The sequence below is a fragment of the Tasmannia lanceolata genome, unplaced genomic scaffold, assembly GCF_043159265.1.
Source record: "Tasmannia lanceolata isolate RefF3 unplaced genomic scaffold, GAP_Taslan_0.1 ptg000012l, whole genome shotgun sequence".
NCBI lineage: Eukaryota > Viridiplantae > Streptophyta > Magnoliopsida > Canellales > Winteraceae > Tasmannia > Tasmannia lanceolata.
The window spans coordinates 22,522,268-22,666,446 of NW_027518689.1; the positions used below are offsets into that span (position 1 = coordinate 22,522,268).

At 38.9% G+C, this 144,179-nt stretch overlaps 4 protein-coding genes across 9 annotated transcripts; 1 reads left to right on the top strand and 3 right to left on the bottom strand.

Annotated features, from left to right (window-relative positions):
- Positions 1 to 12,316: 12,316 nt before the first annotated feature.
- Positions 12,317 to 13,875, bottom strand: LOC143888635 (uncharacterized). Its single transcript, XM_077393072.1, has 2 exons — positions 13,465 to 13,875; positions 12,317 to 12,766 (listed from the first exon to the last, which is right to left on the bottom strand). The coding sequence occupies exons 1-2, from the start codon at positions 13,873 to 13,875 to the stop codon at positions 12,317 to 12,319; spliced, it is 861 nt and encodes a 286-aa protein (XP_077249187.1).
- Positions 13,876 to 15,382: 1,507 nt separating this feature from the next.
- LOC143888636 (uncharacterized) lies at positions 15,383 to 16,974 on the bottom strand. The gene is made up of 2 exons (XM_077393074.1): positions 16,461 to 16,974; positions 15,383 to 16,161 (listed from the first exon to the last, which is right to left on the bottom strand). Exons 1-2 carry the CDS (start codon positions 16,972 to 16,974, stop codon positions 15,383 to 15,385), a joined length of 1,293 nt encoding a protein of 430 aa, XP_077249189.1.
- Positions 16,975 to 20,584: 3,610 nt separating this feature from the next.
- On the bottom strand, positions 20,585 to 111,734 carry FOLT1 (folate transporter 1). Of its 6 annotated transcripts, XM_077391888.1 has the most exons (13): positions 111,393 to 111,455; positions 96,471 to 96,547; positions 92,074 to 92,154; positions 90,979 to 91,061; positions 89,176 to 90,194; positions 72,716 to 72,812; positions 63,220 to 63,313; positions 52,424 to 52,497; positions 50,206 to 50,313; positions 21,959 to 22,030; positions 21,832 to 21,852; positions 21,535 to 21,602; positions 20,585 to 20,993 (listed from the first exon to the last, which is right to left on the bottom strand). In XM_077391888.1, exons 5-13 carry the CDS (start codon positions 89,289 to 89,291, stop codon positions 20,858 to 20,860), a joined length of 786 nt encoding a protein of 261 aa, XP_077248003.1. In that variant the 5' UTR covers positions 89,292 to 90,194; positions 90,979 to 91,061; positions 92,074 to 92,154; positions 96,471 to 96,547; positions 111,393 to 111,455; the 3' UTR covers positions 20,585 to 20,857. The 6 variants fall into 6 exon arrangements, with proteins under 6 accessions (XP_077248003.1, XP_077248001.1, XP_077247999.1 ...); XM_077391886.1 differs by lacking the exon at positions 92,074 to 92,154 and having other exon boundaries at positions 111,393 to 111,453; XM_077391884.1 differs by lacking the exons at positions 89,176 to 90,194; positions 90,979 to 91,061; positions 92,074 to 92,154 and adding an exon at positions 111,562 to 111,732 and having other exon boundaries at positions 111,393 to 111,469.
- Positions 111,735 to 125,405: 13,671 nt separating this feature from the next.
- Positions 125,406 to 134,164, top strand: LOC143887118 (epoxide hydrolase 1-like). The gene is made up of 4 exons (XM_077391228.1): positions 125,406 to 125,863; positions 129,381 to 129,554; positions 132,612 to 132,850; positions 133,725 to 134,164. Exons 1-4 carry the CDS (start codon positions 125,579 to 125,581, stop codon positions 134,002 to 134,004), a joined length of 978 nt encoding a protein of 325 aa, XP_077247343.1. The 5' UTR covers positions 125,406 to 125,578; the 3' UTR covers positions 134,005 to 134,164.
- The last annotated feature ends 10,015 nt before the right edge of the window (positions 134,165 to 144,179 follow it).

The following is a 144,179-nucleotide window of genomic DNA, read 5'->3' on the forward strand; positions in this document are numbered from 1 at the left end:
CTGCAAATCGTCATTGCTCCTCTATCATTTTCGAAGCAAATGATTTGAACTCCTCATGCATGGAATCCAAAATCTCTCGATACGTAGCCATGGTGCAAGATCAACGGATCTGATACCACTTGTTACGAACCCGGATCAATTCGCAACATGATTTGATCTTCTTGGAGGGAAGATTAGCCTCTTGATCCACTTCGAGGGAAGGATCAATCCTCCTTTGTGCCCAACGACACTTTTTGCAACAATTTTCTTCATTCCTTCAAATTGGCTGCGTACATGTTATTTATCAAAAAACCTATAATCTATATAATCCATAACTAAAAGACTCCTACCCATAACAAACTCCACAAAAATCTAAACTAATTTATTCAACCCAAGTGGGGCCATCTAGTTAGGTAACGGAGAACATTAGCTGGAGGCTGAAGTCGCTGGCTGTACGGCTCAAAGTGAAAATTCCAAGGGTAGGCCCGAGTACTATTCTAAGGGCAACTAATGAGGAGGTAAAATTAGGTTCCTAACAAGTTTTAAGCTTTTGAAAACTTCTAACCCAATTTTGAAGATTAAGAGATCAAGAATGAAAATTAAGCACACAAGTTAAATACTAAGTGCAATGTAAATGTAAAGCAAGAGATAAGAGAGAGTGCACCCAAGATTTAAAGTGGTTCGGTCCTCCAACGCGAGGCCTACTTCACTCCACCAACCAAACCCGTTGATAGCTTCACTATTTGATCTTCTTAACTTCGGCGAAGATCGGTGCCGATTACAATTTCAATTGCCTTTAACCTTTGTGGCAATCCTCACCACGGAGAGTGGGCTCCGCTTCTCCGAACACTCGCTCGAATACAATCTTTTGAATAAGAAAGAAAGAAATAAAAAATCCCTCACAAGGGTTTACAAGGTTTGTAGAAGATGTACAAATTGAAGCCTATGATCCAAATCCTAATTCTAGAGGATGAGAGGCATAAACAAGCTTGATTCACTCTTAGGATATTCCAATAGGTTTTAGGAATAATAGGATTGATAATTGGGAAGTTTTTTGAATACACATATATATAGAAAAACCAAATATGACCGTTTGAGGGGCATAGTGGTAAATCTGGCAAAATCCCCAACGGCTATAATTTGTTCCCGAACTAGTGGTCTCGGAGTTCCGAGAGATTTTCTCGAAGTTCCGAGAAATTCTCGGAGTGCCGAGAATTTATCTCGGAGTTCCGGGAATACAAACAGAAGATGAAAAAATGCTATTGGACCATTTATCGGAGCTCCGAGGAATCTCTCGGAGTTCCGAGCTCGGAGCTCCGAGAATTATCTCGGAGTTCCGAGCTCGGAGTTCCGAGCTCGGAGTTCCGAGAAGCCTAAATGCAGCTGGTTTTTCAATTCTGTTTCTTATTCATTTGGGCTTCCAACTCTACACCGAGTTGGGATTGTTATGAGGGTTCCAAAGTGTTGGAACACCACAAGGACAATCTCTTAAACATTTTAGGGTGTGTGTTTATTTACTTTATTTATGCCTCTAAACACCTAAACTAGGATTGGATCTTTACATTCTAAAACGACTTCGATCTTCAATTGTGATGCTTCAAGACTTCATGCTTCTTGGATCTCCGATGTCTTTGGCCTTCCTAATGCGGTCCAATGAGAGCTTCTTGGCCTTAATCCAAGCAATCTTGTCTTAACACAATCATGATCTACAACTTAGACATTCAAACACATTAGTGATATAAAATCACTTGTGTATTGCAATCATCAAAAGAAGATGGGAATGCCAAGGTGGGAACCATTGGGCTTACAATCTCCCCATTTTTTATGATGACAAGCACAAGAGATTTTCCAATAGAAGCATATATATATTTCCTTACACTAGATTTTTCTCCCCCTTTGGCATCAATAAAAAAGATGGGGTAAAAGAAAATCAAAGGGATAAAAGTTTCAATTTTAAGCTACCCATTTTTCAAGGAAAAAAAAACAAAGATAGAACTCCCCCTATTTAAAGTTTTTATTCAACACAAGAGAGGATATTTAAATAACCATAAAAAAATATTCAATTTTAAGTGCAAGCCCCTAATCTAAAAACACATATGAAGAGAATCATATGGGGGCTTTGGGAACCCAAGCTTTCTTGGTTCCACCCCAATCCCTAATCTTAGATGCACATTGGAATTGGTAGTGACCATTGATTCCACAATAATGGCATCTAACATGAGGGTTAGATAGACTAGTCCTATCATTAAATACATGATTAGGTTTATGACTAGCCTTTTTCAAGATTATATCAATAATTTTATCACCATTTAGGAATCCATGGAGACATAATCTTAACCTTTTATTTTCATTATGAAGATGGGTTATTTGATTTAGAAAATCATTAGTGTCATCTTCATAAGATTTGGAAAAGCTTGCCACATTATGAAATTGTACTAATTGGCAAGATTTCTCATCCAAAATACCCTTAAGGATTTTAATCTCAAGTTTAAAATTTTCAATTTGTGCTTGAGATTTAGTTATGGAAGAAGATGACTCATTTTTCAAAACATCAAGTTCATTCTCTAATTTTGAAATAGATTTTTTAAGAACTTTATTTTTTGAAGTTTGAGAATGCAAGGTGATGCACAATTCATCATAAGATATGTTTCCACTATCACTACTTGATGAATTACAAGAGGGGTTAGAATTTACCTCATCTTCATGGGTAAGTGCCATGGAGCAAAGATCATCTTTTTTAGCTTCCCCTTCACTTGAGCTTTTTCCCGAAGTGCTAGAAGCATCCCAAGCGGCTACAAGACTCTTGTTCTTCTTCCAATCCTTCTTCTTTCCCTTGTACTTTGAGGAAGATGAGTTGAGAAGATGGCACTCCGGTCTTTTGTGTTCCGTTTTCTTACAATTATAGCATCTTATTCCTCCTTCTATTTCACTTTCTTCTTTCTTCTTCTTTTTGTCCTTTTTGTGCTTCTTTCTCCATAAGCTTTTGAATTTTCTCAAAGCTTCTTCTTCATCACTATCCGCCTCATTTGAGGAAGATGAGTTCGCTTTCACCTTGAGTGGTAAGGATCTACTCTCTTTTTCTTTCTCTTTTGGCTTCTTCTCCTCTTGTCGGCTCGTAAGGAGCATCTCATGAGTGATAAGAGATCCTACAAGCTCCTCCATAGTTAGCGTCTTGAGATCCTTTGATTCTTGTATGGCGGTGACCTTTAGATCCCAATGTGGAGAAAGTGACCTAAGCAACTTACTCACAAGCTCATCAGTAGGATAAGATTTACCAAGATTAGCTAATTCATTTGATATTTTAGAAAATCGGGTATACATTTAGGAAATACTTTCATTTTGACCCATTCTAAACATTTCATATTTGCTCTTTAACAAGTTTATTTTGGAATCCTTGACTTGTGATGTTCCCTCATGGATAACGGCAAGTGTATCCCAAATAACCTTGGCCGAATAAAAAAGAGCTACTCTATTAAACTCCTTCGTAGATAAGGCGCAAAACAAAGAGTTTATAGCTTTGTAATTTAAATTTGCATGCCTTTTCTCTACAACATTCCATTCTTCAAATGGCTTGGAAGGCAAAGTGTATCAATTTTCTACAATATGCCAAAGCTCCACATCTATCGAAAGAAGATAGATGCGCATCCTTGTCTTCCAATGTCCATAGTTGGACCCATCAAAGAAAGGAGGTCTAGTTGTGGAATGGCCTTCCGGAAGTCCGGTTCCATTTATGTTTGCCATTTCACAATTAGAAAGTTGCCAATGATCTTATGATCTTTCCCTTGTTAAAATTTTTTTTAAAAATTTACCAAAGATTTTAAGAAAAGAAAATCATTTAAGAGCCAAGGCTCTGATACCAAGTGAAATTCCAAGCGTAGGCCCGAGTACTATTCTAAGGGCAACTAATGAAGAGGTAAAATTAGGTTCCTAACAAGTTTTAAGCTTTTGAAAACTTCTAACCCAATTTTGAAGATTAAGAGATCAAGAATGAAAATTAAGCACACAAGTTAAATCCTAAGTGCAATGCAAATGTAAAGCAAGAGATAAGAGAGAGTGCACCCGAGATTTAAAGTGGTTCGGTCCTCCAACGCGAGGCCTACTCCACTCCACCAACCAAACCCGTTGATGGCTTCACTATTTGATTTTCTTAACTTCGGCGAAGATCGGTGCCGATTACAATTCCAATTGCCTTTAACCTTGGTGGCAATCCTCACCACGGAGAGTGGGCTCCGCTTCTCCGAACACTCGCTCGAATACAATCTTTTGAATAAGAAAGAAAGAAACAAAAAATCCCTCACAAGGGTTTACAAGGTTTGTAGAAGATGTACAAATTGAAGTCTATGATCCAAATCCTAATTCTAGAAGATGAGAGGCATAAACAAGCTTGATTCACTCTTAGGATATTCCAATAGGTTTTATAAGTAATAGGATTGATAATTGGGAAGTTTTTTTAATACTCATATATATAGAAAAACCAAATATGACCGTTTGAGGGGCATAGTGGTAAATCTGGCAAAATCCCCAACGGCTATAATTTGTTCTCGAACTAGTGGTCTCGGAGTTCCGAGAGGTTTTCTCGGAGTTCCGATCCGAGAATTTATCTCGGAGTTCCGGGAATACAAACAGAAGATGAAAAAATGCTACTGGACCATTTCTCGGAGCTCCGAGGAATCTCTCGGAGTTCCGAGAATTATCTCGGAGTTCCGAGAAGCCTAAATGCAGCTGGTTTTTCAATTCTGTTTCTTATTCATTTGGGCTTCCAACTCTACACTAAGTTGGGATTGTTATGAGGGTTCTAAAGTGTTGGAACACCACAAGGACAATCTCTTAAACATTTTAGGGTGTGTGTTTATTTACTTTATTTATGCCTCTAAACACCTAAACTATGATTGGATTTTTACATTCTAAAACGACTTCGATCTTCAATTGTGATACTTCAAGATTTTATGTTTCTTGGATCTCCGATGTCTTTGGCCTTTCTAATGCGGTCCAATGAGAGCTTCTTGGCCTTAATCCAAGCAATCTTGTCTTAATACAATCATGATCTATAACTTAGACATTCAAACACATTAGTGATATAAAATCACTTGTGTATTGGAATCATCAAAAGAAGATGAGAATGCCAAGGTGGGAACCATTGGGCTTACAGAAGGCTACAACAATACGCAATTCTTTCACAAAATGACTAATGGCCGAGGAAGGATAAACAATATCAATTATCTTTTGGTGAAGGACGAGCTGATCGAAGACCCTACACATATCAGGGATAATATCGTGGAGTACTATCAGAATATATATTCGCAATATCATGCGTGGCGGCCTAAAATTGATGGATTGGGATTCAAAATGATCTACATAGACAGAAAAGATTGGCTTGAAAGGAACTTTTCTATCGATGAAATTGAAGAAGCTCTCAACACCTAGAAGAAAGATAAGGCCCTGGGTCTCGACGGATTCTTTATGGCTTTCTATCACCGATATTAGTATGTAATTAAAGATGTTTTGGGGTTTATGAATGAATTCTATGCGAGGGGAATTATCAACAAAGGTGGAAACTCGACATTCGTTACCCTAATACTGAAAAATGATGGCGCAGCGGAGCATAAAGATTTTCTGCCAATCAGAATTGTACACAGCATGTACAAGCTATTCACTAAAGTTCTTGAGCGAAGACTATCCACTGTTATGGGCAGTTTCATTTCCAAATATCAAAGCGCATGAAATAACCAATGGGCAGTTTCATTTCCAAATATCAAAGCGCATGAAATAACCAAATCCTGAGTTTCCCCTAACCTAAAGTGACTAAGTGAACTAAATATGATTAGTGTGATCTAAGTGCAACTTAAGAACTGATGAAGTAGGGGAGGATATTTTGGTAAATTCACCTAGGGATTTGAGTGTCATTACTATGAAAGAATAAGGGTAAATTGGTGAATTCGACACAAGGGACAAACTTGTAATACCAATAAAGTCCAAATGGCATAAGAGGAGTTGTGACGGAAAAAGACTTCTCTGGAGAGTTCTCACAAGGCCGAGTAGTGTAGAGGGAGGGAGCAGGCTTGACATCTGGATTCTTAGATGTCAAGCTACCTCCACCCCTTCCTTTATATCTCTAATATAAAAGTAAAGAAACATGAAAGTAGCATGAAAGAAAATCAAGAAAAGAAAGAAAGGAAGAAGAGAAAGCTTTAAGGTTGGATTTAACTTTGAGATAATCAAGGTTTTTTCAAAGATTTGGGTGATAAGATTGAGGTGGAGAAGAAAGAGTGGAAGAAAGATCAAGGTAAAGGATAAAATCTGGAATTTCTCCTGAGTTTCCCCTAACCTAAAGTGATTAAGATAACTAAATATGATTAGTGTGATCTACGTGCAACTTAAGAACTAATGAAGTAGGGGAGGATATTTTAGTAAATTCACCAAGGGATTTGAGTGTCGTTACTATGAAAAAATAAGGGTAAATTGGTGAATTCGACGCAAGGGACAAACTTATAATACCAATAAAGCCCAAAGGGCATAAGAGGAGTGGTGAGGGAAAAAGACTTCTCTGGAGAGTTCTCACAAGGGAGCAGACTTGGGATTTGGATTCTCAGATGCCAAGCTGCCTCCACCCCTTCCTTTATAACTCTAATATAAAAGTAAAGAAAAATTAAACCAACATGAAAGAAAATTAAAAAAAATAAAGAGAAAGAGAGAAACGAAGAAGAGAAAGCTTTAAGATTAGATTTAACTATGAGATAATCAAGGTTTTTTCAAATATTTTGGTGATAAGATTGAGGTGGAGAAGAAAGAGTGGAAGAAAGATCAAGGTAAAGGATAAAATCTGGAATTTTCATATTGTTTATGATTGACTTTGTTGTTCTATAACTTTCTGACCAATTCTTGCCTGAATTGGTCAGAAAGTTTAGCACCAAAGTTGTAGAAATTTTTCAGTAGATCCAAATTCATATAAATTTTATGGAATTTGGTGGAGTATAATTTTAAGATTTTAGTTTAAAAATGAAATTAAAACGTTGATTTTCATGTTTTCCAGTCACCTCCGGCGAGATTTGGCTGGAGGGATAAACATAAAAATTTTCGAAATAATATTTAGAATAAATTCTATGTTTATGACTTTTCCTATTTTTTAGTGTACAAAGAGATACACTAAGTTTTAGTTTTGATGAGAATGTGAAACCCTCTTTTATAAATCAGATCGGAAAAGTGAGTTTTCGAGCCACCTCCGGCAAGATTTGTCCGTAGGTGTGTATAAAAATTTGTTGGAAATAATTTATCAAATAACTTTTATGTTTTGTTCAAAGTCCATTTCTAAGTGGATAAAAAGTTATCCAAGCTTGAAGATTTCAGTTTTCATAAAAACCTGAATTTCTGTGTCTCATTGAAAATTTGAGTGTTTTCGGCCATCTCCGGTGAGATTTGGCCAGAGCATATAACTAGGAAGTTGTTCATATATTTATAATAAACAACGTTTATATTTAACAACTTTCTTGATTCTAAGATTTTGTGGGATAAAAATGAGGTATAATAACTCAGTTTTTTACTTGAAACCCTCTTTTCAAATCAGATCGGAAAAGTCACTTTTCCGGCCATCTCCGATAAGATTTGGCCAGAGTAACTAACTAGACAATTGCTTTTTTATTTGTAATGAACATCTTTGATGTTTACCACTTTTCTCCTTTCTAAGTTTTTGTGGGAGAAAAATGAAGTGTAAATTTTAGTTTTTCCTGACTTTTACATATTGTTTTTTTAGGGTATGGGTGAGTCCCCTCTTCAAGTGTGATTATGTGATTGTTACTGTCTACGATTAGTTCTTAATTGAGTGCACCCCGTTATATAGGGTTGAAAAGTGAAGAACAAAAGAAAAGGAAAATGAGAAAGTTTACTCTGGTAAGTAACCTATTATCTTCCCGTGTTACATTACTTGTTATGTAAACATAATGAATGAAAGACATGTTTGATAATGGATTGATTGAGATACTATACATATATATATATATATATATATATATATGGGTGTACATGTTTATGTATATATATATATATATATATATATATATATATATATATATATATGATATGTAGACTATTTTAGTATTTTTCTGTTTATTATTATCTATTTACCCGGTATATAGATATGTGTATTACTCTGTATTAATATGTCAGCTAGCTATACTGGTATGGGACAACATAGTTAGCTTATTTATTAATATCAGTTAGTATCTATTGGTGTGTGTGTGTGTGTGTGTGTATCGCATATGCATCATACCATTCAACATGCAAGGGTGGGTTTCCTCCCTCTATACTTCTCAGCCTTGTGAGAATTCTCCAGAGAAGTCTTTTTCCCTCACCATTCTTCTTATGCCATTTGGGCTTTAGTAGTATTACAAGTTTGTCCCTTGTGTCTAATTCACCAATTTACCCTTATTCTTTCATAATAACGACACTCAAATCCCTTGATGAATTTACCAAAATATCCTCCCCTAGGTCATTAGTTCTTAAGTTGCACTTAGATCACACTAATCATATTTAGTTCACTTAATCACTTTAGGTTAGGGGAAACTCAAGATTTGGTTATTTCAGTGCATTCGTCAATAATCGTCAAATTCTAGATGGTAATCGTATTGCCAACGAAGTGCTTGACACAACCAAAAGAGAGGGAGACTGTGGCATCGTTGTTAGGGTGGATCTGGAGAAAGCTTACGACCATGTTGACTGCAAATTCCTTGACTACGTTCTTGTGAGGATTGGATTTGGAGAACGGTGGAGAGGATGGATAAGTGCATGCTTATCTTCCGCGACCTTCTCTATTCTTATCAACGGCTCCACGACGGGTTACTTTTGGAGCTCCCGTGGACTAAGAAAGGGGGATCCTCTATCGTCCTATCTTTTCATTACGGTAGTTGAAGCATTAAGTCTCCTTATCACCAAAGCCGAAAAAAGGGATATTTAAAGGGGCTCAAATCTTGCCGGAACTCTAATACTGTGTCGCACCTTCAATTCGTTGATGACACCATCCTCCTACTTGAAGATGTCATTGATCGGATGAAAAATATCAAATGCATATTCTGGTGGTTTGAGATACTATGGGGAATCAAAATCAATTTCTCTAAAAGCATCATGGCGGGGATTAGTCATGACTCCATGTCTATGAAGGAACATGCGGATTCTCTGGGATGCATGGATGCCCCACTACCTATCAAATATCTTGGACTCCCGCTCGGTTACGGAATTCCTAAAGCCTCACGATGGGATCCGATCATTGAACGAATAGTGTAAACTGGCAATATGAAAGAAGCAGTACTTGTCCCTTGGCGGACGGATCACTGTCATCAAAGTGGCACTCGAATATGCCGGTCTACTTTATGTCCTTCAAAATTCCGGCAAAAGTAGCAGCGCGAATTGAGAAAATTCAATGAGATTTCTTATGGGATGGTAAGGAGCAGAGCAAAAGAACCAAACATCTACTTAAATGGAAGAAAGTTTGCAAAGCTCGAAAAAGGGGAGGGCTTGGAATCAGAAAGGTTAGACTCCAAAACAAGGCCCTATTGGGTAAATGGCTATGGAATTTCGGCGTGGAGAAGGAAGCGTTGGGGCACCAATTAATCCTCGATAAATATGGCTGCGAGTGGGGGGAATATGAATGTAGTAGTCCCTCATCCGATAAAGGATCCGAAGTTTGGAAATCAATATGCACTGCAAGGTCATCATTCTTACCATATTTGCGATTCAAAGAAGAAAAGGGAATCAAGTCAGATTTTGGATGGACCTATAGATTGGAAATCCTACTCATAAAGAAGGGTATCCCTACTTATTCTGCATTTCTTCAAATCTGGACGCAAGAATAGTAGATTATGTGGTGAGGGGTGAAGACCAAGGAAATTTATTCCAGGACATCCGACTTCGGTGTGATCTGAAAGATGAGGAGATCATCAACTTTGGATTACTTATTCAGCAACTCTCTGCTTGCTAACTATCCCCACATGTCAATGACGGATGGATTTGGACTCCTAATTCTCAGGGAGGTTTCTCGGTCCGATCTTTTTTTTCGAAAAATGAACGAGGGCAGTGGATCAAACTCTCTGTAGGCATGTGTGTGGCGCCCTATAGCCCCTCCGAGTATAACGGCATTCGCATGGACAGTAGTTGGTGTATCAATACATGTGATAGACTCAAGCGACGTGGCTTCCGCCTTGCTAATTGGTGCTTGATGTGCCGTAACGGAGAGATTCACTGGATCATCTCCTTGTTCTATGCCCTTTCGGCCACAGGATATGGATGGCTATCTTCAACTTCTTTAGGACTGCATTGGTACTTCAGAATCGGATATCGAAGATCCTTCTTTATTAGGGTGGCACTTTTTTGGGATGTCTCGGTCAATCAATGTGGATGGAAGTTCCATATGCAATCATCTGGCACATATGGTTGGAATGTAATAGCATGATTTCCACAATAAGGTAAGGACATGGCAGAACATTGCATTGGACATAAAACTCCCAATCATTACGTGGGCTCTAAAAGGTGGAATTCCTTATCCGGTTGGGACAGTATTTGTGACACCCCCAAACCGAATTCTGGTCTAGGCACATAACAACGCCACATATTCATCAACCACGAATATGTAAGGCATTCATACTGGAACCATGCAATAAACAGAGCCACTAAAACAATAACTAATTAATTCACCATCAGAGTAATCTATGCGGAAACTAAAATCTCTTGTCCAATGGACTACATCAATTTAAACCAAATGAAATAACTAGATATTCATTCCTACTAAAGCTACTACTCAATTAAATTGAATAACTAGAAATAATAAACTCCTAAACTATTGCCCTGGCTCACTTCCAAACCCGCGAAATCAATCACCCTACTGTTCTCCACCTGTAACATAGAATGCGTGGAATCAGCTAATGCCCAGTGAAATAGATATGTCTACACTAATAATATGATAGCAATCAATAAAAACAGCATAACTGGCAATCTATGTAATAATTGTAACTGGCATAGCAATCTGGCTAGCAAAACTGTATAACTGGCATAAACATGCATAACTGTATCTATTACTATGACTATAACTGTGCCTGATGCCCAGTGTAGTTAGACTAGTACTGCTAGACTACGTAGCCAACGGAACCTGCCTACTAACTCGTAGGAAGCCGAATCCCAACGACCTCATATGGGATTACGCCCCCGAAAATACTGCGTAGGGTTATAACTGCGGCTTGATCCATGACCTTCCTTCGACCGCCTAGAAAAAGTCTCATATACTAGTAATCATGTAAAACACTTCGTCCCAAGCACGTTAACTGTTGCATCCTTACTCGGACAACATCATGTCCTGATGCAAAAATGTCACTATAAAGTATAACTGGCACATATGAACATGTGGTAGATCCGAACTAGGAGTCATACCATACTGTGAATATTGACCCTTGTGTACACCAACACAGTCAATATTATTCAAGAACATGCATAACTTTGCATAATAAACCATATTCGATATGTAGAATAACTGTGGTAGAACATGTCTACTCACCTGTGGTACTTTTCTGTGTTTGTTTCCCACAAACAAGATCCTCAAATCATTGTGTAGTATTCACCTACAATCCATATTAACCCTTAATTAACACTTTGGATTAATATCTAGGTCTTACGGGATAAATCTGTGCCCCAAAAACTGATTAGAAAACTTCCCAAAAATCGACCCCCAAATAGTGTGTTCGGGGTTCGAGACTCGCGATTTGGGTTTTCCCAATTCGCACAAGAACACTATTTTTCTTCGATTTTCTATTCAAAAACCCTTCTTTCTTTTTCCTTTAAGCATATTAAAATATCTTAACAAATTCTCTTAATTTCCGTGATTGATTAGGGTATCACCGCGAAATGAAAACAAAGATCTTAGGGAAAATCAATTCCCACAACCCCAATCTTTGGTTCTTGACTTGAGAAACACAAAAGTTGATTCAATAACTATAAGTACACTATAATCTTTATTCCAAAGAGATCTGAATCTCTGTAGAGTAGAATAAACCATAATTGTATTTTAATTATATGAACATACCTCTTTAGGAGATGGATTCCAAAGCTTTACTATGTTCTCCTCTCCCAAAACTCCACACGTTTTCTCTTTAGGGTTAAAGTTCTAAAATTCGTAGCTTAAGTGTGTTTTTATAGATTCTTATTTTTAAGAGTCCTAAAGCAATAGGCTTTTAGAAGCCCTAATTTACTTTAATTAGGAAACTAGCTAATTTCTCTTTTTATTTAATTTTTATTAATTAAATAAAACAAAATATTTCGGGACAAAAATACCCCCTTCCAAAAATGTGAGTTTTGGGGTATTTCATTCTCTCCTCCTTATAAAAATTTCGTCCGCGAAATTTAGTAATTTAAATGCATACTTGCGAATAAATGTGGATGCTTCTCTCGCATTTCTTCCTCCCCATGTTGCTTCTCTATCTGAATGATTGCTCCATTTGACCTTGACGTAGGGAATTGTTCGACGCCTCAGAACTTGATCCTTCCGATCTATTATCTTTTCTGGTCTTTCATCATAGGTCAAATCTTCACTAAGCTGAAGTGGGGATTGAGGAATAACATGACTCGGGTCTGGGACATACTTCCGAAGCATCAAAATGTGGAACACGTTGTGTACCCCTGCCAGTGATGGTGGTAAGGCGAGTCGGGAGGCTACTGTCCCAATCTTCTCAAGAACATCATATGGTATGGTCCCACAAATCTGGGAGTCAACTTTCCCCGGATCACAAACCTCATCACTCCCTTTGTAGGAGACCTTAAAAAACACATGATCACCGGACTGAAATTCTAGATCTCTTCTCCTGGTATCAGCATAGCCCTTTTGCCTACTTTGAGCTATCTTAAGCCGCTCTCTGATCAAACGTATTTTATTTTCTACATGTTGTACCAGTTCTGGACCCAAGATTGCTCTTTCTCCCACGTCATCCTAGCATATTGGAGACCTGCATTTCCTTCCGTACAACCTCGATAGTTGTACCACAATTTGGCATCAGCTGTCCATTTAGGCTCCATAAGGGCCAATTCATCCCAAATTATAGTCATTTGAGAATGAAATTCTGAAATAGATTGGCCCTTCTCATGTCGTAGTGAACGAAGATCTTGTTCCAACTTATACTTCTGAGCAAAATCAGATTGCACATACCGGCGAGACAAAAAATCCCATCACTTTGGCTGAATCCATTCTTTTGGATCACTTGAGTTGGAAAGCAATATCCGCAAAGGAGTTATATTCAACAAGAAATCATTATTTTTCATCAACAAAAGGGGACCTTCATCAAGAGAGGTAGGCCATTCAATATTTTAAATTTTAATGGTTAAAGCATGCAAATTTCTCTTAAACATGTGAAAAATGACTAAACATGTAATAGAAGAGAGGGTTTTGGGAAAGGGATTGGAATGGTGATGGAGGAATGGGAAATATGAAGAAGGGTATGGTGCCATCTGAATACTGGCCTGGTAACTGTTGTTGTACGAAAACTCAGTCAAAGGTAATTGTTTGTCCCAATTACCCTTAAAATCAATTGCACACGCCCTCAATATATCCTCGAGGGTCTGAATGGTTCTTTCTGACTGTCCGTCTGTCTGCGGATGGTATGCTGTACTGAAATCCAACCTGGTACCCAAAGCTCTATGTAAGCTCTGCCAAAACTGTGACACAAACTTACGATCTCTGTCCGACACGATTGACACTGGAACTCCGTGTAACTTCACAATTTCGTCGACATAGCATTCTGCCATCTGCTCTAGAGTAGTAACTCCCACTCCATAGGACAAGAAATGGGCCGACTTTGTCAACCTGTCAACAACCACCCAAATTGCATCATTTTTCTGTAGCGTTCGAGGTAACCCTGTCACGAAGTCCATCGTGAGACGCTCCCACTTCCACTCGGGAACAAGGAGTGGTTCTAATTCGCCTGCCGGCCTCTGGTGTTTAGCTTTCACTTCCTAGCATACTAGGCACTATGCCACATATTGTGCTACCTCACGCTTCATGTTGTTGCACCAGAAATTTTCTTTCAAATCTCTGTACATCTTGGTACCTCCGGGATGAATCGAATATCCTGAATTGTGAGCTTCTTCCAGGATCTCTCTCTTTAAATCTGTATTGTTTGGCACACACACCCTGTTGCCAAACCTTAATAATCCGTCCTCATGGACTCTGAAATCTGTCTGTGCTCTCGACTCTATTACTGCTTGGGTCTTCTGAAGGTGCTCATCACCTACCTGGCTAGATTTTATCCTCTCTAGCAAAGTTGGTCGAACTCGTAGGTTTGCCAACTGAGCCCTTGGCTCAAACTGTATCACCATAATTTCCAGCTTCCTCAGATCATCTAAGATTTGTCTCTTATCTGTGATCAAAGCTGACAATTTTTCTTGTGACTTTCTGCTTAAGGCATCAGCGACCACATTCGCCTTTCCCGGGTCATAACTGATCGTCAAGTCAGTCTTTTAGTAACTCTAGCCATCTCCTCTGGCGCATGTTCAACTCTTTCTGAGTGAAAATGTACTTCAAGCTTTTATGATCAGTAAACACCTCACACTGCTCTCCATAGAGATAATGTCTCCAAATCTTGAGTGCAAACACGACTGCTGCCAATTCTAAGTCATGAGTAGCGTAGTTTGCTCGTATGGTCTCAACTGTCTGGATGCATAGGCCACAACTCTGCTATGCTGCATCAACACGCACCCCAGGCCACTCCTAGATGCATAACTGTATATGACAAAACCTCCACTCCCTGATGGTATAGTAAGTACTGGAGCTTACACAAGTCGATCTTTCAGTTCCTGAAAACTCTTCTCACATTTCTCAATCCATGTAAACTTGGCACCCTTGTGAGTTAACTGTGTCAACGGAACTGCGATACCAGAGAATCCTTCAACAAATTTCCTGTAGTAGCCTACCAATCCCAAGAAACTTCGTATTTCTGATACATTGGTTGGCAGTTCCATTCCACTATAGCCTGGATTTTCTGAGGGTCTAAGGATACACTGTCTTTGGAAATCACATGCCCAAGAAATGATACTTCTTCTAGCCAAAGCTGGCATTTGTTTAACTTGGCATACAATTCCCACCCCCTAAGGGTCTGTAGGACAATCCTTAAATGCTCTTCATGTTCCTCCTTCCCCTTAAAGTATATCAATATGTCGTCAATAAACACAACCACAAACTCATCTAAATGAGGTCTAAAGATTCTATTCATTAAATCCATAAAAGCCGTTGGAGTGTACGTCAACCCGAATGCAACACCAAAAATTCGTAATGGCCATACGGAGTTCTAAACATTGTCTTTGGCACATCCTCTGCCTTAATCTTCAATTGGTGATAACTAGATCGAAGGTCAATCTTTGAAAACACCTGTGCCCCCTGTAGTTAATCAAATAGATCATCTATCCTTGGCAACGGATATTTATTCCTAACCGTCACCTTGTTCAACTCCCTGTAGAATATGCAAAGTCGCATGCTACCAACTTTCTTTTTCACAAACAATATTGGTGCTCCCCAAGGCGACATGCTAGGTCTTATGAAACCCTTATCTAATAATTCTTGCAATTGAGTACTGAATTCTTTCAATTCTGCTGGAGCCATTCGATAGGGAGCCTTCGAAATAGGTCTCGTGCCAGGCACTAGGTCGATGGTGAACTCTATCTCTCTATCTGGTGGCCATCCAGGCAAGTCCTCCAGAAAAACATCCAGATACTCCCTCACAATTGGAATGTCCTGTAACTTAAGATCTCCTTGACTGACATCTTTTACTGAAGCTAAGAACCCTTGACATCCATTCCTCAACAACCTTCTAGCCTGTAGGGCAGAAATAACTCGAGGAGGTGCTACTCTCATACTTCCTCTAAAAATAAACTCTGTTTGGTTTGGAATGCAAAACTTTACTCTCTTCTTGTGACAGTCAAGATTAGTGTGATTTGCTACTAACCAATCCATTCCTAAGATGACATCAAAGTCCTTCATCTCTAGGATCACCAACTCTACTGGTATTTTCTTACCTTCTATTTCAACTGTGTAAGATCTGCAAACCCTGTCTACGACTATATAATCTCCCATAGGGGTGTCTACTACTAGTTCCACTTCCATAGGCTCAACTTTTAACTTGTTCTTCCTAACGAAACTAGTAGATACAAATGAATGGGATGCGCCTGAATCAAACAGAACATGTGCATATGCATAAGAAATCAATAAGGTACCTATCACCACAACATTTGAGGCCAAAACATCCAGCTTGTTGATGTTATACACCCTTGCTTGCCCTCAAGGCCCTTGATTCAATTGTCCGTTCTGGTTTGCAGGTGCTGGTTGTGCAGATGCCGCTTGGCTCGGTCCTTGACGACCCTATCCCTCCTTCTGGGGGCAATCGGCTTTCCTATACCCGAGCAGCCCACAGACAAAACAAGCTCCTATCACAAACGACATCCCTTCTCGTCATAATTTCTCTTACACTTCTGGCACCATGAATTTTTGTTTCCACCTTTTTGACCTCCTTGATTCGGAGATGGCACATCTCTATTTTGATTTAGCTTTTGCTTCTTGTATTGATTTTTCAAACTTTGGCCACTTTGTGATTCGGTGTTCTTAAACTTTTTCTTCTGTTGAAGCTCTCTAGCCTGCCGGGCTCTCACTACGCCTTCTTCAACAGCTAAGGCCTTCCCCACCGATTCAGCATAGGTGCGAATTTGGAAATTCTTAACTCTCTGCTTGATGGGTTCTCTAAGCCCTTCCCGGAATCGACGAGCTAAGGCTCCGTCATCCCCTATAAGTCCTGAAGGTGCAAATTTCCCCAACTTGCTAAACTTTGCCTCATATTCTGTTACCGTCATGCTTCCTTGCTTCAGGTTAAAGAACTCATTTTTCTTTAGTATTTTTATGCCTTCGGGAAAGAACTTATCAATGAAGGCTGTCTGAAACTCCTTCCAAGTACAATGTTTGTCCTTCCACACGGTGAGCTTTCCCATCTTCTACCAAGTATTTGCGTCACCTCGGAGCATAAAGGTAGCTGCATCCAGCCTCTCCTGATCCGTGTATTCCAAATAGTCAAAGATCTTTATTGTGTTATCCAACCACTCCTCAGCCTCAAGTGGATCTGAACTCTCCTTGAAAGGAGTTGTCAATTTTTGGAATTCTGACTGGCGACTGTTTTGCTTTAGTTGAGGTTGTGGCTGGGGTTGATTCTGCATTGCTTGCATAGTCACCACTCCCACTAAGGTCTTCATCATATCCCTAAGGCTCGGAGATCTCGGTTGTTCCTCCTCCTTTCCATTTTGAGTCCGAGACGGAGGATTCATGGAACTTATTTACTGATCATCGATTAGAGCCTGCTCATGCTGATTTTCCTTTGGGTTTACATTTGCTCCAATTATCGCATCTGTGTCCATGGAACGTCCGACTAATTCATGGGACTCATCTTGTATTGTCCCCTGTGGGACAGACAACTGTCTCTTGTTCCTTTTGTACTGTTTAGGAGGCATCTGACCTATGTCAATAAATAAATGTCCATAAGTACATGTGTGGTTTCAATATAAGTAATATTTATAAATGAACAAAATTAGATATTATATATATATATATATATATATATATATATACACACACACATACGAGAAAACGGTTTCTACACACGTGTAGATAAGTTATCTACACACTAGCTTAAAATACAGTGGAGGGCATATTGTTTGGGTGACCCAAACCATTCATTTGATTGGCCCTCACATAGATAGGGTGTCCATAAAAAATCAGCTCCATAGGATCATCCCAACCCTATGATTTGTGGAGGTAAAATGGACGTGTATAAACCTTCACAAATTTGTCCATTTTTTGCTTCCACGGTTCGAGGGTTAGGATGCTCCTATGGAGCTGATTTTTTGTGGACACCCTATCTATGCGAGGGCCAATCAAATCAATGGTTTGGATCACCCAAACAATGTGGGCCTCCACTCTATTTTAAGCTAGTGTGTAGATAACTTATCTACACATGTGTGTAGAAACCGTTCTCTCTCTCTCTCTCTCTCTCTCTCTCTCTCTATATATATATATATATATATATATATATATATATATATATATATATATATACATATCGTTCCCCATGTGATCCCCACTCTCACGTCGAGTATGTGTTCTAAGTGTTTAGGATCTCTAGGTCTTCAAACCTAGCTTTGATACCACAAAACTATGATGCCCCCAAACCGAATTCCGGTCTAGGCACATAACAACGCCATATATTCATCAACCACGAATATGTAAGGCATTCATATTAGAACCATGCAGTAAACAGAGCCACTAACACAATAATTAATTAATTCACCATCAGAGTAATCTTTGTGGAAACTAAAATCACTTGTCCAATGGACTACCTAAATTTAAACCAAACGAAATAACTAGATGTTCATTCCTAGTAAAGCTACTGTCTCAATTAAATTGAATAACTAGAAATAATAAACTCCTAAACTGTCGCCCTTGCACACTCCCAAGCCCGTGAAATCAAGCATCCTACTGTTCTCCACTTGTAACATAGAATGCGTGGAATGGGCTAATGCCCAGTGAAATAGATATGTCTACACTAATAATATGATAGCAATCAATAAAAACAGTATAACTGGCAATCTATGCAATAATTGTAACCGGCATATAGCAATCTGGCTAGCAAAACTGTATAACTGGCATAAACATGCATAACTGTATCTGTAACTGTGACTGTAACTGTGCCGATGCCTAGTGTAGTGAGACTAGTACTGCTAGATTACGTAGCCAATGGAACCTGCCTACTAACTCATAGGAAACCGAATCCCAACGATCTCATACGGGATTACACCCCCAAAAATACTGCGTAGGGTTATAACTGCGGCTTGATCCATGACCTTCCTTCGACCGCTCAGAAAAAGTCTCATAAACTAGTAATCATGCAAAACACTTCATCCCAAGGACATTAACTGTTGCATCCTTACTCGGACGACACAATGTCCTGATGCAAAAAATGTGAACATAAAGTCTAACCGGCACATACGAGCATGTGGTAGATCAGAACTAGGAGTCATACCATACTGTGAATATTGACCCTTGTGTACACCAACACAGTCAATATTACTCAAGAACATGTATAACTATGTATAATAAATCATATTCGATATGTAGAATAACTGTGGTAGAACATGTCTACTCACTTGTGGTACTTGTCTGTGTTTGTTTCCCACGAACAAGATCCTCAAATTACTGTGTAGTATCCCTACAATCCATATTAACCCTTAATTAACACTTTGGATTAATATCTAGGTCTTACGGGACAAATCTTTGCCGCCAAAACTGATTAGAAAACTTCCCAAAAATTGACCCCCAAATAGTGTGTTCGGGCGTCCGAGACTCACAATTTGGGTTTTCCCAATTCGCGCAAGAACACTATTTTTCTTCGGTTTTCTACCCGAAAACCCTTCTTTCGTTTTCCTTTAAGCATATTAAAATATCTTAACAAATTCTTTTAATTTTGCTGATTGATTAGGGTATCAACTCAAAACAAAAACGAAGATCTTCGGGAAAATCAATTCCCACAACCCCAATCTTTGGTTCTTGACTTGAAAAACACAAAAGTTGATTCAATAACTATAAGTACACTATAATCTTTATTCCAAAGAGATCTGAATCTCTGTAGAGAGTAGAATAAACCATAATTGTATTTTAATTATATGAACATACCTCTTTAGGAGATGGATTCCCAAGCTTTACTCTGTTCTCCTCTCCCAAAACTCCACACGTTTTCTCTTTAGGGTTAAAGTTCTAAAATCCATAGCTTAAGTGTGTTTTTATAGATTCTTGTTTTTAAGAGTCCTAAAGCAACAAGCTTTTAGAAGTCCTAATTTACTCTAATTAGGAAACTATCTAATTTCTCTTTTTATTTAATTTTTATTAATTAAATAAAACAAAATATTTCGGGACAAAAATACCCCTTCCAAAAACATGTGAGTTCTGGGGTATTTCAAAGTAAGGGAGGTAGTATTTCACACAATTTTTCTGGTCATTTCAGTAGAGATCTGCGACACAAACGAAGCGGAGGCAAAGGCACTACTTTTTTGGTTTGTAGTAGTATGGCAAGAGCAATTTTGAACTACTGATCGTCTAAGGTGATTCTGCCAATACTATTGCTTGGGCACTGAACGGTTACTTGACGTGATACGGTTTGGTTCGGGCCTTACAACCTCAGCCACAACATAGGAGTTAGCTAACACGATGGCTGATGAATTGGCGAAAGAGGGTGTGGACAGGGCATAGACATAGTTGAATGAAAGAAATGCCATGTGGCTAAAGGATAGTTGGCGGGGAAGATGTACAATACTTATTTGATAATTAATAATCTCTAATACTTTAAATGAGGGATGCTAAACTCACAGGTGCCCTTGCAGAAACCGCTACAAGGGCTCCTCCTTGCAGAAACCGCTACAAGGGCTCCTCCGTTAGATCCATTTGGATTTGTTTCTACAGCTATCAGTGCCATTATAAATGCATGATCCAATGGAGGAGCCCTTGCAGCCGGGTTTTAGCGTCCCTCCACCTTATATAAAATGTGACCACCAACAATAAGAATAATATGAATAATTAGAACCCCAACTGCATTACAACGAAGCCACACCTTACTGAAGCATTCTTCCAAACATAGACATGGCAACATGTTTGCCTTCCCACAACAAACATATATGGCATCATATTGTTTAATTAGAAAAGCCCAAACCGCCATGAACATGCTTCAGACATATCCATCGGGTATCAAACATGCCGTGTTTTTACTCTAATAATAAAATAAATAATTTGATTAATATACAGTGAAAAAGGAAATGTATGATCACAGACATGTCAGTTGTGCCTTCTTCTTGACAGTCTAAATAAGTGGAGGACGTTCTCATACACAACAAATGTTATTGAAGCAGCAGGAACATTTTTCAGTAGATTTGATGTGATTCCCCTGTAAAACCCACGAATTCCTTCGAATCTGCAAGTGAGAATAAGATAATCTAAGTTTCAATAACCCTGAAAAACCTCGGAACAGATCTTTTGAAGAAATTGGGGATCCTTTGCCTCCTCGGAGGTATCAACTTTTTCCACAGTATTCGCCTCCTTGGAGGCATTCCTTTGATTCCCATGGTATCTTTGTAAGAGCCTGGTGAATCGCCCACTTTGACTCAGCTCATAAAAACCTGTAAAAAGATCTAAAAGCAGCGTGAATTGGCGAGTCACCCAGCCAGCCCACTCACTATTGTATGCTTGCATAGCTGGGCATGCAGGCCGAGTCCCAAAAATCCTAACTTGCATCTGGGCTAAGCAATGATTTGGAGTGTGGTGTATCCACTCTTAACTTTTCCACCAAAGGGGGCTAAGTCTCGTGGTGCTGTTCTAATTTCTTTTCTTTAATGAAATTCCATTTTATCTATGGATAAGATAGTGATTAGAAAACCTTTTTATCTATAAAAAAGATAGCAATTAGAAAACCAGAGGAATAGTGAAGCATTGGGATGACAGAAGAAAAATCTCACCTAATGGTTTCCTTTACAACATGCCAGCTATCCATGTACTTTGGGATCCCATCACTATTGGGCCGTTGCTGCAGAAGACATGTAAATTCCTTGAATTTAGACAGGAAATAAGAAAAATGAGCATACAAGATCTGCGAGTCAACATGTCCCCCGGCAAATTGAAGTATTGGCAGCGGATTTGATAGTGCTGGTTTCCATCTTTATGGGTCCCGAATCATAGTGCCATACTTTCTCTAAAGGCTTTCACCAGTCCAAGAATATGCAAAAGACAGAACAGAAAGTGGAAGTAATTATTACCTGTAGGCGGGCTCGGATGACCTGAAATAACATGTAGAAACAATCACCTAAATGTACTGAAAGGAATGCTCATTCAAAATTCAAGATCCAAGTGATGCTAAAGCTTGTAAGAAAAGAAAAAAATTGCCTGATATGGATACGTCAGCAGAATAGCGGCGACTTTTGAAGATGCCCCCAGCATAGCATAATCGACTGAGTTCTACAAAAGCGTTCAAAAACCTTGTAAAATATAACAGTGGGATAGTCATTGCCAAAAAATACCGACTTGAGTAGCCCACAATTGTGGGTCAGCTTCAGCATTCAACATGAGCGAATCAGATTTTATAATGTAAGTTAATTTCAAGGACCAACGCACAAGAGGGTGGGCACTGGGCAGAGGCCTTTATCGCAAGCAACATTGTACAATTCGAATCGAATCGTACTAATCGAATGTATCTACGGATTCAAATCGCATTCCTGGATTGTTTTTGAAAAGAATCGTATGATTCACTTGTACGATTCATTTTCAAACTCTTTTTTTAATATCTGTAGGCCCCACAACTTAAATCAAGAGGGATAATACATATTTTTTATTGGGATTTGCTAGCGCCATCGCAAAAGGCATTTCGCGGATGGTTTGTTGCATCTGACAGCAGCCACATCAGGTTTTGTCTTCATTAACGAGGTTGCTGCTGTCAGATGCAACAGACCATCCGCGAAATGCCTTCTGCGATGGACACTAGCAAATCCCTTTTTATTTCATATCTCTAAACTTTTCTCATTGCCGTCGACTTAGGGCTTGAGGAGAGAAACCAAAACCCTCTTGCCGTCGACTTAGGATTTGCCAAAACCCCTCCTCCATTCGGTTCTCTTCCATACGGTCCAAGACTCCAAGAAGAAGAAGAAGAAGAAGAAAGAAAGAAAGAAGAAGACTCCAGGGTATGTTATTTTCTTTTTTTTTTCTCCTCTTCTACTGCTCCTCATTTCTTCTTCTCTTCTTCCTCTCCCCTTCTTTTTCCTTTTCATTTTTGCTCCTCATCTGGGCAGCACCTTTTGTTTTGGATTTTGAGAAACGATTGGACTCCAATCAGTTCTTAAAATCCAAAACGAATAATGGGCTCTATTTTTTTGGATTTTGAGAACTGATTTCGAGTCCAAAACTGATTATTAGACCCAAATTTATGTTTAATTTCAGTTCAAATAATCTGTTATGGATTCACAATCTGATCTCAAAATCCAAAACAAACAGAGGCTTAATTTGAATTCAAAATCTTCATTTTGTAACTTAAATTTGAGGCTATGTTTGTTTTGGATTTTGAGAACTGATTTCAAGTCCAAAACTGATTATTAGACCCAAATTTACGTTTAATTTTGGGTCAAATAATATGTTATGGACTCACAATATGATCTCAAAATCCAAAACAAACATAGCCTTAATTTTGCCTTAATTTTGAGTTCAAAATCTTCAGTATTTGATTGCTTTGATGTGGGCTATTGGATTGCTTTAATGTGGGGCTAGTTTTCCTTTAACTTTAATGTGTCATGTACCATCATTCCTTTTGTCATATGATTTTTATTTCAGGCATTGAATTTATAAGTTTGTATGTCCTTGAGGAGTTTGAAGTGTATTGCTTTGATAAGTTAGAAGTGTAGTATAAAGATGGTTAGAGTTAGAGAAGTGGATGTAACATGGGAGCATTGTACGGCGGTCGTTCCCAATAACAAAACAAGATTACGTTGTAATTATTGTGGGAAAGAGTATTTTAGAGGTGTTTTTAGAATGAAACATCATTTGGGACGTACAAAACAGAATATAGCTGCTTGTACAAAAAATTCGGATGACGTTGCTGATAAATTTGAGTTACTATTGAAGGAAAATGAAGAAATGAAGGAGAAAAAAGATGATGCAAAGTATGATGTAGGGCGACCAAACTTTTATTATCAAGCTAGGGAAGAAATAGAGGATACACATGTTGCTCGAGGGAAGAGAAAAATGGATGATTCTGTGGTGAAGGGGGATAAGAAAAACGGCAAACAGGCAACTATCAATCAAGTTTAGAAAATGAGGGATAGGGATAGAGTTTGCCAAAATATAGCAAGGTTCTTTTACGCGAATGCATTGTTATTCAACCTTGTTAAATGCCTGTTTGACGCCATGGTTGAATCCATATGCCATTTTGGACATGGATTAAAAGTGACAAGTTACCATGAGATAACGAATACATTCCTCAAAAGAGAAGTGGACAACATAGAGTCTATGATGGAAAAATATAAGAAAGAGTGGAAGAAGACGGGTTGCACGATTATCTAAGATGGTTGGACGGATTGGGTGAATAGATCCATTACTAATTTCTTGGTGAATAGTCCAAAGGGGATAGTGTTTTTTAGAACAGTAGATACTTCTGATATCTCAAAAAATACAGATAACTTATTTGCTCTACTTAACTCGGTTGTGGAAGAAGTAGAAGAGGAAAACGTAGTGCAAGTTATCACAGATAGTGTAGCTGTATATGTGAAAGCAGGGTAGTTGTTGTAAGCCCAATGGTTCCCACCCTTGTCACTTCCTTCTTGTTTTGATGATTCCAAACACAAGTGATTTTGAGTCACTAATGTGTTTGATTGTCTTTAGTTGTAGATCCCATTAGTGTGAATTCAAGGAAGCTTGGATCAAGGCCTAGAAGCTTAATTGGAGAGCATTTGGAGTGCTAAAGATCTTTAGATCCAAGAAGTGAAGGTGACTTGAAGCCGAAGTTCAAGAGAAGATTGAAGTGCTTTTCATGTCAATTTAGATTGTACTCATCTCCTTTGTTTTTAGAGATGTTAAAGGCACTTAACATAGTTTTAAAACAAACTTAGAAAAATGTATTTGAAAACTTAGGACAAAGCCCAAAGACCAAAGACCAAAGACCAAAGCCTAATGCCCCAATGTTTTTTTGTATAAAACCAAGTATTTAAAACCCGCGGGATGGTTGCTGGAACTCCAGCATCTTCTCGCCAAAAGTGGGCCAGTCGACCGAGGCAAGTCCGGTCGACCGCTGATGGGCTCCTGGAAATCAAGGAGCCATCCAGAAAGGTCTTGGCGGTCGACCGCCTTAGGCTCGGCCGACCGCGGATAGGTTTTGGACGGAAATTGGAAATATCTAGGAGGCCCTCGGCGGGCGACCGCGACGGTTTGAAATTCAAAAATAAAAAAAGGAGCGCCGATAAGGACGGGCGACCGCCACAGCCCGGTCGACTGCCCCCGTCTGGCAATATAGTCGTTGGAGCCTGTAAGACTTGCTTTTTCTTAGCAAGTTATTTACCCTTTTGCCCTCAAATTCTTTCTTGGGCTATATATACCTTATTCAAGACCTTCTAAAATATCTCTTTGCATCATTTTGAACATCCAAAAAGAGAAAATCAAAGTTGTGTTAGTGCCTCTATCAGCTCTAAACAAAGAAGTGGATTAGGCTTATATTTGTACATCTTTTATCCATCTCTTGTAACCCTCTTGAAGGGATTTTAGTTTTCTTTCTTCAAAGATCATTGTAATTTGGCGAGTGTGCGTGGAGTCGCGGAGCCATCTCTACAAGAGCGAGTGTTGGGGATGCGGAGCTTTCTCTGAATTGGCAAGTCTTGCGAGGCGGAGCCACCATCTTTGTAATTGGGTTGATTCCCCTCTGTTAAGGGAATCCGTAGTGAAATCACCAAGAAGTCTTGGTGGAGTGGAGTAGGTCCTTGGTAGTGACCGAACCACTATAAATCTCGGGTGCACTCTTTCTATCTCTTTGTGCATTTGTGGTTTGTTTTCATTTATGTTCTTAAGGTTTTAATTTGTCATTTAGTTTTAATTCCGCAATATCTTTGGCAAAGTTTTAAACCCAATTCACCCCCCCTCTTGGGTTGCCAACACCCCTGGGATTTTAGTTGTTGATGGAGAAGAGGGAAAAATTATTTTGGTCTCCTTTTTTTTGAAATGGTTTTTTTTTTTTTTGAAATGGATTATTTTGGTCTCCTTGTGCCCGCTCATTGCATAGATTTGATGCTTGAAGACTGTTAACAGGTCTTTAGTTCTTTATTGTAATGCCCAAGGGCATACTTGTCTTTGTACTTCACTCTTTATTATTTATATTACATGAGTGAGGGGAGAACCCTAACTCAATCTTTTCTCTCACTCTTTACTTTCTCTCCTTTCTCTACCTCTCAACATGGTATCAGAGCTCTAGGGTATGGATGCCTAGGGCCATTTTTTTTCTTTTTCTTTTTCTTTTTCCTTCTTTTTTTTCCCTAACCCTAACCTTAACCTCCACCTCCATCTTCTCCATCCCTAACCCTAACCATAACCCCTCCATTCTTTGCTACAGTACCGCATACAGTGAATCGCTACAGTACTGCTACAGTGAATCGCTACAGTACCCTCTTTTCCCCACTCTTCCTTGCCCTAATCTGATCCATCATAATCTCTTCTTCCTCTTTTGGGTCATAGCAATGCCCTAGAGTTTCTTGTTCGGCTTGATCACTATCTTCATGGTGTTGTTCTGGATTTGTACTTACATCGTTGCGATGTTTGTGGCTCGGAGTTGTCTCGACTTTGTCTTTATGTCGTGAGGCTATCTCATGCCTCCCTTATGCATATGTTGTCCTCACGAAGCCGCGGTCTATTAGCTTGCTTATAGTCTTCATCCTTGTCTCTACTTGCTCATTGTTGGTCCTCTTCAGTCTTCTTCCCGGTCTCTTATGGAAGATACCCCTCGTATTGAGGACCCTACTATTCGTACTCCAGCTATGGCTACTAGTTCCCAGCCGCGTCAGGCTGCGTCGTCATCTTTGTCTTCGGTGGATGCGTCATTCCCACCGATTACCACCCCGTCTTGATGGATCCAACTATTTGACTTGGAAGATTGATGTGGAGACATATCTGAAGGCCCGACGAAAGATTTCTATTATTCGTCGTGATCCCCCTCCTGAGACTGTTACTCGGGCTTCACACCCTTTTGCTCTTGTTCATTCTGATGTATGAGGTCCTGCGAGGACTTCCACTTTATTTGGATTTCGCTATTTTGTGGTCTTTATTGATGACTATTCACGTATGACATGGACTTATTTAATAAAAGATCGTTCTGAAGTTTTTTCTGTGTTTCATGATTTCTATGCTGAAGTTAGTAATCAATTCTCATGTGTTGTCCAATGTCTTCGCACTGACAATGCAAAGGAATATTTCTCTTACTCAAATGGTTTTCAGGAATTCCTCTCTTCGCGAGGCATTCTTCATCAGTCCTCATGTGCTCATACCTCTCAGCAGAATGGAGTGGCTGAGAGGAAGCTTCGCTCCTTATTAGATGGGGCCCGGACACTACTCTTTCAGATGCGGGTCCCTAAGACCTATTGGGCTGATGCTGCACTCACAGCATGCTACCTGGCGAATAGGCTTCCCTCTTCGGTCCTTGGTGGCACCTCTCCGTTCTCGATTCTCCGTCCTACCTCTGACCCTTTCCCTCTTACACCTCGAGTTTTTGGCTGTCTCTGTTTTGTCCACGTTCTTGGGTTAGGATTAGATAAGTTGGATCCTCAGGCCGAACGGTGTATTTTTCTAGGTTACTCTCGGACCCAGAAGGGTAATTGTTGCTACAGCCCTCGCCTGCGATGATCCTTTGTCTCGGGGGACGTTACATTCTTTGAGACTCAATCATTTTTTAGTCCTTCCATCTCGTTGGATCCCTCCCCCTCTACACTTCAGGAGAATTCCTCGCATACTCCTGTTCTTCCTCTTCTGGTTCTTCCTGATCCCATCCCTGTTTCTACACCTCCGGTGTCCAGTTCCTCCCCTACAATTGATTCAACTGTTATGCCGACGTCAGCGCCTTGTGCAGCCCCTCTACCTCAACCATTGAAGCAGTATCAGCGTCGGGCCAAATCTGCTGCTCATTCAGCCCCGCCCGAGCCATCATCATCTCAACCGGAGATCTCCACTTCTGAGGTACATTCTGACTCTCCCATTGCCTCTTGCACTCGGTCTCGCAGTACTGCTCATCCCATTTCCTCTTTTGTGTCTTATGACTTTCTCACCCCTGTATTTCGTAGTTTTGTTTCGTCTTTGTCCTCTATTTCTCTACCTAAGACTCTACAGGAGGCACTTGATCATCAAGGCTGGCGGGCGGCTATGGATCTTGAGATGCAGGCCCTTCAGGGGAATCAGACATGGGATTTGGTCCCTCTACCATATGGTGCTCTCCCCATTGGTTGTCGCTGGGTTTATGCAGTTAAGCACCTTCCTGATGGCACAGTTGAGCGCCTTAAGGCTCGACTTGTTGCCAAAGGGTACACGCAGACATATGGTATTGATTATGGCGAGACTTTTTCACCAGTTGCGAAAATTCCTTCTGTCCGTCCCGCTATCCCTTGCTGTGAATCATGGCTGGCATCTTCATCAGTTGGATGTAAAGAATGCCTTTCTTCATGGTGATTTGGAGGAAGAGGTCTATATGGAACAACCTCCTGGATATGTTGCTCAGGGGGAGAGATCTTCTCTTGTTTGCCGTTTGTGGAAATCCATTTATGGTCTCAAACAATCTCTGAGAGCCTGGTTTGGGAAGTTCAGTGCTACACTTATTCGCTTTAGCATGAAACAGTGCACAGTTGATCACTTCGTCTTCAGTTTTCAGTCTCAGGCTGGTTGTGTTCTGTTGATAGTATATGTCGATGATATCATTATCACTGGTAGCGATACAGGTGGCATTCAGATGCTCAAATCCTTTCTTCAGACAGAGTTCTCTACTAAGGATTTGGGTCATCTTCGGTATTTCCTGGGCATTGAGGTTGCCTATTCGACTAGGGGTATATACCTCTCACAGAGGAAGTATGTTCTGGATCCTCTTGATGAAACAGGTTGTTTGGGAGTCAAGCCTGCCTCAACTCCTATGGACCAGAATATGAAATTACTCCCTGAGGAGGGAGTCATGTTAGAAGATCCAGAGCGATACAGACGCTTAGTTGGTAAGCTCATTTATCTTACTATTACACGTCCAGATATTACCTTTGCAGTTAGCGTTGTTAGCCAGCATATGAGCTCACCTCGCACTTCACACTGGGCTGCTGTACTTCAGATATTGAGATATCTGAAGAGTTCGCCGGGTAAAGGGTTGTTATTTCAGTGGCATGGGCACCAGAGAATTGAAGGATACACTGATGCAGACTGGGCAGGATCTCCGGCTGATAGGCGGTCTACTACAGAATATTGCACCTTTATTGGAGGTAATCTTGTTCCATGGAGAAGTAAGAAACAAGATGTCGTGTCGAAATCCAGTGCCGAGGCAGAATATAGAGCTATGTCTCATATGAGTGGCGAACTCATGTGGCTACATTCCTTACTTTCAAAGATTGGATTTCCTCCTTCTTCTCCAGCTCAGTTATACTGTGACAACAAATCCGCCATTTACATTGCCACGAATCCAGTCTTCCATGAGAGGACCAAACATATTGAAGTGGAATGTCATTTCATTAGAGATTTGATTCAGCGAGGCTACATATCTCCTGTGTTTACCAGATCTACAGATCAATTAGCAAACATGTTCACGAAGCCTCTAAGTAGAGCTAAGTTAGTTGATAATTGTAACAAGCTAGGAATGTTAGATATCTACATTCCAGCTTGAGGGGGAGTGTTAACAGGTCTTTAGGTCTTTATTGTAAGGCCCAAGGGCATACTTGTCTTTGTACTCCACTCTTTATTATTTATATTACATGAGTGAGGGGAGAACCCTAACTCAATCTTCTCTCACTCTTTACTTTATGTCCTTTCTCTACCTCTCTCAACAAAGACATTACAAAATTACCAACCCATACAGAGACCGTAGCAAAGTCCAGGATGATCACAACACACATTTACAATCATAGTTGGGTTTTACATCTTATGCGTAAGCATACGAAGGGGGAATTGACAAGACCAGTTGTGACATGCTTTGCAACGTGCTTCCTAACATTGACGAGTCTAAGAGAGAGAAAGGCGGGCTTGATGCAGATGTTTGCCTCGGATGATTAGCAAAAAAGCCCATATTCCAAAAAGGCCGATGGGATCAAGATACGCGAAATTGTGTTGAGCAATTCAACATTTTGGCCTAGTGTGTATTATTGTTTGAAATGCATATCCCCTTTGGTGAAAGTCCCACGCTTAGTGGATTCAAATGAGAGGCCTGTCATAGGGTACATTTGTGAGGCTATGGACCGAGCCAAAAAAGTCATTGCAAAGAAGTTGGGCTACATAAAGAAAAAATATGATGAACGTTGGGACAGGCAACTTCATAGGCCCTTGCACACAGCAAGTTACTTTTTAAATCATCGGTTTCAGTATGAGGACTCAAATGGTATGGACATTGAAATTAAGGTACGGCTATTGGATTGCTTAGAAAGAATGGTTCGAAGTTCAAAGAAAAAGTGCTACTTCATAACCAAATTAATAAGTTCAAGAAAGCAGAGGGTCTCTTTGGACGGGAAACGACAAAGTTAATGAGGAAAGAAAAACAACCAGGTAAATTCTTTAAGTAAAAATTTTAATTGAATTTTTATCTTATGTATTTAGAAATTATCATAATTATTTTTATGAAAAATAGGTTTATGGTAGGACACCTTTGGAGATGAAAATCCCGAGTTGCAAAAATTTGCATTTCGAATTGAAAGGTTGACGTGTAGTGCTACCAGTTGCGAGCGCAACTTGAGCACATTTGAGCAGATAGATATTAGTAAGTCTAATTTTTTTATTCATATCTTTTTATTTGTATCCCTTTAATTTTTATTATTAACTTTTTTATTTTAGATACATTCAAAAAGAAGAAACCGACTCGAACAAAAGAGGTTGAATGTACTTGTATTTGTAAAATACAATCTTCAACTTCGAGTCCGCAATTCAAAGAGGGACAAAAAAAGATTTGATCCTATTTCGTTATCTGACATGGTGCTGTTAGACGATGAGTGGATAATGGAAAGAGATGGACCTTTACTTCCCGAAGACACAACTTGGATGGATGTGAATGTTTTGTGGAAGAAGTTGCAGGAGATGAGACGGGCATTGGCTCCAGTCATGCGCCTCAACAAAAGAAAAGACTTAAGTTATTTAGCATTTTAATTGACGTGATCTATTTGTAATTTCTTTTCTTAGTAATAAAGACATGATTTATTGATATTCATTCACGTAAATGTAACAGGCGCTAAGGACAAGCGCCAATTGCACGATGAAGAAGATTTGGCTCTTCTCCCGACACAGATGATGGAGATGAGGGTGTTAATGTTCAGAGAGTAACTACCGATGCTGATGACGAAGATGATAATGAGGATGTGTATGGGATAGACGACATCCACGATCTATATTTTATACAATCATGATATGTTTCATGTTTCGTCTTGTGGTTGATGTTTGAGACTTCAAAGTTGTTTGAGATCATTATAGAGAATGAATGGATTTTGGAAATGAATGGTTAATTTTGACAATGCTTTAAGTGGTTATCAAGCATTTCATGTTATTTATTTTAATATTTCTGAATGGAAAATTGATAATTACTCTTTTTATTCTTATTTATAATTTTTCCCATTTTTTATTAATTTTTTCTGATATATATATATATATATATATATATATATATATATATGAGGAAATGGTTTCTGGGCTCGAGCACAGAAACAAGGTGGGGCCACATTTTTTATGGGATCCAAAGCATTCATTTGATGGGCCCTTTCATGCATAGGTTGTCCACCAAAAATCAGCTCCATTGGATCACCTTAGGGTGTCCATTTGTGGGGCCAAAAATGGACAGATTTGTAGACAAATAGTATCTATCCATTTTTGGCCCCACAAATGGACACCCTATGGTGATCCAATGGAGTTAATTTTTGGTAGGCCCCCCATCCATGATGGGGCCTTCCAAATTAATGGTTTGGATCACCCCCCCTCCCCCCTCCCCCCCCCCCAATCCCCCCTCCCCTTTTTCCAGCACTCGAGCGCAAATAAGCTATCTGTGCTCGAGCGCAGGAACCCTTTTCTCTCTCTCTCTCTCTCTCTCTCTCTCTCTCTCTCTCTCTCTCTCTATATATATATATATATATATATATATATAAATCTGAAAAAACTTTATGATTTACGATTCGACCCCTCTTACGATTTACGATACAATTCCGATTTTCATAACATTGATCACAAGTTTGAGAAATGGATTTGAATTTAAATCAACCTTACCATTTGGAGCTATATTGAAGAAAAATATTCTTCATGGGAAAAAGGAATTAACTTTGGGCACATGGCTTCTCTTCCCTTCTATGATCAAATTCTATATTTATGGCAGGGCTTACAACAAGTTTGTCCAAGTACTGACCAACTTCAAGTGCATTACTAGAATATTAACATTGTTGGGTATTGTTACCAGGGTGGGAAACAAATTCGGGAAGCGAAACGTGAAATGAAAAATGGGAAACAATAATACAAAATAGAGGGGAAACAAGAAATGGGAAAACGATAGAAAATTGCATGAGAAACGCATTGAGAAACATCTTAGAAAACACATTAGAAACATTTTAGAAACGATATAGAAACACAAATGAAAACACATGAAACACAAGGAAAACACGAAATATATGGTTTTGAAAATTTAAAATTTGTTAATTTCAAATTGCTATTTGAATATTTTTTATTTTTATTTTTTATTACAATATATGCTATTGTTTTCCTTTTTAATATCTATTTTTTGCTGTTTTTTTTTCCAAAACAATTTTCGTAAGTTTCACACGTTTCCCATAAGTTGTCTATGGGTTTTCCATACATTTCTCAAGGTTTCACACATGTTTCACATAAGTTTCTCATATGTTTCCCATGCGTTTCGAAAACATTTCGGGAACATTTCCACACTTTCTTCAGAAACGTTTCCGAAATGCGTTATAGGGGAAACGAGTTTCCCACCCGCCCAAGAAGTTTCCGGATACTATGATTAGGTCAATGAGTATGTATATTTTAAAGTGACAGCTTACTGTACCGAGGGCTGGAAAACAATTGGATCAATGTTGAATATTCAATCAAGAAATGACATACATACATACATACATACGTACGTACGTACAGATGTATATATATAATCATTACCCATCGAGACGGTGAATTAATTTATGCATAAGCCTCGGTCAACTCACAAAGAAGATTATTCATACCCTGAGATACTTGAAAGGTTCCACCAGACAGAGAACTTTTTTCTCTAATCATGGCCACCTTTTCATTTTGCTGCCAGACTAAGGTCTAGCAACTTCATCAGCGGAGATTTAATGATGTGAAGTAGCAAAAAGATGGTTGACATGGTCCAAAGAAGTGCAGAGGTAAGGAGATATAGCCATGAATCATGCTACAGTGCTAATATGGCTTTGAATCTGTTTCATCCTAGCATGATACACTTGATTCTTCGCCAAATGTGTGGCACTTTGACTGTCACAATGCTAAAAGACGTCTCCTTGCTTTAGCCCCATATTACGAACCAATCCATCCATTCACAATCTCCAAGAATTTTCTCATAGTGCTTCTACAATACTCATATTTGCCCTATTTTCACAGTATTTTCACAAGCTTGTGTTTGTTTCTAGTTGATGATTTGTTGACCAAAGCTCCAGTTCTCTTTCAATCAGCTCTATTTGTTTCCAATAAATTGCTGCTTTTCTCGTGTGAAGCATCAAGTTAAATATAAATTTTTTTGTCTCCAAGGCTTGTTGAGTAGTCTCGGGCTTCCTCCAAGAGTACCACTATGCTACGCAGCAACAACTAGTGTGTGCACATAATGACTGATCATATTTTTCATGATTCCCTCAAAACTATCAAGACTGACTACCCATCTAAGAGAAGGTAGCACGAGGCATTATTAGAAACAGTGCATTCCTTTGCAGCAGACCATATGTTAGATATAAATTATTAAGTACTTGCTTTTTAACAAACAAAATCTCTTGGTATGCTCTGTGTATTACAAAATGTTTTGAGAATTGTATCGTGATCAATTGTTGTACTTAAGTACTTAGAGAGGCCATTTTTATGTTAATGTAGGCCATTGTTATAATTGTATAATAGTGCTACAAACAGAAATTACATTAAAGAGGTCTTTGTCTGGTCATTCTGATTATTTGTGATTTTCATTTTGCATGTCATACATACATTCTATGTGAGTTTATGCCATGTATGAAACATTGTGACTTCTGATTTGTGAGACTGGCACAATACATGTGTTGTAATTAATTTGTAAGTTGGGGTGATGTAGTACAATCTCACATGGCTGTTATTCATGATCCAGATCAGATCCATGAGTGAAAGAAGATAGCAGCTGGGACTGTTAATGAGATAAGTTTTGGCAATGATGGGATGTGACATTTCATTGTAGTTTGTAGTTATAAGTTTTGTTTTTTTTTTGAAAGATATAGTTTTTTTTTAAAATTGACAATTTTCATTAATATTAAGTTTAGCAATCGGGACTGGTAGTCCCATCCTGCAATTACAAAATATTAAGACGGACTGGACCGACATGCTAGATCCAGTCCAAAGAGATAAGTGGATCATAGACATTGGTTTGAATACATCCTTGAACTACACAAAAGGCATCCCTATACTACACAAAAGACAAAAAGACCATATTCTGTACATCTTCTAGCATCCACAAAGTATGTACCATCTAGACAACATGAGTCCACCACTACTACATAGCCACCATCCAAGGAGCTTGGAACATCATCTTGCAAGATCGTGGTGTTACCCCCATTGAACTGAATTCTTTCAAATTCCTGCATCCCCAAAAAAACCTAGCTATAAGAGTAACCGTCATACCTTCATTTTAAGGGGTTGACTCCAGCACTCTTGGTTAGTTCATTCTTGATTCCAGCTTCCACCCTCCCTACAACCATTGCCTCTATAAGGAATCAGTTTCTCTAAGGGTTCTTCTTTGACATCATCTTATGGGTCTTCCTCTTTGGCTATTTCAATTGCATCCGCTGCAGATCCCGCTTGCATCGATCGGAACATTTCTCTAGTCTTTCCTATGTTTTCCTGATATAACATCCCTAATACATCACCCATTGTTAGGAAATCATTAAAGCCTTGCAAGTCGGGGTTCCCAGATTCGTCCTCCGTGTTCAAGAGCAAAATTCCTTTTCCTTTATCTAGCCTATCTGGAGTCTTAGATAGCTGTAGTTGACCATGTTCAACCCTTGGACTTCCTGACCCTAAGCCCTGAAAATCTTCATCCAGATTTGTTCGCTTTGATTCCAAATTTGCAATCACTGATTGTTTTTCCTCCTCCCATAACCGTCTTCGCGTTCGTCTTTCTTTTTCCAGCAACTTTTTGCAGATGGTCAGATTACGAAGGGGTGTATGAAGTTCCTCCTCACTAGTCATGGTGAGATGGGAAGAGGGAGCACCCATGCTTTGAATTGCTTCCCGATCTTTCAACCATTGCTTCTTTAGTGGAGAAATTAGCACCTCAGTTGGCATGGGAGATGGGAGATTCCTTCCTTGCCAATTTTTCATTATATTTAAGAGTCTTTAGGAGCTTCAAGTCTTCGTCCACCAAAGTAGATTCGCCCCCCCTCTACATTACTCGGGCCTTCAAGACATGCTTTTTCAGACATAGCTGGACCAGAAGAGGGTTGTAGGATTCTCAATTCATGGAGGCTTTCTGAGTGAGGCTTTTTCTTCGTAAACCCCTTTTCAGGATGGGCACAATTGATTTTCCAACCCAAAGATGAAAGGCCGCCGCGTGTAGCCAAGAAGCGGACATTCGGGCCATAACGTTTTGTAAGTCTATATTTGTGCCCACGTGTAATTTTAATATCAGGGCTGAAATTCGATCTAAAAAATCTATTTTTGAATTTAAGGGCCTTCCGCTCCTCAACCGATTTAAAGCTGGAGAATTCCACAAATTCTTTTCTACCCGCCTTGCCCTTTGAGCCACGTGGCGCTTCCCTTTTTGACTTCGTAGAACATGGCAAGGTCACGGGTCCATTCAGCTGGGCCTTCCTACCCCCTGACGAGACAATGACAGGATCTGGGGAATCACGAGGGTAGGTGGGGATTTCAAAATTTGAAAGTAGGGCCACCGGATCCAATTCACGTCCGGTGGCCACGATCACAGAATCTGGTAAGCGAACCTTTGCCGGAGAGCCTTTATCAGTGAGAGATTGTTCGATATTCTCAAAAAGAGGAAGGTTGTCTTTACTGCTAATCTCTCCCACAACCGACAAGGCCAAAGAATTAATACTGTCTTCAGACACAACTTTGATTCCCACCGAGTAAATGGTGGAATCTACCCTTAGATTAATTGAACGAGGGATGGAATTCTAGACGGGGGAAATAATCAGCGCAGAGGCAAAAGTCAGACAATGAGAGTGATTACCAAAAAAGCTGGGTCTCAAGGACCTGACCCAGATGCAATCCCATAATTTCCACCGTGGCAGAGGACCAAGCATGAAGAGGGATATTATAAAATCTTAAACAAACAGTTTTAACTCCCGAATTATATGCAGGGAACCAAGGTTTGAGAGAGGAGAGGAATTCCCCAAAAGCTTCCCCCCCACGCCGAAGAACAGTCAAAGCTTGGGCTTCCGACGAGAAGCAGAAGAGGATCACCACAGGATTGATGGCAAAAGATTTTTCCAGGTCAGGGATGGCCCAGAATTTCTTGGCCCAATCCCAGATATCCTCTAGAAGCCAGGATCCAGATTTCAAATTTCCAATAAAACATGTTTTGAGCTGTCTTTTTCTTTTTTCCACCACTGACATCGGGATCTCCAGACAACCATTCTCTTCTCGGGGGGCCACTTGGGCCTGCTTCGGTCTCCAAACTAGATTTGAATTGTCCTTATTACGGGGAAGTAAGCATTTTCTGCAGACGGTACGTGGACCAAAGTTCTTGTAATTGCAATTTGAACATAACCAGTCGCTCCCATTCGAGAGACCTCTGCGAGATGATTCCACTGCTCGCCGACCAGGGAACTCCCTAACTCCGAAATCCAATCTCCTTCCCCTAGTATCCCAGTCCTCCAAGCTTCCCAAAGAACTCGCATGTGATCTCGGTGGATACCATTGGGCCCAATGGGGCCTCTCCAAATTAGTCTCCTGCCCAAAAGAGAATAAGAGTCTTCTACAACAGGAGTTGGAGATCCCAAGCGATTCAAAAACTTCCATAACCGAATAGCCTCCATCCAGGCAGGCCAAATAGGGCTCCGAAACTCGCTCAAGGTTAATTCCACAATCACATACTAATCCAAGAGGTTGATGGAACCCCAAGGGTCCCGCAGGGAACGTCCTCCGATTCTGACCCCTGAATACTTCCCTTATGGTCATCTATTTTCTCATGTATGTCTTTGTAATCCCATTACACTTCACCTTTTTTTTAGAATTGATGGTGGCTTTTTTTTTGAAAGATATAGTAGATGAGTCTTTTTATAAGGTATAGTCATAAGAGCTTAATAGGCATTTTCCTTAAGTTTCACTTAAGTCACATATGTGAATTACAATAAAAGAGTGCCCACCACTCCCACGACAACTGTGCATCATAATATTCACGTCACTATTTGTTGGGTTAGAAGGATTTGTTTGAAGTCAGTTGTTAGAAGGTTTAAGTGTTGGGACTGTTAGTATCTTAAAAGAGTCATTAGTAAGTCTGTTATGTTGCTTTGATGGTTTTCTATTAGAAGTGCAGTCTGATAGAACTTTAATTGGGTGACCATGGAGGAGGAGGATATATATATATACATATATATATATATATATATATATATATATAGAGAGAGAGAGAGAGAGAGAGAGAGAGAGGAAAATGATGATTGTGAGATTGAAGCTCATATAGCTTATATGAGCTTGAAGCTTATAGCCCAAACACATGGGTCCCACATTTTTTGTGGTGATCCAAACCATTCATTTGCAAGGCCCCATCATAGATAGGGTGTGTACCAAAAATCAGCTCCATTGGATCATCCTAACCCCTCCAAAAGCGGAGGGCAAAAATAGGCAAATTTGTGGCAAACAGTGTCAGTCCATTTTGCCCTCCACTTTTGGATGGGTTAGGATGATCCTATGGAGCTGATTTTTTGTACACACCCTATTTATGTAAGGGCCTTTCAAATGAATGCTTTGGATCATCCTCACAATGTGGGCCCACAAGTGTTTGGGCCCTCAAGCTCATATAAGCTATATGAGCTTCAAGCTCACAATCATTTTCCTCATATATATATATATATATATATATATATATATATATATATATATATATATATAGAGAGAGAGAGAGAGAGAGAGAAGTGTAGCTACACACTCGTGTGGCTAACTTAGCTACACCGATGGCTTAAAATACAGTGGGCCCCACATTGTTTGGGTCATGCAAACCATTCATTTGAGGGGCCCTCACATAGATAGGTTGTGCCCAAAAAATCAGCTCCATAGGATCATCCCAACCCTACGATTTGTGGAGGCAAAAATGGACGTGTAAAAACCTTCACAAATCTGTCCATTTTTGCCTCCATAGTTTGAAGGGTTGGGATGATCCTATGGACGTGTAAAAATCCTCACGAAGCTTATATGAGCTAGAGTTCCACAAACACATGGGTCCCACATTTTTTGGGGTGATCCAAAGCATTCATTTGGAAGGCCTTTATATAGATGGGGTGTGTACAAAAAATCAAGTCCATAGGATCATCCTAATCCATCCAAAAGTGGAGGGAACAATGGACAGACACTGTTTCTCGACAAATCTGCCGATTTTTGCCCTCCACTTTTGGAGGGGTTAGGATGATCCAATGGACCTGATTTTTGGTACACACCCTATCTATGATGGAGCCTTGCAAATGTATGGTTCGGATCACCACAAAAAATTTGGGACCCATGAGTTTGAGCACTCTAGCTCATATAAGCTTATATGAGCTCTAGCTCACGAACCGTTTCCCCTATATATATATATATATATATATATATATATATATATATATATATATATTTGAGAAAACGATTTCTACACACGTGTAGATAAGTTATCTACACACTAGCTTAAAATACAGTGGAGGCCCACATTGTTTGGGTGATCCAAACCATTCATTTGATTGGCCCTCACATAGATAGGGTGTCCACAAAAAATCAGCTCCATAGGATCATCCTAACCCTTCGAACCGTAGAGGCAAAAAATGGACAGATTTGTGAAGGTTTATACATGTCCATTTTACCTCCACAAATCGTAGGGTTGGGATGATCCTATGGAGCTGATTTTTTTATTGACACCCTATCTATGTGAGGGCCAATCAAATGAATGGTTTGGATCACCCAAACAATATGCCCTCCATTGTATTTTAAGCTAGTGTGTAGATAACTTGTCTACACGTGTGTAGAAACTGTTTTCTCTCTCTCTCTCTCTCTCTCTCTCTCTCTCTCTCTCTATATATATATATATATATATATATATATATATATATATATATATATGAGAAAACTGTTGGTGCGCTTTTTTGGTGCGCTTAAGTTGTTATAATGCCTCCCATTCGTTTAAATGTTTGGGTCCCGCTGGGTCCCGCTAAAGCGCACCAATGGGAGGCGTTATAACAACTTAAGCGCACCAAAAAAATGGTGTGCTTAAGCGCACGAACACTTCTCTCTCTCTCTCTCTCTCTCTCTCTCTATATATATATATATATACATATAGGGGCGTGGTTTCTGAGCTCAAGCTCAAATAGCTTATTTGAGCTAGAGTTTTTAAATAGGGTATTCTCCCATGTTGTTTGACTCATCCAACCCATTAATTCCATAGATCTTAATATAGATAGGGTGTTCCTAACAAACCATCTCCATACGATTATCCTAACCATTCGATCTGTAGAGGCAAAAAATGGACCCAATTTCTAGCCGTCCATTTTCAACCTCCACAAATCAACGCTTAGCATGATCCTATGGAGATGGTTTCTTAGGGACACCCTATCTATGTTAGGTCCTATAGAATCAATATCTATCATAACCAAAACAACAAGGCACACACCCTATTTCTGAGCTCTAGCTCAAATAAGCTATTTGAGCTCGAGCTCCGAAACCATTTCCTATATATATATATATATATGAGGAAAAGGATTGTAAGCTCGAGCGTACCAACCTTATGGTACGCTCGAGTGCCCAATCACATGGGTCCCACATTTTTTTGTGATGATCCAAAGCATTCATTTGCAAGGCCCTATCATAGATAGGGTGTGTACCAAAAATCAGCTCCATTGAATCATCCTAACCCCTCCAAAGTGGAGGGCACAAATGGATGGGTTAGGATGATCCTATGGAGCTGATTTTTGGTACACACCCCATCTATATAAGGGCCTTTCAAATGAATGCTTTGGATCATCCTAAAAATGTGGGCCCACATGTGATTGGGCACTCGAGTGTACCATAAGGTTGGTACACTCTCTCTCTCTCTCTATATATATATATATATATATATATAGAGAGAGAGAGAGAGAGAGAAAAGTGTTGGTGCGGCGCACGCCCAAATGGTGCGCTCAAGTTGTTTAAAACGTTTCCTATTGCGCTAAATGTTTGGGTCCCACATATAGGAACCAATAGGAAACGTTTTAACAACTTGAGTGCACCATTTTGGGCGTGCGCTTGAGCGCACCAACACGTTTCTCATATATATATAGCTACACCAATTAGGATGAGGTTTTTCATCACCCACATTGTTTGGGTGATGCAAACCATTCATTTGATGGGCCCTCACATAGATAGGGTGTGCCCAAAAAATCAGCTCCATAGGATCATCCCAACCCTACGATTTGTGGAGGCAAAATTGGACGTGTAAAAACCTTCACAAATCTATCAATTTTTGCCTTCACAGTTTGAAGGGTTGGGATGATCCTATGGAGCTGATTTTTTGGGCACACCCTATCAATGTGAGGGCCTATCAAATGAATGGTTTGGATCACCCAAATAATGTGGGCCCACTGTATTTTAAGCCGTCGGTGTAGCTAAGTTAGCTACACGTATATGTAGCTTCACTTAACTCTATATATATATATATATATATATGTATATATATATATATATATATAGGGAGGCGAGACGATGACGGTGCAAAACTTCTTTGCACACAATCAGGATAGATCCCCGGGTGTGCTCTATTTGGGTAGCTCAATAGGAAGGGGAGTCTATAGCTGTGGATACAACATTGGAAGCATGAAAGAAACCTACCTTTGATATCATAGAGGCAAGTTACTCCGTAAGCGACTCGCTTCAGACCTTGCAGATTCCAAGAGACTGCTGTAGGAAAAACCTCATCCTAATTGGTAACAGGAAGAAGATCAGTAATGCGGGTCGATCGTCACCTAGAAGTAATCATTATTACTTTCATGGGTCTGGTAGTGAAAGTGAGTGGCAGTCTCTCGGTCGAAGGACCTTGCGGAATGGGAGGCATGATGGTCGAAGGGATGGGGGTTACAACTTGATAATATTCAGCCCTATTATAGATCTGGTAGTGAAGGTGAGGTCATGCTTCTGAACAAAGGATTTCAGCGAGGTGAAAAAAAAACATTAGTGGTGTGTCTGGTTTTAAACCACAAAAGTGAATGCCTAAGCTTCCCATGGAGGATTGGGAATGCTCTAATTGTGGTCACTACAATTTTGGAGGACGAGATCGATGCAGAAGATGCTCTGTGAAGATCATGGAAGGCACCACTATGCTGGAGCTTGATGGCAAGGATTTTTCTAAATGTTTGGAGGTTCCTGACGATGTCACCGGCATTCATGGCAAATTCCCGGAGCTAAATGTCTCCGGTAAAGAGATTGAGGAACGAGGTACCTCAGGCCGTGTTTGGTGGGGCGTATGAAAACCAGAAGCTGGAAGAGTGAAGAGGTTTGGGAATGGGCCATGAAATTGTGGGGAATGCCCAACCTCCAACAACCTATGCCAATTAGCACCAGAGAAATTCTATTTTGATTTGAATCAGAACAACAAGCAAGTGAATTGATATATTGGGGAGATGAGGCCATGGGAAATTGCCTTACATCTCTACAACCATGGCACCCGGCTTATTTGGATTAGATTCTATGACATCCCACTTCATCCGTGGACATCCTCGACGATTGAGTCTCTTGGTATGTTGTTTGGTCACAAATTAAAATGCATGGGTACTGTTAGAAATGAGATTAGGGTTAGAATAGAGGAAGAAGAGTAGAGAGGAGAGTCTCCGCTAGGGAGCTCCTCATGAATATGTTGTATATATAGGCCCAAACTAGGGCAACAATGTACAATGACTACAATACCCCTAACTACTACAAGTAGTGTCTAAACTACCCTAATACATTATTCAACACTCCCCCTCAAGCTGGAATGTATATGCTATGGAACTCCAGCTTGATACAAAGAAAACTACAAGAAACAACTAAAAGTAACAAAAAGTACGTCATCTCATACACACATCCAGTTTGGTATAACACTCCTCAAGCTGGTGTGGTGAATACATAAGGAAAGCATAACAAAAGATAACGGCCACCATGAGAGTAGAGTCGTCGAGATCGGCCAACAAACAAAAACAGCTCCCCCTGAAGTAGCACTACGGCGAGAGCAATCACAACCGGGTCCTCCCCCTGAATGAGAACTCGGCAAATAAGTCTGGAACCATGAAGGATCGAACTGTGCACCTCGACAGAGGAATAACAATGATCTATCGAGCAAAAAAAACACACCAAAGGTGCGCACGTGAGCAACAGCGAAGCACCACGAGCAGGAACACCAGCTAAGAAACACCACACCAATAGAAGATAACCACCGATGGAGAAACCATTGGAGACGAGGTCAACGGGGAAACCGTTGCCTGGAGAGAAGAAGAGATAGAGAAGATAACTAACCAACGATGGAGAAACCATCGTCTGGTGACAGGGTCGGCGACATGAACATCGTCGCCTGAAGATAAGAAGAAAAAGACGGAAAAGATAAACCAACCAACGATGGAGACACTGGTCGGCAGCATGAACATCTTCGCCGGAAAAGAGCTTACCAACGATGGATATGGAAGCCATTGCCCGGAAAAGAGGGGATAAGGCATAAAGCCAAGAAGACAAAGACTGACTAGGAGCACAACAACACTCCCCCTCGGGCGATACTACATGAGCCCGGAGATGACAAAACAAGGAGGATGATAACAACCACCAAGGGGACAAACGAAGATCATGAAGAGAAGATAATAACACTCTCCCTCATGAAAAGTAAAAAAAACATAACAACACTCCCTCAAAAAGACAATATGAAGAAAAAGACGGCATCAAGAGAAAAGAACTCCAAAAAAAACATGATAACACTCCCCCTCAAGTTGATGGTCGAATATCTTCAACTTGCAACGAAAACGAAGACAAACAAGGCACCACACCTCTCGGACATTTCATCGAACACTTGGTGTGCGCCTTGAAGAAGAAGACAAAGAAACGAATACAAACAAGGCACTACACCTCTCTTAGACATTTTATCAAACACTTGGTTTGCACTTTTTAAGAACAATATAAAAGACATAAGAAGACATAGAAGACAACACTAGACAATGTAAAGAAAGAGATGACATCAACACAAAAGACATAAAAAACAATGAAAAGAAAGAGATGAAAGAGACGACAATACTAGACAACACTCCCCCTCTCAAGTTGAAGCCGGAGGCCTGCAACTTGAAACGAAAAAAAAAACGTTCAAGGCACCAAATCTCACATTTCACCGAACTCCTGGCGGGCACTTTGAATAACAACACAAAAGACATAGAAGACAACGAATCTAGAGGAGAAAGGACAAAAGGATTAGGATTGAGAGGATAGGGGAAGAGATTTAAAAATGAAAGAATGAAAGGATTTAAACCGCAAGGAGAGGTGAAAGAAACTAGAAAGAACCCAACAAGGGTATGGACCTAGAGGAGAATGAGATTTTGGGATGGAGAACCAAAAAATGGGAAAGATATTTTTGAGAGATTTGGGGGAGAAATTTAAGGATTTTTTTTGTGTATTGGTGATTTGTGGCAACTCCAAAAACAAGAAAATGGAAAAAAGAGATATGCGTGAGAGAGAGTTGCGAGAAAGAGAGAGACTACCGAGAGAGAAAGATTAGAGAGATTTTTGGAAAAATAAAATTCGGAAAAATAAAAGACGAAACAACACCTTGTGCGGGAAAGAGAGATACGAGAGAGAGAGAGAGAGAGAGAGAGAGAGAGAGAGAGAGATGATAGACTCTTCTTCTTCCTTCTACCCCTTCCCATAAGATCTTTGCTCTGATACCATGTTAGAAATGAGATTAGGGTTAGAAGAGAGGAACAAGAAGAGAAATGGAGAGGAGAGTCCCCGCTAGGGAGCTCCTCATGAATATGATGTATAAGTAGGCCCAAACTAGGGCAACAATGTCCAATGACTACAATAACCCTAACTACTACAAGTAGTGTCTAAACCAACAAATACCATGATCATTGTATGGCTTTTGCATCTGCAAACGTACCAACTCCAGTAGAAATGTTTAAGTCCATTTATTAATCCGAGGGTTAAGAATAGATGTTATTTAATAAATGTCAAGAGCAACTTGGATGAAGAGGTTATTAATGGTGGTTTGAACATTAATAATCCGATCTTCTGGAAGACATGTCCGACCATGCGAATGGGGGAAAATTCACCTCCGGCGTAATGATACCGGAGGAAAGGATAATCTCCGGCGAGACGTGTAAAGGAAAACAAGCTTCCGTATGAACATGTGGATCGTTGAAGAACCCGGAATTCAAATTTGAATTGGGGCCTAATTGGGGAGAAACCTCACCGGCTGGAATTATGAGGCGTCCAAAAGCTGACAGAGATAAAATTGCTTTACATCAAGGGAAGGACATAGGAACGTTGAACCCCAGTTCTGAATTTGATTTCGAATCCGTGAAGGTTACACCCTCATTGGCCGGGACACTGAAACCTCAACATCATGCGGGTGCAGATGTTTGGCTCCTGAAAAGGATTAAGCCTAGGGCATTTAATGACCTTGCTTGGGGTGAGGAAAAAATGAAGAGTCAAAACCAAAGAGTGAATCAAGATATTAAATCTCGCCAAGTCCCAAAGACGGAGAGAGAAGTCATTTCACCGATAAATGATAACCATCATTTGAATCTGAAAAAGGCTAACCCTAGATTCACTTCATCGCGTCCTGGTCCCAAGTATCAAGGAAAATCCTCAAAAAGGTATACGAAAGGATTTCATGCTAATCCTGCAACCCTCATGCGGCGTAGTTACGGAATCGAGAAAATCATTTTAGGAACCCAAGAGTCGGTTCGATACAATATAAGAAAGGGAAGGGTACAGGTTATGGAAGGTACGAACCCAAAAAGAGAAAACTCATCTCTACTCTTCTGGATCTCTTGGAATCCTTCAATATGGATAAGGGCTGCAATTCTTCTAACGAAGACAGAAGACTTGAATGAATTGGAAAACGGAAAATGGTGAAGGAAGAAGAGCTTGGATCCTTCAAGAAAAATGGCCATGCCAAGCGATCAAGGCGCCAACGATCTGCCTCATGAGGTGAAATTGCACAAGCCTATCTGGAGCATCAATGGAACAAACTCTTAGAGGAAGCTAAGGGGAAGGAAGATGAAATCGAGGCCCACTGGCAAAAGATCAATGGAGGAGGTATGTATCCCTCTCCACAAACTCCCCCATTTCCAAAAAGCCCTGGCTGAAGAGAAAAAGGCTTCGGAAGTGAAGACGGACTCAGGAGAGGAAAAGTGGGAGACCGTTGTCAGCCATAAGACTGCTCAATCCAGAGACTCCATAGATGTTGACCTTAGCAAGAAGGTCAAGAGTTGTATGTGAAGGGCTGAACAGGGAGTGACGAGAGTGAGGAAATATTGAATGAGGAAGAGCAAGCTTTTTAGGAAGAATTCACAGAAATGGCAAATATGGGCAAGAATTTGGGAATCGGATTTGAGGAAAATGTGCTGAAGACAAAGGAGATGCTTTAAGAGATTGAGAAGAAGGATGTCAAGGAGAAGGGGAAGACACCGGCCAAGAAAAGCAGGGAGCTAAGGCTCTAAAGAAATAAGGGATCTTTTAATTCTCTATTGTAAATGCTTTTTTGGGATTTCTGATGTTCTTGCTCTTGGTGTTTTTTAGGGTTTTTTGAAGAGTGGTGTAGGATTTTTATTGTTTTTGAAGGTTGAAAAGGAAAGTCGTTAATGGTTAGGAAGATGAGAACCTTTGCCCTGACTGAGGAGGTAGACGCTAAATGAGATTATTTGAGAGTGCTTGAAGGACCTTGGGTCCTTCGCTACTTGAGGATTTTTCCTCTATTTAATCTCTACTTTACCAAGGGCTGAAGGATTCATGAAATGGTTTGTTTAAGATGATGGCTTTGACAAAAGGTGGATAACTATATTCTCTTTGTGGTTTCTGTATGCTCTTTGAGCTTGGAATATGTTCAGATGTTTATATGGGGGATTGGAAGTAGTGTGACTTGTTTCTGCGGAGGGTTATGGTGATTATGCTAGATGTGGGTGTAGATAAGTTGGTTCTTTTATGTTTTTTGGCCCAGGATGTATGATCCTGGGACCTTCACGCTATGCAAATCGAGCAATCGAGTGGGACTACTTGTCCCCAAATTAACTTTTAGTATGAATATATATATATATGAGGAAACTGTTGGTGCGCTTAAACTCACCAAACTTATGGTGCACTTAAGCACCTAATCACATGAGGGCCCACTTTGTTAGGATGATCCAAAGCATTCATTTGAAAGGCCTTATCATAGATAGGGTGTGTACCAAAAATCAGCTCCATAGGATCATCCTAACCCCTCCATTTGTGGAGGACAAAATGGACAGACAGTGTTTGTCCACAAATCTGCCCATTTTTGTCCTCCACAAATGGAGGGGTTAGGATGATCCTATGGAGCTGATTTTTGGTACACACCCTATCTATGATAAGGCCTTGTAAATGAATGGTTTGGATCACCACAGAAAATGTGGGACCCATGTGATTGGGGAGCTTAAGCGCACCATAAGTTTGGTGCGCTTAAGCTCACCAACAGTTTCCTCATATATATATATATATATATATATATATATATATATATATATATATATATATATATATATATATATATATATCATTTTTCAAAATATATATATATATAGGGATTTTGCTAGCGTCCATCGCATAAGGCATTTCGCGGATGGTCTCATCTGACAACAACCACTTGGTGAACGAATACAAAATCTGTTGTCCGTGAAATGCCTTCTGCGATGGACAGTAGCAAATCCCACATATTTATATATATGATTTGTGGACATGAACACGAGTGTAGCATGGTAACATGGACACGGCAAACCCCCAAAATTTAGAAACGGGGTAACGGCTAAAATACAAAGTATATAGAATCATGGTTGGAGATACGGATTCGTGTATCGAGATTCGAAACAGATACGAGTTGTCTGACATGGCAACAACTAAAATCTAGAAATAGTGACACGTACATACATATAAAATTATTGATTACTATTATAATTTGCAACAATATAAATATGGTAATCATTTAACAAACTAATAAATATTAGAATTAAATAACTATAATCTAAAACAAATATGAGATAATCAAATAATAACGCATTCATCAATTTAATCTAGTTCTCTTCTGTCCCGACATATAATGAGAAAGGGAGACCAAAATGATACAATGAATATAGTATTGGAATAATAGTTTGTTTAGTGTTTTAGGTTTATGAGAGGGGATATAAATGCAAATATTAGTTAAAGAAAAGCTAAAAGAAGAGCTTATAATAAAAGAAGAGTTAATAATAAAAGAGAAAAACACAATATCCAATAATAAAACAGAATCTCACACTTTACATGCTACAAAAACGTGTCTACAGGCCCACGTCAAGTCTTAACACTTCTAGCAATACCAATAAATGTCTCCAAAGGAGTGTCGACACGGGCAGACACGTGTGTTGTGTCGGATACGGGTGTCAGCAATAAATTCAAAGTGCCGGCTAAATCATATATATATATATATATATATATATATATATATATATATATATATATATATATAGAGAGAGAGAGAGAGAGAGAGAGAGAAAAGTCATATATATATGGGGATTTGCTAGGGACCATCGTAGAGGGCATTTTGCGGACTAGCTGTTGCATGAGAGAGCAGCCACATAGGCTCACTTTTCAACAGAATTTGTTTTATTTAATTCAGCCTATGTGGCTGCTCTCTTATGCAACAACCGGTCCGTGAAATACCTTCTGCGATGGTCCCTAGCTGCAGTTTTAAGCAGCTTTTTACATATTGGAATAAGAGAAAGACGTTAGGATTTTCTAAGCTGAATTTTCTGCAAATTCTGTTTGGTGGCGTTTTCTTGGAGAAAGAAATTCCAACTTTTGAAGGCCCTTTACTCCATATTTCCGGATGGTTTACGAAGGGATTGATCTATGGTTGTAATCAACCTCGATTTAATCTATTTTGACTTGCAAATTTCATTCTTTTGGTTTATTATCAAATAAAAGGGGAGTAGCTGTAATTTTCCAGCAGTAATTTACTTCTTAATTGATTATAGATTTGAATTATATTGTGGATATTTGAATTCAAGAGCTACCCATTGAATCTTGGATCATATTTATTTGGTATCAGGGCTGTAGATTAGCTGTACATTATATGGCATGTCAATTAACATATGAGTTTTGATATTCTTAGGGTAAATGCAAAATTATTTATAGCGAACCAGTGGTTTTGGGTGGGGGGAGAGAGAGAGAGGGGTTGATCTCAATTTAGTACACATTATAATGATGCATGATCTTTACTGTATTGATATTTGATGCATAGAAGTTTGTGACTATATACTTTATTTTTGTAACATTGGCTCCTTGTGACCAAGGTTTTAAATTTTGGTTTTGGTCGCTACATAAACAGAAACCATTTAGTTTCAGTTGGAAATTTCGGCAGAAATCTTGTAAAATCACAGAGACATATAGAAACATATGCAAATGATAGAATTTAAAGATGAAACTTCGGGAAATGGTAGAATAAGCACAAATACACACCAAGAAACAATCACATAAGCAAGACAACCATCTATAATGGTTTAAAAACATTGAACACCTACTGACATGCATTGTCGCGCATGTTTGATAATTTAGTACATGCTAAATGTGGAATTTCACATTTAATTCATATAAATATTAATACATAAGACATGCACCACATTTAGCATGCAAATTCGTATAAATATACTTATGCAACACATACTGATATTGTATACATCTATTGCACTAACAATTTTGATTTATGCATTTCAGTCATTTCGGTTTCGGTTTTGGTGGGGATAGAAATACAAAAGTTTCGGTCATTTCGTGTCGGTTTCGGTGGAAATTTAAAACCATGCTAGTAAAGCTCCATATTCTCTATATATCTTTAGCTATGTTTAAAAGGGTTTAAAAATACACAAAAATTAGGTTGCACCAAGACAGCGAAGGTGTTGGGTGGCGTGGGTTGTTCACATTTTTTACTTGAGTGTAGCTGCTAGGTGTTGGGGTGCGCACGCCGGTCTCATCCCTTTTCTTTTAACATTAGCCGTGGATGTACGAGGGGACGTCTCATCCCCACCATTGTACTTCAGCTTTGTCTAATTTAATGAAATCTTGTTACCATTCCCAAAAAAAAAAAACACTAAAATGGTGATCTAGTCATATCAACCCAGCCTTTGGAACTCATCAATCTAGATTTATGCTTACCAAACTTTCATGCCATGGAGACCATAATTTAAAATGATATTTATACTACTCAAGAAAGTTCACAAGATCAAAGTAGGGTTTAGAATATTAAGCAACCTATATGAAATTCTAGCAAATCTAATACTATCTCCTAGTCAATATAGCTAAGGTTCTTAAGAGAATCCTGCACTCATGAGAAGTTACATTAAGAAAATGAGAAAATCCAAGCTTCTCTCTCGACTTCGGCTTGTACTTGGTCATGTTGACAAAAATTACATAATTTTATACTAGGTTCATATTGTTTCTGTCAACATGCTGGCATGACATCAAAATCTACCGATATCAATCAACATGTTGACAAAAATCGTGTATTGATGTTACTTCCCTTACATCTCACATCGACCATTCTCAATTTCAACACATGTCATCCGAAACCAACATGTTTCAGCCGAGATTTGAAACCATATAACAAGGTTATTCACTTGCTCTATAGTAAGAGATTTCTCGTTTAACAACAAAAGTGATACATGAACAATTGCTCATTAAATCCAAACATTATTCTCCTTTGAGTTTATTTATGCATTAACATCACCATATGAAACAATAATATGGATGAACATGTCAAAATTGTGCCAAATTCTGAAAATATTCGAGCAATAGTACAGAAATATCACTCGGGATTGAAAATTTACCAATTTATCCTCATTGGCAATATTTTTCTTCCCTTCCTTACATTTAATGTGGATGGCAAGTCTACGAAGTTCCTCATAAACTGTGAATTGAATAGCACCATGTGAAACCTGAGGAAATAATACATAGAGTCAATTTTTTATACTTGTAAAGAGTAGACAATGATCATATGTACACCAAGTATAGTTAGTTAAAGGAATTCATTTTTTTGAATCTAAGTTCATTTAATTGGCGTGCATTGTTGACAAGTTGATAAATTATGACATACATGGTCAACCTTTGGAATAAATTAAGCGAAACTATTTATTGAATCTTAAGGTTCCTCAATTGCTAATTCCCAATGAGGGCTCACAAAGGGCAGATGCCACATTTTAGGCCTTGAACTGCTACGAAGTAAAGAATGTGTGACGTCCAAATGAAAATGTGCGATAGAAATGATGGCACTCATATGGTGAACGAAGGACAGGCGACTGGAGGAAGAACAACCATGGATGGAGTATAGAGGAAGAAGTTTATATGGATGTTCTGCTGGGATTCCCTCTGTTGTCTGATTATGAAATGGTGTGTAGGCTAAAAAAAGGATTATATGGGTTGAAGCAATTTCCCAAGGCATGATTTTGGAGATTCACTAAGACTATGCTCAAGTGTGGCTACAAGAAGAGTCAAAGAGATCACACCTTGTTCATCAAACACTCGACTCAAGGGAAAGTTACTGCCCTTATTATATATGTGAACAGCAATGCTGCGTAGGGTGATGATACTGAACAAATGAAAAAAAAAATTAAAAGCTTATTTGGCAAGTGAGTTTGAAATCAAAGGGCTACGTGCCCTCTGAGTATTTTCTGGGCATTGAAGTTGCAAAATCTAAGTAGGGATTCTTCATCTCCTAGAGGATTCTTGTTGGGGATATAAACCCATTGATTCTATTGAGGCAAATCACAAGCTTGGGGAGAAAAGGATGAAACTATAGTTTATGTGGGACGATATCAGAGGCTAGTTAGGGGTTAATATATTTGTCTCATACTCGTCCAGTACATGCATGCTCCTCGGACTTCCGACATGAAAGCGCTAATAGGATTAAGGTCTTTGAAGACTGCCGCACGAAAGGGTATCTTGTTTGCCAAGCTTGGCCATATGTGGATAGTACGCTATATAGATGCTGATTGGGCTGGCTCTATCGATGATAGAAGATCAATATCAGGATATTGTACTCTTCTCTAAAGTAACCTGATAACATGAAACAAAAAAACCGTCAGTTTTTGCACAGTCAAGTGCAGGGACGGAGTTAGGGCCATGGAACATGGAGTAAGTGAGCTACTATGGATAAAGATTATCAACCATGAGTTAGGGGTTAGAGTAAGTGAGCCACTATGGATAAAGATTATCATCCATGAGTTAGGGGTTGATCATAAAGGTCCTAGGAGATTATACTGTGACAAAAAGGCTGTAATGCGGATCATATCCAAAAAAATAAAACAAAAAAAGGCTGCAATCAACCTTTTCCTTGATCATGCCCAGCATGAAGGGACGAAGCATATGGAGGTTGATAGGCATTTCATCGAGGAGAAGCTGAGCTGCGGTATTATTTGCACACCCATTGGGAGGACAGGAGATTGAGTTGCTGACTCTTGACAAAGTGAGTCACTAGATCGATTTTTTGCTATATTCTATGCAAGTTGGGCATGTGATACTTCGCACCAGCTTGAGGGGGATTGCTAAATATTATTAGCTTTGCATTATAGTATAGTTAGTTTAACCATGTGGGTATTCATGTAATTTTCTTTTGTAAGTATCCTTCCATTTTATAATAAGCTAGGAGGAGAAAATAACTCTCTAACTCTCCCATTCTCTCTATGTTCCTAAACTTGAAAACCAACTCTTTTGGCTCCATTGAGGCCTTCATGTTTATTACATTCAATTATCTTATTTTCATTACACAAGGTTATTCATTTAAATCAACTTCAAACTAGTTGCACCATAGCATCTAAAGAGCAAAAGACTGAAAAAATCCTAGTCAGACATCTAACAAAGAAATAAAACAAGCAAGAGAAAATCCAATTATCCATTGAAAACAATCACATACATTTCAATCTATGGCCTTAGATTCACAATAGTAAGCAAACAGTCCAATATGTCAAAAGCAAAATCAACATTATCTCTATGATTACTAGTAATCAATGCAAAAAAAAAAAAAAAAGATGAATAAACCCTCCAACTTACAAGAAAAAGACTGGGCCCAATCCCTTTATAAAGTGCAGGCCATCCTTCCTCTTTCAGAATGGTTCTTAAAGCATCTGATATTAGACAACATGTTCTGGAAGAATTACACAGTTGGTAACAGGGTCATGTCTTTAGCAATCCAAAACAACCCCAAGCAGATGATTATAATGAATCCTTGAAATCATATACAAATGATGATTTTGCAGTTTAAGGTTGATGGAGTTTGTTGCTCCTACTCAATTCTCAACAAAGATCGTGAAAGGAGGACATCCTTGAGTTATGATTAAGGATATTAAAAAAAAAAAAAATTCCTAGAATTTCTTAACCTACACTAATTATTAGATTTCATGGATTTGACCTATAAAACCAGCAATTTTCAAACACATACAACTCAATTTCAAAGCCACGAGACTTCGAACAAGTTGTTCTAGTATAAGTAGACCAAATCAGAATGTAATCATGATCGAAGCCATTCAGGCCAAAGGAGTAGAGAAACTGTTACAAGATATTTGGGCTAATGAGCAATTATCATTCCATGAAGTTAAGTAAAAAAAACTGGAAGTTAAGGGTTTACATGATATTGAAAGGATAGCAATAACAGCAATGCGTACCATCATTTTAGAATATGTAAACCCACTTAACTAAGTCAAAATGAATCATCGTTGGCTCCTAAAAAGTTTAGGGTGTTTTCATCATTTATGGTTGTCCCTATCATTTTTGTGGTTGTTATTGAAAGGGGTGCTAGTATGAATATTAAATAAGGACCTACAGGTACTTATGACATAGGGTGACATCATGTCACTTAAGCCACAAAGAGGACCCATTCAAATTTTCGTGTGGATTGATTTGTGGGTTTCCCTGCTCAAAGGGAATTATAATACTAATAGATTTGTTAGTCCAAGTGTTGCTAGGAGTCTATTGTTAAGCGTTCTAGTTATGTTAGGAATTTTATTTCAAGAAGGATGAGCAATTTATTTGTAGTAGGAAAGTGCCATACAATGTTAAGGAGTTTTAGTTGTAAGGTGAGCAGTCTTACAATTACAAAGAGTCTGTGAAGTGGCAGGTTTCTGTTGATTTTTAATTGCAACATTGTAATAGGATTAGGAGTCTTTTTCAAATTTCGTAGTGCTTTCAAAGCCTAAAACTATGTAAGGTCTTTTAGCCCTGAAAACAATGGGATGTGAATGAAAAGTGAAGTTGTCTTATCTTGCTCCGGTGTGATGCTTTGTTGAAGCGCGATGATCAAATCCTATGGTGTGATGCTAAGAGAACCCTGTTATGACTGCGGGTTAGTTTTAAATCCCTTTACATTTCTGTATTCTCTCTCTCTCTCTCTCTCTCTCTCTCTCTCTCTCTCTCTCGTTAATTCTTTTCTCTATTCTCTCAAACCTTAATCCATAAATCAGTTCACCCATACCTTACCAGATCCAACCCATTGACCAGATCCCAATCCAAAGCCTTTAACCCTGCTGCTATAATCCCTTAGAATCTTAGATTCCAGCATCCGATCAACCCTTTCCCATGACTGATCAATTCTGCACCAGTTGCCCACCCACAAATTGATCACGGATCTTCTAGATCTAACAACAGTCTAACTAATCTTTCCCTTTCACCACGTGGAACCGAAGACCGCAATGTTGACCAGTTCTAGACCCTTTCCCCATTACCACCCCTCTCTCCTTAATTCCTTGCCTGCTTCATCGTAAAATCTTACCTCTAAGCCTACCAAACACTTTCGAACTTTAGATCTGACCTGCGATCATATCAGATCCAGGATGAGATCATTTACAGCATTGTAAACCACCTGCTATTTCATCGAGTTCCATTTTTAACTATGTCTCGTAAATTTACCTTTAACCGTAAACCCTCCCACTCGCCTTCTTGATCCATTACAGGTTCAAGGAACCTTCAAGAACCTATACTGAAAACTATTACAGATCTAAACCTTGCCTAAGACCTATCTGCCCCAAACCCTAATCAATTCCAGTCTTGGATCTCTAGCTTATAACCTATATGCACCTAACCGTGCCCATACAGTCCCCTTCCTTGGATTGTTCAGCCTATAAATACCATAACAAGACCTATACTTCACCTCTAGAACCAACCGGTTACTTTGCCTATACCTTAAACCCCTCCCAAACCATTTCAATTTGAATGTACTTAAACAAGGCTTCTTCAATCCCATAACAGTTCTTTCAGCCTGCGAAAGCCCTAGCCTTCCATCATAATCAACACCTGTAACCTGAAACCTTTGTCGCCTTTCCCTACAATTTCCTGAAACTATTTGACCCAGGTCTGAACCGAACCCCCATCAATTCGCTGTCCTACAGCGATTGTTATTACAGCTACCAGACCTTCCCTTATGCATCTTCCATCACTTTCATTGGGGACGAATAGCATGGGCCCCATGATGCCAACATCATTAGCATAGAAGCATAGAATAGCAGCAAAGCTGTTTAGATAATCCATTAGAATGATTTTCTTATATCTAATCCACTAATGGATTTTGACCATAAATAATAATTCATAGGAAGAAAATAAAAAACCAGCTAGAGATATTACTTTTTAGTTGACTAGTAAAGAGGCACGTGCACCGCACATGCGGCGTCTTAATGAACTATTCTGATTGACTGGATATGAATTTAATAATAATCTTTAAGCAACAAAGACAAGTATGGAGCTTATACAATTTTTTAAATGTATGATATAGAAAAAGCATAAGATATGAGGAGCCACAAAAGTGTAGTGCAGTCTCAAAAATACATCTATCAAAAGCATGTGCAAAACTGTGTTGTAATGGAAAAGCAAAAGAAAAGCAACACCATTCAAAAAAATGAAAGGAAAAGCAAAAGAATCAATATTTGAAGGAATAAAAAAATTAATTTGTTCTTTGAACATCCAATCCAGCATCACATAAAGGATTTTAGCCCTACATCTGTGTGGCTTTACAAGTCCAACAACCTCCTCATCAATCATGACATCATAAATTCTATCATCTACAAAGCAAGATGGCCACCAATTTAAATTCAACATATGAAGAAAGGGAAGAGAACCCCTCCTCAAAGAAAGAAATAGCCTAACAATACCAATTTTTATTCGTCGAGGGCAAGCAAATTAAATCACCCATCCATCAAGATTTGATAGTTCTTAATAAATTTGCATCTCATCTTACATGGAGGTTGAATCCTGAACAAAAACGTAATTTTTGAGGTGGATGGAGATTTCTTAGCCAATAGTAGGATTTTCTGCATAATCGAAAATATTAGCCCATGTAACAGGTTCAACTAATATTCATATAAGGAGTACATTATGGCTTGCATTAGTAAAATGAGTGAACCTACTCTAATTATCTCTATCACCTTTCTCTCTAATTCTATCCGCTGTGATTGAGTCAAGCGAACCGTTAGATGTGTACTCTAATTGGATAGATATGTTTCTCACCACCGAAACAACTTCGACATTGCCAAAAGTGCATCTTTGCACTCCATTGTCTATTTTACTTTCATACGTTTCTAGAAGCCCATGAAGCAAATGTAGTTGAAGCTGCAAGATGCTAAGATAAAACACTTTCTAAATGAATATGGTCAAAGACTGCTAAGTTTGCTTATGGCAACGACTGATGGTGGAATTACCATCTAATACAGGAGAGATTTTAAAAGAAACCGCTATTTGTTAAATATTCCCCATTATTAGCACTTGACAACTAAAAATTTCATTGGTCGCACGGGGTGCTTGTAATCACCAAATTGGAACAAATTACAATCTTTCATATTTGTCTTTCAACAATTTGGAGATGAGAAATACTTTAACAATTTCATGCATACAATTATACTTTTCTCAATGTATGTGACATCAAAGAGTCATTTTCTTTGTCCTCTTTTGTTGTTCATTATTAGCTTGGAACTTAATTATAGCTTCAGCACCAAAATTGATCGACAGTTAATACATCAATCACTAAAATCAATGGCTATGCAGCAGTTCACTCTTTAATTTAGATTATTGGTCCTCTATTAAATCAATACTCTTATAACTTGAAAGATTTTGGATTTTGTTGCATATAAATGGAAGAAGTCTTTTTATATAACGGAGGAACATGAGAAACCCACTAAGTCTTTTTATATAACAGAGGAAGGATAGCCGAAAAATCAGGAGTACCTGACGCAAGCTTCAATATAAGGAAGCTAATCAAAACTCCTTGCAAAATTCAAGGAACTCATAACAAACATAACAAACCCATTAAGCTACTTTATATATCAAATGAAAGATGATAATCAAACGAAGGATGTTTCTAGAAATTGAAGCCTCAAAAGTCTGAACCAAGGCTATTGGTTGGAATGTTGTTCAGAGCTTCATAGGGTTTATTGTATTGAGTAAATAAATAAATAAAAAACAAGCTAGGTTTGTGCAATTATTAAATATGAGAGAAGTAAAATATGCTTTAGTAACCTCTATAGTATTGTCAATAAAACCCATAAAAATCAGCTTCTTTTTGTAGAAATCCTCATCTCCAATCAAACCCCCAAATGGGGTTTCTCTCAATCTCATACAGCAAATGATGCCTATACATATCCTTAACCCATGAACCCAACGGTGCCCTAGTAAAAAAGAAACGAAAAAATTAAAATGAAATTCAATGGTTAACATAAAGGAACATCCGGAAATGATTTCAACCTATTTACGTTGTGGCCCAACAAATGAACGGTTTAGATTAGCTTATGAAGGGGGCAGTACAGTACTTTTTTAAAAACATTTTTATAATGTTTTTTGATAATTTCATGAGATAAGGGTATTTGTTTGCTATAAAAAAGATAATAGAAAAAATAAGTTGTTACTTTCAGAAAAAATCTACTTATTTTTGAAATCTATAAAATTCAACTTATTTTTCAAATTTATAATTTATTTTCATTGCGATTTATGGTAAGTTTTAGTGTTTTTCATTAGATTTTTGGATAATGTTTTATATTTTAGTTAGTGACGTGAAAGGAAAACATAAAGAGCTACTAAATAGCCTTTTTTTTAGGGAAATGATATCAGCACAACTATTCTTTAATAATTGCACAAATGCAGCTCGTCTTTTCCCTTTTATTTTAATTAATTGGTTTGTAAGAGCATTTTTGGAAACTGTAATAAGCCTCCACAGCTCTTTCAACAGTAAACAATAAGGTAGATGACAACTGTCGTGTTGTTTGGAAGCATGTACCAAAAGTAAATATATGTTGCAATGACCAAAAAAACCCTGCTGGAATTGGATATAAGAGGAATTGCAATGACCAAATGAGGACGATAGTTTGAACAAAAGATGTACAAGACGCAGAAGGAATTAATGCAAAAGGGAGGAAGAAATTAACCCATGATTCTCGCTTTATATATAGTATAAGGATTATGCCCAGGTACAGTATGCATGAGGATCCAAGCTCTATCAAGGTTCTGAAGACAGATGTTGGTAAAGCACAGATGCTCCCATTGCATTTTGTGATACTAACGTAAGAATACTAATTCCTTGCCGAAACATTAGAATCTAAATAGGTAACTGTAGACACCCCCATTTTGCTACGCTTTAAAAAGCGAACGATTCGGTAGTATCATCGAGTCTTGAGTCCGTATTCAGCATTAGATTAGGCATCCATGCATTTAAGGTAGATTTCACCTCATTATGGGAGTTTTGAAGTTGATTCGCGATCCTGAAGGTCTCTAGGGGGTTCCTTTGGCCTCCGGAAGATGTAAAATCAAGTTTCCAAGCAAGTGAAAAAACCTGTTATTTTTAGAATTTTCAGGGTTTCCCTCATTTTTGCTCATTTTGCACTACAGGGGTATTTTGGTCATTCCTGATGTGTCCCGTTTGAACCCTGAGCTGTGTCCGAGAGATCTTGAGCGATTACATGAATTTTGAAAAGGCTGCTATTTTTAGAAACTCATGGGGCTTCCACATTTTCATCATCTTATGGATGTTTCAATCATTTCTCATAAAACCAAAACCATCTCGAGGGTACGGCTGATGGATTAGGAGTAATTTCGTATAATTTGGGAAACCTGCTAAATTTAGATCTCTCAAGATTTTCTCTTAGGCTTGCACTTCGGGGGTATTTTAGACATTTTCAGTATATCATATTTTGTCCCTAAGTTGTGTCTAAAAAATCTTGAGTCCGTTCATAAATTTTCAAAAATCTGCTATTTTGGGAATTTCTCAGGGTCTTCCCTAGTCTCGCCAAATTCTAGCACCTCGGGGTAATTTGGTCTTTTCCTGTGTAATTCTTTTGATCCCCGAAATATGTCTGAGAGATTATGAATGATTTCCTGAATTTTGGAAAACCTGCTAAATTTAGAATTTCTCAGGAGTTTCGCTAAATTTGAAAATTCTAAGTGTTGAGGGCATTTTGGGTATTTTCAGGGGATACCAAATGATCCTGTTTAATATTGCTCACCGAAAGGACCCAATTTTAAAAGTTTCTATTTTTGAAGTTTGACCACAAAGACTTTCCATTTTTAATTTTTCCCTTTAGGGGTGAATCAATCTGAGGGTATTTTGGTCGCATTTGGATGTCTAACGGTCAAATATGAGCATTTTGGTCCGAAAAGTTATTTTCCAAAAAAGATGGTCCGATCATGTGTGAGGGATGCACCATAAATGTCAAATGGGTTGGGTCCATATATAGAATGTTGAATTGAGAAAGATTTTATTAATTTTTTTACGGAAAAACCCGAAACCCGTGTGAAATGGCCCATTGGGCTAAAGCCCGCAAAGATGGAGCTCATGTGGGTTCACCCATATGGGTCAACCACCATGGTGGCGGCCCACATGGTTGACCCACATGAGTTGAGCACCCAACCTTGATGATGTCACAATGGTGACATCATATTTGTTAAAAGAAAAATAAAAAGAATAAAAAATGAAAAGAAGGAAAGAAGGAAAAGATGAATGATTGATTAAAAAGGTTTTCTTCCAAAGAAGCAATGTGGAATGAGAATAGCATGTCTTGATTGACAAGAAATTAAGATTGGAATCAAATCAAATTTGAAAACAAGAAAGAAAGAAAGCAAGAGGCGAAAATTGGAAACAAGCCAAAAATGGAGCTCTCACATTTGAAATTACTATTTCTCTCTTAACTCTAGCTTTTTTGTATAAAAATCAAAGCAAACAATCCTAGAAAAGATTGAAAAAAAATCCAAATTCGTCCTTTTTCTCTCCTCCCAAGAAAAAAAAAATCTTCTCTCTTGAAGTGTGTTCATATCTCTCAAGGGTTCTTCACAAAAGGGATTCTTAAAAATCCCTTTTCTTCTTCAACAAATCACACATCAAGGATCTTTGGGGTGTTCTTTGGGTCTTTTTCATCATACAAAAGGGTGCGACAAAGCGTATACCTCGGATCTACGCACCCTAGAGACAAGGAGCGAGATCAACGGTAGGATCTTTATCTTTGTAATATCCAAAATAGAAAAACATGCTATGGTTTTACTTTTGATGGATCAAATCAATGAATTTTTTTCTTGAAATTCCAGTATGTTATAATATAGATTATAAGTTTTCAAAATTCAAATTTTCACCAAAAAATTAAATTTCCTCCATTTAATAATGATTTTCTTTCGTTTTTTATTCAATATGGATTTAAATCGGATTATCAAAGCAAGTGTTAGAAAACGTGGGTTTCTTTAAAAACTGATATTTTTTGGGATTTCTATAAAATAAAATACTACTGGAAACTTAATTTCCAATCGCGGTTTGGCCGTTTTAATTTTCATTCTATTTTTCAAACAATAACCCCGAAAGGGGCGGGGTTATTCCTTGATGAATCCAAAAGTATATCAAACCATGTCCAAAATTTGTGAAATCTTGTTTACAAACCAATGTTTTGATTTCCAGAACACCCAAAAATTTTCGAATTTTTTTGAATTTGTTTAATCCGGTTTTAAATTATTTTAAATTTCGGCCATTTTTAATAAATATCAGAATGTTTTACAAATTGATGAAACTCTCCAGAATTAATGTTCAATAATAAATTGAATTTCTCATGAAATTGTTTTTTCGAAAAAAGGTTTTTTTATTTGTTTTCTAATCGCTTCTTCGTTTTACGTGCCGTAATTCGTTTTCGTATTAAATTAGTAAATTTTTGAAATTTTTCTTTACAAACCAGTAACTTTGGTTACTGGAATGTTAGATAAAAATTTTCAATTGGTTTTGCAAAGTTTTAATATGGTTTTGTAATTTATTTTAATAAATGGGTTTCAATTCCTAAGAAACAAATTCCCCTTTTCTATTTAAAAATCGATTTTATGGAGGAGATTTAATTTTTAAGTTTTGAAATTTTGATAGAAAATTTTATAATATAATATATATCTACTGGAATTTTTTATTTGATTTTAGGATACTATTAGGTTTGTTTTTTAAGTAATTCTTTAGTTTCATCCGATTTTTGTGTGAATTTCAATTGAGATGAAATCGTAATAAAAGTCCATGAAATTCATATCGTAGTCTAATCTCATGATTATCTTTATTCTGTGAAAGTTTGGATTAATTTGAAATTGATATGCTATAAGTTACTGTGTTAATCTATGAACTGATTTGAATTTTGAGAAATTGAAAATTTATATCAAATCTTAATGAAAATTCATATAAGTTTTCCAATAAGCTATAATAATCTAGATCTCTATTCTGTGAAAGTTTGGATTAATTTGAAATTGATATGCTATAAGTTGATGTGTTAACTATAATCTGATTTAACTTTTGAAAAATCGGAAATTGATATCAAATCTTAATGATAATTCATGAAATTTTTCCAGTAAGCCACAATCATCCATATCTTGTTACTGGAAAAGTTTCAGCTGATTTGGGGTTTGATTGCTTAGGGTTTCTGTGTAATCCTAGCAATCTGGTCTTATGTTAATAAATCATAATTTAATAGCAAATCAACACAAAAGTCAGTAAAAAGCTCAAACAAATCTTAACTTTACATCATGAATTTAATCCATAACTTGTCTTAGGGTTCGTAGATCTCCATTGTAAATTCGCTATACCGCGATAGTCTAACTGCCGAGATCGCAACCGTAATCGTATACTAATTGCGATTAATCCTGCATAATTGGAGTGCGTAAATTATAGTATGATATTGGCTCCGAGGTCCACTGTCCACGGAAATCCTAAGAAAAATGCCAGGCAATAAGATACTATAATTTACGTGCTAAATTATACAAGTGTTAAGAGCACGATTCCCTTCTATGGTTGCGATTCGAGGCCGAAACTTGCGAACCATAGAGCCTTTGATATTCCTTAGATGTTTAGGAATCAAAAATCCTCAAAAATAAAAAATCATTAAGTTTAACAAATCGAATTAACTCGATCCGCGTCTTAGGAGCCGTTGAATTACGGTCTCCTATCGTAGGAACCTTTAGGGCCCCTTAGGAACACTTACGTCTCGTTGTGTCCTAGGTTTTAGGAAGTCCTAGAGTTAGGAGTCCAGCCTCATCACGGTCGTTTGCTATTGATAGCAACCGTGCCAATAGATCTAGTTACACTAGTCACCCCTTTTTCCCATAGGACAAGCCTAGTTACCTAAGATGTAGGTTTACCTGCATTAGTCAAAGGATGTCTTGCACTTAGATAGGACCATATAGCATCTTAGATGAAGTCCTAGGATAATAAAATCTTCAACTTGAACTAAATAATTTCTCTTAAACAGTTAAAACAGTAAATCCAGTCTAGATCGGTGTCCTAGATGAGTTAGGCATAAGTAGCTTAGTTCAGGTGCACCGAACTACGATCGACTCTGATTCCAGTGAGGCTGGGATACGTAGGCAACTTGGATACTTGAGTGGCATACCAAGCCCGAGTCGGCTCCACACATAAGTGGTGGGGTTTTGTGCATTAATCCTTAAATTAAAAGTAATTAAATCACTTAGGACTTTTCATAAAATTAGAATTTTATGAGAACTTTCACTTAGATTTAACTCAAACAAATTAAGAAAATCAAGATACACATTTAGGAATTACACTGAAATTATATCTTAGGATGCATGTCATGTAGTTCGCACATTAATATAGAGTTAAATGAGCCATTTAAAAGAAATTCAAAAGAGTTAACTTTTGGAATTGAAGACCGATTATCGGGCAGGCATGGTGCATGTGGTGGTAACTCCACATACCTTCCATTCTCGTAACCAGGTAACGAGTCTAGATTTCTGGTCAATTATGGGTCCTAGATCCCTCATCTAGGTGGCGACTGTCACTCTCTTTTGCGTGGAATTCGGATTGCCTTAGTGATCCCAAGTTCACGAAAAAGATGAATTAAATCACACCTTGCTAGGCTCGGCGGCTTACCCCTGCCCTTATGGGTACTGGGTTGCACGTTTGTTTGCACCCTATGGCTTGGTTGCTGCCTGCTTGGTTGGGTAATTAAAATCAATAATAAAAATCACACACCATTCGCGTGGGTACGAGAGACCAAGAGAGAGTGTAGCGCCTCGCGCGCTCGCGACTTTCTCGCGGGATCGGGTCCCACAGTAACTCTCGTGCAAGTCATGGCTTCAGGGATTTTTCATATTTCCTCCAACATAGCAACATTTGTATTTGATAAACGAGCCTACCAACTTAAGTCTGAAAGTACTTAATCTTGTGAAAAACTACATTGTCGTAATATCTGGATTACATGGAAGGAGTCTTAAGCTGAGAGCATTTCAATAATATTGGGAAAACATAAATTCTACATGTCACTCTAAAAAACTCTACAGTACCCATGAAATAGACAATGACAAAAAATCTCAAGGAGCACATAGCTATAATATTAAATACAAGATAAGAAACACACCAGAAAAACCAGAATATGGTCGAGATTGATGAAGGGGTGTCTGGAGCTGCAATCTTGTCTTTACAAGCCAAATAGGATTTGTAAACAAACATACCTGAAGCCCCAAAAGTAAGAAAAATAAAAACTTACAATTTACCAAATAGATTGAACATGGAAAGTTAATTTCAATAACAAACATCTAGCATAACAAAAGAATCACAGAATTACTCTTCCTTAGTAGGGGCTAGATGCGAGCCCAATACTTGAATTCATGAAGAAGATCATACAGATTAGTTCAGCTACAAATTTGTGGACTAGTAATAGTAGGTGGATCCCATTGATTAATCGGGTTTCAACTGGGCGCAGTTAATCAGAAGTTACTGGTCAAGGATGTTTTTTTTTTAATGGTTCTGGTCAAGGATGTTATAAATGAAATTGGAGTGTGGAATCTTTCTCAGGTAGAGCATAATATTTCCCAAAGAACTGCTAATGTTGTTAAAAGCATCTTGATCAGGATAATTTATACTGAAGATGTGCTGGTTTGGACTCCTAATAAATCGGGCGACTTCACTACTAAATCAGCATGAAATACGGTGCAAATCAAATTTCCTAAGAGAAGGTGGTCTACATTTATTTGGAAGGATCTTCTAGCAAAAATTGGATGCTTCATTTGGAAAACTTTTATGAATACAGTCCCTGTTGATACGAATTGAAGGATATATTCATCCCTCTTCCTTCCAAGCGTATGTGTTGTGCCATGCCTAAAGAAGAGGAGCTGAATTATATATTCATTGATAGTGATGTGGAGAGAGCTATATGGTACCACTTTTTTCTATCTATCTTGGTGTGCCTCTTCTTGAGAACAAATCCATCATCGCTAAGCTGCTTCAGTGGTACGAGATAGCCAAGAAAAGTAAGCAAACTTTCGGTTTTACTACGAAGGTCATTCCCTCACTTATAACATAGGAGATACGGCAGGAGAGATGCAATAGGCGCATGGAGGATTCCTCTAAGCCAATCAGTTAGTTAATTACAGATGTGACTACCTGGGGAAAAATGCTTACCAATTCATTCTCCCCAACTTTGGATTGCACTTCTTGGGAATAGATGTGAAATACCCTAAGCTTGAGTTTTCAGTAACAAAAGTGATTAAGAACATTAACCATGATTAGTGTAAACAAATTTACAACTTTTCAAATGATAAAATATCATAGGATATTTTCGTAAATTCATCAAAGGGTGTGGGTGTCATTATCTTAAATAAATAAGGGTAGAATAGTAAAATAAACACAAAAGACAAAAATTGTTAAAACTAGTTTGCTTTAAGGGCAAAATGAGAAATTCATATATATGAAATTCAATAAGATAAACTCAACCTTGCTGAGTAAGAGAGAGAGAGAGAGAGAGAGAGGAATCAACATCTGGGAAATCAGATGTCAAACAACAAATAAAAGTCTAATTTTAAAACAAAGAAAACATGAGAAAATAGAGAAAGGAAAGAGGAAAAATAAAAACTTGGAGATTTGCGATCAAATCTTTGCTGAAGATCAAAGGTTTTGCAAGACTGGATTGAAAGAATTACGGTGGGAAAGAAAGTGGAAGAAAAATCCAAGGTAAAGAAGAAATTTGTGTTGATGTTCTGGACTTTTCCGGCCAGAATTGGCCAGAAAGCTCAACATGAAAGTTGTATAACTTTTTCTCTAGACCCAAATTCATATAAATTTTACAAAATTTGGTAAAGTATAGACTATTGAGTATATGTTAATTTTAAGCTTCAGCTAAAAAGAGGGTTTAAAATGGTGATTTTCATGTTTTTCGGCCCCTCCGGCTAGAATTCGCAGGAGGACTTAACATGAAAGTTTCTGAAAATGATAAATTGAACATCTTTCATGTTTATGACATCTTCAAATTTTGTGTGTATGAAGAGATATACTAAGTTTAAGTTTTCAGCTGGACTTGAAACCCTCTTTCACTAATCCGAATAAAAATGTGATTTTTCCGTCATCTCCGGCGGGAATTCGCCGGAGTGACCAACATGAAAGTTGTAGGTCTTGATGAAAGGACCAACTTTCATGTAGAGGACTTCTTGAAAATCTTTTTTGTATTCAGGAAGCTTTGAAACCCTCTTTTTTTTTATGACTAGGGTATCCCCACCGCATTTTAGGGCGAGAGTAATCCCTATGGATGCGAGCCTTGAAAACGCTCTTTGAAGTCAGTAGAATGTAATTTTATTTTTCCTGTCTCCGGCGACAATTCGCTGGAGTGACCAACATGAAAGTTGTAGGTCTTAGTAAATGGACCAACTTTCATGTTGGGAAGATTTTGAGATTCCTTTTGTAGAAAAAGATATGGAAGATTGATTTTCATTGACTAGGACAAATGGTTTGGAAATTAGAGGATAAGTTTTCTGATAATTATTTTGTATATTTAGGTGATTCGGAATCAGGAAGGAAGAAGAATAAGGCGAAAACTAAAGTTTTCATAGGTGAGTAATTCAACACAGTTATAGTTATAGCATTATCCCTGCATGTGCATGAAAAGATTGTTTTATGTAAAAACTTGCATTGCTTTTTATGCTTTGATCAGTCAGTTATAGCTATATATTATGCTTTGTGTTAAGTTACCAACTTCTCCAGAAGCTTAAGCTGTTGGAGAAAGGCGTTATTTATCTTTTATACTTTAACACTCCCCCGCACGTGTGGCCCACTTGGCAAACACCTGGCACATGTGGTCCCACTTTGGGCCGACCATCGCATGTGGATTTTTGCTATCCGGGAGGTTTGAACTCGAGACCTTTGGCTCTGATACCATGTTAATATTTCACTAAATCTTGGATACATTACAAAGAGCCCAAAGAGTGTTTATATAGAACACTCATGGGATAAACATAGAAAGAGATACTGATAAGAACGGAAAGAGATAAACATAATCTAATCTAATTACCTATTCAAATCAGTATGCCTAAACTATGCCTAATCAATCTAAGATCTTGAGAGATCTGATTTTATTCTCTAACATGCCCCCTCAAACGTATATGGATTGAAAATCGATATACGTTTGATTACAATAAAATTCCCCAAATAAGATATCCCAAATTAAGAAATGTAGTTTGAATCCTCCAGTTGATTCACCCGATTGAAAGTGGATGAAGAATGTCCGCCAATGGTGATAATTGATATCTGTTGCCAAATGTAATTACGATGATTGATGCCATAGATGTGTCGCTTGAAAGATGAGTCACAATGGACTGGATGGACCTCAAGCCTCGATGGGTGAGTTCTTCACGGGTCGATTTTAGAATACCGATCCTCGTAGGAATGGGTCACTATGGACCAATGCTCAATGGCAAAAGGAAACCTCAATGGGCAAGAACATGGGTCGGCTTTAGATACCGATCCTCATGGAAGAGAATTACACTCTCGGGCACGCACTTCAATGAAACACCTCAACCGAAAGGATTGGATATTTCAGGCACACGCCTTAAGAAAGGCACCTCAACTGAAATAGGAAAAGAAGAAATGAAAAAATCAGAATATGGGAGAAAAGGGATGCGAGATGAGCGACAACGAAGGACTCACAGTAAACTTTAGTGACATCAGGAAAGCCATGACAACAAGCAACTCTTGTGCAAGACAAATAAAGGGGGTGCAGTTATCAACATGGGGATATGTTCTTCACATAGGATAGAGGAAGGGGAGCAAAAAAAAGATACTTGGGTAAAGATGGAAGGATGTGCCATTATCAAAATCAAAAGATGGGTTTGGAATAAAATTGTAGGAAACTTTTCTCCGATGGCAATATTTTCAAACATTGGGTTATGTATTGGATACGCAACCCAAAAAAATAGGGAAAAGAGAAGTTCTCTTATGCGAAATGGAGAAAGTAAAAATTGCCATTTTTTGCAGCCCAAAGGAGTAGCAAGATGAGTATAGGTGGCTGGTTCGGCTGTGCTTGCACAAGCGAAAACTTTCAGCCTGGTGCCATGGTGCTTGTTTGTGAAGGAAAAGAGATTGCATATGCCCAGCATGACAACTAGAAACCCGGAAGGGCTGGGATTCACTGTGTTAATGGATATTTAGAAATGACAACAAAAGTTTCCGGGAAATGGAATTTGCAGTTTGTATTAACCTCAAAGAGAACAAGGAGAGAGCGGCTTTGGCCTACGGTTTGGAGGCCGAACAAGAAAGGCAAAGGCACATTGAAACGAACAATCCAGTGGGGATGGTGCGCAGCTGTGATCTTTGATTGTTCGAGAAGTGATTGGAAGAGAGCAAGGAAATAGAAGAGAGAGAAAAAACTAAGGGCTTATTGTGGCCGGGCGGACGGCCGGCGGCTTGATCGGCTGTCCGCCGGAGAATGAAGCTTGATGGATTGTGCTAGGTCCGATCGACCTGCTTTGATGCCATGATAAATTCTGATATTTCACTAAATCTTGGGTACATTACAAAGAGCCCAAAGAGTGTTTATATAAAACACTCATGGGATAAACATAGAAAGAGACACTGATAAGAACGGAAAGAGATAAACATAATCTAATCTAATTACCTATTCAAATCAGTATGCCTAAACTATGCCTAATCAATCTAAGATCTTGAGAGATCTGATTTTATTCTCTAACACTTTGAAATGTGCTTTGAAACTCCCGGGTATGTAAAAATTGAATTTACGCAGTTGACACTTCGGTTTCACTCGTAACTGGCTCATGAATGGTTGGACACTATCAGTAAGCCCTCCAATGGGATATAAATACGTTGGCCCTCTTGTTAATGGAGGTAAAATATTGACCTTGTCAACTTATATCTGCTTTGTACCTGCCTGATCCGTAGCTCTAGTTCATTAATACTACAGTATTACTTCAGTATTGTTTTAGTATTACTTCGGTAGTGCTTCGGTAGTGCTTCAGTAGTGCCTTCTGTTTCAGGCGCATCTGTGAGCTATTGCTATACATCATTATCAAAATTTGATAGTATGTTTCGCATATTTGTTAGTCATACCCTGAGATAGATTTAAAATGCTTTATCAACTGTTATTTGTAAATTTGTATTGGACATGCTACATTTGTGCTTTATTTACTTGCTCGTTCTGCGGAACTAATGTGGATTAAATAAAAATTTCCAGACTCAGTGACTGAGTCCGGAGAGGGATCGATTCAGTACAAACAAGGTTACCCAAGAGCTTTGTAGTTGGTTAGGTAGGATTAGTAGTTTCTTTTTTATCTTGTATATATGTATCTTGTTAGACTCTCATGTGTGTGTGTGTATGGTTCAGTTTGGTTATTTAGTTTTGCTCTGGATGTTGATTTATATTTTTGTACCATTGATATCTAATCTGATGTGATTCAGTTTCCGATTGGTCTTACATGCATGCGAGGTTCGCCCTGGGGCGCGTGTGGCTCCTGCCAGGTGTCCCGAGGGTCTCGGGTCGTGACAAGATGGCTCTTAGCGACATTGAGATATTTCATAAATCATTGAAAAGCCTTAGATTTACTCGTGTGTCTAAGGCTTTTCAATGATCTTGTATATATGTATCTTGTTAGACTCTCATGTGTGTGTATGGTTCAGTTTGGTTATTTAGTTTTGCTCTGGATGTTGATTTATATTTTTGTACCATTGATATCTAATCTGACGTGATTCAGTTTCCGATTGGCCTTACATGCATGCGAGGTTCGCCCTGGGGCTCGTGTGGCTCCTGCCAGGTGTCCCGAGGGTCTCGGGTCGTGACAAGATGGCTCTTAGCGACATTGAGATATTTCCTAAATCATTGAAAAGCCTTAGATTTACTCGTGTGTGCTGGGTAGGGGTGGACATGGTTCGGTTCGGTTCGGTTCTGGGTTTACCCAACCTTTGACCAAATGGAGATATTTTGCCTAATCTTATATTTTTCCTAATCTTCTCAATAGAGAAAGTTTTTGTGTGGTTTTCTACTTCTAAAAAGGAAAAGAAATACGTTAAAGGGGGGTGAATTTAACCTCAAGCATAAGTAAACCATTCTCACGGAACCGTTATGGGGAGGGGGTGATTTTATCCGTTAGCGGGTGCATCACCCTCGGTTTTCAGTTCGGTTCTCGGTTCCAGGAACCCAAACCCAGAACCGAACCATATATAATCGGTTCCCAAACATCTGAACCGGAACAGAACAATTTAAAATTGGAACCGAACCGAACCAAAGTGACCGGTTCGGTTCGGTTCCTCGGGTTGGACCCGAACCATGTCCACCCCTAGTGCTGGGAAAGGCTCATGCTAGGTGAGCTAAAATTGAATACTGATGGGACATCAAAGGACAATCCTGGCATATTTAGACGTGGTGGGATTGTTAAAAATCATGCTGGCAAGAATATATCTGTGTTCTTCCATTATTGTGGCTAGGAAGCAATATCCAAGAGGAAGCTAGAAGCATTCTTGATGGCCTTGGATCTTGTAAAGCCTTTGGATTCTTGAATGTTTGGGTGGAATCATACAACAAGGTCTTAATTGGCACAATCATTTCTAACAAGGATCCTCATGGGTTGATTAAATACTATTGCCGGGCCCTTCGGTATCTTATCCTTGATTTAAATCCTAAAATTACACATCAGTACGAAGAGGGTAACTAGTAGGGGTGCAACTTGGGTTAGGGTTGAACTCGATTTTTCCTCAGGTCGGGTTAGGGTTAGGGTTGGAAAATCACAACCCTAAAACCATGGTTTTAAATTTCGGCCAAAGCGTTTTGTTTCGGCAGAAATATTTCGATTCCGTTGGAAAACGAAACGAAACCCACATTGAGTCGGAAAAAGTACCAAACTTAGTCGAAACGTTTCGGAAATTTTGGTGAAACGTTTCGGTAGAGTACAAAATTTCACCCGAAATTTCGAAAATTTTGGTGAAACGTTTCGGAAATTTCGGTGAAATTTTTACAAGATTTCGTCTGAAATTTCGTACCGAAATCGAAACGTTTCAATTTCGCTGATGACCGAAACCAAAACCGAAACCGAGATTTAAAACCTTGCCTAAAACTAATCGGGTCGGGTTAGGGTTGATGCGTCATGCAACCCAACCTGCCGACCTAAAACCCGAAGATTCCTTTTTATTTTATGTTTTTTAATGACAGCTGTGACTATTCACAATGCATATTCTTTTGATAAAAGACAACTCCGACGTTGTCAGCCTGACAGCTGTTATTAATTCACCTACTTATTATGTATTTTTTTTTTCTTTTCATGAAAGACAGTTCTGCATGCGTATTAAGTCTCTCTCTCACATTAATCTCTCTCGTGTAGGTGCTTATTAACTCTCACTCGGTGGCATGGGGCGATGGTCAGCACCACTGAGCTCAAAAGTCTTCTTCCTCTCCATGTTCATCATCTCTTTCTCAGTTTCCCCCTCCCTCATGGAATCAACTCCCTTAATCGAGGAAGAAATATGAAAGATCGATTTCGTGGGAGCCTGGAGGCAGATGGGCAACAACGCCGGCACCATTGATTTTTCCCATGGTGGGTTTCTTCCATTCTTCATTTACGTTCTATTTCTGAAATCTCCATTGATAACAGATCTTGCTATTTCTGAAGTCCAGTTTGTGAAGATATGGTTATTTTTATGTGGCTTTTTTTGTTCTTCCTAACCATCTCTTGGGCTGGATGTCGAGTTAGGGTCAGGTTCGAGTTGGCGTCAGGTTAGGGTTGGGTTGGGTCACCACGGGTTGGGTTCAGGTTGACCTAAACCCGAGTACCCGACCCAAGTTGCACCCCTAGTAACTAGGTTGCAGATCACCTTGCTAACTATGCTTGTAAGTGTAAGAAAAATAATGTTTTTTGGCATTGGAAAGAAAGTCCTACATTTGCTAAAGGGGTTATGAGATGTGATTTCTTAAGAATCCCTAGCATTCGTAGCAGGTTAAATTTGTGTATTTGTTGGTTTTCTGTTTCCTGCAGTAAGGTGGCATGTCCCTGTGATGTACTATTGTGACTCCTTGGGCATTCCAAGTATTTGTCGCGGGTAGGTTTTTTTTTATTGGTTTTGTGGATCTGGAGGCAAGGTAGTTAAGTGGTATGCCCCCACCCTCTTTGAACTCTTTTATCATATCAAAAAAAATTAAGGTGTTGGTCAGGTTTCCAAGATAAATTCCAAGTTCTTAAAATAAATAAAAAGTCGAACAATGCACTCACCCTCTGCCTCTTCTCTCCACTTGTCTGACAAACTAAATGATATTAGAACTCTAGGCCCTAGATCTCAGTTTCTTTCCTCTTCCCCCATATCTAATCCAAGATGGGAATTCATCAAATCAAAAGCTTTTAGATGGGGGTTCGATGACCCAAAAAACCCCTTGCTCATGCCATACGTCCATATGGCTGTAGTCAGCAGCGTATGGATGTAGTTGGTATTGATTTACGGTGAACAATTATCTACAATTTATCGAAACCGACGAGAAATGACTAAAATATTTTCATTTCAATCCCCACCAAAACACATACTGAAACCGAAACGCATATCAAAACCAAAACTGTAAGTGTATTAATGGTACACTAAATTACTATGTCTTACATAATTATAATTATATTTATATGAACTTCAAATGAAATGTGGTGTATGTATTATTTATAAATATTTATATGAATTACATTTGAAATGTGGCATGCACTAAATTATTAGACATGTGTGACACTGCATGTCACTAGGTGGTCGATGTTGTTGAACCATTATGGGTGGTTTTATTCGCTTATGCGATGATATTTAAGTGTGTATTTGTGCTTGTTGTAGAACTTCTGGAAGTTTCAACTTAAATGTCAATTATTTGGATATGTTCCATACCTTTCTGTGATTTTATAGGATTTACACCAAAATTTTCATCCGGTAAGTAATATATTTCCATTTCCTCCATGATCAAAACACTTATCGAAACCGAAACTTGAAACTTTGCAATTATCAGACACACACCAAGGGTTGGGGATGGACACAAGACTACCGATAACAACCAATATTGAATGTAAAATATAGTACGTGTTGCATTGTACGCTTTCAAGTACCAAAAATATGAACAAATACATAGTTTATGAACTTATTGAACAATATTTCTGTTCTCGGTGATTTTTTATGCTAATCAGTCTAATGAAAGGGAATAGGGAGATTTTACATACACTGCTCGAGGTACCAACAATAGTTTCAACTGAATTAACCTCGTGACAGTCGAAAAGGCTCTAGGTATTTCAAAATGTATGGAGCATGATTCAAACTCGATTCAAAGAGAACATAATCCTTCATCAAGCTTGCCATAGAAGTACCAAGTTAATGTCTCTTAGATATAAACGTGCCATTTTAATTGGTCCAGCAAAACTATCTCACAAAAAAGAGAAGATTTAGAATTAACACCCAAGAATTTTCTACTCCAGGCAATCAATGACTTGAGGCTGCACATCAGGAGTAAAAATTGCGATACCAGTAAACTATATGATTAACTCACTTGAGCACTCAGTGTGTACAGCTTGGTTAAACAATGAAACTAAGAGAAACGTTGCCGATTCATTTCAGGCAGTCAAATTACTCACCAAAGAACCTGCCTCTGCAGCCGAAAGAAGATGAAGGCCAGGACTGAGCATCTGCTCCTCACTTCCTCTTAAGTACCTTTGTTTGGCTCTACTATAGCTACAAATTAAACAATGCTTCAGTTTATCAGCAATAATGTAACTAGATAATTAAATAAAACAAAAACATCTATTTTTGTATCCAATTTCTCAAAATCATACATAAATGACTCAGACCAAACTAAACGATTGTCTGCAGAACACAGTTCAGCATGTCTGATGACCGAATGATGCAAAAGCAGATAAAAAATTCAGAAAAACCGTCAGTGGGATATGGCGTACATTGTTGCAATAATATCTTTCAATTAGAAATCGCATGTGTGAATAATAACTAACTGCCACGTAATAATACCATTCAAATAATAATAATAATAATAACTAACTACCAGGTATAAATGCATCACCCCAACACCATGACTAAGAAGATGTTTACTTTCATTTTTTATTTTTATTTTTGAATGATAAGATGTTTACTTCCGTTGAATTGATAAAGGAGTAATGCAAGAATATTTTTTATTCCTATAAGACATTCTAATACTATTGCATAACCATGGTTTTAAGTTTCGGCTTCGGTGGAAATTTCGGTCAAAATCTTATAATTTCAGCCGAAATTTTTAAATTTCGGTTTCGGTTTTAAATTTCGGTACTGCCGAAATTTCAGATTTCAGCCAAAATTTAAAACCATGTGTATAACGCAGATCAGCATAAAATAAGCACTAAGATATGAATTAAACTTGGAGTGAATGAAGGATGATATCCAAAAGATCAACTCATGAAGGTAACAAAAAAACGTTCGGCATATCTGTCTCCTCTACAAACAATTGCATGTTCTTAGAATCATAAAATCAATGACTACAAGCAAGCTGTTATCACTGATATTTGTAGTTTACTTAACACAAAGCTTCCTATAGTTCTTCAACACAATTTGGTTCTGTTATTTCACTTGGAAACCTTCATTAACTCAATTTTCTTTCATTCATTTGCTCAGCTGCTTGCAGTCTGGTAAACAGTTTTCTGCAGAACACTGTCAACAGATCGCTAAAAACCAAGAATTCTTTTTTCACAGGTGACAGAAAGATCATTTACATCATCCAGTGAAGCTTGGTATAAAGTGTTTGTATTTCTCTGCTCAGTTACTTGCGGTCCAGTAACGAGTTTTCTGCACATCTCCAGAAACATTTAATGAAACCAGGTCTCTTCTCTTCTAGCAGGTAATGTCAAAATCATCAACATCATAATGCATCCTTTACTTGTAAGGAATGATCCCACGTGATGCTGACTACAACGAGATTTTTCGATACAGCCCGCCAAAAAAAAGGTTTTTTGATACTGTCTGTATTCACATCAGGTGGGACCTTTTTCCTTCACTTTTATTACCCTTTTTTAAACAGATGAAAGAATTTGTTAAAAGAAAAGGTTATAAAAGCAAAAACAAGAAAAATAAGATAAACAAAGGCAGAGACTCACAGATATAGCCAGAAAAAAAAAAAAAACTAAAGAAAAGGAATTCAATGCCAGACCACTAAATCATAACAATTGACTCCAAATTTTGTTAGTTCGTCAACTAAGCTGTATCCTTCTAGGTGGAGTGAGAACAATTCTCCTCAAAGGTCTAGAATAATGCCCTCCATCTCCCAAAACCAGCTTGCAAATCGCCAAGGATGGGGAGAATCCATCTTAATCCAGTTGATAGCAATTAATAAATCGTCTTCAATCCAAGCTTTTATACGACCAATATTCATTTTTATTTGTAATATTCATAGTTAGCACTTAGAACTTTGTATGAATAAATTATTTTTGTTTCATTGATGTATTGCAATAAATTTGATGTTTTAAGCAATAAAATATGTCTTTTTGCTAAATTTGGTCGGTATAATAGTTTCTTATATTTTTATAACAATTTTTCATTTTTAAAAATTTTAAAATATTAAGAAAAATCACCAGTAGCAATTTCCGAAACGAAACATTGAAACGAGCGTAAAACCGAAATGTCAGGTCCCAGTGACCAAAAGAAAACACCGGACGAAAAGGTATTGAGAACTAAGATCGGCATGGAATCCAAGAGTCGCTCTCTCCTTGTGTTGCCTCGCATCGTGTGAATAGAAATCTTCGCCAGTGTTATAAGGCTTACCCAAGAGCAAGCGGACGCCAACATAGTAATCACCGAAAATTGTGGGTTGGAAGCTCCTGGTTGGTTATTGCATGGATCAGCCACCCTTTTCAATTGCATTCCCAAGTGTGCGCTACCCGAGCAAGGACAGTCCTCGGGAGAAGAGTAAGAGGTTTTGCACTCAAAAGACAATTTTACAAGGGCAGATCATCTCCTTATACCTCATCTTCACCACCAACAACTTAATACTTTCAATAGCTGTCTCGACCCATAGCCAGGCCCCATCAATCCTTCCGAGTAAGTCATCGCTGGAGCTACTCAAATGAGTCTCCCCACCTTTCTTGCCAAGGCAGCTAAAACTGAATTAGTGCGGTGTGCAGAAACCCGTCGGACAAAAAATCCAATCAAATTACGCAATCAAAGGCAAAACATAAACAACCACAAAAATCACAAAAGAGCAACACACAAGGAACACACGATTTACGTGGTTCAGCACAATGGCCTACATCCAAGGGCGAGATCTCTTCCACTATTAGAGAAAATATAACAGTATTTACAAAAGGGATTAACACAATCGTATAAACCAGTAACCCTGTTTACTCTTGGATACATTCCTCTCTCAAACTCCTTTCTTTATGCAAGAAAGAAAAACCCCTTTTATGTTACAAAAAGAAATCAAAAGAGAGAAAACCAAGAACCAACTCACCTTCTTCCTTCTCTATGCAAGAAGAAAATCGAACAACACTTCTTCTTCTATCCTTTCCCACTATGTTGCATGGATTCGGATTCGGGTGTCGGAATCCGACACGGAATCGAGGTATCGGATTCGGCTAACCCAAAAATCAAGGATTCAGATTCAGCATTTTTATTAAATTAATTAAAAAATAAGAATAAATATTTAAAAATGAAGCATATGAAAAATTACCGGATTTTGGTAATTCCAACAGAATATGAAGCATATGAAAAAATACCTGTCCCATGGTGGAATTATCAAAATCCTACCCGCTAGTAAATGAGAATATGCTGGGGCCGTAAAGTCCTTGTGTCTCAAAAAGTACAGTGGGCACACTGAATACGATGATCCAAATTGCTAATTTATTGGGCTGCAACGTAACTAGGTTATTCCCCAAAAATCATCTCTCACTGTCTCTCGGGGTGGAATTACCAAAATCCTATCCACTAGTAAATGTGAAATTTTACATGGTTTGTGGCTATAAGGTCCATCTCTCAAAAAGTACAGTGGGTCCACTTAATAGGATGATCCAAACTGCTCCTTTGTTGGGCAAGAACATAACTAGATGATACCCCATAAATCATCTCCATAGCATGATCCTAACCATCCGATCTATTGAGGATTCCACAATGTACGGATCCTCTACAGACCGGAGGGTTAGGATCATAGTTGCCAGGTCGGGAAACGGAAGCGTGAAACGGAAACGTGAAACGCCTGAAAGGAGAAACGTGAAACGCGTTTTCTTGAAAACTTTCTCCCTCTTTTTATCAATATAGTGTGATATATAAAGGGAAATGATTTGACCCTTTTGTTTTTGGGGACAGCCCTATCTAGTGTAAAAAAGGAGTCATAAATCACTTTACCTGCATAAAGTATTTGCCCCTTATATAGGTAAGTAATATATTGACCAGATTTTTTACTCGGAACAGCCCACTTTAGAGTGTTTATGGCTCCTCTTTTACACTAGATGGGGTTGTCCCATTTAACAAATGGGGAGAATACTTTATGCTGGTAAGTATATATTCACCCCATTTTCTTACTTGGAACAGCCCCCTTTAGTGTATTTATGACTCCTCTTTTACACTAGAGGGGGCTGTCCCCAGTATTTTAATATCTGCTCAAACCACCTTGTCTTTTTAGTATTTAAAGAACTGTCAAAAGGTGATTACATTTCCCAAAAAAAGAAAAGCTCTCACAAGCCGATTAAAGAAGAAAAGACAATTGTGCAAATATTAAAATATGGTTGTGATGTATAGGCCCTTTTCTTTACTAGGGACAGCCCCATCCAGTGTAAAAGAGAAGCCATAAATACACTAAACGGGACTGTTTCAAGTAAAAAAACAATCGAATAATTTTAGTATCTAAAGAACTGTCAAAAGGTTATATTTCCCAAAAAAGCTCTCACAAGTCACAACTCACGAGCCTATTATAGAAGAAAAGACAGCTGTGCAAATATTGTATAGGCCCTTTTGTTTATTGGGGACAGCCCCATCTAGTGTAAAAGAGGAGTCATAAATACACTAAAGGGGGCTGTTCCATGTAAAAAAAAGAGGTGAATATATCACTTACTTTTTTTTCAACAAAACCCTAATCCTGCCATCTCTCTCTCTCTCTCTCTCTCTCTCTCTCTCTCATGGCTGCCGAGAACTGAAGAAAGAAGAAGAAGGGAGAGATGACCTCTCTCTCTCTCATAAGTTTTACCTCCTTTTCCCAGTAGTTTCCGGCACGTTTCCCTGGAGTTTCCCATCCGTTTCACTATTTTTTTCAGCCCGTATCGTTGCCGTTTCGGAAACGCGTTTCCCACTTTGCACCAACGTTTCCTGCAACTATGGTTAGGATCATCACATGAAAATGATTTTCGGGCTACGACCTATTTATGTAGTTGCCCAACAAATGAACTGTTTGGATCATCTTATGAAGTGGGCCCCAATACTATTTGATAAATACTGGACTTTACAGCCACACACCATAATAATTGTATTTGTCCCTCTTTTTTTTACTTCGGACAGCCCCCCTCTAGTGTATTTAAGACTAGTCTTTTACACTATAGTGGGCTGTCCCAAGTAAAAAAAAAGGACAAATATATCATTTTCCCACAAAGAATCTCATTAAATGCACCATACAATCTCAACACGTTTCCCTCCCTATGGAATCCTTTTTGGTGAGTATTTTGAGAAAAAGAATAGTCAAAGATATAAAATATCGTGGGAAGTGATATATCCGCCCCTTTGCATTCTGCGGACACCCGCATTACGCGTCGAAACCGGCTAAAGTGGGTTGCAACTTTCAACTAAAAAATAGTTCCAAGAATGAGAAAAATACCCTTTTAATAAATTCCTAGTTCACACCCACCACTAACCCTCGTTTCCTCTTTCTCTCGCCCAAAACCTAAATCGAAAATCTTCAAGGTCTCTCTCTCCCGAACTGGATCCTCTCAGTTTCTTCAGTTTTTCTGCCGCCAAGAGATCCTACAAGCTACTATGGAAATCATTACATCATCTCAGTTCCGTGATTTAAGGTTGGGTTTTGATCCAAAAGTGCTGGAACCAAAGACTTATGACAAAAAGTTTTGTCCAATGAACTTGCTGCCATAAGCTCAACCTCTGCCTTTAATTCTTACCCAATTCCCATCAATTAGGTGTACTAATTCTTCCTGACATATCTCCATATAGAGAGACCTGCTATATCATAAAGGAATTGGACGAGATCTGCTTGCATTCTTTTTATTTAAAAAACAAAAATGGCCCCAAGAAGCAAGTCCATATTCCAACCTTCATCTAAGAAAGTAGCTCAATTTCATAGATATGAAACGTGTAGCCCGTGGATTGTTTTGAAGAGAGAGAGAGAGAGACCCTTGATGGCCTCCAAGGGCTTCAAATTTTGCCTGAAAAAGAGTGATGATGGTGACTAGGGTTGCTCGAGTGTGGATAGAGAGACCTTGAAGCTTTCAATTTTTTGATTTGGGTTTTGGGTGAAAGAAAAAGGAAACGAGAGTTAGGGGTGGGGGAAAGAGATGGAATTTATTAAAAGGGCATTTTTGTCATTCTCGGAACTATTCTTTTGTTGAAAGTTGCAACCCACTTTAGCCGGTCTCGATGCGTAAATGCGGGTGTCCGCAGAATGCACAGGGGCGGATATATCACTTCCCAATATCGTGGGTTGAAGCTGCCAGCGCTGTCTGATTTGCATTAAATACGGATCTAAATCCTTTTTTGTGTATATCTTGGGGGGGAATTGCCGAACATATAATATCTAGGGATTTGTATTCATAAAAGCTGGCAGACATGTCAGATTCGCATTAAATACAAACTTGACCGTTGGGAGATGTTTCGATACGCATCTTGCCGAATCCAACGGATATCTGAGTCTGAATCCATGTCGAGACGTGTCGACACGCGATTCGGCACAGTAAGAAAAAGAATCCGTGCAACATAGCTTTCCCAAGAGCTGAGTCTTCACCGCCCAATGATGCCAGGCTTCAAACTTCCATGTGGGCTGAGCCAGATTCAGTTTAAAAGTGTTCTCCCATTCAAATTTCAAAATCAAAGAGAGAAAAACAGTTTTGTAACTTTCCATTTCTCCCTTTGAGTCTCCACATACGATATGGTTTTAAAAGCGTTTCCGAACTGTTTTGAGAAACAAGCCACAATAACAAGTACAACAAGGGATAGGGAGCCCACCAATTCTCATCCATCTTACCAATAGCTGGGGTTTGACCTTGGACAAATCAACTCACTAAAGATCTCAATGTGCCATGGGCTCTTGATCATGAGCTGTCTTTACATTGAAGGAGCATTTGGCCTTCATTGATCATTCAAAACCTGAGTTTTTCAAACCCTATTGATCCAGTAAAGGATGAACTTAAATTTCGGGAATGAGGGCAAAAATTCTCGACTAAACATGTCGTGAGTTTGGATCTCATATCACTATCAGTAATAGTCAACACTGGGACCAACAGCTATTTATAGTCATCATCTCCTAACTCAAAATGAGGGTTTTGGCCGCTTGTCAAGGGTATGTTCTCTCAGCTGGAGGGATTTCACTTTCAGAATCTCGACAAAAGACTTTTGAGCCAATAAAGAGGGAGATGGAACTGCCACCATTGGGGGCTCCGATTCACACAAGATCATAAGGAGGTCCTCAGATCTGACTAATCATGGGATCTTGGTGATTGAAATAAAGGATGGGGAAAGGAAGAAGAGATTGCCACCGTGAGGATGTTTCCACCATTTAGCTTAAATTGTGGAGCTCGGTCAGATTGTAGCTAACACTAACGTCTTCACCCCCTTCGAGTAGCAAACTGCATCTTCCAAGCATCAAGTTGTTGTCTTTATCTCACCATGATGAACAAGTTGGGTATTCTTGAGATTTTCACCCCAACCAGATTGATAGATATCCCTTCTAACTATATTCCTCCCAACTCTCATATTCTTGCCCATGGTTCAGAGATCTACTGGTTTCAGTCTGTAACATCTCATATCCCTACAAGCTACCCTTAATCTGATATTTGGGTATCTGCAATCACCACATATCTGATCCCCATCCCTATGATTGGTAATTACTCAACTCAACTCAACTCAACTAAGCCTTTGTGTCCCAAACTAGTGGGGGTCGGCTAAATGAATCCTTTAGAAAATTTTCATGAAGTTTCCATTCTCCAAAGATTATTACTTTACGAGTCTTTCTCTTTCTTGGAATTGTCTCCTATTACTTCTCACTTTGCCATGAAGACTCTGAAATCCTTGCACCAGGGTAAGGGTGTCAATTTTGGCTCGGGCTCGGAAGCTCGCTCGAATCCTTAATGAGCCAAGCCGAGCAGGCTGCCCAGGCTCGTTAAGCTTAACGAGCCGAGCCCGAGCTAGGCCAGGCTCGGCTCGCCTCATTAAGGCTCATTAAGGATTTAATATATTTAAATATATATATTATATATTAATACATACACTAAAAGGGTTGTCCAGGGAGTGAAAGGGGGAGGCAAAATATGTCACTTCTTTTTCGGAACCCGTAGTGTAAAAAGAGTAGTCAAATTACACTAGATAGGCTGTCCAGGGAAGATGAGGGGTGTGAAACTGTGAATATATCATTGCCCTTAATATAACCCCTAGCTTGGTAAGGCTCGCGAGCCCGGCCGAGCTAGGCCGAGCCGAGCCAGGCCAAGCTCGGCTCGGCTCGTTTACACCCCTACACCAGGGCCATTCTGAGCTCCACATAAATTATATAAAAAGATTTCCCTTATGATGTACTACCTTCATATATTGTCCCCATAGCAAACAACTTATAGGAATATCTTCCATTTTTACTAGGAAAATTACACATGTAACTCCCTATGAATGTTACGTAGATAATAAACTTCTTTTAATTATCCATGTTAAGAACTTAAATTCGTTTTTTGCACAGTTCATGTTAATTGTTTGGAATTAAGTTCTTTTGCCTCTCATTTTACATCTAACTATTTTAGTTTTAACTAATTTTCTACCAACTTTTCCTCTCTTTAATAGTTAGACACCAAAAGGGGGTCATCATCCTAGGTCGAAATGAGTAAAATGACAACTACGCCTGCATCACTTTATATGCAATAGCAAAAGCTAAGATAAATACTTTCATAGCCACGTCATCTCATCACTTGTTTTGCCCCGAGATGGAACAACATTTATATCTCCATGCACAACAGAGATAGGCATCATGCACATTGAGAGAATAAGGTTTTTTTTTTTTGAACCAGACATCCTTCCTTGTCCTGAACAACGTCCTCCCCCATGCAATCAGGTTGTAACCTGTCACGCCGCCAACCCAGAAGCGTGGAAGCGAGGGCGCGAACAGCGACCACGTGCTTATGGTTGGTAGGAATGCGAAGTTTAAGAGGATGGATCCGCCACCGTTTAAAAAGGCCACTAACCCAATGGAAGCAGATAACTGGATTGACGAAATGAACAAGATATTCATTGTTCTACAGAGTACGGATAAGGAGAAATTAAATTTTGCAACATACATGTTACAAGGAGAAGCGCACAACTAGTGGAAGGCGGAACAAAGAATCCATGAGCAGGATGCTGAGTCGTACACATGGGAGATGTTTGAAAGAGCCTTTAATGAAAAGTTCTTTCCCAAGAGTGTGCGTTATCAGAAGGAGATCGACTTTATGAAACTTCAGCAGCGAGGAATGACAGTGACCCAATATGAGGCAGAGTTCACCAGTTTATCTAGGTTCGCCCCAGACATGGTGGCGAGCGAGGCCTCTCGTGCCAAGCGATTTCAAGAGGGACTGAGATCGGGAATTAAGCAGGTGGTAGCACCATTTGAACTGACTACTCTTGGGGGTGTTGTGAACAAAGCCTTGGTAGTTGAGAGGGAGCAGACTGAGGCTCAAAGAGTGCGAGATAATCAAAAGAAAAGGGGGAACCCATCAGCCACTCAAACGGGTCAGAGTTCAGGCAATCAAGCGAAGAAGCCATGGAATCAACGTAATGATAATAAGAATCAGAAGGGTGTTGGTCCTAAATGTGCTACATGTGGAAAATTCCATGGAGACAAAGATGTTACTTTTTGACTGGGGAGTGCCTAAAATGCGGCCAGCAGGGTCACAGGATTGCTGAGTGTCCCCAGATCAAAGGAGCCCCATCAACTCCAATGTCAAAGAATTCCGTGCCAAATCAGGTGAGGGGACAAAAACCCAAGATGTAGGCGAGGATGTTTGCGATGACATGCCATGACACAGAGATGCCAAGCGACATGGTGTCAGGTAAAATCTTAGCGACAATAACCTATATACCATTATTTGACATGAATACTACATCTCCCTCGTGTATTGAATGTTAGTTATTGCTTATTAGAATATCACACTCCCTTGCACGTGTTGTATGCTACTTATCATTAATTCAATGACACCATGTTATGACCAGGTACTATTCTAGTGTCTTCTGTGTATGCCCATGTACTGTTTGACTAGGGCACCACACATTCGTTTTTATATTCGTAGACTTCGCTTCGAAACATCAGTTCGTGCAGGAACATGTAAAGTCAGAATTACAGGTTCATACCCCCGTAGGAGGTGGATTGATTGTTCGACACATATGTAAGTCCTGCATGATTAAGATAAGGGGTAGGGAGTTACATGGTGATTTGATGGTGTTACCAATGACAGACTTTGATGTTATTTTAGGGATGGATTGGTTGTCTGCATATCATGCCCATGTCGATTGCCAAGGGAAGAAAGTGAACTTCTGAATTCCTAGACATAAGGAGTTTGTTTATGATGGTAGTATTGTTGATGATTCCCTCCATTTGATCTCGGTTGTCCAGACTCCAGACTCCAGCACTACGTGCGGTGACATGAGCCAAGAATTAAGGATATTTCCGTAGTGAGATTATTCCCAGATGTTTTTCCAAGCGAGTTACCCAGGATGCCTCCGGATATGGAAATAGAATTTAAAATTGACCTCATGCCAGGCATAGGTCCCATTTCAAAAGCTCCCTAACGTATGGCTCCCGCTGAACTGAAAGAGTTGACAGATCAGATACAGGATCTTCTTGATAAGGGCTTTGTGAGGCCAAGTTTGTCTCCTTGGGGAGCTCCGGTATTGTTCGTGAAGAAGAAAGATGGAACCATGAGACTCTGTATTGACTATAGGGAATTGAATAAGGTAACCATTCGGAACAAGTACCAGGTACCAAGGATCGACGACTTATTTGACCAGTTACAAGGAGCTCAAGTCTTCTATAAAATCAATCTTCGGTCTGGTTATCATCAACCGAAGATCAAGGCAGATGATGTCCCAAAAACCGCATTTCAAACAAGGTATGGGCATTACGAGTTTTTAGTAATGCCTTTTGGATTGACAAATGCCCCTGCGGCATTTATGGATATGATGAACCGGGTAAGATCAGTTTGTGATCGTCATTATAGACGACATCTTGATTTATTCTAATCGCATGGAAGAGCACGAAGAGCACTTAAAGATTATATTGCAAACTCTTAGAGACAATCAGTTGTATGAGAAATTTAAGAAATGCGAATTCTGGCTTGATGATGTGTCCTTCCTGGGGCATGTGATTTCCAAGGATGGAATCTCTGTTGATCCAAATAAAATAGAAGCAGCAGTTGAGTCGAAGAGGCCTAGCACAGTGTCAGATATGCGGAGTTTCTTGTGATTAGCAGGCTACTACAAGCAATTTGTCGAGGGATTCGCCCGTTTGGCGGTGCCATTAACTAGACTGACTCATAAAGGTGTTATATTTCAGTGGTCTAATGAATGCAAAGAAAGTTTTCAGGAATTAAAGAGGCGGTTGGCATCGGCCCCTATTCTTTCTTTACTTGTGGAGGGAGGTAGCTATACCATCTACAGTGATGCTTCTAAGATGGGTTTAGGCTGTGTTCTTATGCAGGATGGCACAGTGATAGCGTATGCGCGCCGACAATTGAAACCATATGAGCAGAATTACCCCACTCATGACCTTGAGTTGGCAGCTGTGGTTTTTGCCCTCAAGATATGAAGACACTATTTATACGGGGTACAGTGTAAGGTATTCACTGAAAATAAAAGTCTGAAGTACATCTTCACGCAGAAGGAGTTGAATATGAGACAGAGGAGATGATTGGAGTTGCTCAAAGATTATGATTTGACCATTAGCTACCATCCTGGGAAGGCTAATGTCATTGCAGACACTCTAAGAAGAAAATCCTCAGGAAATTTGGCGACCTTGATCACCACTCAACGACATCTATTGGAAGACCTAAGGAGGTTAGAAATTGAGGTATGTTTGCATGAGCCAGGAGCACTTTTGGCTACACTTCAAGTTCAGCCAACATTAATTGAAAAGATTAGAGGTAGAGGCAGAAGATCAAAGTAGCGGTAGAGGCAGGCTCACAATCAGAATTTCAAATTCACGAAGATGGTTCCTTAAGATATGATAGTCGATTATGTGTGCCGAATGACTTGGAGCTAAAGAAATATATTATGAGGGAGGCACACAATTCAGGGTATTCAATACATCCTGGAGGTACCATGATGTACCGGGATTTAAAAGAGTCATTTTGGTGGAATAATATGAAAATAGAAATTGCCCAGTTTGTCACTCAATGCTTAGTGTGTCAACATGTGAAGGCTGAACATCGGAGACCAGGGGGACAATTACAACCTCTTCCCATTCCGAAATGGAAGTGGGAAGACATCACTATGGATTTTGTGACCGGTTTGCCTAAGACTCCCAGTGGGAAAAATACTATCTGGGTAATAGTTGACTGATTGACTAAGTCAGAGCGTTTCTTGCCCATTCGGGTCGGATTTTCTTTAGAAAGATTGGCCAAGCTATACATTGGGGAGATCGTTAGGCTCCATGGAGTTCCAGTTACCATTGTATCAAATAGAGACACCAGATTTGTGTTGAGGTTTTGGGAGAGCTTACATAAGGCCATGGGAACTAAGTTGAAATTCAGCACCACTTTTCATCCACAGACTGATGGTCAGTCAGAAAGGACCATTCAGATATTGGAAGACATGTTGAGAGCATGTTCTATTGACTTAGCTGGGTCATGGGAAGACCACTTGCCATTAGCAGAATTTTCTTACAACAACAGCTACCAGGCAAGCATTCAAATGGCACCTTACGAGGCATTGTACGGGAGGAAATGTAGGTCTCCTATATGTAGACATGATGTGGGAGAGAGGAAAATTTTGGGACCATAGATTGTACAGCAAACTGTGGACCAGGTTCACTTGATCAAAGAGCGTCTTCGGGCAGCTTAGAGTAGGCAAAGAAGTTATGCAGACAATACAAGGCGGAAGCTAGAATTTGATGTGGATGACCATGGATTTTTGAAAGTGTCTCCTACTAAAGGAGTTATGAGGTTCGGAGTGCGTGGGAAGTTAAGCCCTAGATACATTGGCCCATTTGAGATTTTGGATCGAGTTGGAGAGGTGGCCTATCAAGTTGCTTTGCCGCCTACATTGTCTGGAGTTCAGAAAGTATTCCATGTCACTATGCTGAGGAAGTACATTGCGGACCCCAGTCACGTGATCGAGCCAGCTACGTTGGAACTTAGAAAGGACTCAACGTATGAAGAGCGACCAATCCGGATCGTTGACAGAAAAGATCAGGTACTACGGCGTTGCACTATGCCCTATGTTAAAGTGCACTGGAGTAATCATTCAAAGCGAGAAGGCACATGGGAACTCGAGGAGGAGATAAAAGAAAAGTACCCCCAACTTTTTCACCACGAAGGTATTTAAATTTCGTGGAAGAAATTTTTATAATTGGGCGAGGATGTAACACCCGAATCCATGATCTCTCTCACGCACACACACTTGTTATTTTTAATTCTTCGAATGGAGTGTCATTACAAATAGTGATGTTATATTTAGTACTTTAAAAATCAAGTATCATTATCAATATCTATGTTATAGTTAGTTCTTGAAAAGGGGTGTAATTACTAAGATTTAATTTGTGATTACATTCTTAAAAGGGGTGTATTTACAAAAATAAATAGCCTTTCAAATCTTTTTTTTAAAAAGTCAATTATTTATTAGGTTTCTTTAAATATCCTAGATTTTTATCAACATGAGTAGTCGGTTAGGAAAGAGATTCTCTTTTGGATTGTTACGTCGCAAGTTTTGGGTAAAAGCCTTAGGCACTAAGAGTTATCTTGTTTGTTAAAATAGTTAGCAATTAAGGGTGGACTCGTATTTTATTGGTTGAAATAGATAGCAAGTGGGTGGATGAATCACACAGGGACTTTTAGTTGTTGTGAACAGTAGATTTTTATTGAACTCAAATTGGAATAGGTAAAGAGTCCTAAGCTAAATAGGAAGTTGTCATCGCTTCATATATAAATATAAGATAAGGCTTTTTTTTTTTTTTGGAAATGGCACAATATATTAGATAAGAACGGAACCGAGATGGTCCACCAATTACAAAGAAGCAAATAAAAATAAAGGAAACAAATAGAATAACAATGTATCTCAAGGCGGAAGATCGTCAAACCACTCCAAGTACTACCTACTCACACCAGACTTTGCCAAAGTATCTGCTTCTTCATTAGCTGTTCTTCTGATATGGAGAAAGGAGATCGATGAATTAGCCACCCAATCAGCAATTTCATCAAAAAAACTAAGAAATCTCCAAGGAGGAGGAGCTAGACCCGCAAGCCATCTAACAACATTTGAGGAGTCCCCTTCCATTATCACCTTATCTAGTCCCCTTCCAAGGAGGAGGAGCATAGATCTTTCCACATGAAGAATACTGTAGTAAGCTGCTTTCACTTCAGCCTCCGAAGAATCAGATATTCCATTTGGACCAGAAAAGGCCCACTTCACAGCACCATCAAGATCTCTCAACAGCCCTCCAAAACCTGAGGCACCAGGGTTCCCAAAGGATGCCCCATCCACATTTAACTTACAGAATCCCTCAGGATGCTGAGCCCATTTTTGAACAACCTTGGACCTACACACCCCTTCCTTACAGATTGTTTCCCACCTCTCCCATAAATCATAGGCTGACACGAATCTAAACAATGAGGTACTCTTAGCCCATTGAATAGAAAGAGCAATGATTCTCTGGAAAATGGAGAAAGCGGAACTGGCTTTTCCTTCAAATACTCTTCCATTTCTTTCCTTCCAAACTGACCACCAAAGAGCTAGAAGGTAAATTCTCCATAATGTCTTTCCTTTCTTCTTCCAAGGAACAAAGTCCCAGCGTTCCAATTGAAGGGTAATCGACTGAGGAAAGACCCAATTAATGCCAAACCTTGCCAAAATTAAACCCCATATTTGCCTTACTATTTTACAATGGAGGAACAAATGGTTTATAGATTCACCGTCCTCTAAGCAGAGAGGACAATGATCGATAAGGAAGAGACCTCTTTTCCTCAAGAACTCGATAGTTTGAATTCGCCCACTGCAAACAGACCAGCCAAAGAAGATCACTCTGGGGAGCACTGAAAGGACCATACCTTAGCCACCCAAGAATCTTCCCCCTCCGGAACGAGCTTAGAGTATGCCGATTTGACAGAGAAAAAACCGGAAGAGTTCCACATCCAAATCCTTTTGTCCTCACCTGACTTCTTTATATAGCACTTCTCAATGATCTCAAACAATGCAGAGAGAACCTCTAATTCTCTGTCAAAAAAGTTTCTTCTGAATTTCGGGCACCAAACCACTTTGTTATCCACCCTTTCAAAGCACTCACCCACCATAGCATCCTTATCCGCAGCAACCCTCATTAACTCCAGGAAAAGGATCTCCAAAGCTTCATTTGCACACCAGACATCTCTCCAAAATTTGATACGATTACCAGAATACACTTTAAATCGGCAACCCTTTCTAAACTCAGATCTTAGTTTCAAAATATCCCTCCAAATAGTCAGGCCTTTTCTTTCATAGATATCATCTGATTCCCAAGTGCCACTAAGAACCCCGTACTTACGTCCTATAACTCTAGCCCACAAAGCCGAGCCCTCCTCCCCAAAGCGCCAAAGCCATTGGCTCAACAAAGCTGCATTGAAGCCTTTAATTCTCCTAATGCCCAGACCACCCTTCCTGATTGGTACACAAACCTTCTCCCACCTAGTCAAAGGGATACCCCTCTTCTCACTCGAACCCCCCCAAAGGAATCTTCTTTGAATCTTTTCAATCCTCGACTCAACACTAACTGGACATTTAAAAAGAGTAGAGAATATACAGGGAGATTTGCCAGAACCTTCTTTATTAGAGTCATTCTACCTCCTTTGGACACTAGTCTTCGCTTCCAGGAATCCAATCTTTTTCAAGTCTTGCTACAATAGGTTCCAACAAAATCTTACTTGGTCTCCCTACTCCCAAAGGCAAACCCAGGTAAGATAAGGCTTTCTTTTACCTCATTATACTCGTCAGTGGAGGAAAAAACAAAGGAAAAAAAAGAGATTACAGTAGAGAGAGGAAGAAAAAGGGGAGTTTCTTTTGGAATATTCATCCAGGTACTTTTCTTCTTCTTCCTTATTTATTTTGACTATTGTTTTAAGGTTTAAATCTAATTTGAACATAGGGTTTTCTTTTGTGTAAATAAAAAATGTTATTTTGAAGGGTTTTTCTTAGGTTTCTTGTTTGATCCTGTCACTGCCATCGTCACTCCGTCGAATGGACGGATCCTTGTCTGTTGCCGGCTTGTCGACATGGTGAGATCTCGGCCGGCGGCGATCCGAACCATGGCCGTGGGTCATATATATTACACTGTAAAGAAATCTTATTCTAACCCCAAAACTATTTTCCAAATGGGTTTTAAAGGCAACTGGTGTTGAAAGAGAAGAATGTCAATAGCCGTAATTATGTGAAACTTTTGGAATTTATTTTTTCTACAGAACAACGGCAGTAGCTGTAATTTTATTTAACTTTGTGAATGGAACTAGCCGTAATTTCAAATAACTATTGTGAAGTTGCTTTTACGGAGAAACTTTGTAATCATTACTTTTTAACTCTATAAATATTAAGTCCTACACAGCAATTTTACATACCTAAGAGTGTGAGATTAAACGAAAAATTACGGTCATGGCGATATTTTTTTAGTAAAGGGATATTTTGTTGTAATGGGCTTGGATTTAGAATTTGGACCTACAATCGCCTGGCTGATTGAACAATGAGGGGGGTTAGTTGACCGAGCCAAAGGTGTTGTCCATGGATTTTAATCCAATTTAGTCCCACGAACACTCTCTTGTACCCAGAATTAATCATTTTAAGTGTATTTTAATGACCCGAACCTTATTTGATATGGTATTCGATTCAGATCTTTGAGGGATTGAAAAGATGACTTTCTTAAAATAATTATTTGGACTTTGTTAAGGCATCGAAGAAGGTAAGTGCCTATACCTCTTACTTAGTTGTTTTCCCTAAATTACTCCAAGAACTATTATTTAAATGAATTGTTGGACAATTGTAAATTGGTTTCGAAATGATTTTTTCTTTAAAAAATTTGTCTTTATGATAATTGAAAAATATTTTCAAAGAGATTCTATTGAGATTGTAGTACACCCATGTTTTAAATGATAAGAGACAAGTATGCAATATTGTAAAAATATGTTAATTGGGATTACTCGTATTGTTATTTGATTTCTAAAAGTTTATAGTACATCGAATAACGTTTATTTCAATGTTTTGCTCTATGGATTTTCAGTTGGAGTACATAAGATCATGTCAGTGGGGGTTAATCGCTGACACATGATCATGTTTTAGTGACCATACGGTAGTGACTCTAAAGTGAAAGTGAAAGCGAAAGTGAATTGTGCTCGCCCAAAAGTGGTGACTTAGTGTAATCGTAGTTCCATGCTTCTAGGTTGAAAAAAAAAATGTGAAAGGTCGATTTCAATTTACAATGACTAGCACAAGGAATTAACTAAAAACCCACAGTTAATAAAAATAAAAAATTTCATCAAATGCTCTACTAGTTCCATTACATAATAATTAAATAATCCCAAAGAACGACATAATTAATTCTTTCACATAGTTCAATACGAAATTAAATAAATAAAGGTTCTTCTAACTCATAAAATAACTAAATCATTTATTAGAATCCCTATCTTCGTACTAGTCTTCTATGTTCACCAATCTCTCGCAAGGGACACTAAGCATCCTGATCATCTGAAAAATTTGATGTGAGGAGTGAGATCATGCTCAGCAAGAGATTATATCCCTTACTTAGCCGAGACAAGTATACCACAATAAAAAAACATTAAACGGAGATCGATGGGTAAATCATGTCACAATTTAAGAAGAAATATGCAATCTCTGAGAAATCTACAAAACCAAATAGTTCAATCACTTGGGAAACTATGCACGTTTGATAACCAACAAAAGCAGTTAAAATATTGCGCTCAAGTTAAGAAAACAAGTTAACCGTTGAAATATTAATCATATATAGGTTAAACACTACTATCTACATTCTGAAAAGAACTTGGAATCTACAATAATTGGAACTACGATTACACTAAGTCACCACTTTTGGGCAAGCACAATTCACTTTCACTTTAGAGTTCCATATAATCAATAAAACATGATCATGTGTCAGCGATTAACCCCCACTGCAGGATCTTATGTACTCCAACTGAAAATCCATAGAACAAAATATTGAAATAAACACTATTCGATATACTATACACTTTTAGAAATCAAATAATAATACGAGTAATCCCAATCCACATATTTTTACAATATTGCATATTGGTCTCTTATCATTTAAAACATGGGAGTACTACAATTTCAATAGAATTTCTCTTTGGAAATATTTTTCAATTATCATAAAGACAAATTTTTTTAAAGAAGGAATCATTTCGAAACCAATTTACAATTGTCCAACAATTCATTTAAATAATAGTTCTTGGAATAATTTAGGGAAAACAACTAAGTAAGAAGTATAACCACTTACCTTCTTCGATGCCTAAACAAAGTCCAAATAATTCTTTTAAGAAAGTCCTCTATCCAATCCCTCGAAGATCGGAATCGAATACCCTGTCAAATAAGGTTCGGGTCATTAAAATACAATTAAAATGGTTAATTCTGAATACAAGAGAGTGTTCATGAGAATAAATTGGATTAAAATATCCTTGGACAACACTCCTGGCTCGGTCGACTAACCCCCCTCAATGGTCAATCAACCGGGCGATTCTAGGTCCAAATTCTAAATCCAAGCCCATTACAACAAAAATTCCATTTACCAAAAAAAATATCGCCATGACTATAATTTCCCGTTTAAGCTCACTCTTGGGTATGTAAAATTACTGTGTAGGACTTAATATTCATAGAGTTAGTGTATAGGTAAAACATGATACCGATAGTGTCACTGTCAAAATTGCAATACACTATTCAACAAAGCTACTATGTAAAAATAATTCTAATAAAGTTACTAGGTAGAAAGTAATTTTCACAAAGGCCACTTGTAAAAAGTAATTTTCACAAAAGCTATCATATAAAAAGTAATACCCACAAAGTTTGCCATGGAAAGGTAATTTTTTTCATAAAGTTTATGATATAAAAAGTAATGATTACAAAGTTCCTCCGTAAAAGCAATGTCACATTAGTTATTCGAACTTACGGCTAGTGCCATTCACAAAGCTTAATAAAATTACAGCTACTACCATTGTTCTGTAGAAAAAATAAATTCCAAAAGTTTCACATAGTTACGGCTACTGTCATTCTTCTCTTTCAACACCAGTTGCCTTTAAAACCTATTTGGAAAATAGTTTTTGGGTTACAACAAGATTTCTTTACAGTGCAATATATATGAACCACGGCCATGGTTCGGATCGCCGCCAGCCGAGATCTCACCACGTCGACAAGCCGGCAACAGAAAAGGATCCAGCCGTTCAACGGAGTGACAATGGCGGTGACGGGAACAAACAAGAAACCTAAGAAAAACCTTACAAACTAACATGCGATTTACACAAAAGAAAACCCTATGTTCAAATTAGATTTAAACCTTAAAACAATAGTCAAAATAAATAAGGAAGAAGAAGAAAAGTACCTGGAAGAATATTCTGGAAGAAACTCCCCTTTTTCTTCCTCTCTCTACTGTAATCGCTTTTTTTCTTCTTTTTTCCCTCTACTGTCGAGTATAAAAGGTAAAAGAAAGCCTTATTTTATATTTATATAAGGGATGACAGTTTCCTATTTAGCTTAGGACTCTTTACCTATTCCAATTTGAGTTCAATAAAAATCTACTTTTCACAACTAAAAGTCCATGTATGATTCGTCCACCCACTTGCTATCTATTTCAACCAATAAAATACTAGCACACCCTTAATTGCTAACTATTTTAACAAACAAGATAACTCTTAGTAACTAAGGCTTTTATCCAAAATGTATGACGTAACAATCCATAAGAGAATCTCTTTCCTAACTAACTGACTACTCATCGTGATAAAAATCTAGGATATTTAAAGCAACCAAATAAATAATTGACTTTTTAAAAAAGATTTGAAAGGCTCGTTATTTTTTATAAAGACACTTCTTTCAAGAATGTAAACACAACTTAAATCTTAGTAATGACACCCCTTTTCAGGAACTAACTATAGCTTATATATTGATAACGACACTCGATTTTCAAAGAACTAAATATAACATCACTATTGTTAATGACACTCCATTCAAAGAATTAAAAATAACAAGTGTGTGTGCATGAGGGAGAGCATGGGTTAAGGTGTTACATAACCTCTTTTTGTTTCTTCACTGTTCCATAAGAATGCATGCCATATGCTTCTCTCAATAAACAATGGCATGATTTACATATATCATGTGCACAAATATAGATAGAGATTGTGTCTATCAAGAAGAAAGATTTGAAATGCAAGTGTGACAACCCAAGAGGGGGGGTGAATTGGCTAATTAAAAATCTTGGCTTAATTAGTTGGAAGATTAAAATCAATTTGCCAATTTTTAAGTTGATTAAATCAAACCCTTGTTCAAATAATAAGATAGTAAAGCTAGGGTTTATATATAACAATCATTTACATTTACTAACCCTTGTTCAATGAAACATAAACAAAAATTAGGGTTAGAGTTTACCAATCACCAATGTGCAAAGGGAAGGAGAAGTAGAAGCAACCACAAGGCACAAGATTAATAGTGGTTCGGTCTATCACAAGACCTACTCCACTCTTCCAAGTTTACCTCCTTGGGAACTCCACTAAAAGATGAGATTTTTCAATGGCGAATCTCCAAGCCGTACAAGCACCTTCTCCAATCTCCAAAGGGGACAAACCCTTTCTGCACGAAGCCTTGCAAGGGGACACTCCCTCTCAAGGTGGCCAGAGCGGGAATCGAAGGCTCCCAGGGAAAAATCCTACTCAAGGTTGCCAGAGCGGGAATCGAAACAGGAATCGAAAGCGAGAATCGAAGGCTCCCAAGGAAGAATCCTGCTTCCATGCTCCCTCTTACACTGGATTCACCTTTGTTACCGAGCCGAATCCAAGACCCTCAATACAATGAAGAACTAAAAATAAGAACTCTCTCTTTGCCTCTTGATAGGCGGATTACAAACAATGTAGCTCACAAACTCTCCAAAGATAAAAAAATGTAAAAGCCTAATGGAGATCCTCTTGATAGAATGTAAAAATACAAGTTCAAAGAGGTTAAACTTTTGATATGAAAGTTTTAGCTCAATAGGATGAGATTTAATCTTTCAAAATGTTCAAAAGCTTAATTACAAAGGTTTTGATAGTGTATATATAGCCCTTGAAGAAATATGACCGTTTGGGGGTAAAACTGTAAAAATCTGGGTTGAAAAAGTCAAACAACAGCTAATTTTCAAGGCCGTGGCGGTCGACCAAGGTACGGCGGTCGCCCGCCCTTAACGGGCTCTGTTTTTTTAATTTCAAATTTCAAACCGTCAGGGTCGACTAGCCCATGGCGGTCGCCCGACGAGGGCAATCTGTTTGATTTAAATTTCCGCTCAAAACACTATCTGCAGTCAACCGACCCATGAAGGTCGCCCGCCCCAAACCATGTCGGAATGATTCTGCTTCAACAGAACCATTTCCGTTGTCGCCTGGGCCCGCGTTTGAAATGCAAGTGCTGGATTTCCAGCACTGCTTCCGCGGTCACCTGGAACACCCCGGTCGACCGGCCCTGTTTGAAATTCCTTTTTAACATTTAAAATTCAGGGGCTTTGGGCCATGGTCTTTAGGCTTTAGTCCAAGGTTTTCAAACACATTTTTGGGTGTGTTGATGGTTTCCAAATATATAAAAGTTAAGTATGAAAATCATTTGAAAACCTATTGAAAGTGCATTTAACATAAAATCAAGATGACTCCAAAATACATTCTAAAAGTGTATACCAAGTCTTCTAAGAATGTCTTGCCTTCTTGGCACTTTCTTGGACTTCTTCACTTGTGAGCGAACTTCTTGAACTTGATTTGGCTCTTGTGACTTCCTCCAATCTTCAATGCATGTTGAAATGTACATGAGGTGTCACCAATGGCTAGTTCATCTCCAAGCTTCTACTTAACGCCATGGTTTTAAATTTCGGCCGAAACGAGGTGGAAAACGAAACGAAATTCACAGTGAGTCGGAAAAGTACCAAACTTCGCCGAAACGTTTTCGGTGATATTTCCGGAATTTCGGTGAAACGTTTCGGAAATTTCTGATTTCACCGAAATTTTTATAAGATTTCGTCCGAAATTTCGTACGTTTCGGTTTCGGTGATGACCGAAACCGAAACCGAAACCGAGATTTAAAACCTTGCTTAACACTTAATAGGCAACTTGTGGGAACTTTATCTCGGGCTTCTTGACTTGAACATCCTCCAAATGATGATGTCTTCACTGTGAGTGCAAGCTCTTTAATCGTTGTGTGTGTGGATCCGCAAGCCATGTATTGTGTTGAGTTGTGTAATGGCGATATGACATCAAATTCTTGTATAGAGCACAACATCTCAAGGCAACACATTAGTCCATTAATGCTAATCAATTTGGGTTTGCTAGCATCGAAACAAGAAGGTAAGGTGAATGATTGAACCCATGGGAACCCTTGGGCTTACATGATTAAAAAGACAAGCAACACTAAATAGCAATATTCTTGTATAGAGCACAACATCTCAAGGCAACACATTAGTCCATTAATGCTAATCAATTTAGGTTTGCTAGCATCGAAACAAGAAGGTAAGGTGAATGATTGAACCCATGGGAACCCTTGGGCTTACATGATTAAAAAGACAAGCAACACTAAATAGCAATATACATTAACAAAAAGAAATGGAAGACCAAAATACCTTGGAACTTAGAAGAGGACAAATGCTAAAACAATTACAGAGTGTAGGATGAAACAAATGTTTTAACCAACTTCTATTTCTAATGAGTTGGAATCATTGTTTTCAAAGGCGCCACAGGTGTACGCCGTCAGGAGTGCCTCAAGGTGAGGCATTAAAAACACCTCAAGCTGTTTAGGAGAAGGCATAAGCCTGGGAGAGGAAAGGCAATCAAAGGCATAAAAGGTGTACACCGTTCACTTGAGGCATACGCCTCCTACGCCTTTTAAGCCTATGACAAAAAAATTGACAATTTGATGACCCAAACCCCCCAAAATTTCATTTTTTTTCACTGTTTAATGTCTTTTCTTCTCCTAAACACCTACTAATGATAATGTTAGGTTAAGTGTGTTCTAATAAGACTCATTTTAAATCTAAGAATGGTTTTCTAGAGAGTTCAGATAGTTTGGGAGTTTTGGGGTATTTTTTCCCCACATCTTGTTTTTATGATTTCTCACAAACCGTTTAAAGAAAAAAAAAATTGTCGCTTTTAGTGGGTTTAAAAACGAAGCTAATGGTGGTGGATTACTTTGTGATTATGCATACCTTCACTTGGTGAGTTAAAATCCCTAATTTATTGGGGTTTTTTCATTATAAATTCATTCAAAGTTATTTTCACAAATATTTATGGCTGCTGGAGTGATTTTGATGTTGACATTGAGAGGGCGACATAGGTCATTATATTTGATGGGTTATGACATTGTGCATTTATATTTTTTACCAGGAAAATTGAGGAAGGTACTATAAACTTGTAAATAAATCTATTCTCTGTCTATATCGCATTATTTGGTTGATAACTTGGTAATGATAGATCCTTTATGTTATTAGTGTATTGAGGGTTGGATGATGATATTTTGTTCTAAATTAAGTATATTTTTTCTGTACTTTCTAAAAAAATTTGGTATTTCCTTATATTTTTCTTTATTTTTATTTAAAAGTCATGAAATGCATGAGGCTTGCACCTCACACGTCGCCTATTACACCTCTGAAAACACTGCATGGAATTAATGAGTCCATCATCCTTAAGTTGATAGTCAGGCTCAGCTATTCATCTAAGTAAAAACCAGCAACTATATTATGAAACAAATATATCAGAAAGGATATCTCGCAAGACTTACAAGAAGAAATATAACCCCCAAGAAATAGTTGAACCCAGAACTGCAGGATAGAAACCTGCATAAAGCCCTCTTAGACCCTGCAAACATACACTAGCACCATTAGTCCTTGCATGCAATTATGTCATGTTGCAACCTACACAAGTGAATTACATAAAAGAAAAACACTATACATAAGCATGGTAAACTACAGAATACAACAACGGATGCTGTAGTACATGGTAAAAAATTTCGAGTTATTCTAAATTGAAGAATTGTATTTCTAGGTCTTTAATGAAAGTAAGATCCTTTTCTTTACAAAACAAATACAATGTGCTTGGAACAAATTGAGCTTGAAGGAAAAGTTGTCACAAGACTTGTCATGCTGTGTTGAGCTTCACCCAGTGCCCCCTCTAAAGCGAAGAAGGGTATGCACATATTTGACTGATACAATTCAATTTAATTACAATGGTTAGGAGAAGTTATGTACAGATTGTCAGATAAGGCATACATAGACCTTAATAGCTGTGACTCAGAAGAAATTCGAGCACCCACGAGATTGAGAAGCCATAAAGTGATGATTTATAATGCATAATGTTAGTTCTACAAGTTGCACAAAATGAAGATGAAAAGACAGGCATATCCTTGAGTGAAAAATGTTTGGCCACGTTATACAACACCAACACAAACCAATGCTATGTGGCACTACTCCTCAAGCAAAACCATGTAAGTAAACCATCCACAGCTTGTCAACAAATATCTCCTGGAACTTGTCCCTCCAAGAGCTTCAGCTAGAATGTCAGTCAATTAATCATCACTCTTGACAAACAGGGATATTAATAAAGATTTAGGTAAAAGAACTTCATAACCTCATCATAAGCTCATACAGATTTAGGGTGATTGTAGCGGATATCAGTGTGTTAGAAATAAAGATTGTATTCTGGAATATAAGAGGGTTGGGGTCTGAGAGGAAGAAATTGGTCGTAAAAGAACTATGCAATGGCCGTAAGCTTGATATAATGGCTGTGATAGAGACAAAAATGTCGGCGGTATCGGAAAATTGTATAAATGATATTTGGGATATATTGAATAGGCGTTGGGTTTCAAAAGAAGCCATAGGTACTGCCGGGGGTATCATTGTTATTTGGAAAGACAATTTGTATGAGATGGTTGGGACCTTCGACATGGAAGACTCGGTCTCAATTAAATTCAAGACGGTTACGACCAATATGCTATGGATGCTGACGGTGGTCTACGGTCCGTCAAGGACTCTTCCAAGGAGGTATCTATCACCGGATCTAGCCTGTATTCGGAACCAATGGCAGGGTCCATGGATTCTCGGAGGGGATTTCAATACGATACAATTTCCACGAGAGAAAAATGGTGGAGGGCGAATCACCACCAGTATGCATAGATTATCAACTCTCATCCAAGATTGTGAAATGATTGATCTCCCTCTTGAGGGGGGCAAAGTTTACGTGGGACGTGGTCTAATAATCAAGAGAACCTGGTTCTAAGTAGATTGATTCGGATTCTTATATCGAAGGAATGGGAGTAAATGCTCCCACGAATTAGCCAGAGGGCATTGCCGAAGCCTACTTCCGACCCCAACCCAGTACTCATGGAACTATCGGTCTCCTCGGGAGGACCTAGACCATTCCGGGTGGATGCGGTCTTATGCGAATTGAAGGAGTTCAATTCGAAGATTCTGAATTGGTGGAATGATGTTTCTGTTGACGGGTGAAAAGGATATATCTTATGTAAAAAGCTGCAAAATTTGAAAAACGAGATCAAGGAATGGGCAAAACAGGATGAGTACTAAGGGTTTTCGAAAGGAGGAAATCATCACGGAATTAGGGCAATTGGAGGAAAGGGAAGTAGCAGCAAATCTGGGGGACAACGAACAGCAGAGGGGGGTGGAAATAAAAGCTGAGTATGAGGAAATCTTGCGGAGAGAGGAGATCAGCTGGAGGCGAAAATCCCGAGCTACGTGGCTCGAGGAAGGTAATGGAAATACAAAGTTTTTTCATCGTATAGCAACAAATTCAAGACGCAGGATAAACGCTATAAAAAAGCCTTATGGTGGATGACGAACTAGTGGAGGAAAAAATCGTGATTCGGGAATTTATAGGTGACTACTACAAGAAGCTTTACGCATCAAAGCGTTGGTGGGGGCCGAGACTGGAAGGGTTACAGTTTAAGAGGATATCGCATGATCGTAAGGTATGGCATGAACGCCCTTTCACAACTGAGGAAGTTGAAGCCGCTCTTTCGTCTTTTGAAAAGGAAAAGCCTCCCGGTCCGGACGGGTTCCCAATGTCCTTTTATCACAGTCACTGGGAGACTATAAAAGATGATGTCCTCTCCTTCATGAATTCCATTATAGGGAAATCTTAACAGAGCAGTCAATTCCACCTTTATCACTCTTTTACTGAAGGAGGGTGCTGTTGAAATCAAAGACTTTAGGCCAATAAGTCTTGTGCATGGAATGTATAAGCTACTTGCCAAAATACTTGCCAGAAGACTTCGAGAAATCATTGGGGAGGTGATTTCAAAATTCCATCGGGCATTTGTGAACGAAAGACAGATTCTTGATGGAATATTGATTACGAACGAGATTCTTGACACCCTTAAGCGCGATGGTCAGAGTGGGATGATTGTTAAAGCGGACTTGGAGAAGGCGTACGATATTCTCGGCCAAATGGGGCTTGGTGACCAATGGCGTGGATGGATGAGAGCGTGTATCTCTAGCGCATCTTTCTCAATACTTATAAATGGTTCACCCGAAGGATTCTTCGGTTCTTCTAGGGGACTACGCCAAGGTGACCCATTATCACCCTACGTCTTTATTACTATGGTGGAAGCTCTGAGTGCCCTCTTCATCAAGGCGGAAGAGAAGGGATTCCTATCGGGACTTAAAGTCTCGGTTAATTCAACACATGTTACTCACCTACAGTTTACCGACAATACGTTGGTCTTCTTTCAAGGAGGCGAATCACAGATGGTCCACTTAAAGTTCCTTTTCAGATGGTTTGAAATAACTACGGGACTTAGAATAAATTTATATAACGATCGTTGGGGTTAATGTCGATGACCATCTGTTCGATGCTTATGCCGATTGGCTGGGGTGTACGGCTTCAAAACTTCCTATTACTTACCTTGGAATTCCACTGAGATTTGGGATACCAACCAAGTTGCAATGGGACCCAATCATTGAGTGGGTTGAAAGGAAATTGGCATCATGGAAGAAGTACCTATCTTTTGGGGGGAGGATAACACTGATCAAGGCGGCCTTGTTTATTTCATGTCCATGTTCAAAATTCCAGCGTTGGTGGTGAAGCGTATAAAGCAACTACCAAGGGATTTCCTATGGGAAGGACCGGAGGATGGGAAGAAATTCAAGCGCCTACTAAAGTGGAAAACGGTATGCAAGGCAAAAAAAAAGACGGGGGTGGGGGGGGGGTGGGGGTGGGGGTGATGATACAGCCTTAGAATTGGAATAAAGACTACGCAACAAATCACTATTGGGTAAGTGGCTATGGAGGTTCGGAGTGGAGAAGGAAGCTTTATGGAGAAACATCATCGGGCAAAAGTACGAAAGAGGCTAGGGTGATTGGATTTGTAGGGATCTACCCCGGGGGAAGGGATCAGGGGCATGGAGGTCAAAAATTAGGCTCGTCAAATAAACGAGCCGAACTTGAGCTTTGTATAGTTCGGATCAAACAAGCTCGTGAACTTTTTAGGCTCGGTTCATAAAGCCGAGCCGAGCTTTAAAGCTTGGATTATGTTCGTTATATATATATATATATATATATATATATATATATATATATATATATATATATATATAGAGAGAGAGAGAGAGAGAGAGAGAGAGAGAGAGAGGAAATCGAGTATGTGCAGCTTATCTGTGCATGGCTCTACATTAACTCCCTATTGGTTCATTAAGTGGGTCCCGCTGGAAAGGAGACTTACTTTTAGCTCTTTCAAAATCCCAGTCGAGCCCTTCTATTTTCCCTCTTGGAAATTAAAAATTCCATCGCACTTCTCAATTGATACGACAGGAAAGGACGTTTCTGCAGACTTATCTTCTCAGATAAGCAACCCTCTTCTTCTCCATCAAAGCAAAAGCAAAAGAGATTCAGAGGTCTTCTCCATCAAAGCAAGCTAGGGTTCCTCTCCTTTGCAGGTATTTTTCTCCCTCTTTTCTCAACAGATTTTTTTTCTTTACTCAATTGCTTCACTTAGGGTTGTTTTTCTCAAATCCATGAAGAGAATCAAACCCTTTCAGCCGTTTTCTCACTCTCTCCTCAACGGATTTTTTTTTTCTTTACTCAATGGCTTCACTTAGGGTTGTTTTGCCCAAATCCATGAAGAGAATCAAACCCTTTCAGCCGTTGAGCCTGAAATAGGGGTATTTCAGTCACAGGCCCTGTTTGTTTTAGATAATGAGAACTGATGGTATTTATTTGATTTTAAGGCTCGGCTCATTAAAAGCTCGGCTCGGGCTCATTCGTTTACTAAACGAGCCGAGCCGAGCTCGAGCTTTGTGAAATTTTGGCGAGCCGAACACGAGCCCAAAAAAAAAAGCTCGTCACGAGTCGAGCCTCAAACTTAGCGAGCCGAGCACGAACAACCAAATGTTCGGCTCGGCTCGGCTCGGCTTGTTTGCAGCCCTATTCCCAATATTTCCACCCCTATTTGGTTTGTCATCTCCAACTGTAACAACTTTTAGAAAAGTGTCAGCTTCTGACAGGCCAAATCACCTACTTCTTTCGCAATATTTCCAACCCTATTTTTGTTTGTCGTCTCCTTAAAACAACAGCACGTCCAGGACTCGCTTGAATTGGCTCTATCAAGCGAGTACTCAGCCCCGAGTCAAGGCAACTCAAATTATCCCTGGCTGAGTTTTAGCTTGCATCATTTTGAAACACCAATATAGTGTGACCACCAAGGGCTAAGGAATAGTCCTCTAATGTCCCAAGAGGCTTCCCAGACAAGCATTACAAGTCCGGGGTAGCAAACTACGAGTATCCAGTTAAATGACACCAATTTTTGCAATGGTCAAGTAAGTTATGAAATAGTTTACTGGGGTATAGATTCTCCTCAGAAGTCATACTGACCTTGATATGATCCAGATTTTCCAGTTTGAGTATTATTCTATGGTCCGATAGATGCGGCGCCTCCATGGCATGTCATCTACTCATTCAGCTTCTCTTTGACATTCAGATACTTCGACCGCCTTCCGTGCCACTCATACTTCTTGTCAGATCCCCTGAGTGACTGCCTCTAGGACAAGTGATAATATGAGTAGTATGTCTCATCTTTTTACATCTCTAGAATTCTTGGAATCTGTTAATAATGTTAGATTAGCTGATGAAACCCCTATTAAGGTTTTTCGAATAAAGGAAACATTCCTATTTCATCATCATTAGCCCTTAATTTTGTTATTCATGTTCCAACTCTGTCTAAAAATATTCGTTCTTTTAGTTCCTTAACTAAAAGTTGAATTGCTGAGTTATCAATAAAAAAAAAGGCTTGAATTGTAGCATAACCTTCATTCGTTCTGGTTGTGTATTACAGGACCTACACACAAAGAAGACGATTAGTGGAGGGTGTGAATTTGGCGGATTGTACCTCCTAGATCACCTATGTTGTGTTGCTGATAAAGAATAAGGATAATTTCCATAGATGGCATTGTCGAACCGGCATCTGTTAGTTTCGAGTCTTAAGTTATAATTTCTCTATCTTAGTTCAGTGGATTGTGATAATTTTAAGTGTGAAATGTGAAACATGTGAACTTGCTAGACATTATCGTTCTAGTTATCCAAATAGTTTAAGTAATAGGTGTTCATTTCCATTTTAAGTAATAAATTCAGATGTTTGGGGACCCTCCTCCCATTGTATCTTATTCTGGCTTCAGATATTAGGTTTCATTGATTGATGATGTCCACTCAAATGAGTTGGGTCTATTTAATGAGGATCACTCAGAGGTAATAAACCTCATCAAAACTTTCATAAATAGATGCAAGATCAAAAAACTCATTCTGACAATGGAGGGGAATTCCTCTCACATGATCTCCAAAGTTATTTGCAAAGTAATGGAATCGAATTTAAATCCTCTGGTCCTCACAATCCCCACCTAGCAAAATGGTGTCACAGAAAGAAGGCATTGTCACTTCTAGGAAGTTGTTCGAGCCCTCCTCACTAAAATGCAAGTTCCTAACGGCTTTGGTGTGATGCTATATTAATTGTATGTTGTTAAGTAAATTGTTTAACATATTTTATGTTGAATAATAAATCCCTTGTTGAATGTTTGGAATCTGTTTGCTCACCATCAATATTTACTCTACGTATTTTCATGTGTGTTTGTTTTGTTCAGAACTAGTGTCCATCTAGAGATAAGTTCTCTAGTTGTTCTATTAATGTGTCTTTTTTGGGTATTGTCGATCTCAAAAAGGAAATAAGTGCGTTGAACCCACCAACGGAAAATAGTGTCTCCATGGATGTTTCATTCTTTGAGGATGTACCATAATTTTTAAGTGAGGGAGGATCTCCCTAAGTCTCCTCACGAGTAGCATAAACGAGAAGAGAAAATTGTTCTTCCTGCCCCTATCATCGAGGAGAGTCATCTCCCATCTTCGTCCAAAAAAAGAGACTTACCAGAAAAGTAAGGTACGAGAATCATCACATACGAAAGAAAAAGGGGGAAGTGCACACCAATAGATTTATGATCCACCGCAATCTGACTCTTTCCCAACTATATCTCCTTCTTTGGCTCCTACAATCCCTGTACTTCCTATTGTTTCTTCCTCTAATGATCCTGATTTAAAGAGAACTTGCACAGCTCATTATATAAACTATTTTGTTTCCTATGACTGTTTATCTCCCTTCTATAGAGGATTTGTGGCAGTTGTTTCTTCTTATAGTGTACCTAAGAGACTAGAAGAAGTTATGGCACATCCAAAATGGAGGAAAGCTATGGAAGATGAGATGCAAGCCTTAGAGAAGAATCATACTTCGGACTTAGTCACATTACCGAAAGGTAAAGCGTTTGTCGGTTGCCGATGGATCTACATAAAGTAAAGTAAACCCAATGAGGAAATTGAAAGGAAAAAAGCTCATTTGGGTTGCTAAAGAATATACTTAGGTGTATGGAGTGAATTATACAGAAATATTTGCCCCAATAACAACAACGAACTCTGTGAGAGTTATGATCTCCATCGCAACTAATCTAATATGGCCTTTGTATTAGCTTGATGTTAAGAATGCATACCTCTATGTAGATTTGCAAGATTATATGACTCAAGCACCTGATTTTGTTACTCAAAGGATAGAACAGAGTGTATGCAGGAACAAAAAGTTAACCTATGGTGCAAAGCAGTCAATCAGGGCATGGTTTCTTTAGTTCAATAGTACTATGTTACAAATTGGGCTTAAAAGAAGTTGTGTTGACCATATTTTGTAAAACAAAGGCTAGAAGGAACTACTGTTTTGATTTTATATATGGATGATATCATTCTTACGGGAGATGATTAGGCAAGAATCCAACAGTGCAGTTCCAACAAAAGGTCTTTAAGATCAAAGACCGGTTCATTTGAGATATTTTCTAGAGATTAGGGTTGCCAGCTGTCACGGGCTTAGCAGTTTCGTTAACTAAAACCGTGCGGCAGTTGCACTTAGCACCCCAATGCTTAGCACAAGTCAGCCTTCTACCCAACTTGGGGAACGCTAAGAGTAAAAGAACACATTTAGAGTATAGAAAGAGAGCTTCAATTAATTGAAGGAACCTCACAACTTTCCGAGGTGATTCACAAATGAGGGGTTCTCAACCTTTATAGGCATAAGGGGAACTTTCTAGACCCCTTTCTACACATTTCTTCTTCTAGAGTATTCTAAGAATATTCCAAGTACATCCTCCTCTAAATTATTCACATGCCTCTACTTCTAGACTCTTCTACCCGTCTACCAAGTTCTAGAAGGTTCTAGAATAACCTACATAATTCTAGAGAGTCTAGAAGATTCTAGAGTTATCTACAAAATTCTAGAGATGCCTAGAACATTCTAGGACATTCCGGAATCTTCTACGTTATTCTAGATATGTCTAGAAGTTTCTAGAATTCTTCCTGTGACAATTCTCCCCCACTTAATCTGGCGACGCCCTCGTCATCCGTTCTTCCTTGAACCTCCCGATCGCATTCTTGAACTGTTGTAACGCGTTCTCAGGTTCCCAACTTGCCTCGCTGTCAGGTAAGTTCTTCCACTTCACCAAGTACTCTTTGTATTTTGCAATGCCAGATCTTCGTACCTCCCGATCAGCAAGGATGTAGTCTACCTCTTTGTCATATGAGGCCACTATGGCTGTTGGGAAACTCCTAGACTCACCCCGGCTTGGATCTTCCCCATCGACATGATAGGGTTTTAAAAGACTAACATGAAAGACCAGGTGAATCTTTAGCTCAGGCGGCAATTGGAGTTGGTAAGTGGCTTTGCCTATGCGCTTAGTTATCTGATAAGGACCTTCGTATCTCCTTGCCAACCCCTTGTGCCGATTCTGTTGTGACCTTTGGTGTGCTAAAAGCTTTACTAAGACATGGTCACCCACTTGGTATTCCACCACACGCCTTTTCTTGTCAGTCCACTTCTTCATTTTCTTAGATGCCTTCTCTAAGTAGGGTCGTGCGATGTCTGCTTGTTCAAGCCACCCCTTGCCCATTTTATAAGCAGTTGGGCTCCTTCCCGCGTAACCCGTAGCAACCACTTGTGGCGTTAGAGGTTGTTGTCATGTGGCAAGCTCGAACGGACTGTGGCCTGTGGCCTGTTGACTCGCTTTGCTGCAAGTTATAGGAGAATTGGGCAACATCCAACAACTTGGCCCAATCCCGTTGGTTTTCTCCCACATAGTGCCTCAAATACATCTCCAGCAATGCATTCACCCGCTCTGTTTGCCCATCTGTTTGGGGGTGGTAGCTGGTAGAGAATTTATGATCTGTTCCCATGAGTTTGAAGAGTTCTGTCCAGAATCGGCCAGTGAAGCGTGAGTCTCGATCGCTGATGATGGATTTAGAAACTCCCCAATACTTCACCACGTGCTTTAGGAATAGCTTAGCCGCTTTTTCTGCTGTGCACTCTGTTGGAGCCGGTATGAACACACCATACTTGGAGAATCTGTCAACCACTATCATGATACTACTACAACCCTCTGACTTTGGCAGTTTAGTGATGAAGTCCATAGAGATGCTCTCCCATGGATGCTCTAGTATGGGCAGTGGTTCAAGTAAGCCTGCTAGAGAGTGGTGCTCGACCTTGTCTTGTTGGCACACATGACAAGTCTTCACATAGGCCAGGCCAATAGTATATGTCATCTACAAGGGCTAGCGTCTGGTGCAATCCGGGATGTCCAGCCCACTTGGTATCATGACATTCTTTGAGAAAGTCTCGCCTAAGATTCCCCCACTTAGGAACATAGAGCCTGTCCCCCTTCGTGTAGACCAAATCACCCTTTAGCCAAAACCGTCGCGTCTTCCCTTCTTTCGCATAATCGATGGTAGTCTTGGCCGTCAGGTCATGCTGCAACCCTTCCTTAACCCGATCTAGTAGTGGACAATTGGGACAACTCAATGCAGTAAGCTCGGCCTTATGACTCAGAGCATCTGCTACTAAGTTCACTTTCCCTGGGACCCTGGCTTGTACTCCAGGGTGTAGTCAAATTCTACTAAGAAGGCCTGCCACTGTGCTTGCTTGGGACTTCACTTCTTCTGGGACTGAAAGTAACTTGTGGCAACATTGTCCGTCTTCACTGCGAACTTGGAACCCAATAAGTAATGTCGCCATGTTCTTAAGCAATGTACAACAGCGGTCATCTCCTTCTCTTGCAACGTGTACCGCCGTTCTGCGTCGTTGAGCTTTCGGCTCTCATATGCAATGGGATGGCCATCCTGCATTAGAACTCCTCCTATTGCAAAGTCTGACGCATCAGTGTTTACGTCATAAGGCTTGGTGTGGTCAGGAAGAGCCAGGACAGGTTCCTCCATGACAGCCTTTTTCAATGTTTCAAAGGCTCGTTGGCATGCGGCCGTCCACTCCCAAGGGTGGTTTTTCTTCAAGAGATCTGTCAATGGAGCTGCTTTTGGCGAGTAGCTTTTGATGAAGCGCCTATAGTAGTTAACCAAGCCAAGGAATGAGCGTAAGTGCGTAACTCTGTGACCTTAGTGGGAGGCATCCACTCTTGTATGGCTTGCACTTTGCCTTCATCCATCCTTAGCTTACCATCGCCAATCTTGTGCCCCAAGAAAGTCACCTCCTCTTGGGCGAATGAGCATTTCTCCTTTTCACATAGAGTTGGTTTTCTCGTAACACTTGGAAGACTTGCTTCAAATGCTCAACATGCTCATCTAATGTGGTGCTATACACCACTAAGTCATCTAAGTAGACAACAACGAATCGATCCAAGAAAGGATGGAAGCCATTGTTCATGAGAGTGCAGAATGTGGCTGGTGCATTCGTGAGGCCAAAAGGCATAACCAGGAACTCGTAAGAGCCATACCTTATTACGCATGTGGTCTTAGGCTCATCTCCTTCGGCTATCCTCACTTGGTAGTACCCCGATCTCAAGTCTAGCTTAGTGAAATACTGTGCTCCGCCAAGCTGATTTAACAAATTGGCAATGAGAGGGATGAGGTACTTGTTCTTCACCGTCACCTTGATGAATTAACAAATATGCATAACCGCGCGACCCATCATGCTTCTTTTGGAACAACACTGGCGCCCCATAAGGTGCCTTGGAGGGTTGGATGTATCCCGCATCAAGTAACTCCCTCAATTGCTTCTGAAGCTCCACTAGCTCCGGGGGTGCCATGCGGTCAGGTGCCATGGCAGGGGGTTTGGCACCCGGTTCCAACTCTATCTTGTGATCCACCTCCCGCCTAGGTGGTAGTCTCTTAGGTCCTTGGGCATCATGTCCTTGTTTTCCTCAAGGTTTTTCTCAAGGACAGCTTGTATCTCCCTTGGTATACCTTCCATGCAAGGCAGTTCTTGGGTTGTCACCTCTCGCAGAGTAGCATGGTAATTGGCTTCTTTCTTCCTTACACCTTTGGAGAATTGTATTGCAGATAGAATCTTAGGGCCTTTGCTAGACCCCTTGGTTGCAGGAATCATGCATGTTGCTCCCTCCTCCATGATGCACACAGAATTAGCAAAGGGGATAGGGAGTGCCTTGACACTCTCCATGAACTCCATGCCCGGCACCATAGAGTGATCATCCATAGGAACCACCGAGAAGTTAACATCACCTTGCCCCTCGCCGATGCGCAGCTTCACCCCACGTGCTACACCAAACAAAGGCTTAGCCTCCGAGTTAACCGCCTTGATCTAACCATTTTCCTTGGAGACCTTGAGACCTAATCTCTCTGCTTCACCCCTAGCAACAAAGTTGTGGCTTGCCCCAGTGTCCATCAAAGCATGGCTGGACGTTTCCCCTACGTGAGCTTCTACATACATAAGTCCCCTAGAAATAGTCTTTGGGACTTCCACCTTGCCCTTGATTGCAGTGAGGATTTGGAGAGAACTCATGCGCGTCTCCTCCTGGGTTGGCTTCTCCTCCTCTGCCTGAATGATGGCAGTGAGTCTCCCCCTCTTTGGACAATCCATTGCCCGATGTGGCCCACTACACAAGAAGCATGCCAATGGGGCCTTATGCTTGTCACCACCACCCTTGTTGTCCTGGTGGTATTTTCCCTTGCTCTTTGGTGGCCTCGTCTGACCTTCCTTAGGGGCTGTAGCTGCCTTTGTCTCCTCCCCCACCCTTCCCCTTATGGATCGGTCCCTTAAGTTTAGAAGAATCCCCCCTCCTAGAAAACTCAATCAAGGATTCTGCCACCGCCATAGCCGACGCAAGGTCTTGCACACCACGACGTTGTAACTCTTTCTTAGCCCATGGTTGGAGTCCATCCATAAAAGTAAAGAGGGAATCCTTTTCAGACATATCCGGGATCTCAAGAAAGAGCTCTGAAAACTCCTTCACGTAGTCCCCGATAGTCCCCTTATTGGATAGACGTCTAAGTCTACCACGAGACTCATACTCAACATTCTCGGGATAAAATTGCTTCTTAATTTCCTTCTTGAAATCATCCCAACATTCGATAGAGCACGTACCTCTCTCGATGTCGGCATGTCGTCGTCGCCACCACAATGCCGCAGTATCGTGGAGGTAAAGAGGAGTCGTTTTTACCTTGGTAGCTTCATCATCAATGGTCATGGCTTCGAAGTATTGCTCCAGGCTCCAAAGAAAGTTATCAAGCTCCCTTGCATTCCTTGCCCCATGGTAGCCCTTAGGCTTGGGTACATCAATCTTGGGGGTTGAGTGCGTAGTGACCACACCACTAGTCACTGCCCTTTTGCATAGCGCCCAATGTGCCTTCACATCCTCTATTTCCCCACGCATGGTTTCAAGCTCACCAAGAACTCAGTTTTGGAAGGCTTGGATCTCTTTCCTCAACACGTCAGAGATGGAGTTTAAGGAACAGAGCAACTCTCCACGAAGCTCTTTGTTACCCTCCTCGAGCTCCTCAAAGCGTCGGTCCAAATCCTCAAGCTGATCCTTCCCATCAGCCACAGTAAGCTCCACCCTAGCCAACCATGCCTCCACTGATGCCATAGGGTCCTTCGAACCCTCCTTCGACCGGTCACCCTTCTTAGACTTGGTCAGGACCGCAACATTAGGTTGCTCCTCAACCGGCACTTCAACAGTCTTGTGGCTCTCCATAGCTTCCTTCTTGCCTTCTATCACGTCCCCAGGTGAACTTGGCTCTGATACCACTTGTCACGGACTTAGCAATTTCGTTAACTAAAACCGTGGGGCACTTGCACTTAGCACCCCAATGCTTAGCACAAGTCAGCCTTCTACCCAACTAGGGGAACGCTAAGAGTAAAAGAACACACTTAGAGTATAGAAAGAGAGCTTCTATTAGTTGAAGGATGCTTACAACTTTCCGAGGTGATTCACAAATGAGGGGTTCTCCCCCTTTTATAGGCATAGGGGGAACTTTCTAGACCCTTTCTACACATTTAATTCACATGCCTCTACTTCTAGAGTCTTCTACCCTTCTACCAAGTTCTAGAAGGTTCTAGAATAACCTACATAATTCTAGAGACTCTAGAAGATTCTAGAGTTATCTACAAAATTCTAAAGATGCCTAGAACATTCTAGGACATTCCAGAATCTTCTACGTTATTCTAGATATGTCTAGAAGTTTCTAGAATTCTTCCTGTCAGCCTAAGGCGGACTATTCTTGTCACAAAAGAACTGTAGACTAGATCTTCTAGCAAACATAGGTAATTTGGGGTGGAAATATACACCTATGGAGTTTAATCACAAGCTATCCACTGAAACTGGTCAACCACCATAATATCTAAGGAGATATCAGGAGGTTGTGGATAACTTTATATATGTGACTATCAAGCAACTAGATCTTCACTATAGAATCTCCACGTCTTCTCATCTACGTAGTCTTAAAGTGTTATTTCATATCTGGCCTGTTAGATTTATTCATCCATTCATGGGGGCATTCAAAAGCCAATATGTGATCTTACTAAACCCAATCAGTCCATGTGTGAACCACATTCTAAAACCCTAGAAAAACTGAACCTATAATATAGCTCAATCATTATCCTCTGTGTTCATATCCTGAAATTTTTTATTAAAAAATCCCCCCCGTATTGGTCCTACTTCAAATATTTTATGCTAAATGTGTAGTTTTGTAGGCTATTTTAGTCATAATGATTGTGAATCAAGGATTTAAATTTCGGTTTTTGTCAGCACGAAAACAAACATTTCGCTTTCAGTGGAAATTTCGATGGAAATCTTGTAAAATCAGGGAAATGTATGGAAACATATGCAAATGACAAAATTTTAAGATAAAAGTTTGGGAAATGCTAGAATAAGCACAAATACAGACTTAGAAACCATTGCATAAGCAACCTTGCTCGTGCCTTGCTTTGTGAAACATTCGAGGGGGATTGAATGGGTCGAAGTTCCAATAACTTTTCCTCTTAAATGTTATGTTCATGATATCAGTGATGACGATAGAAAAAGTGGCGCCCAATAAATTTTTGGAAATACAATCACTAGTGCAATTCCAAGACTAGGTTGATCCACTACCCAAAAGTATGTTTTGAAGATCATATTACGAAGACGAGTAGAATTCAAGTTTTTTACAGTTTAATGACATAAGTGTTGAGAGATTTAACAGACACATATATTGTAGTGCATATAAACTTGGTTTGGTATTGCAGAGATTAACTATAAATAAAAAATCTTTTGTTTCATTAAACAAGAAATAAAAAAATGTATTTAAGTAAAACTTGGTTTCAAAACATAAGGCCCTGTTTGGATTGCATGAATTTTTTATTTTTATTTTTTTGAATGGTTTGATTGCAAATATTTTATGGAAATTTTTTTTTATTATTCAAAATCCCATTTCAAGCATTATTTACTGGGACAATTAATTTACAATGATATCCCAAAATTTTATCATTTCCCACTACATTGTGGAAATAAAAAAATTTCCTAGGAAAAAAAAAATTCTCAAGAAATGATTTTCTTGCAATCCAAACAGGACCTAAAGAAGAGTGCAAATATGCCCTAGATTGAAAAAGAACATGTAAACAATAGTATGTACTTTTCAATGCCTGTTTCTTCTGAAAAAACCTTCCAAATGTCAAAATAGTAAAAATTGAAAAAAATTTAATATATATATATCACCAAGTTCCAACTTCTCAATCCTCAATTCCTAAAATCATGATCACATGCGAGATAAAATCCAACTAACATTAATTAAACTAGACTAATATAAAGCAAAACGTAAACCTCAAAATGCAAAAAAGTACAGAAAGAAGAAAAAACCCTAAAACGGCAAAGAAGAAGAATGAGAGCTTGAAAAAGCCAACCTCTGTTCGCGCTATCGTTAAGATAGCATGTCCCGTGTTCTTATATAATGGAAGATTGGATACTCGACCATCATTAACTGAAAAGAAAACACCAAAATGAAGAAATCAAAAAATCATTCTTTCAATTTCATGAAAAACGAGAGAGAGAGAGAGAGAGAGAGAGAGAGACCTTGGAATCTGGTACGGACGACGTCGAGGGGATGGAGACAAGCGACGGTGGCGAATCCGGCAATGGCGCCGGCGGTTGCGCTCTCCCATTGCCACCGGCCCCTGTCCAACACCGTCATTGATTTGGGGAAATCCAAGGTTTGTCTGGATTTTGCAGAACCTTTTATAGTGCGATGAATGCCGTGGTTACTGATATTGGCACTACCGTGTTTTGATAATTGTGCAAACTCAGCTTTTCTTTTCATTTTTATCTAGTGGGACACCCGTTTTATCTAGTGGGACACCCGTGCGGCTTCGGAAAAAATAAGTGGTGATATGTTCTCACTTGATTAGCGGAGAGAGAGAGAATAGGCAATCAAAAATAGTATTTAAAGCAATAGTAAAAAGCTTACCACAAGAGAAGAAGTGAAGAGACAAAGAAGCTTTGACACAAGGATTTTTATAGTGGTTCGGTCTTAGTTCAAGACCTACTCCACTCTTCCCAAGTTACTTTCCTTGAGGATTCCACTATCTTCTCCAAGGAACTTAAATACGGCGTTCTTTCCGCCTTGTACAAATCGAGCTTCAAGCTCCAAGGGTCTTCTACGGCGCCCTTCGTGCCAAATACAAAGAAGATGAAAGGTTTTAGCTTGCTTGCCTCTAGATAGGCTAATTTGCAACTAAAGCTCACTCACTCTCACAAGAACAAGATAAACAAATGAAAGTCCTAAAGTCTCTCGAGAATAATCTAAGGTAAATGGCACAAGAGAGAGATTGAGAGTGAAGATCTTGAGGAGAAGGAGAATGAATGCCTTTTAGTGCTCTTAAAATATTTGTAAACTCCTTAGATGATGTTCCAAGAGTCCCAAGGTTCATATAAATAGAGGGAAGAAAAATACACAATTTTTAAGCTCCCCAACGGTCTTCTCGGACTCCGGGCTCGGAGCTCCGAGCCCCCTTTTTTTTTTGAACCTGGAACAATTCTCGAAGCTCCGAGAAGCCTATAATCAGCAGGATTTCCTGTTTTTATTGCTTATTTTATTTGGGCTTTTGGAACTCAATCTAAACATGATAAATGGAATGTTATGTGGGTCCAAATATGTTGGGACACCACCATGAACATTCACTAACCAACTAAATTCTTTCTAGGTTGATTTTAACTCTCTTTTGTGCCATAGACCTAGACTATACATAAAGGACCATTTACATTCTAAATTTAATTGGTCTTCAATCTTGTTGGCACCTTGTAGAGGCTTTGACATGTCTTCACTCAGCTCCATTGATGCTTGAGCCAAGCTTGAACTTTTGAGTTGATTACCATTCTTGTTAGGCTAGAGTTCAACCTTGTCTTTGAATACCTTTGAGATGGTGATGCCTTCTTTATGCCTTTGATATCACTTTGAGCTTGAATGATTTGCCATTTGTCATGCACTCTTGAGGATGCTACGCTATCAACACCATAACTTTGCCAATGGAAATCATTAGTGTATAAAACCTTTATTTTATAACAAATTGAGTTTGTTAATCATCAAAATATTTCAATGGTTTGGCCTCCCCCTAAGAGTTTGATTTAATTGAACATTTAAGGCATTACTTTTAATGATGGAAATTTGATTGCAAAATTATAAGCATAGAGTTTTGCTCCCCCTTAATATATGCATATTATTATGACTTGGGAGCGCAAATATTCTCCCCCTTTTGTCATCACCAAAAAGGTGGAACAAAAGGAAAGAGGGTAGGTGTAAGCCAATGCGACAAGTGAATTGCAATACAATAGAGAAAGCAGGCATAAGACAAGGTATGCAAGCAAAAAAAAATAGAACAGAAAAGCACACCGCACAGTAAACCAAAGAGATATCTATATATATATATATAGATGATGTGAAATGGCATACATAAAAGTGCATACAATCAGTCAAAGGACATAGCATCCACGACACATCATAACAGTGACAGAATTAGATAAACCGAATACATCCCAAAAAGATCCAACTGACTATAGAAGCATCTAGCTAAATAGGATCCATACAACCAACTTGTAATCCAAAGATGAGGCAAATAGAAACATATAGATAAGCCTAATATAAAGAGAAATCGGAGCAAAACTGGATCCATCATCAGAGAACGAGAGCCATCTACTGCTCCGGAGGAGGCGGTGGCTGATGAGAAGAACTACCCGGCGCATGGCCCCACTGGCCACTGGAGATGTAGCGATAATAGGCGGCCCACTGGTCATCAACGTGGGTAGTCATGGTCTGGAAGCGAGTAGAAATCTCAGAGTCGACATGGGTAGACAGTCGCACAAACTGTGAGGCCATAGATCGCTCAATAGCCTCCTGGATGTGAGCCAAATCCTGGCGAGTGCAGAACTGAGATGTATCCTGTGACGGCTGGGGTGCCGGTGCAGCCTGGTCCTCGGCTTCATAGCCGCCTCCATCGTCAGAATCAATGTCAATTGCTGCTTGATTAAGAGCCATGCGGTTAAAGGTCTAAACATTAAACGGGGCAGTCAGAGTCATGGTCATCTTAGGCGTCTGAAACATGTAGCGAAACATGATATAAGGTAGACAAAGCTGGCGGCCCTCTAGGATGTTGTAGATAATATATGCCTCTAAGGGTCTTAAGGCTTCACACATCCCAACACGAGGTATGAAGATGTGGTACATGAAGTTATGGAGCATGCACGCAACCGGAATGAGGTCGGCAGATTGTACGGGCATATTAGGGTGGTAGTGCCGTGTTATCCGACCATAGACAGTGTCATGATCAATGTCATCAAGTGAATGTGTCTCATCTTCTGGCCAAAAATAGTGTAAGAGGCCCTCATGGCTAATCCCAAATAGTGTGGCAAAAGTGTGATAGTTGAGTTTGATGACAGTTTTCTTGATCTTAGATTCGATTTTGAAGAAGGAAGGAGAAATTGTGAGATTGGCATAGAAGAGACGCACCAATCGAGGGTAAACGGGTTCGTTGATGTGAAGGATGGGTGTCCAATGAAGAGCATCAAATTTGACCTTTAAATTAAAATTTTGAAGGACAGGGGGATCAATGTACCTACCGGTGAGGATGCCCCTAGTGCCAACGTCGGCCCAGAGTTTCTTGGCCTTATCCCCAGTGAAATAGGAGTTGGACACAACCTCGGCCGCCACAGCCTTGGCCTTCGCCTTCTTCCGTGAAGGCCCTTCTTCCTCGGGAAGGTCTTCAGGAATGTATTCGGGTCTACAACTTGGGAGGAGGAGCCTCCAATGTTGAGATTTTTTGTTTTAAGAGGCATGGTGAGAGAAAATGTGGGTGGAGAGAAAAGTAATATGTAAAAAAAAGAGAGAGAAATAGCCCTCAAATGGAGGAAAACAGGAGAAATAGAGAAATGAAGAAGGAAAAACAAAAAAGGGTGAAATTCTATGGTTTTAATGGAAAAACTAGGGTTTTAGGAAGAAGAGAGGGATTTGGAAGGGAGAAGAGGGTTTTGGAGGAAGATGTAGGGAGAAAATGACGAAAAAGCAAGAAAAATGGAGTTAGGGTTTGAAGAGAAGTGGAAGGAAGAGGAAAGAAGAGAAGAAAAGTAAAAAAAAATGAACTGGGTCCAGGGTTATAACGCTCCTGGCCCGATTCTCGGAGCTTCGAGAAAAAAATCTCGGAGTTCCGAGAACACACGATTTTTTTTATTTTCTACTGGCCCGAATCTCGGAGTTCTGAGAATTTTTTTTTAAATGTAAGGAGGATATAGTTACACACATACACATAGATATATATATATATATATATATATATATATATATATATATATATGTGTGTGTGACAGTGCAAGTACAAATCATGATCCAATGCATGAATTACACATATGACTTACCGAAGGTTTAGATGATGGCACATGGCCAAAGTTTTAGGTATCTTAATTAAGGGTGATGGTACCGACTCCCCCTTGAAATGAAGTGGGCTATGGGCACCAATTGAGTAAGTTTTAGAGTTAGGGTTGGATCATCTAAAACCATGTAGTCACTATCAAAACAAGAGATATATATATATATATATATATATATATATATATATACAAGGAGAATTGTGTCTTCTATTCATGCTTCATGTGCAAACTCTTTGACTTGATCCAAACTCCAAATGTTGAGTCCACTCCTAAGGTCACAAAATCGATCCTCATTAAGGGGTTTTGTGAAAATATCCGCCAATTGTTCATTGGTGTGGATGTACTTAATTTCAATATCCCCTTTTTGAGAATGATTTCTTAAGAAATGATGCCTTACCTCTATGTGTTTAGTTCTAGAGTGTTGAATTGAATTTTTTGTCAAGTTGATGGCACTTGTATTATCACAATGGATTGGAACATTACTAAATGTAAGATTGTAGTCCATGAGAGTGTTCTTCATCCATAGGATTTGTGCACAACAAGCGCCGGCTGCAATGTATTCTACTTCAGTAGTAGACAAGGCTACTGAGTTTTGTTTTTTGCTAAACCAAGACACTAGAGACCTTCCTAGAAATTGACAAGTGTCACTTGTGCTTTTTCTATCAATTCTACAACCGGAAAAGTCGGCATCCGAAAATCCTACTAGGTTGAATTCATTCGATCGTTCATACCATAACCCTAAAGAAGGAGTTCCTTTGAGATATTTGAATATCCTCTTAACGGCACTCAAATGAGATTCTTTAGGACCCGATTGAAACCTAGCACAAATACACACGCTAAACATTATATCCGGCCGACTAGCGGTCAAATATAATAGACTACCTATCATTCCTCTAAACTTATTCTCATCAACCGGTTTGCCAATTTCATCATTTTCTAATTTGGTGGAAGTGCTCATAAAGGCTTTGAGATAGGCAAGGTGGATAAGAAATTATTTGTTAAGAAAAGCGGTGAGTATATTCTAATTGTCTAGACCTATGTAGATGACACCATCATTGGTTCAACCAATGAAGATATGTGCAATGAATTTACCAATCTTATGAAAAATGAATTTGAAATGAGCATGATGAGAGAATTGGACTACTTCTTAGGGCTCCAAATTAAATAGTCTCAAAATGGCATATCCATTGACCAAGAGTAACATCCAAAAGAGCTAATGAAGAAGTTTGAAATGGATAGCAGCAAGACATTCAAAACCCCATTGAGTGTAGGTACTAAGCTAGGAAAGGATGAATTTGGCAAATCCGTAGATTAGAAGATGTATAGCCCATTAACCAATTGACCGCTGGTTTCTGTGCTTACCTAGGCTCTAACTGCTTGTCTTGGAGTGCCAAGAAGCAACCCACGGTCGCGCCAAGCAACCCACGGTCGCGCCTTCCAGTGCTGAGGCTAAGTATTGAGCCATGGCATCAACTACAACAGAGCTAACATGGCTTATACTTCGTGATCTTGGTGTTGTGCTCTATCATCCGGCCACTCTTTTATGTGATGACATAAGTGCACTCTCCATGATTGTTAATTTTGTTTTCCATGGTCTCACAAAGTATGTAGAGATTCTTATCATTTCGCCAGAGAAAAGGTAGCCCTTGGGCTGTTGGTTACAAAGTTTGTCTCCTCTTCACAGTAGGTTGCAGATATTTTCACAAAACCTCTAGCTCGTGATGCTTTTCATAAATTACGAGTCGAAGTGGGACTTGGTCAGCCCCACAACCAATTTAAGGAGGAGTAATGAAGACTTAAGATCAGAAGGTTTAGATCTAAGCAAGTGTATAAAATTAGAACCCTCAGATTTGTGCTAAGAGATGTAAACTTTCTTATTATGGAATTTTCTTCATTGTGGACAGTTACCAAGATGAAGCAATTTGTAATCTTTCCTTTATTCTTTTCAGAGTTTCCTAAATCAAGGACTCTTAAGTTTTCTAAATTACGAATTAGTGATACTTTATTGTAAACTGGGACTTCTCTCCCTCTCGAGACGTGAGACTGGAAATGTTCTCAAATTCAGTTTTCCTTTTACAGTCTCGACTCCGAGGAAAGAAGACTCCCGGTCCATCCGAATCCCTCCCTAAAGGATGAGGTTCGGGAAAACCACGCCTTGTAGATACCTCCTTCCTTCACACACTCCATTAGGAGGAATAAAACAAATCGATGCTAATCGCCTTTTTAAGCATCCACTTTACCTTGAAAGCCATCAGAATCATATTTTTGTTTTCCTAGTAAAGACCAATCATCGATTAGGTGGAGCTTGTGCCTAACACCTTTGAGCTCCGTAACTAAGGTCCCTACACAGAATCTCAATGCAACACCAAACAGAGTCACATTAGGACCCAGAACCTGTTGTTTCTTAGGTGGCGACTCTAAAACGGAAAAGAGTATGTCAGTCATTCCCATGGGATTATGGCACGCCTCTTAGAGGTATGTCCCTTATGAATAAGTCCACAAATATCTTTGGTACGAGACAACATGTGTAAAGAAAGGGAGAATGTCTAATCCTTCCCCTCAAGTTAGCTACTAAGAAAGAATAGGCCAAAACTGAAAAATAAATGCAAAAAAATCTAAACACGACTAAAAAATACCAATAACAAAAAGGTCGCACGGAAAAGGAAGAGAGGGAGAGAGTCGAGCTCATGCCTTCCTTCCCCTCCGCCGCGACCCCACATCACTGTAGGGAAAGAGACCTCGCCAATGTTGCTTTCCAAGGGTAGGGGAGGAGGGGGGCGATGACCATCAAGAATTACATGGGGATTTTGTTGTGGTGTCTATGGTTAGTTCTGGGTTTGATTTCAATTATTGTTCCAAGGAAAACCATTCTTGTTGCCGATCTGAGAACTACCATTTAGATTGGTCAAATTCTCATTTTGTCGTACAACCCCTGGGTTTGGTCTATTCGCCATAGGTGACTTTACCTGTTGCATAGACATATTGGCATCAATGTTATTAGTAACTATTGCAATCGATGGGAAATTATTTCCCAACGTCAAATTTTTACTTGTTTCTCACTGGACGGAAGAGGGGCCAGCGCATTAGCCTCTTGAAATAAGCTTTGATCTGGTCAGCATTTAAAATTGACTGAATTTTATTCTGTCGTTCATCTGGCTACTTGAACTAGGGGCAAATTATCCAGTATATAGTAGCTACTAACCCTGCCAGGTTGGTGGTTGAACTGGCATTGTCAATGTAATCCTACCAGAAAGTTGACTGAACTGCCTGCTGACCCGCTTGGAAAAATTCTCCCTAAAGGATTGAAATGCCCTAATCACTTCACAAATTATTCAAGCTATCGTATGGGATAACTCGTGAGATTTTTTTTTCTATGTGTTATCTAATTGGAGTGGTCATGTCTTTAGTCCAAGCAGGTGTACTGAAATCTTGCCTCTTAGAGAAGTGTCTGTTTGGAGAGATTGCAGTAGGATTTTCTTCTAGCGGATTTTCTCTATCTAAAGTCCTTTGATCTTTGAAATTCCAAGGGTGGTCCCTAGTACGACAACTTATGAGGAGGTAAAATTAGGTTGCTAACGAGTTTTAATCTTTTGAAAACTTCTAACCCAATTTTGAAGATTTAAGAGATCAAGAATGACAATGAAGCATACAAGTTAAATCCTAAGTGCAAATGCAAATTAAGAGCATGAGATAAGAGAGAGTGCACCCGAGATTTAAAGTGGTTCGGTCCTCAAACACACAAGGCCTACTCCACTCCACCAACCAAACCCATTGATGGCTTCACTATTTGATCTTCTTAACTTCGGCGAAGATCAATGCCGATTACAATTCCGAATGCCTTTAACCTTGGTGGCAATCTTCACCACGGAGAGTGGGCTCCGCTTCTCCGAACACTCGCCCGAATACAATCTTGATAAAGAAAGAAAGAACTAAAAAAAAATCCCTCACAAGGGTTTACAAATTGTAGATGATGTACAAATTTGAGCCTAAAGATCCAAATCCTAATCTTACAGGATGAGAGGCATAAACAAGCTTTGATCACTCTATGGATCTTCCAATGAAGTTTTAGAGTGTTAGGATTGATCATTGAGAAGTTTGAAATACCCATATATATAGGAAAACCCTAATATGACTTTGATCTTCAATTGAGCTTCAAGTCTTCATTTCAAGCCTTGGATCTCGGATGTCTTTGGCCTTCATAATGTGGTCCAATGAGAGCTTCTTGGCCTCAATCCAAGCAATCTTGTCTTTAAGCAATTATGATCTACAACTTAGACAATCAAATACATTAGTGATCTTAAATCACTTGTGTAATGGAATCATCAAAATAAGATGGGAATTGCCAAGGTGGGAACCATTGGGCTTACAATCTCTCCCTTTTTGATGATGACAAGCACAAGAGATTTTCAATAAAAGCATGCATATATTTTCTTACACTAGATTTCTCTCCCCCTTTGGCATCTATAAAAAAGATGGGGTAATAGGAAATCAAAGGGATAAAATTTTCAATTTTAAGCTCTCCCTTTTTTAAGGAAAAAGACAAACATAGAACTCCCTCTATTTGGAAAACAAATTCAATATAAGAGGGGATTTTTAAAATTCAAAGATAAAGATATACAAATAATTAAGCAAACAAGCCCCTAATCTAAGCATATATGAGGAGAATCATATGGGGGCTTTGGGAACCCAAGATTTCTTGGTTCCACCACAATCCCTAATTTTAGATGCACATTGGAATTAGTAATGACCATTAATTCCACAATAATGGCATCTAACATGAGGGTCAGATAGATTAGTCCTATCATAAAAGGTATGATTAGGTCTATGACTAGTCTTTTTCAAGATTATGTCAATGATTTTATTTCCATTTAGAAATCCATGGAGACATAATCTTAACCTTTCATTTTCATTATGAAGATGGGTTATTTGATTTAGAAAATCATTAGTTTCATCTTCATAAGATTTGGAAGAGCTTGCCACATCTTGAATTTTAACAATTTGGCAAGTTTTCTCATCCAAACAACCCTTAAGGGTTTTAATCTCAACTTTAAAATTTTCAATTTGTGCTTGAGATTTAGATATGGAAGAAGATGACTCATTTTTCAAAAAATCAAGTTCATTTTTTAATTTTGAAATAGATTTTTTAAGAACTTTATTTTTAGAAATTTGAGAATGCAAGGTATTGCACAATTTATCATAAGATATATTTCCACTATCACTACTTGATGAATTACAAGAGGAGTTAGAGTTTACCTCAACTTCATGGGAGAGTGCCATGAGGCAAAGGTCATCTTTATTATCTTCCCATTCACTTGAGCTCTTTCCCGAGGTGCTAGTAGCATCCCAACCGGCTATAAGAGCCTTTTTCTTCCTATCCTTCTTTCCCTTGTACTTTGAGGAGGATGACTTGAGAAGTGGACAATCCGGTCTTTTGTGTCCCGTCTTCTTGCAATTGTAACACCTTATTCCTCCTTCAACTTCACTTTATTCTTTCTTCTTCTTTTTATCCTTTTTATGTTGCTTTCTCCATTAGCTTTTAAATTTTCTTAACGCTTTTTCCTCATCACTATCCGCTTCACTTGAGGATGGATGATGAGTCTGTCTTGGAGGCCTTTAGAGCTAGAGATCGACTTTCTCTTTCTTTCTTTTTTGGCTTCTTCTCTTCTTGACGGCCAGTGAGGAGCATCTCATGAATGATGAGAGATCCTACAAGCTCCTCCATAGATAGCGTCTTGAGATCTTTTGATTCTTGGATGGCGGTGACCTTTGGATCCCAATATGGAGGAAGTGACCTAAGCAACTTACTCACAAGCTCATTAGTAGGATAAGATTTACCAAGATTAGATAATTCACTAGAAATTTTAGAAAATCGGGTATACATATCGGAAATACTTTCATCTTGATTCATTCTAAACATTTCATATTTGCTCTTTAGCAAGTTTATTTTGGAATCTTTGACTTGTGATGTTCCCTCATGGGCAACGGCAAGTGTATCCCAAATAAGCTTTGCGGAATAGAAAAGAGCTACTCTATTAAACTCCTCCGTAGATAAGGCGCAAACTAAAGAGTTTATAGCTTTGTAATTTAAATTTGCATGCCTTTTATCTTCAACATTCCATTCTTCAAATGGCTTGGAAGGCAAAATGTATCAATTTTCAACAATATGTCAAAGTTCCACATCTATCGAAAGAAGATAGATGCGCATCCTTGTCTTCCAATATCCATAGTTGGACCCATTAAAGAAATGAGGTCTAGTTGTGGAATGGCCTTTCGGAAGTCCGGTTCCATTTATATTTGCCATTTCACAAATAGAAAGTTGCCAAAGATCTTATGATCTTTCCCTTGTTTGAAATTTTAAAGAAAAATTTACCAAAGATTTTTAAGAAAAGAAAATATTTTAAGAGCCAAGGCTCTGATACCAAATGAAATTCCAAGGGTGGTCCCTAGTACGGTAACTTATGAGGAGGTAAAATTAGGTTGCTAACGAGTTTTAATCTTTTGAAAACTTCTAACCTAATTTTGAAGATTTAAGAGATCAAGAATGGCAATGAAGCATACAAGTTAAATCCTAAGTGCAAATGCAAATTAAGAGCATGAGATAAGAGATAGTGCACCCGAGATTTAAAGTGGTTCGGTCCTCAAACACACAAGGCCTACTCCACTCCACTAATCAAACCCGTTGATGGCTTCACTATTTGATCTTCTTAACTTCGGCGAAGATCAATGCCGATTACAATTCCGAATGCCTTTAACCTTGGTGGCAATCTTCACCACGGAGAGTGGGCTCCGCTTCTCCGAACACTCGCCTGAATACAATCTTGATAAAGAAAGAAAGAACTAAAAAACAATCCCTCACAAGGGTTTACAAATTGTAGAAGATGTACAAATTTGAGCCTAAAGATCCAAATCCTAATCTTAGAGGGTGAGAGGCATAAACAAGCTTTGATCACTCTTTGGATCTTCCAATGACGTTTTAGAGTGTTAGGATTGATCATTGGGAAGTTTGGAATACCCATATATATAGGAAAACCCAATATGACCATTTGAGGGGCATTGTCGTAAATCTGGCAAAGTTCCCAACGGTCAAAATTGTTCCCGTTATAGTGGTCTCGGAGTTCCGAGAAAAAATCTCGAAGTTCCGGGAATACAAACAGAAGTTGGAAAATTTCTACCGGACCAAATCTAGGAGCCCCGAGGATTTCTCGGAGTTCCGAGAAGCCTATCAACAGCAGATTTTCAATTCTGTTTCTTGTGCTTCCAACTTTACATCAAGTTGGGATTGTTATGAGGGTTCCAAAGTGTTGGAACACCACACGGACAATCACTTAAACATTTAGGGTGTGAGATTAACTTAATTTATGCCTTTCAAAATCCTAAACTAGGATTGGATCTTATACAATCTAATATGACTTTGATCTTCAATTGAGCTTCAAGTCTTCATTTCAAGCCTTGGATCTCCGATGTCTTTGGCCTTCATAATGTGGTCCAATGAGAGCTTCTTGGCCTCAATCCAAGCAATCTTGTCTTTAAGCAATTATGATCTACAACTTAGACAATTAAACACATTAGTGATCTTAAATCACTTGTGTATTGGAATCATCAAAATAAGATGGGAATTGCCAAGGTGGGAACCATTGGGCTTACAATCTTGTATCCCGACGTTTCTAGGAATGATAGATTCTCCATTTGTACTTCTATTTCTAATATTCGGATCCATTTGGCATCGCATCACACTAAGGTCCCACAGGGTTTGCAAAAAATGTGTTGATGACTACCCGGATTGTGATGCAGTGTTGTCGGTGCAGAGTGAGTAGCGTGTGTTGTGTGTTGGATTTGTGTGCATATCAATTGATATGTTGAGAGTCCAACATTCAATTCGAGGGGTAATCAATTCCATCCCCTAGGACCGGATATAGACGATTGAGAAGAAGAGGGGCATGTCACTTGTTCCTTGGCCACTAATGTGTTTTTAGGCAATAGGACTTTTTAAGGACGCACTGCCAAGTGATGGCCGTGAGGTAGATGCACGCAGAATGCAAATGACTAGATGAAGGTTGACAAGAATCCAGTTGAATTCTTAATAAAAATAGCACAAACATGCCTCAGTGCGATCGATAGAGAATTAAAGTGAAATGCTCATCGGAGATGATGAATCCATTCCTTGAAGTCTTCAATTCTTGCGTTGAACTACAACTACTAAAAAGTAATAGACAGAAAAGTAAAAGATAAATGTAAAGATAAATTAAGACAATTTTGATACTTTTTTTTGGACGCAGTCATTTCCTTATATAGATTTCTATTACTAGGGTTGCTACTTGGGTCTGGTAAAACTCGACCCGCATCAACCTGACCCAAAAAAAACCATGGGTCGAGTTTAGGAATCCCGAGTTTTCTTAAAAAGTAACCCGACCCGACTCGACACGACTTGAGATTTCTTCTAGGGTAGGGCAGGGTTTTGGAAAATCCGACCCGCCCGACCCAAGTTGCAACCCTAATCAGTATTATTGGTGCTTTTAATAGATTTTTGGAATTGTTTCTTGTCAGTTTATGCATGAATTACTTGAAGAGTTTTAAGGTGTGCTTGCTCTCATGTGTCTAAACAGATCCGAAAGGATCCCAGTCATTTCCTTGTTAGATGGCTAACTTGCTATGGAAAATGACTTGCAGCCAGCTCTGCAGTTAGGCCTTGTTTTGGTCATAAGCATCAACCGATATTGTTCTTATTACAAGCACCAAGAAGGCTTAAATCATAGGTGTTCATAGTGGGTTTATGGTGAATTCATCGAGAATGTAAAAAAAAATCAACCCGACCCAACCTAGCCCGAGAAACTATCTCGGGTAGGGCCGTGTTTATGAATCTGGGGTTTTGCTAAAAGAAAACCGATCCAACATGATCAGAGATAGTTTCTTTGGTAGCGTAGGGTATTGGAAAACCCGACCCGCCTAACCTGAGTTGCAACTCTATCTGTTATAACCGCTTACAACCGCTCCACGCCTTTGGGAGGGAATAAATTTTAATTTGTTGAGAATAACTGCCGTTGTTATCTTTTTGGGAAAACAACCGTTGTGTAAACAAATATGTGTGTTAAAACATACTTCAAAACCCTAACTAGAACCACACAACTACTCTCTAGTAGGACCTAGGAATAGGATTCTCCAATGGAGATCCGAGATGGAACATGACCCAGACTCAAAATGTAGGATTCAAAAAAGCACTCCCCAAAGGATCCGAGCAATAGGGATGGGACCAGATCATCAACAAGATATTGGTGGATTTGATATGAAGTGGATCCGTTGACATTGGTAGCACTTATCACTGTGATCCCTAAAAAATTGATCCCTAAAAAATTGATGGGTCCTTAGCGGACTATATAATAAAATCTCATAAAATTGTCCATTATTGTTGGCTGAAATGACTAGGGTACAGTTTTAAATTGGCCACTCAAACTGCATTTTGGTCAATTTAGTTAACATTGCAATTTGGATGTACCTAAAAACATAAAAAAGAAAGCATCTTTTTGATGTCACTATTATATAGTGTACCCCACATTTTCTTGATCAGAACCGCTTATAAAATATAGACTAAGTTAAATCTTCTATAGCCCCAAATCAAACCAATCGGAAAATCCTAATTTTAATAACAAATAGAGAACACACCACTTCCCTTTCTCTCTCCTTTTTCATTATTTGCAATTTCATGGAAATTACTTCATTTTCATGTAATGAAAAGACCAAAAAGAGGTGGACTGTTAGGAACAGGAGTGCAAACTTGGACCGTAGTCTATGAACAGTTTTTTGACCCCGCGGTCCCCGCCCCCCATGTTCAACGCACAAAATACCAATATTAGAATTTTGCAATTGCCGTGATTTTTAGAACGTTGGGTCATCCAATAGATGGACGGCCAAAATAAAACAATGGTGGGGCCTACTATACTATGATAGACTTGCAAACTTGTATTTTAATATGATCTAATACAAATATTTCCTTCCAAGTTTCCAAAGAATTGACAAGCCAAAGCCGCCGAGATTGAATGGTGGACGAAAATTTTCTCCCCTATTTTACAATCCTCATTCTTAAAGAAAGGTGAAAGGGTGAGAACATATATATCTTGCCCCTCTGCTAGGTCTTGCCTCTCTACTACACAACAAGGTAGTTCGAGGTTTTCGACCCAATCAGATGGGGAGCGAGTTGAGGCATCGAATGGTTCTAACCAACGGCATCCAAATGCACATAGCCGAGCAAGGGACGGGCCCTATAGTTCTCCTCCTCCATGGCTTTCCGGGGCTCTGGTTCTCGTGGCGGAATCAGATTGTCCAATTGGCAAAACGAGGTTACCACGTAGTTGCACCGGATATGAGGGGTTATGGTGACACGGATTCTCCGCCAGACCCTTCTTCCTACACATATTTTCATATCGTGGGTGACTTGATCGGCCTATTGGATGACCTCCGCGAAGAAAAGGTGATCACTATCTTCTCCATACTCCAATTAGGGGCGCAATTAGGTAGAGTCGGGTTGAGACTTTGCTAAAAAATGAAGGGAAGTGATATATTCGGCTCAATTTTTTTGCTTTGGACAGCCGGCTCAAGTGTATTTATGGCTAGTAGTGCCCTTAGGGCACTCGCGAGCAAAACCCATATATCATTTCCCAAAATGAATTGGAACCCAAACCGAATTTATGGTAAAAGCTCAACCAGAAGCATGCATATTTGTTATGGGGAGATGATTGTTGTTTTTGGCGCTTTTCAATGTGGTAATCTTAACCACCCGATCAATGGGCTTCAAATTTACGCTAAAAATAAGATTTTTAATTGGCAAAGTGGCAAAAAAAGATCGAATGGAGGTCTAGGATTGCCCAATGTTCTTTACATATGTTAATAAGCGCTTCTGATTGTCTCATCTATGTGCGTTATCAAACACTCCACATAATCTTTGGTTACTGAACGAGTTAGGACACCAAGACCCAGACGGGATTCGTTACTGAACGAGTCAAAACGCCTCCAACCACTTCGATTGCGTCTCATGGTTGAGCTCCTCGTCAATCACCTTGCATGTGATGTGGTCTCCATAAAAAAGAAAAAGAAAAAAAAGGATTGTTAGAACATCACAATCATAGAAAAATGACGAGAGATTAAAAAAATGCCTCCTCCTTTGTCAAATACTTCTATGATGGTCCCTAGCAAATCCAACCTACTAATTAGGATTTCGTTGACCATAAGTCTCTCTCTCTCTTCTCCTTATTAACTAGGTTCTGGGACACAATCTTCTCTCTCCTTCCTGTTAATTCCATTTTACCCGGGAATTACGTACATGCTTCTCTTCCGTTTTGAACCTCATGTTTTATGGAGGGGCTAGGGTCGGGCCCACATTTGTAACTCATTTTATGGGATGGGCCCCCATTTTACACCTCATATTTTGATTGGTGGGGCCACCATCTTCACCCAAACAATGCATAGGGTAAGGCCCACCATTTGTAACTCATTTTATGGGATCGGCTTCCCATTTTAACCTCATATTTTGATGGGTGGGGCCACCATCTCCATCCAAAGCCATGCATTAGGGTGGGGCCAACTATTTTGCACAAATGTTTTGAAGAGAACACTCCAAATCCTTAAATTTCAAATGAAAAATCATCCAAAAACTCTAAAACCTAAAGAAGGAGATGGGCTTTATATATCAGCCAACTTATAAAGAGAAAATGACCTGATTACCCCTAGTAAACCAGAAAGGACTAAAAAGGACACGAACAACTGAAGTGACAAAACTATCCTCCATTATTAGCTAACTAATCCTATGCTAATGAGCACTTGAAGACCGACGTAGAATTTCTAGGAGAGGCTCCTGCATCAGTTGGTACCACCACCAACTCCATTCAAATCCATGCACTGGATGGTGCCCATTATTTTACCTCATTATTTTTGGGAAGTGATATATCCACCCCTTTTGATACATGTATCAAAAGGGGTGGATATATCACTTCCCATTTTTATTGGGTGAATCATATGATCTACACGAGCCCATGGATAGGGTAGGCCAACAGTTTTTCACGTCATGCTTTGTTGGGGTGGGGCCCACTATCTCCATTGAACCCATTCATAAGGTGAAGCCCACCATTTACACCTTATATTCTGATGTGGTGCGGCCAGTATTTTACCCCATGTATAGTATAGTATAGCATAGGCCAATCGATAGTGTGTATAAATATAGCCATGCAAAAAATAGCCGTAAGGGCACCCCTCTAGATCCATTTCACCAAAGTACATTAATTATTTCTTTAATTTTACATTTTTCAGTACTATTTTAAATGCATTTTGATGACCTGGGGTCACCCCCTTCGGCTGAATTTGCAAGGTTGCCCTGCTTTCATATTGAGGGGACTCACTTTGCTTTACATTATTGGTTTTTGTTAACGGGTTGCCCGTGGGCATAACTGCACTTGCCATAAATCTACACATTGTTTGAGGGTTTTACAAATGTTTTGAGACTGTTTTCTCAAATCATGTGCAAATATACTTTTCCAATGCACCTTAACCAGTGCCCCGGCTTGTTAACAAAATCCTACATTATTTACCCAGCGGTCAAACACTATTTCAATTCATAAAAAAACTCTCAACAGGAATATTGGTCTCCTAATACTGAAATCCATGTGGTCTCATAGGCAAACTCCCAAGTTCTTCTAAGGTTCTTTAGAGGCCTAATACCAAGATGATCTTGTCTTGAAGGAAAACAATCGTGACCCACTACCCAATTGGCATTTGCCTTTGGTGATCAGGACTGTTGAACTTATATAAGCCACCAAAGGTGTGACCTTTGTGGATCTTGGTCCAAGGCTGAATATCCCAAGATTCAAACATGCGACTTAAAGACATCTTAATGGACTTTTTCATCATTTGTGACAAAGGTCTACAATCATCCGATTAGAGTGGGACCATCCAGCTGTGTAATGTTTCTACTACGGCTCATCCACGTTGTGGTTCACCAAATAGATAATACGGATCAGCCAACTATCTAGAAGTTAAATCCGCCATTTTGTTAACTTCTACCAAATTTCGACCGAAATTTTGGGATTTTGGCTGAAATTTCGGTTTCGGTGAAGACCGAAATTATAGCCGAAACTGAAATTTAAAAGCTTGTTGTGACGAATGATGATAGATTCAGGGGTCCATTCGGTTGCCACCGAAATAGTGTTCGTAGGAAAGAAAAGTAAAATGACTCATTTTTCATTTCCCAAATATGTTTGGTTGCCATGCAGTGTTCATTCTACTTTCCTTGTCTCTTATGCTCTGTTTGGTTGCCTGTGAATGGGTGGGAGATTAGGAGAAGAAGAAGTCAACGGGAGATCAAAAGGAGATCAAAAGAAGATAAGTCAACGGGGAGATTAGGAGAGGATGTAGGGAAGGTTGTTTGGTTGCTTAAGATTTGTGTGAGATCTCCCACACCTCTTCTCAACTCTATCTCGCCGAGATTTTCTCCTCCAATTTCTACGTTTTGGTAAAACTTGGGGAGCGAATTTAGAGGGCGCCACATCACCCAACCGGCTCCAGACAACCCGGTGGTCATAGACCCCAAAATTGCTAAAATGGCGACCAAACAACCTTCGGCAAATTAGGAGAAGATCATTCCCTCATATTTTCTCAAAAATAATTAACTAAATAGAGCATTAAGGAATTTTGAGTTTCCTCCCAAATCAAGAAGAAAGGGAAAGTAAATAGAATTTTACTTCTGCTTTGTTTGTTCTTGGAAAATGATGTAATTTTACTTTCCTTCTACTTCTAATTAACTTGCATCTAAATTTACCTTAAAGAACATAAAATTTTTTTACATTTTTTTCTTTGTTTTTTGGCGGTCAAGTCATAATAATTTGTTGGATCACAAGCAGATAGAAACTCAATGATTTTGCTTACAAGAATGTTTAGGAACTCTTCTAAAGTTTTTATTAGAAGCAATTGATAAATTTCTATAGTATTGATTAATTCAGGCATTTGTTGTTGGACATGACTGGGGAGTTGAAATAGCATGGCACCTCTCCCTCTTCAGACCGGACAGAGTCAAAGCACTCGTCACTTTAGGCATTCCTTTCCAGCCTCGCTCTGCGGCTGTCAAGAGGATGGCAGGAAGGTTTGGGGGAGGATTCTACATTTCCCAATTCCAGGTTACATTTCAATGTCTCTTCTCTTCTTTCCTTTTCTCCTAGGCGCTTGTATTTTACAAGTAAATGCTTGTGATTCTTTACTTATTTTTTGGTAACTTATGTGTTTAAGCAATTCATGTATTTTTTCATTGAAGGTTGATGTTATTACCCCAAATTTACCCAGCCCTCCTTTTTTTTACCGTTTTTGTCTAAGCTCATAATATAATCAGATTAAAGCTATAAAATCAAAGTGAGTAAAGCTATAGCCGTACCTTTACTATTCTTTTATATAAGTAGGGTGTGAATGGACCCATACGGACCAATATATCCATAAGATCTGAGTACTAATTGACACGGTTTCCGGACAAAACAGCTAGATACGAACCATGTCCATTGGTTCCATATCCTAAGGTCCAAAATTATTTTGGATCATGACCCAGTTGTGGCGACAAAATCCAATGAAGCATCCCTTATCCAAATAGTGGACACTAATGTACACAATAACCTTCTTATTTTCATCCATTTATGCCTATTTATGAGGGACATTTTCATCACATATAAAAACCTACTCAAAATGACATACAAAATTCCCCTCTCTCTGTCTCTCAACCCTCAACCCTAACTTTGTACAAAATAAGTAGGACCTAGGCTACTGATGGACTGCCCATTTCTAAATGGATTGTGACTCAGACTAAGAAAGTAGGATTCCAAAAGCACTCAAAAAGGATCCAAGACATAGGTCGTCCAATCCGATGTCTATCCCTTCACCAATGATAAGAAGTAGAAAAACAATAAACTATTATGTTTGGCATAAAGGGCGAATAAAATAGGGTGGAATGGCTAATTTTGGGTCTTTTGGTGATTCAATGTATCAGAAGTCCTATGTTTGTTGTTAATTGAAGCATAAGTTTCACATAGTATATATATTCCAATTAAATTGGCATCAGAACCATAACTTATGGAAATTCTCTTTCCAAACTCCATAATTTTTTCCCTTCCTATATATGTGATGAGTTTGTAGTTTGTGTTGGGGTTCCACGCAAAAGCAAATAGTCCCACATCCGATAAGTGAAATGGATGGAGATGGGTTACAAGGGAATGGGCACCCTCTCTCTAAAGGCTAGCTTTTAGGAGTGAGTTCTACCCGGTTTACTTCCCTAACAGTTTGTTCTATGATTATTTTAGAAACCCATTTCATATGGGTACTAGTGAAGAACACCACCATAACTATCAAGATTCATCCCTAGATTTTGAAAGCCCAATCAGTGTTAAATTTGATGATTTTGGGGCCTCGGGCCCGATGGCATAATTGAACTTTCTGCCAACGAAGGAGTTGTGTTTGGATCTTTAGACTAAAGTCTAATGGATCAAGGTTGCCTCAACTCTCCATATTTTGATGCTTTGGATAATACAAAATCTAAACACTTTTTTGTTAGTAAAGTTTGATCCATTTCTCCAACTTCATATTTTCTGAAAAGTGTAGCAACTTATTGACCCAACAAATGTTTTCCTTTGAATTTGAAAAGGGAATTTTGTAGGGACTACCAAGATCAATACATCACTTATACAATAAATACATTAAATAAATGACAATAGTTTACGGGGTTTCGATTGATGATATATAAAGGAGAAAAAATATTACGATGGGGAATCCATGGCCACCATTGGAGATTCTCGAATGCTAGTGTATTTTTCTCACCACTTTCACTGATCTATTGAATTAGTCTCATAAGAATCTTATAAGGGATATGCCCTTAATTCTGGTTCGGTTATGCGCCTCCATCCCACAATCTTTGTGATGGTTCCCCTAATCCTGGTGTTTTCCACTATATCTCCAGTATAGTGATATTCCACGCCTATATGTTTTTACTTACAGCCACTCGCTCTGCTGTATATCATGCTTATTGCTACATGATTATCATCATAGAATTCTATCAGTCCATATCGACCAAAAATTGTCTAATTTAAACAGCATAAGTAGTTGTCATGCTACATATATATATATACTCAGCTTCCTATGAATATTTCGTCACAACCCTGTTTCTTGTTAGTCCAAGAAACAACTGCACCTCCAAATATGAACACATGTCTTGAAGTGGACCTTCTCTTATCTCTATCACATGTGAACGTGCTTAGTTCCTTTAATATTCCTTTAATATATTTTATTATTATTTTCACTGCTTTCCAATGAGCAAGACTGGGGTTATTTTTATATCTACTTACTAGCTCAACGGATAGGCCAAAACTGGCCAAGTACATAGCATCGCATACATCAAACAGTAAACTACCTGAGCATACAAAATGTTAAGTATTTCTTGTCCTTTATCTGGACATTGAATTAACATATTTCATATCCGCACTAGGGGCGTTTGCGCAGGAATACGATTCTGCATTTCAAAACAATGAATATTACAAGATTAACCATTTAGCAAAGAATATTAACAGCCATGTATACGAGTACATGAGTCCATTCCTTAACATTAGGTTTCGTTTCTTTCTATGTAAAATGGGCGTAAAACAAATTTTACATCCATTTTTTTTATTAAAATGGGTGTAAAATTTTCTTTACCCCTATTTTACGTCAAATTAAACAGATCCTAGGAATATATTTTTAACTTATAAAAATCATCTTTATTATTTAAATGAATAAACAGACACACTTTATTTAAAAATATACAAAATAAATAATTTTGAACACACATTTCAAATATCACATCCACCACACAAACATTAGGCTTCATTTCTTTCTATGTAAAATGGGTTTAAAACAAATTTGATGGCCATTTTTTCACTTAAAATGGGAGTAAGTTAAAATTCTTAGACACCCATTTTACATAGGAAGAAACAGAGCCTGGGAACACATTGTTAGTTAAAAAAGTTTCAAATGTTGGTTTCTTTCTACGTTAAATGGGTTTAAAGCAAATTTTACACCCATTTTTTCACTTAAAATGGGAGTAAAATAATTTTTTTTACACCCAGTTTACATTTTAAGAAACAGAGCCTAGGAACATATTGTTACTTAAAAAAGTTTCATCTTGTTATAACTTAATGCAATTTATCTCTCTCTCAATATTGCAGGATATTGAAAAAGCAGAAAAGGCCTTTGCTCGTTATGATCATTATACAATTCTTAAACAGTTCCATGTTTTCGACAAGCATGATCTAATAGCTCCTCCCACCATGGAGATTAGTGATTTTCTTGAAAACCCATCATCACTACCAACATGGCTTACTGAGGAAGAGCTTCAATATTTTGCAAGCAAGTTCCAAAAATCAGGCTTCACTGGCCCCTTGAACTACTACCGTGCAATTAACTTGTATGTCTACTTGCTCGCTCTTCAATTTACTTGGTTACATGCTTTACTTGATTACATGCTTTTAAGGTACTTCTTGTTTTCTATTTGGTGTTATAGTTTTCCATCATATTTTTTCGAAATATATAGTAGGCCCTAACTGGTTCAAAGATCCAAATTGTTCCTATTGATCGCTCCAACGTCAAATAGGTTTGGCCCCAAAATCATATCCGAAAGATGATCCTAACCATCCAATCTGTAGAAGGACGGCACATTATATAACCTCTATGGATCAGAGGGCTGGGATAATCTTTTGGAGATTATTTTTGAGGCCTAATCTATTTACGTTGGAGCGATCCAAATGAACGGTTTGGATCTTTGAACAAGATGGGCCCCAGCTATTGCTTGTTTTTTTTATCTTGTACTATTGTTCCCATCCTCTTATTCAAAAACTATGGTGAGCCATACGTTGTTCCAAGATCCATACCGTTCATTTGGATCGTCCCAACGTTAGTAGGTTGGGCCCCAAAAATCATCTCAAATGGATGGTCCTGACCCCGTTGATCAGTAGAAGGACAAAACATTATATAAACTCTACAGATCGAAATGCTAAGATCATCCTTTGGAGATGATTTTTGGAGGTCGATCAACCTATTACGTTGGGAGAATCCAAATGAACGGTTTGGATATTAGTGGGCCCCATTATAAGTTTTGAAAAGTATGTGCAGGTAAGTGCGGACACCATATAACATCACACTTTTACCATCTCTAACAGATTAAGCTTTTGGAGCAATTGGTGGTTAAAATCTGAACTGGTTATTTTTTATGACTTGCATTTGTATCTTTTCATGGGGTTGTTGCTGGTTAAAATCTGAACTGGTTATTTTGAATAATATAGGAACCAGGAGCTTCTTGAACCATGGCAAGGAGCAAAAATTACAGTTCCAACAAAGATCATAGTTGGCGACAAAGACCTTGGATTTAAATCTTTCGGCACAGAGGATTTTCTAATGGGGGAAGCATTCCAAAGTTTAGTGACCAATCTTGAAGTTGCTATCATTGATGGTCACCACTTTATTCAAGAAGAGAAAGCCAAAGAAGTCACTGATGAGCTTTTATCCTTTTTTGGTAGTGATATGAAGTATTATAGATGTCGTTCAATTAAGAAGAAGTTCTAGTCGACCATTAGAAAGAGAAAAGAAGAAGAAGAAAGAAGACAAAATTATATATGGTACTAGTAAATTGTGCAAGTGAGGAGAAGCTTTAATGATGCACATTTGTTTCTTTTTTACTGTTCATTTATGATCATGTCGTATGAATGTATGATAGTTTCACGTATGCCCCATCTCAACTCAACCTAAGTCATTTATTGAAAAATGGGGAGTATTCTATCCTTGGTTGCCTGAAACTCCTTGGGCGGGTGGGAAACCTGTTTCCCCTAAAACGCGTTTCTTGCAGTTGGGAAACTCGTTTCCCCTAAAATGAGGGAAACACATTTCGAAAATGTTTCCAAAATATGATATAAAATTGGAGAAATGTTTTTGAAACACATGGGAAACATATGGAAAACTTATGTAAATAATGTGTAAACGCGTGATAAACATATGCAACACTCGTAGAAAACGTATATGAAACATGTAGGAAACATGTGTGGAACTTACGGAAATCATTTTGGAAAAAACACATCATTTCCTAAGACATTTCTCATACGATTTTCTATTGTTTATCGTTTCTCGTTTCCCTAGTATTTTTTTTCATGCGTTTCCCTTTTCGTCTCCCGAATTCGTTTCCCACCCTGGTAACTATGATTCTATCCCTAGCCTTTTGATATCCTCATCCCTCTATTGAAACTTTCATATTTTTATATAGGACACTGAATTATAAAATGAAGCAAAGGAAGTTGAAGATGAAAAGATGGGTTGAATATCAAAACAGGGGATGCAAGCATCATTTTTCCTATGTATTGATATCATCTTACTATTTGGGATTATTAATTTTGTATATTGTTAATATATATACATAATTTTTCTAGAAAAGTTTGTAAAATGATTTTTTTTCGAAAATTTCTTACTTTCGCAAATGTTTGCTTACAAATGAAAAAGTAAATTCAACCACAACAGTTAAAGTTTTATTTTTGCATATCTTTAATAGTGTGGAAGAGCTTTTATCGTTCATCTACCTATCAAGAGGCAAATCATTCTTTGTATTATTTCTTCATTGTATTGGTGAGAAGGACACCAGATTAACCGTTGGTGCAGATGAAAGCACGGAGAATGACGCGTATATAGTGTGATCTCTATCCGGAAAGAGATTGGATTCAATGACTTGTAGCGGTTTGATCTCTACCCTCTGAGAGATCGTAAGGATAGTAAAGATTCAATGTGGGGATTCCATGAGAAAGTGGATGTAGGCCAGATCGGCTGAATCACTTTACATCGTCTTGTGCAATATCTCTCCATCTCTTCTCATCTACTTCTCTTTGTGGCTTGATAATATTTACTTTGATTTATTTATTGCTTTTAATGGTAAATCATTAGAATCACTTTGCTTTAAAAGATTAATTGGAAAAGTTTTTTTAAACCCCAATTTACCCCTCTTTGGTTGCACCTGGGATCACACTTATCTGGGTTTTGGGGGTGAGTGTATACCCTAGTAAGTCAAGAACTACTGCTTTTGCTGCAACTTCCTACATTGTTGTGTTGTCCTATGGGGGGGGGGAGGGTTGGGTCTACAAAACTGAAGATCCTACTTGCTGCAATCTTTGATGGGATCTTTAGAGCCAATTTGACATCATGTTGAAACTCATTAAGATCCTCATTACACACAGTGTTGGAGTTCCTTTTTTTTTTAACTTGGAATTTATCTAGGGACCCGGGCAACACCTTAAATTTTATTAATAAGGTAGGAAAAAATACAAGAGGCGGACATCCCATCTTACCTCAAAACTGTAGACACCCCATTTTGCTCCGCTCTGATCAACAAAGAAATTAGGGTTTCGCTGTCAATTTTTCAGTGTTTTCTATTCCGGTGTTCGTCCCTTACGCTTTCTCAAATCTTTCTGGTCATTTCTGCAATATTCTCATTTTTTCCGTTAAGAGTTGAGAGAGATTATTCATAAGAATCCGAGCAAGGGAGAATTTGGACCCGTTTGGTGGGCCCGCATTGAATATTTGTTTAAATTCGAATCAACCGGGGGGCCCACATTGTTTTGATAAAAACTGAGTTTCGAGCCTATGTCGATCCAGTGCATAAAAATGCCCATCAAGGGAACAATCAGGATTTAAGGGAGGTTACCGTAACAACCGAATTTTGTTGCGATCATCAAGTTGAATTATTCAGATAATTCTCGAAAATGATTTTTAGGCACAACTTAATGGATGGTTTGGATCAATCTGTGGAAATTGTATTTTTGGTCACACAACCGATTTACATTGTGGCTATTATTTGGACGGTTGGATCGACTTATGGAAATAAATTAGAGAGACAATCAATTGTCATTGTGGCTAATTACGTGAATGGTTTGGATCATTTTTATGAAAACTAATTTGGATGTCATAATATAGTGGGGCCTCTTGTAGGGCCTCTTATGCAGAGCAATGATGGTAGCTCTCCACTAAGAAAGACAACATGATGGGTTCTCCACCAAGAGCAATGATGGTAGCTCTCCACTAAGAAAAACAACATGATGGGTTCTCCACCAAGAGCAATGATGGTAGCTCTCCACTAAGAAAAACAACATGATGGGTTCTCTACCAAGAGCAATGATGGTAGCTCTCCACTAAGAAAAACAACATGATGGGTTCTCCACCAAGAGCAATGATGGTAGCTCTCCACTAAGAAAAACAACATGATGGGTTCTCCACCAAGAGCAATGATGGTAGCTCTCCACTAAGAAAAACAACATGATGAGTTCTCCACCAAGAGCAATAATGGTATCTCTCCACTAAGAAGGACAACATGATGGGCTCTCCACTAACACCTCTCTCTTCCACTATCTCTCCCTATATATATCTTCCTTCCCATCCATACCAAAAAAAAAGAAAAACAGATTCTTCTTCCATTATCTCTTCCAATCACTCCCTCAATCCCTCCCTCTAATATTCTTCTCCCATTATCTCTTCCAATCACTCCTTCTATAACCCTCATTTGTCCCACCTTGGAAACATCTATCAAGACTTCATTCTTACCTCCTACAACAGACCATTCCCTCTCACCCAAGTCTTCTTTTTTTCTCTTAAATCTTCTAAAGGCCGAACACCCCTTTGGTCTTTGTGGACGAATTTATCTTCCAACTTGGTGGTCGGAATCAAATTGGTACCCGAAATTTTGAAGGAGACTTATTGGATCGAAGCTTGGCCGAATTCCGTCGTCTAAAAGAGGTATTTTCAAGTTGCATGCTATGTTACTTGTCATGTTTTCATTTATGCCAAATATGATTAAATTTATAAGGTTATTAGAACCCATTTAGAGTAGGATTTTGAAATCACGGGCTTGTTAGGAATTTCGGATTTATTTTGAGAAAACAATTTAACTATAATAAAATCTAGACATATGAATAAAAAGCTCGAATTTTCCATAAATTTTCAAAACCCAATTCAACACAGCCGAGTAAAATCCAATTAATCAAACCCTTTTCAATTTGATGTTCAAAACCCACTACTCCTTCAATTGACATTCGCAGCCCCCACTTACAACACTAACACTCCAATTTTGTAGCCCACTCACCTAACTTTGCAGAAAACCCACTTTCACAGCCACAAGTATAAACCCAAAAATCAGGTTTTGCACCCAAACAGTCCAATTTGGCAGCCCATGGAATCGAACTATGCAGCCCAGAGAACCTAAATTTACAAAACAAAAATCTAATTTTGCCACCACAATACTCCTTTAACTTTTTCACCCAAAATAACCCAATCAACTTTTCCATCCAACAAAGCCCACCTTCCTAATTGATAATCACAAACTCACCTCCTCCGATTGACAACCACAACCCCTTCTCCAATTTTAGCAACAGCCCATTCCAGCCCCTTTAGATAATAACAACCCTTTAATCACAAAAAGACAAAATAATAAGACAGAACTTGGTGATGCCAATATCATTCCCGTCATAGTGCTAGCTGTTAGACTTTAAACAGATTTTTCGACCTCTAAACAACAGAATCGTGGGAAAAGGTTAACTACAAAGTCGTACATATTTTCACGCCGTTTCCAACGAGTATTCGTGCTAGATCAGGCGGCGAGCGGTTAAAAAGTTAAGTCCAAAATGGTTGCGGCACACCTTTAGGCATTTCCAGTTTAATGTTGCTGTCCTTTTGTTTGCAACACAAATTCGAACCTCTAAATCATAGATTTACAAACAATGGAGAACTACAAAGTTGTAGCCCTATAAAAGATCTTTCCAACGCATGTTCGTACGTTGAATTTGGCCAAGCGGTTAAAGAGTTATGACCGTTTTAGTGGGCTGCATTTGTTAGATCTTTTAATGGTCAATGGTTTGTCGAATTTGTGCAATTGTCAAAACTTGGTTGTGTTAACGTCATTTTCCAAACCAAAATCGAAAGACATTAATCTAAAGTACATCAAACCTAAAATTACCAAAACTAAAATTCACCCATTTAAAATCCACTGATAAAAATCCGTTAAAAGTCATTAACCAAAAGACCACTAAAAACCACAAGTGAAACTAAAGCTTCCAATTAAACAACTTAAAAGACATTAAACACACTAGAATATCTCGAGATAACTAAAAGCTTAAAGAAAATTCTAAAAATTTCTACAAACCCAAAAGAATTCGAGATTCCTAAAGAGCCTGTGGATTCAAAATTCCTTTAGGAACCTTTAAGCCCAATTTAGGAACACTGGTGTTGTGTCGTGTCCTAAGTTTTAAGGAGTCCAGCCTCATCACGGACGCTTGCTATGGATAGCAACCGTACCATAGGTCTAGTTACACTAGTCACCCAATCTTTCCTTAGGACAAGCCTAGTAAGCTAGGATGTAGGCTAACCTGCATTAGTCTAAGGAACAACTTGCATTTATATAAGAATCATATAGAATCTTAAATGAAATCCTAGGATAATAAAATCTTCAACTTGAATTAAATAACTCCTCTTAAAACTGTTGAAACAGTCAATCCAGTCTAGATCGGTGTCCTAGTTGAGTTAGGCATAAGTAGCTTAGCTTAAGTGCACCGAACTACGTCGACTCTGATCCCAGTGAGGCTTGGGTAGGTAGGCAGCTTGGATATCTGACGGCATACCACCCGCGAGTCGGCACCACAACAAATTGTGGTGTTTTGTATATTAATTTTCTTGTAAATACTTAATCAAATCAGTTAGGGCTTTCCATGAAATTAGAATTCTAGGAGAACTTTCACTTAGAATGAATCCAGACAAATTAATAAATCAAGATACACATCTAGGATTCACATTGAAATTAGATCATAGGATGCATGTCACTTAGTTCACACATTAACATAGAGTTGAATGAGCCATTTAAAATAAATTTAAAAGAGTTAGCTTTTGGAATCGAAGACCGATTATCGGGCAGGAATGGTGCATGTGGTGGATAAATCCCCATACCTTCCATTCTTGTAACCAGGTAGCGAGTCTAGATTTCTGGTTGATTATGGGTCCTAGATCCCACATCTAGGTGGCGACTCTGTCACTCTCTTTTGTGTGGAATTCGGATTACCTTAGTGATCCCAAGTTCACATAGAAGATGAATTAAAATCAATACTAAAAGGCAGACGACAATCGCGTGGGTACGAGAGACCAAGAGAGAGCGCGTGGCGGCTCGCGCCCCACGCCCCTCTCGCGGGATCGGGTACCACAAAAACCCATAGTTATATTGGAATCACTTAACATCACACTGTCGGAGTTCTATAATGCTCAAACCATTACAGAATTCGAAGGGTTTTTCATATGATCGATGACGCAGTCCACACTATCACATTCTAAAACTTTGCTGCAGTTTGCAATCTTCCATTGACACTTTGCATTAGAGATTTAGACTCTCCCAACGGTACTCTATATGAAGTGATTCGCAATGCAGAGCCAATCTTTTCTGCGTGCTGAAATACACACTGCAAAGTCTGACCTTCAGAGAGGGTCATAGCATTGTGTTGTTCCTTACTATATATCTAAAATTGGGAGCTACAAATTGAAGCTTCAAAGGGGAGGGTGTCAGAACAATGTGCTACGACCCTTGTTATGAATTCAAGTTTCAAAGAGAGAGTTGCATTGTTTTGTTGTGAGCCTTATTACAAATTTGAAACACAAATAGTGTTGTAGCACTGTGCAATGACCCTTAATACAAATTCAAATTTCGATGAAGGGATTGCTGCACTATGTTGCAACCCTTATTATGATTCAAAACTTGAAGAGAAGGCGTGTGGGTGATTAAGAGGGAAGAAGAAAGTAGAACACAAAAACACAACCAAGAGAAGAGGAGAAATGTGAGCTATGCTCAACCAAATTGATATATTATCAATAACAAAAGTATGCTTAAAAACTCCTAATTTTATCTCATATAACACATTTTATAGAATTCATCCATAGGACTCTTCCCACAACATTAACTACTATAATTTTTATTAACACAACTTACTCAAGTTACTTGAAGAAATACAACTTTTTAGGGCTAATAAATGGGGTAATTGTATAAAAGGTTGTCGACAAACATACCATTTTCTAGAGATTTCAACAAACTTACATATTTCACAGAATTCTTCCATAGGACTCTCCCCACACCATTAACTACTACAATTTTTAATAACACAACTTACTAGAGTTTCTTAAAGAAATACAACTTACTAGGACTAATAAATGAGGTAAATGTATAAAATGTCTTCCAAGCATTCATTACACAAAACAACCCTTGGTAATCAAAAGCCACTTAAGCATGCGTGGATACCAAGTTGGCCCTACATCATCCTCCTCGGGTGAGAAAGAACTCTCCCATGAGCTTAATTAAACTCTCCATGATATGCTGTGAAGTTTTGAACATTAAAATTTGGGTGAGTGTTGATATTTAGAGGGAATTCAATCCTGTATACATTATCGTTGATTTGCTTGAGAATCGATATGGAGTAATCTTCTTTTCCTTGAACTTGTCATAGGAACTGGAGGGGTATTGCTCTTCTTCAAATAAACTCACACAAGATCACCTTCCTTAAATATTTTTGTTCGGTGATGACTATTGGCAATCTTCTTGTACTTCACAATACTTTCTTCAAGATTCTTTATCACTTCTTAAATTTTTGTCATGGAAGTAGGAAAATCTTCAGCCTTAATGTTCGACAATGATGGATTGTGAATGAGTGTAACATTAAGTTAGTGTTTTTGGAGCCTTTCCATAAATCACCTCAAATGAACTCCGTCCAACATAATGATTCACCACATAATTATAAGAGAATTTATCTTGAGGAAGCACCATATCTAATTGCTTGGGTCTCTTTGCCAATTAACTTCTCAAAAAATTTCCTAGTATGTGATTCACTACCTCAGGTTGTCCATCTTTTTGGGGGTGATAGTTACTATTATAGAGCAAGCTAGTACCAATCCGTTTTCACAAACACCTCCAAAAATGACTAAGGAATTTAGTATCCCTATTCAAAACAATGGACTTTGGAATACCAAGATGCTTAACCACCTCTTTGAAATAAAGGTTAGCAACATAGAAAGCATACACACTCTTCTTGCAAGGAAAACATGAGCCATTTTAGGGAAGTGTTTAGCAACTACATAAAGGTTTTGTCCAGAAAAAAAAGTCACTATTAGCTCCCATATTTGTTACTTGGGACAGCCCTCTATTTCAAAACAATAGTCATAAATATACCAGAGGAGCGCTTGTCGAGAAATTGGAGGTGTAACGGCGCTAATTGGACGAAAGGGCCTCGGGGTTGCTGAGATTTTGACAGAAAAAGCGCTATGCGAACGATAGAGCCTCGTGTTCCTTGAAAATTTGGCAGAACAACAGCGTTGTTTGGACGAAGGGGCTTCGTGTTTGCCAAGATTTTGGCAGAACAACGATGCTGTTTTGACGAAGGGGCTTCGGGTTTGCCGAGATTTTGTAAGAACAACGACGCTATTATTGAAAAATAGCCTGAAATACAAGTGTGGCAATCCAAGAGGGGGGCGGGGGGTAAATTGGTCAATTAAAAATTTGGCTTTAATTAAATGTGGTATTAAAAACAATTTGCCAATTTAAATCAATTTAAGTCTAACCCATGTTCAAATATCAAGATGATGAAATTAGGGTTTGGATATTACTATCATGTGTATTACCTAACCCTTGTTCAATTAAGCATAAACACACAAGAGGGTTAGAGACTATCAATCACCACGTGCAAGAGGGAAAGCAAGAGAAGAGAGACACCACGATTTATAGTGGTTCAGTCTATCAACAAGACCTACTTCACTCTTCCAAGTTTTGCTCCTTGGGTACTCCACTAAAGATGAGATTCTCCACAATGGCCGAATCCCCAAGCAGTACACAAACCTTCCCCGCCTTCGAGGAGACAAACCCTCTTTGCTCCTGATTTTCCTTTCTTAACGGGCCGAATCGAAGACCCTCTCAAAATCAAGCTTCTCCTTAAGGCCAAAGCAAAAACCCCTCTCACAACTCAAAGATTCACCTTTCTTATCGGGCCGAATTGGAGACCCTCAATATAAATGAAGAACAAATGAAAAACTCTCTTAGCCTCTTGATAGGCTTGATACAAAGATAATAGCTCACTACTCTCCAAAAGAATAAGCAAATGAAAGCCCTATGTAGATCATCTTGTTGAATGTAGATTGCAAAATCAAAGCATAGAAGACGAATAACTAAAAACCTTAGATTTAAAGGTTTAAGCTCAAAGAGATTTGAAAATGATCCCAAAAGGTTATTTAGTTGGTCTAGGAAAGGGTATAAATATCCCATTTGAAAATATGACCGTTTGGGGGTAAAACCGTAATAAACTAGGTTGAAAAAGTCAACCCGCGCATGCCCCAACGGCTAATTTTCGATACCGACGCGGTCGACCGAGGTGTCGCGGTCACCGCCCTATTGGGCGCTCTCTTTTTTATTTTTAAATTTCAAACCGTCATGGTCGACTGAGTCATAGCGGTCGTCCGGCGAGAGCTACCTGGACATTTTAATTTTTGTCTAGTTCCCTCTCCGCGGTCGTCCGGCCTTATGCGGTCGACCGGCCCGACCATGATGGATTGTTTGTCGGTTTCCAAAAACACCTCCGTGGTCACTCGGGAAGCCCCGGTTGACCGGCCCGTTATATATTGGTAGGTGTTGGATTTCCAGCCACCTTAACGCAGTCGCCCGGGGAGCCCCGGTCGACCGGCCCTGTTTGAAATTCAATTTTAAATATAAAATTCGAGGGACTTTGGGCTATGGTCTTGGGCTTTTGTCCAAGGTTTTCAAACATGTTTTGGGGAGTGTGAAAGCTTTTCAAAGATGTTAAAATTAATTATGAAAACCATTTTTAAAACCTTTGAAAGTGCAAGTACATAAAAAAAGAGGACTCCAAATACAATCTAAAACTGTATAACCTTGAGTCTTCTTGGATTGCTTGGTTCTTCTGCACTTTCTTGGATATTCTTGACTTGTGAGTGAACTTTTTTTACTTGCTTTGGCTCTTGTGACTTCCTCCATTCTTTGATAACTTCAATGGTTCATGAGGTGGTCACCAATGCTTGTTCAACTCCAAGCTTCTACGAGCAATTGCTAGGCATGCTTGTGGGATCTTCAACTTGAGCTCTTTGACTTTAACATCTTCCAAGGATGATGTCTCCAATGTAGTTGCAAGCTCTTTGGTTCCTTTGTGTATGTTGATCCTCAAGCTATGTGTTGTGTTGTGTTGTGTAATGATGATATTACATTGCAAGTTCCTGTCTAAGACACAACACTACAAAGAAACACATTAGTCCGTAAAGACTAATCAATTTGGGTTTGCTAGCATCAAAACAAGAAGGTAAAGGTAAGTGGTTGAACCCATGTGAACCCTTGGGCTTACATAGCCCAATAGTTCTCCGAAATTCGGCAGAACAACGACGTTATTTGAAAGATGTCGCTCCGAGTCTTCTGAAATTCGGCAGAGTGCCGACCCCTAGTGTGAGCTACCTAAGAATTTCTCTACTTTCTCTCTTCTAAAGTAAAGAAAGTAGGATTTTCTGAAATTCAAAAAGGAAAACCAGAAGGAAATCCTCTAAAAATAACTAAAAAATAAAAAACTAGAAATAAAAACCTTTTCAGAGAGTTTTTAATTTGATTTTCAGAGTTTAAAATTTGATCTTTACTCTTACCCCACCCCCCATATTTATAGGGGTTTGTTACTCAAAGCTAACTTCCCGGTTGGAAG

Excerpts from the sequence above, each read along its gene's own strand:
- LOC143887118 (XM_077391228.1), top strand. The coding sequence starts at position 125,579 with ATGGGGAGCGAGTTGAGGCATCGAATGGTTCTAACCAACGGCATCCAA. Across the intron at positions 129,555-132,611 it reads TCTACATTTCCCAATTCCAG|GATATTGAAAAAGCAGAAAA; the intron begins GTTACATTTCAA and ends TCAATATTGCAG. Across the intron at positions 132,851-133,724 it reads TACTACCGTGCAATTAACTT|GAACCAGGAGCTTCTTGAAC; the intron begins GTATGTCTACTT and ends TGAATAATATAG.
- LOC143888636 (XM_077393074.1), bottom strand. The coding sequence starts at position 16,974 with ATGGGAAAGCTCACCGTGTGGAAGGACAAACATTGTACTTGGAAGGAG. Across the intron at positions 16,162-16,460 it reads AAATTCATGGTGCCAGAAGT|GCGCATCCCATTCATTTGTA; the intron begins GTAAGAGAAATT and ends TGTTTGATTCAG.
- LOC143888635 (XM_077393072.1), bottom strand. The coding sequence starts at position 13,875 with ATGGACTTCGTGACAGGGTTACCTCGAACGCTACAGAAAAATGATGCA. Across the intron at positions 12,767-13,464 it reads CGTACAACAACAGTTACCAG|GTCTCCTACAAAGGGAGTGA; the intron begins GCCAGTATTCAG and ends GTGTTTTTTAAG.
- FOLT1 (XM_077391884.1), bottom strand. The coding sequence starts at position 111,679 with ATGACGGTGTTGGACAGGGGCCGGTGGCAATGGGAGAGCGCAACCGCC. Across the intron at positions 21,603-21,831 it reads TCATCCGAGCCCGCCTACAG|CAACGGCCCAATAGTGATGG; the intron begins GTAATAATTACT and ends TGTCTTCTGCAG. Across the intron at positions 20,994-21,534 it reads GTTGTAAAGGAAACCATTAG|ATTCGAAGGAATTCGTGGGT; the intron begins GTGAGATTTTTC and ends TCTCACTTGCAG.